Here is a 144179-nt window from a genome sequence, read left to right on the forward strand (position 1 = left end):
GTACAGCTAATAACTTTCTCTTTATGAATAATTCAAGACATTTTCTGTAAGGTTTTAAACGTAGTTGTTTCCCAGTGGCCATAGATTCCATCACTGTGCTATGCCTTTTCGTCCGTTAAGCCGCTCTTGCGCATTGTCCGCGTCGTTCTCTGTTCTCATTGCTGCCACCCTGCTGGCGCAAAGCAGCAATTTGAACACAAAGATACCAACTATTGTGCTTGGCAGCATGCCTTTCATCCCTCTCTTGGGCAGCATATCTCTAAGTGTGTTAGTGGCCGCAGAGCGTTAGATTATGGATGTAAAGACAAGTCAGTTGTCTTGAAGCACAATACTTCGTTCTCTATTCAACAATACGCTTGATTCTCGTGCACTTCTGGATCCCATGCCGCACAACTCTCTTGCCATTGGACAGTTCTTATACAATGATTTGTTCATCAGTTGTGATTTATTTAATTTATGTTTATATTAGGAGCAGTTACATTCATGTATTTATGAGTATGTATTGTTCCCATGGATCAATTTCTTCAAAAATGGCTCTGAGCACTAAGGGACTTAACATCTGAGGTCATCAGTCCACTACAACTTAGAACTACTTAAACCTAACTAGTCTAAGGACATCACACACATCCATGAACAAGGCAGGATTCGAACCTGGGACCATAGCAGTTGCAGGGTTCTGGACTGAAGCGTGGATTCATAATGTATAGTCGCCACATTAAGTAGTGTATTTTCAGTTACAGATGCAGAGGACTGTTGTCCTTAATGGGAGTTAGAATGGAAAAAGAGGTCCAGAAAGAAGAAAAAACTTTGAAAAAGGTCAAGAGGATGATATACAATATGGTGCAGGATGCCTCTGACTAAAAATAAAAAACTGAGCATATGCTAAGTGAGTTGGAGTCTTTTGAAACTTAAGAAGAGGTTCCTGAAAATTTACATTTTCCCTAAATCTCATAAACCACTTTGAGTCGAGTATTCGAATTTTTAGGAAGTAATAACATACATAACCACAGTCAACTAAACTAAAAGAAGAACATAATCCTATGTACATTAAAATTATTTCCAATAATGTACAAAAAATACACAAAATGTCAACCACGTAATAAAATAATTGCCTTTCCGAAAGCAGTGCCTGAAGTGCAATTATTGCAGTTCAGTAGACTCAGAACATACAGTTTAATGTCCTTCAAAAGCTTCATGTCAATGGTTTGTGAAATACAGGGAAGCCAAGTCAACAAATTTAACATTGTCGGTATGGGATGATCCAACTCCCCTTAAACCTGGTTGTGCTTTCCTTTTACTGAAAAATAAAATTTAATACAAGTGTATGTTGATGTAACCAGTTATGAATAATTTATACAGCAGTTGAAGTTGTCCTATAATGAGAAAGATGGGATGAAATGTAATCACACAACTAAAAAGTGTTATTGTTCATGTCTAGCAAAACTGAACAATGTCAATCACTTAATGATAGTTATCTTAAGTCGTTACAGGTATGATGAGACATACCAAACCAATTACACTAATAACAAATACTTAGAATATAAAAAATAAAAATCATTCTGATCTTAAAAACAAAGCTTATTTACAGAACTCCAAAAAACATCATGTTTATTTACAGAAAGTAAGAAAAATATCCAAAATGAAAAATCTTAAAATAACACAAGAAACAATAAATAAGAATGCTCATTTGATGTATTTATTAAGTACAATAAATATTATTCAACTGGGTCAAATTCAGTAACCAGTAATCACATTCTGAGCTCTCCCGAGTGTTGTTCTTGTGTATACCAACACCTGGAATCAAACTATATCATTAAATGTTTACCTATTACATTTTCTGTAGTGCTAAATGCAAAATAAATAATTAAGAACTTTGGTGCATAACACTTATCTACCTTATATCTGATTCATGATCAGAGATTAGGAATTTCACAAAATATAGCTATTGTGCATTGGTGTGTGGGCAACCAACCATGAACTTGTTAGACTGCACACTTTACAAACTCACTCATTTGTGTGACTATGCATTGACATTCACAAGGTTTATTAACACTGTCCACCAGGAGACTGAATGCCTCATGTTGCAGGCACATGATGCAGTAAGGAGAGTATGAGTATATAAGCAGAACAAAGATCAACAAGGAATTATTCTAGCAATGATGTGAGTTGCAAACATGTAAATTTATTGACGTGACTGTAAGAAAGAACAAATTGTTCTGGTCTGACAGCTGGGAACTAGCATCTCAAAAGTGAAGCTGGTTGGGCAGTTGTATGCTACCACTGTGAACATCTGCGGAAAGTTGCTGGGGCTCAAAACATCACAGAACATGGTCAGGGGCTTGCCTGTGTTGTGGTACTTACAATTACTGACATAGTTTAAAGATTTATCCAATAGGAAAAATAGCAGCATAAATCACAAAAACACATTTGATTCACCTTAGTATACAGTTTAGTACTACAGTTTCATGACATTTCATGTTACGGATTTTTATATTTTCACACTATCTGTGACCCCTCTATCGTACACATTATTGCACATTTTTTCAGTCCTAGCACATTTAATGTTATTTCACAGGCATTACATAATTAATGTCTCTCTGTCATATCCTTTATTCTATAAGCCTTAAGGGCACCAACCAGAGAAACCTATTAGCTTGAAGCAACACTTTTTGTGACTTTTTTCTGATGTGAAGTAATGGATGACACCAGAGAGTACACAGCACAGCAAAAGATTTGCCTCAAATATCTCACCCATGAGATTTCTTTCCAGTGTGAGTTAATGCATGTCTCTGGAGATAACCTGGCCTTGAAAAAGATTTGCCACAAATATCACATGTGTGCGATTTATTTCCAGTGTGTAACAATGCGTGTGCTTTTAGATCAACTGACCTAGCAAATGATTTGCCACAAATATCACATTCATGAGGTCTCTCCCCAGTGTGTAAGAAGGCATGTTTCTTGAGGTCACATGACATAGCAAAAGATTTGCCACAAATACCACATTCGTGAGGTCTCAGCCCAGTGTGTAAGAACGCATGTCTCTTGAGATCACCAGTCAGAGCAAAACATTTGCCACAAATGTCACATTCGTGAGGCCTATCACCAGTGTGTTTGAATGAATGTTGCTTAAGAGAACATGATCTAGCAAAAGATTTGCCACAAATATCACATTTGTAAGGTTTCAGTCCAGTGTGTATTAATTCATGTCTCTTCAGAGTACCTAACTCAGCGAACGATTTGCCACAAATATCACAATTGTAAGGTTTCAGTCCAGTGTGAATTAATGTGTGTCTCTTGAGATTACTTCGCACAGCAAACAATTTGCCACAAATATTACATTTGTGGGGTCTCTTTGTGGTAAGTCTAATACCATGGACACCAGCTGTGGATAAAGTTCCACAACCACTCAGCTTCTGTGTCATACGTGGTTTACGTGTGTCTTTGAAGGACTTTTTTGAAGCTTTTGAAGATTCCTTATCTGAAGATTGCTCAGTGTGTTCTGTGAGAGAACCTACTGGCTCACTGTCTGAGAGGCCACTGTTCTCGTGTTCTTCACTACAGCCATATTTCTCATGATTGCCAGCTGTTAGGACTCGACAATTCTCACCCATTCTCAAATGTTTTTTCAAGCTAATATTACTGTGAAATACCTCACCACAGGATTTACAAACATACGTAGGAGGTTGCATGCCATCAATGTGCATGACCACATGCTTTCTGAGTCTGTATTTTGAAGTAAAGCACAGTAGGCAGACATCACAAATAAATACATTGAATTCCTGTTCCCTCATACTACATTCAAATCTGGTGCTAAGCGAGCTATCCTCATTCATAGTTAATTCTTGTGTATGAGTACCACACTCGTATGTTGACTTCTCTCTGTCTCTCTCCAGCTCATTCTTGACCAGTCCATGGTGAACAGTTTCTTCAAACGAAATGCCACAGCTCCCACCAGTAATTTGCTTCAATCTGAGGAGTGAAGAGGATAATGTTAAATATTGATATATACAAGGCATAAAAACTATACTTCAGTGTCCAGACCTCCAGGACTATAGGCCACAAGTCATAGACATACGAGCATACAAAATCACAAACTCAGTAAATGTTAGCGATTTAAAATTATAATATTCTACCAGAAAGAAAGAACTGATGAAGTAAAGGTGGGTAAAAAGAAAATAACCAGAGAAAATTCAATAATCATCACCCAGTTTCACCGATGATTTTATTTGGCATTTTTGCATACTTAAAATAATTAACTTTCAATTGTTATAAATCTTTTAGTGTCCCTCTTCCATCATAATAGCTCTGCAAGTACCTTTGTTTTGGAAACACTTTTGGAAAGAAATTGGTACAACCACCAACAGATATTTTACTGTATATCTAGTTTAGTTGTCAATCAGGTGGGTAACGACTGTTCATAACAATAAACAATGTCATCAATAAAAAAATTTAAAACAGAAATTGCATAGAGATGAATGAATCTGAAGGACACACATTTACAGATACTTTCAGACTATGACTGTGGTTTTGGCACTGAGGCTTATGTGAAGCCTTGAGCAAATGTAAATACTGTCTGGAAGGATGGAAACAGTTATAAATTAGCCAGTATACTTACAGATAGTCATTTTGAAACATATTTGCATCTTATAATTTTCCCCCCCCGCGACATTCAAGTCCCTCCTTTATCTACCTGGCAATAGTGACAATGTAAGGGAAAATAAGCAAAAGATATGATTTAAAGTTTGTGTTGGGGAGGGCACTCAACTTGGGTTGTTCAGGCAGCAATGTTAACCATACTTCTGTGGTGGTGTAACGGTTAGCATTTCTGCCTAGCAAGCAAGAAAACCCGGGTCTGAGTCCCAGCTGCTGCAGGAATTTCTATTGCTTCATTAATAATGGTATATGTACATCTTCCCAACATCTGGTCATGTGGTATTCGAGAACAACCGTGACTGAATCAGACATGCATATCAATGGCCACATCATCACCCATCAGACACAGTGCAGGCTAACATACTCTACTGACTGTCAATGATGGCCCTGTAGTATTCAGGTCCCATCTTTTAGCCTGCAATTAAATCCTTTCCCACAGAATGGAAATGTGATACCATTCTATTCTGATAGTAGTTTCTGACTATGTTGCATTGCCTTGGATATAGATATAATTTTCCTTGGCAAGGTATATAGCAAATTTCGAGTGTTTTTAAAATCTTAACTGGTATCATACTACTTTTTAACTGAATTGACATTGTGTTTGTCAGATTTCATAAGTTAACAAATAAATCACTAAATATTGTCTTAAATTTTTGAATTTTTTTCATTCAACCAGTTACAACATGTATTTTCATACAGATGGAAACGAAGCAGCTGAATATTAATAAGGAAGAAGGGGAAAAATGCAAATAATGTTCCAAATAAGTACTCCCCTATGCTTCTTAAGATTCCAGAAACAAAACTTTTAACTATCAGTTTTGTGCTGTGCCAGTCTTTCATAAACAACCAAGAATAAAAAACAGAAATTCTGGAAAACTTGAAGTATAAATAAATTTGGATGTTAATTAGCAATTTTTTTTACAAGTCAGCAAATAGACATGTAAGTACTGGGTCCTGGTGTCTATCATACACTTAATATTTACCCTCCACTTCAGCAGTTTTCTTGGCAAGTACACCCATAAACTTATCATACAGTGGTCACAGAAATGCACAACCATTTTATCAACACATGTAGTACAGCCTGGACAGTAGCATTGTTGATGGTTTGCAGTAGATCTGTGAAAAAGTTGGACACTTTGGCAGTTGCCTTTATTTCATTCCTTTCTATGTTTTTTCCTTTCTTTCCTTCTCTCAATTCTCAAATTAAGGAGCTGCAGTTTTGAACAGAAACAGTTTCTTACAGTACTGTGAAAAATATTACATCTAATTCCACCTACTACAAAAGGATTGTCAATGTATTTGATGCTACATTTGGAGACTGCTGTAAATACAAGACCTATAAAAGCTTTTATATCAGAAACATCAACATAATTCAAAAAAGATCTCATTTAAACATGTTTTATATTATCAAAATTTTGTTTTATCATTGTTAAATCTCATCTAAAATATCTTTAGGGGAAAGCACACCCGTTTACTTGATGAATGTCTGGAGTCCTACCCAATGCTTTACCACTAATTCACAGGCCAGGAATCCACAAGAGCAACATTATACTGTCTTATACCAACTTTGTTTGGTGGTTGCACATTTCTCCACTTTGAAGAGTTTCCCTGACCATAAAAGCTGTAATCATGGTAATATGACTATGTTCTCTGTTGTCATCCAGTTTGCATTCCAAATTTGTACCACCAGTTTCCATCAGGTAATCTTGATGAATATGACTGTCATCTAGAACTTCATCAATCATTTATGCTAAATGTATGTTTAAGTATGGTTCACTTACTCTCACAACTCAGAGAATAATAAGTCTTTTCTGGTAGTTTTGAATGGTGAGATGGACGTCACACACTCCAATATTGTGCAATTTCATTACAAGACACTAACAGAAGTCACATTGACTACATAGCAATTATCAGAATAAACATGAACTGCTGATAAAAAATGCCTGCTGAATGATTATCACAGAACTTGTATAGTATGTCTGCAAGACGTCAGTGCCTTTATTCTAAATTTACTGAATGTCAAACTGTGTGAAAACCACACATCTTAAAAAATGTGACCAATACTGAAGGTTTTGCAAATTTTTCTATCACTTGGTAACTGGCATGTGGTGTCACCCCACTCCTGAATGAAAATGATGATATAGACACTGCTGTGTTCTTGAAATACAGGAACGATGTGTGGTATAACAAGGTACCTATGAAGTGCAGATGTCACAGTACATCTAACAGACCTGTGTGGTGCCTGTCTTGAACAAACACGTACTTAGAATGAAGGCACTTGTGAAACCATACTACATGGATGCATAATGTGAGTGTGGTGTTCCTACACAACTTGTGGTAGAAGAGAAACCCATATACGGAGTAAAATGTGCCTTCTCCCTCCAACTAATATTCCTGAGCCACATCACCCATTTCTATTCATGCCAGAAAACGAAGAGCAAAGTCACTGCACTGTAGCTATCTTGGGGCTTCTTTTGGAGCACATTCCAATTCTTATAGAGAAACCAGTCTAAAATTCGCCAAAAAACTTCTGAACTCTAAACCAGGAGAGAGAGGGATATCTGTGACAACTCTAGCAATTTCTGCACAATGAGGCATCTGCTGCATGGTTGGCCATAGCTAAAAGCAACTTCAACAACTGCAATGGGAATGGGACACCTTCCCCTTCCTGCTGCATCACCTACTTCAACAGTTTCTCCAAAATTCTTGATTGTATTCTTTAGCACCTTTATGACATCGGGGCTCTTCGCAGGTTTCTTTCAGCAAACTTCCTGCAATGCAGAACTATTGTCCTAATAAAACAACGCTTCAGGCAATGTACAGCCTTTCTTCTCAACAGCCACTACATTTCATGTGGAAGACAAACTTTCTTAACCCGGGTGTGTATTTGGTCAAGGAAAACGACTTCCCATAATCTTTCAAGAGGAGGTGACGGGGCAAGAGCAGGGAGTTCTAAGAAGAGGGCAATAGGGGTCAAGGGGGTGTAAGACGGGCCTAGTAAGAAGGGAATGGGGCCAGGAGGGGGGTAGTGGGCCAAGAGGGGGTGGGGGAAAATAAGCAAGGGCGAAAAATAGGGCAGGGAAGGGGGAAATAGGCCAGGGAAGGGGGAAATAGGCCAGGGAAGGGGGAAATAGGCCAGGGAAGGGGGAAATAGGCCAGGGAAGGGGGAAATAGGCTAAGGGGTGGGGGGAGGAAATAGGCTAAGGGGTGGGGGGAGGAAATACGCTAAGGGGTGGGGGGAGGAAATAGGCTAAGGGGTGGGGGGAGGAAATAGGCTAAGGGGGACATCTTTAAGAGGGGGAGGAGCCTTCCCCTCTGCATTCAGCCACAGTTTGTATGCACGTTATATTTCACTCATATGAGCATCTGTAATCAATCATGACCACCCCCACCCTGGCTTCTGTGCTCCAGCAATTTGTATGAAACTACACTTGCCCCATGCAACTTATGCCTCTGCACCCATGACTTCACAATGGTATAACTAACATGCATGAAGTGTTGCATATGTACAGAATCGTTAAAATGCCTGCCCATGCAAGGAATGTTCAAATATTGGTCTACCTATACCTATCATTATGGTTTGTTACTATTACATCAGCAAGAGGTTGTAAGTTTTTTATAGATTTGTGCACAGCACTCTTTCACAGTGGTTGCATCGTGACAGACTGATGAAAGCATCGAATGCAAGTACTTAGAATCAAAAACAATTGTCTGCTATTCTTACATTTTTGTGCTAAGCATTAAATTTTCTATGCAGAATTTAGGTTTTGCCAACAGTATGATGTAATGGGTGTGCTGAGTATCAGGTACTGGGGAAACCTGCTGTTGTTGCTGTGGTATTCTAGAAAATTTATTGAGGATGTTGTCAGAAATTATGTAAACAGCAGTTGCTTGACACCTCTGGCTCTGAGACAATAGTCAGCCACACCACATGAAAGCCCTAATTGCAGGAGTTTTAAAAATATACAATGATATACAATGATGAATAATGGCCACCTACATCTACACAATTCCTCTGCAATTCTTAATTATGAGCTTGGCACAGGCTCATCAATAAACCTCCAGCCTGCTTCTCTACTATTCCACTCTCCAACTGCATGTGGGGAAAACCAACACTTAACATCTTCCCATGCAAGTTATGTTTTATTTTATTATTATGATTATTTCTCCCTATGCACATGGGCGCCAACAAAATATTTTCACATTCTGATGTGGGGTGATTCAAATATGAGAAAGGCTTGCCACTCCAAAAACCGCTTTCTTTTTAAGACAACCACTGCTGTGTGTGTGTTTTAATGGTGATACAATCTCTCTCATTTCATGATGATACAAAAGGAGCTCCCATTCTTTGAACTTTTCCATGTCGCACACTGCATTGTAATACTCCAGAAGTGTGTTGACAAGTGTAGTGTAAGCAGTATCTTCAAAAGACGTGTTACATAATCTAAGCATTCTACCAATAAATCGTTGTCTTTGCCTTGTATGTGACCTGTTACACTGTAAGTTGTCCCTAACTGTCTTCCCTACGTATTTGTGTTTATGGTTTTTAGATTAATGGATTCGTTTTAGTACTCCTGGATGAAATCACAATTTTCACTGTTTAGAGTCAATTGCCATTTTATGCACCATATATGTGTCTTATCTTTCACTTTGCAATTCATTTTGATCATCATTTACAAGAAGGTAAATAACAGTTTCATCTACAAACAATCTAAGAAAGCTGCTCACATAGTCTTCTAAATCATTTACGTAAATCAGGAACAACATAGGGCCTATAAAACATTCCTGAGAATGCCAGGTATTAATTCAGTTTTGCTCAATGACTTTCTGTCAGTTATTACGAACTGTGACATTTCTGACATGAAATCATGAATCAATTCACACAACCAGGAGGATACTTTATGGGCACGCAATTTAATTAGAACTCGCTTGTGAAGAACAGTGTCAAAAGTGTGATTCTTGAGTTTCTCCCGGCTTATTTGATAATCAAAATATCCACGGGTGTACTGCCAGTCTATAGTATCCAACGGGGACAGTTCCCCCTGAGCAGCCATAGCGTACGGATCTCCGTGCCAGCACGTTCACAGGAGCTCAGTCTGTCAGTTCACCTGATGATGGCGGCATGTTTGATCGTCGAAATATTGTGCCCGTTGGACACTATAGGCCGGCAGTACACCCGTGGATATTTTGAGTGTCAAAAGTGTTTTGAAAATCTAAAGATGTGGAACCAATATGGTATCATCTGTCCGCATCACTATTTATTCCATAAGAATAAAGAGCTAGTCGTGTTTCACAAATGTTTTCTGAATCCATGTTGGCTATTTATCAATAAATCATGTTCCTAGAGGTCTTCACCCACAGTGTATGTTCCAAAATCCTGCTGCAAACTGGCGTTAGTGATGTGAGCTATATTTCAGCGGATTACTTGTTTTGCCATTCTTGGGTGCTGGTGTGATCTGTGCAAGATTCCTGTCTTTGGGAACGGGTCTTTCTACAGTTGAGCAATTGTATATGACTGATAAGTATGGCACTATTGTATCAGCATACTCTGAAAGGAACCTGACTGGTATACAATCTGGACCAGAGGCCTTGCCTTTCTGAAGTGTCTTAAGCTGCTTCGCTACACTGGGGGTTTCCACATCTATGCTTCGCATATAAGCAGTTGTTCTCAATTACAATTCTGGAATATTTACTTTGTCTTTTGTGAAGGGATTTAGGAAAACCATCTTTAATAACCCTGCTTCAGTAGCACTGTCATCAATAACAGCCACTATTGTTGCCATGCAGTGAAGGTATTGACTGCATCTTGTCACTAGTATACTTTACATACAATCAGAATTTCTTTGGGTTTTGTGCCAGATTCTGAGACAGTTCTTTTGGGAAACTAATTAAACCCTCTCTTTCACTCAAGTTTGCTTCTGCAAAACATTGCCAATCTTGAGGATTTTGCATTCTTTTAAATTCAGCATGCGTTTCCTGCAATAGTCTAGGGACCTGCTCTGTGTACCTTGGGGGATCAGTACCACCTCTTATTAACTTATTTCGTTCATGTCTCTTAGTTACAATCAATATTATTTCTTCGAATTTAAACCACATCTGGCCTAAGCTTACAAAGTCCGATCTGAAGGAGTGGAGACTGTCTGCTAAAAAGGTGTCAGGCGAATTTTTATCTGCTTTTTTAAATACATACATCTTGCATTTATTTTTGATGAGTTGGATGTTTCAGTATTCACTCTTGCTACAACCACCTTGTCGTCACTAATCCCTGTATCTGCCACCATGTTCCCTGTTTGGTCACGAGTATTAAGAGGTCAGGCTCTGTTGGGTTGGGTTGTTTGGGGAGCAGGAATATTAAGAGGTCAGGCTCTGTTGGGTTGGGTTGTTTGGGGAGGAGACCAAACAGTGAGGTCTATTGGTCTCATTGGATTAGGGAAGAAAGTCGGCTGTGTGCTTTCAAAGGAACCACCCCAGCATTTGTCAAGAGCAATTTAGGGAAATCACAGAAGACCTAAAGCAGGCTATGTTTTCTCCACCATTATCACACTGAGTGGGCTCCTGAACAATTGTTCAGAGTAACTTTGAGATGGCAGTCAGTATATTTTGGGATGTCATTTTATGCCTACCACCAACATTCACGCATTTTCAGCAACATATCAAAGGTAGATTGAAGTCACCACCAATAATAATTGTATGGATGGTGTACCTATTTGAAATGACACTCAGGTTTTCTTTGAATTGTTCAGCAACTGTATGATATAAGTCAAATTATCGGTAAAAGGAACCAATTGTTAATTTATTCCAGTTGTCAAGTATAAACTTTACCCATACTGACTCACAGTAACTATCTACTTCAATTTCACTCCAAGGTAAACAACTACTAACAGCAATGAACACTGGATTCCTTCCTCTCCTTTGAAGTCATATCCTAAAGAAGTGTCATTATGCACCTAACATTGGATCTCCCAGATATGAGTAATACTACCCTCCGTGAATATCCAGATCTTGCAGGTTGAGAGGCTTCCTCTGAAACAGGGCAAGCGACTTCATCTGGCTCATGGACTTAATCAGCCACAGACATCACTTGAAACCTGTTCATCAGATTAACTGGGGAGGTTCTCTGATTGGCCCCTTGTAAAGTATTTTGCTGCCGGCCACACGCTGGAATGACTTCCCAATCAACCAGAAGTGAGAGGTCAACATCATTGTGGGCAGTGCCTGAGGTGGCCATAGTAGCAGACTGATCGGGCACATGGGACATTGTCGACGTCCTGTGACTGAATACAACACTGCCTGGAGCTGTGAGTCACCAACTCAGCTGACATCTGAACACAGTATTTCTGTTTCTATCCATAAAGCTGGCATGGCAAATACACAGACACACATGATATAGGAGTTGAAACTAAGAAACGTGTGGGCACTGGCTAGAATCTTGTTTAAGTTTGTTAACATACCCAGATATAAGTAACAGTTCATTTAAAAAAAAAAACTACATTTCAATACAAACAAACAGGTAACACCATAACCAAGTGGACAAAAAAGTCTCGTTACAAGGGTCTTGTTGTAAGTGACTGATCCTGCAATGATCGTTGAAACCAGAATAACAATACGAATGGATCATACTTCCTGATACTACATGTTTTTGTAACTGGGCCTCCATGCTGGGGGAAAATAATCTGGTTCTTATGCTTTTGACGTATCCTGAGGGAGTCTGCTTCGACATGTATATATTCTTATGAGAAACTGTTTCAGTAAAAATATCAGCTATTGCAGGAGATTTTGCATGGAATTAAGAGAGTAACATACTAGACAGTCAGCAGAAGCAGTGATATTCCAACACCAGAAGAAAAAAAGCCAAACAGCATATTTATATTTGGTGACATCTTTGTGGAAAATCAGCACGAGATCTGCACATGTTGCTGCTTTGGTCAGCATGTGTAATTTAACATATTTTATTTCAGCGAGACATACTTCCTTAAGGATCTGAAAGCAGATTGCCCAGGATAACACAAAGCTTATTATTGTTTTCAAACAGGGCAATCTGAATTTAAAGCATATTTACTAAGCACATGTAAGAACTGATATGTCACTCAATGAATTCATTACATGTGGGGATTGCTGTAATAACTCACAGTATGGGTTTCTGGTTATAGATAAAATTAGGCAATTGAAAAAGGATCAACAGAGATTTAACTTCAGTGACATTCTTCATGAAACCCAGTCTATCAAAAAGTAACTATCAGCATACTGTAGACTAGAAGTAAAGCTGTACACATGTTGCACATTCATTCAGAGAGTGCAAAACACATTCATTTATTTGACAGAAAAATTGAGATAATCAACACTAAGAAAGGTCGAAAGTGCTGCCACACACTATTGACAGAAGCAGAAGAGGAGGAGGACGAAAAGAAAAAGAAGAAGTCACAGTAAAGACTGTTACTGGTTACAGTAATGCTGAGTTACAACAAACATGTGGGGTCACCAGGACAAAACCACAAATGTTACGTATGCACTCATTATGTTTACTGAGACTGCTGAGTTGGGGATAAGGAATTTGAAAGAATGCATTTTCTATTACAGTCAACCTTCTTGAAAACTGAAAACATCAAAAAGGATACCCTAAAAGTATACAAACATATATTCAAATATTACACATAACCAATATAAGACCCCAAAAGGATTAATTAAAAAATTAAAAAAATGACAAATACCAGAATGCAATTAAATCAACACTAGCAGCTGCACATAGTGCAGGTACATTGGTTGAAATTCAGCATTAAAAACTGAACAATCTACCCCCAGAGTACACACATTATGATGTTCCGAATGCAATGATAGCTAAATTACGACTGCTTACAGCTTCAGCTGCTTCAAGGGATGCAGGTCAAAAGAACACAATATTATTGATCACATCCAAGTTTTTAGAAAGACACATCATCAAGTAGTTTGTTGTAGATTGTAACAAAATTAGTTCCCCCACTATATTCAAACCTATTATAGAGGTGAATTTTACAACAGGCATTTCAAAGCAGAAATGGAACAGTATGGGATTAATGACTATTCAGCCATCTCCCGTTTGAAGGCCAAGACTGTTGAACACGATGATAAAAACTGAATGTGGGTGCAATTTAGCTTTCTATGTATGTACAAATGGCTGAACATACTACCACAAATTATTGAGAAGTATAACTGCATTACTCAGCACACAGTTAAGAAGAAATCTATTGATGTCACAGAGTAATATAGAGGAATTACAGAAAAGTTCTGAACTGAAGGTGTTCCTCACAGAGCAGGTCCTAAGACATTGAGGGAACAGGGCATTGTTGAAATGGCTCAGTTTCTCAACAAAGCCCAATTATTGGGGGAACACACACACACACACACACACACACACACACACACACACACACACACACACACACACTTTTCTATGCAATCAGGAAAGTAAACCTCAAACCATGCAGTAGTGTGACATAAATGCAAGGAAACATATCCAGATAGGTGAAGGTGTTATTCTTGAGAACCTTCAATTCAAACTTTGTATCTCTAGATACAATTTCTGTGGCCCTTAACAAAACTGCAAGAGTTCCTAGCTTTATGGCGAGAAAGGATTTGAAGTATTGGACAATACATGCAAAGAACACAACACTGTTTACACTACAAATAAAGATCATCATATTGCAGACCAAATATTCACTTTTATTTATTTATTGTGTCAAAAGTATATAAGTGATATGCTTCACTATCCCCTGTTGAGATGTGTTGGAGGAAAGTACTTTTCTTTTAATTTAGACCAATGTTCCTTCAGTGTGAATGACATTACATCACAACTATAAATGATGCAGAGATTTGTTTACTGTGAAGTTTAGCTATTGAGCCATAGCTGAAAGTGAACTTCGGGAGGTAACATAAGAAGGGCATGCTCCTTGACATAATAAATATTCACTGATGAGGCTAGACAGATAAGCCAAGGACAGGATATGGGTATAGGACAACGTATCACTGCATTAGTGGTTGATAAGGCAATGTGTGTCACACTTAAATTGGGTACTGGAGTAACTTTCAAATGAATAATGAAAGCAGTTTGTCACGCACTAAAGTAGAAGAAAATACCTATGAGATGTTTAAGTATTTGCATCGAATTAGAGGTGACTGGCAAAATGTGCTTTGAACCAGAAAGGAGGAAGGAAACGACTTGTTAAAATGCCCAGGGTCCTACCAATACCAAAGACATCTGGCTGAAGACTCCTGCTTGTAATCCCTCCATTTGATGGGCTTACAGCCACTGGTTGACGACTTGCAGGGGGAGAGGGGAGCCACTGCCATATCTCAAGCAGTAAAGAATTCTGAAAATGCTGAAAAGAAATTACAAGAAGCTGAAATGCATGATATGACCATGGAAACTATCGGCAAAGGCCTATATTTAAAACCATACAAGAAAAGGGTCTCAGTGACTTAAGGCTGGCTGAAGAATCATGTCATTACCTCAGTGACAGAAACCAGCTGTACAATTTAAGGCACTACCAAAACTTAATTCATACCTCCAAAAATACTTCTGCCTGATATTTCTCCTGAAAACTGCATAAAAACAAGCAGTATACAAATATCTGCATAATTTAAAGTTGCGATTAATGTCATTCACACTGAAAGAACATTAGTCTAAATTAAAATAAAAGTACTTTCCTCCAACAGATCTCAGCAGGGGGTAGTGAAGTATATCACTGATTGGTCTAGGAATATAAAAAGCATAGATTATGTCACTGCATTAATAATAAATAGGCAGCAGGGGAGTTGCAACGATACCTCCTGAGTGCTGCAAGCTTGACAATTTATATGTATACAAGAAACAATTTGTTAAAGGATTTGAGCTATATGCAAATGTTAATATGTTCTCATCAGTTAAAAGCAGGAAATATTGTGGACTTTAGTAATAAATGTTCAATAGCATGGCTAGTAGGTTTCTTGAAGGGACACGTGATGGTGCACAATACCGATAAAATTTACGAGTCAAATCAACCAGTCGACATACTGCCAGTCAGTACAATTTATGTGGAGAGTAATATCACAACAACTTTTGTATCTTGACGACATATTAGTACCTATTATATACGCATTTTTTCCTACAGTAGGTCCTGCCTATAAAACAGAAGCCAATGAAGTCCAAGATGAACACAGACTGCCACACAAAGCCAAGGCGATGAAGGGTTTGAACCCATTGGCAGGTACCGCAAAGTTTCTCTCTTGAGTCATAGTCGAAAGTGAACTTCGGGAGGTAACATAAGAACGGCATATGGTGGGCAAGGCAGTCATTGAAAAAGTGGTGCCGTGTGGAGTGGCCATGTCATTTGAGGCGCCATGTCACGGATTGTGCTGGAGGTTCGAGTCCTCCCTCGAGCATCGGTGTGTGTGTGTGTGTGTGTGTGTGTGTGTGTGTGTGTGTGTGGTGTCATTCTTAGTGTGCGTTCGTTTAAGTAGTGTATAAGTCAAGGAACTGATGACCTCAGCAATTTGGTCCCTTAGGATTTCTCGCACATTTGAACATTTCTGGAAATGTGGGCATATGATGGGTGGCTAGGCATGACAGAACAGGACATACATCCACTGAGAAAGATATCAAGCTGGTATGACAGTGGTGCCCCAGCAGCTTCTGAGTAGACTCTCGACCGGGCTAGTGTAAAAGACGTCAGTGGCCAAACATATTCCACAATGGTGGATTATGTTAAGACACCGTACGATGGGTAGATGTACAGAGGAATACACAAAACACCCATAGTTTGGTTCTGAACAGATGAGGGATCAGTACAAATGAAGGAAAGTATTGTGATCCACTACCCATGAATAACAGGGTTTATGGCTATAGCAAAGAGGGTGAAGCTCAGGCCGATTCCTGATACACCGCTTTCCCCTCTGGATAAGGGTGTCTGACATGGCTGAACCCAAATGTACTGTGAAATTACAGTCCTTTAAATATTCATTAATGTATTGGAGCAGGTGGCCTCAGAAGCCCACCAGTCCTCCAGCTGATGTAGGCTTTCTCCAAATCAAAGAACATAGCCACAGTCTCGTTTTTCTGCAGGAAACCATTCATGGTATTCGTTGACAAACTGACGAGATGGACGGCTGCCAAAAAGTGCATTCCAAATCCTCACTGTGCAGCGGTCAGGAGATAGCGGGACATGGCCTGCCAAACTAGCCATCCATGAATCGTACGTTCCACCACCTTGCAAACACAGCTGGTGAAAGAAACAGATGGTAGCTAGAAGGGAGGTGTTTGTCCTTACTGGGCTTAGGTATGCCTATAAGAGTGGCTTCAAACCAGCAACTGGGAAATGTGCCCTTTGCCCAAATGTGACTGTACATATAAAGGTGAAAATGCTTTCCCATGAGAGAAAGGTGCTGCAGCATCTGAATGTGATCAACATTCAGTACTGGGGCAGAAGACTGGGATGAATTATGAGCACAGTCTTGCTGCCTCATAGTAAAGGTGAGATTGTAGCACTCACTATTCTGAGAGGACAAGGTATCAGGTAACCCCCCCACCCCACCCCACCCCACCCCCAACCATTGCTGAGGGAGAAAGGTGGGGTGATAATGAGTAGAGCTATGAATCTCCGCAAAGCAGTGGCCCAAAGTGATGGAGATAGCAATACAGGCCAATGACATCATCCGTCATGGTCATACCAGAAATGGAGGAATGGAGCTTGGTTGCAGAGAGTGGACAAATGTTGCCCCACACCATGAAAGAGGGAGTGAAACTGTTAAAAGAAAGAGTAAATGAAATCCAGCTAGCTCTTTTGGTACCATGTCGAATGCGATGACACTGTGCATGCAACTGTTTATAATGAATAGAGTTCACCATCACAGGATGATTGTTAAAAATGTGGAGAGCATGTCTCCGCATACAAATCACATCATCCTACATATCAGTCCACCTAAGGAATGGGACACATTGAAGTAACATGAAGTGCAAGGTATAGAACATTCTGAGGCAATAATAAGGATAACATTTGTAAGATACTTTACCTGCTCATCACAGCTGAGGAAATGTTGTTGGTCGAAGGTTTCCAGAAAGAGGTAATGCCTCCAGTCTTCCTTAGAAAGCTACCAACTGTTTACAATCAGTTGTAGCAGTCAGTCTGAAACGTGTGTGCTCCAGTTTAACTGAGGTCTGCCAAGAGTGAACCTCTTGGAGATGTTCTCAAAAGGCCTGAAGGGTGACAGTGGGTATTACAGTCACTGAGCAGCAAAACAGGGTGAGGGAGCAGCTGACCAATGTGCTGAATTAAGTCTCACCTGGTGACAGTGAATGATGGAGAGCAGTAGACATTAAAAAGAGAAATGTGAAATGATGAAGGAAAATGCAGACTGCAACAGCTTTCATCTGGGTGTTCCATGAGATGCTTTGGTTACAAACATAATCCTGCAAGACCAGTATGTCTCCGCCATGAGATTGACTGCTGTCCTTGGGATGGGGAATATCAAAGTGGACTGAAAGGAAATGTGGGACGCCGCCAGGACACACTTTTGTTTTTTGGAAGCAGAAAACAAGTGGACCCTGCATTCCTCATTATTTGATCCAATGCTTCCTATGTTCCATTGCGGAAGAATCATAACAGGGATTGGGGAGGAGGGGACGAATGAATGGTAGTCACCTCCATGGCTGCCGAGCGCCAGCCTTCACACTGCTACATTGTGCAGAAGCTGGAGGCATCAGCATTCTCCGTGGGTCAACCTGCCGATTCCAAGGGAGAAAAATTGTGGGTGGTGTGCACCACCCAAAGGGAGGCCAACCGTATGAGGGTCTCATGCAGTGAGGCCGTTGAAGAGGATCTCTAGGTCTGGTAAGGACAAAACAATTTGCCTTTCTTTGATTTCTTTGAGCCTTGTTGGCAGTCGATGACTCTGATGTGTGTTGGCTGGAGGAATGTAGAATGTCTTCGCGGGAGTATTCCTCTTCTCCTCTCTGGCCTGCCAGTGGTGTAGCAGGTGATTTGGTAGTCGGAGCGAAAATCTGGCAGCTTGCTGCACACCTGCAGGAGAAGAAGATCGTGATACTAATGCGATAATTGGTAATTTCACAACTGCAGTTCTGAACTGGAGGTCAGAAGTCTGCATTGCTACATTCTTTGTGAAACAACAATGCACAGCAAGAATGGTACTAAAATAAAGGGCTCTTGGCTAGCTAACAATGTGCAAGAGACAGGATATGGTAGTTTTTCCTTGACCTTTATCTTCCAGATGGTCCACTCATCGAGGTACACGGGCCATTCATGGGATGAGGTGGCATGGTCGCCATTAGAATTGATACAGTGGAGAGGAGGAGATGAGAAACCACCCTCGTGAACATCTCTACCACAAGCAACACATTTGGCCATGTTTTGACAGGGCATGCGAGTGTGGTTATAATGTTGACACTGGTAGCAACACATCTATTTTTGACCCATGCTCAGACTGTGATGACTGCATGATGTTGTTGTTGTTTGTTCAGTCCAGAGACTGGTTTGATGCAGCTCTCCATGTTACGCTATCTTGTGCAAGCTTCTTCACCTCCAAGTAACTACTGCAACCTACATCCTTCTGAATCTGTTTAGTGTATTCATGCCTTGGTCTCATTCTATGATTTTTACCCTCCATGCTTCCCTCCATAACAAAACTGATGATCCCTTGATGCCTCAGAACATGTCCTACCAACTGATCCTTTCTTCATACCCTGCCTTAATCTTTGAGGGAAGCATTCCTCAATTGAATGACAGAAAAAGTAAATGACAGAAAAAGCACTAGGTTTGCATCAACCTATTTCATTACCCAGTGGACTGCAGTAATAAACTGATCAGATAAGTGTGGATTTTTCCCTCGATCAGAACCTCAAAGAGCTGAGTGCAAGTAACAGCACATGAAGAATTCTGCATACAATGGTGCTCTACACAAACAGGATATCCTTGGAGGAGCGAAGCTGTTAGCAGTTGTTGGGCTTAAACTCACAACTGGTATCCAGAAGAAAAGTCGCAACACGTAAACGAGAATGAGGTTTCACAGAGCTGTGGTTAGCAACTAGACTCGCATTAGGATGTCGATGGTTTAAACCCATATTCGGCCATCCTGATTCAGGTTTTCTGTGATCTTCTCTGCATTGCTTCAGGCAAATGCCGGAATGGTTCCTTTGAAAAGGGACAGCTGAGTTCCATCCTCATACTGTCTTAACCTGATGGGACCGATGACCTCACTGTTTTGTCCCCTCCTCCCAGATCAACCAACCTACCTGTTGACCTGGGGCTGGCAATTGCACACTACCCTGTTGCCTATTATGCATCAAATGGCTAGGCTGGCCTTTAGGAATGCACAGGGAGGAAGAAGAAACAAAGAAACCCAAACACCAAAGCAGAGGAAGGAGGGGAGAGGGAGAACGAAGAGAGAAAGGAAAAACAAATCATGGTCTGTTCCGATGCCAGGCTATTGAGACACATTCCTGAAACTAACCAAAACAATTACCCCAAGGACGGGGGAAAAGAACAGCAGGACAGAAAAGGAAGAGGTGCTGCAAAGACTACAGATCCTGTGCCACCCGAGCACACTCACCCAGGGAGAGGGGGGGGGGGATTTTTATTTCAATTCTATGAAAACATACTTTCCTCCTATGACCTACACGTAACGATCAGTATAAATTTGATCAGAATGGCTTGGCTCCTAATACATTAATGGCCACTGGATCTCAAATCAAATACGCAATGGCTCTTGCAATATGTCCGTTATTCTTATTCGGGAATTTTTCTGTTTCAGATTTTCTAAAGTGGAAGTCATCCAGGTGTCCTCAGGACTATATGACAGAGAAACAATATTACTGTCTATAGAATCAGTGAGGATTCGTCAGTTACGTCTTCAAAACCTTACTGAAACTGTCTCCAGCTACTTAAGATACTTCTTGATGATGGGCTGTAAACCGTGAATACTACAAGCTTGTGTGTTTCCTGAGCATGGTTGCAGTGCATTGAAAGAGCTGTTCAACACTATATTCTTTAATTAACCATGGCAGTGAATTAATTCCAGTCTTGTTCTACAGTAGTACAACATTAGCTTGTATCCATGAAGATGAATCTATTGAATTTCAGTAATTTTCATGTGATGTTCTGCATTAAGCACACTACAGCTGCTGACTTTCACCTGAACTTTCATTTTCCTGTATGCATTTGTAAGTTGGTTCAAATTGCTCTGAGCACTAAGGAACTCAACATCTGAGGTCATCAGTCCCCTAGAACTTAGAACTACTTAAACCTGACTAACCTAAGGACATCACATACATCCATGCCCGAGGCAGGATTCGAACCTGCGACCATAGCAGTTACGCGGTTCCAGACTGAAGCACCTAGAACCGCACAGCAACCACGGCTGGCTATTGTAAGTTGGTTCTATTTATTTAGAAATGAACACATAATGGCTCTTGTAGAGAATAGCATTACTGACCATACTGCCTTGTTACATTGTAGCTTGTCTGTAACACTAAATAATTACAGAAGTGCATTTCATATCTGAATTACTTCCACATACAGTAAGTAAAAATTTATGTTACTTAAAAAGTTCCACTGTATATAATGAAAACTTACCTTGCACTGTTTGATGCATACCTTGTTGAGGTTGCCACCTGAAATATTTCAAGAAATGTCCAGTGATTCACAAGTGACAAGAGTAAATAAACAAAATTCTATTAACACCTACCAACATCTGATTGGTCAATCAGTTGCTGTATGTGATGTTTAAAAATAGCGTTAAAGATAACATGATAAACTGTTGCAGTTATTGAAACAGTGTGCCAGTAAGAATTCCCACTTCATTTCCACCCTATGTTTTTGGTCCTGTATATAATTATGCAAGCCAGTGGTTCAGTTTTACCATACTTCCCACTAGATGATTCAAAAGAAAAGTGGCCGAAGACATTTCTCATCTGTCATGCACTTACACCTTGCAGAAAATTTTCATTTCCTTATTCATTATGAAAATTGTTATTCACAGAGAGGTGAATCCATCATAACAAGTGATCCATTTGGACCTTCGTGTTCTTGGCAGCTGACAAACAACTTGCAAAGGTGAGGAGTGTCTTCTAAACCCAGCTATGAAACTGAAACCCGAAATAAAGTACGGGCTTGGAACGTTAAATATAAAAATACTAATAAATGTTGGCAAACTGAAAATACTGTTGGATATTGCAAATTTACTACAAATTAAAATATTAGCATTAAAAGATATCAGATACACAGAAGAAATCCCACTTTCTGGTAACTGTAGATTTTTCACAGGGAAAACAGAGACTAAATTCATAGAGCTATGCCAAAACTATGCTCTGAATTCATAAATGGAAAATCTGTATTACAATCAGTTACAAATTTTTCAGTGTCTTCAGAAACAATCTCCCTGTAACATTTCAATATGTAAATGACGAACAATAATTAATGGACACACACACCAATAAACCAGAATAACAAGAACAATGGAGACAAGGTAAAACATTTTTGAGAACAATGTTGAGAAGAATCTGATGAAGTACCACAGAAAAAGTATAAAAATTTCATTACATTTTAATCCTCAAACTGGTTGCCAATGGAGATTAAAACATTTTCTGCCGCAATTGCCATTAAATGTATTTATTCACTAATGTAATTTTGACTATTATGCCATTCTCAAGTGACACCTCACTATGAACTAAGTCAAGTTACTAAATGTCACACCTGGTGCATGGGGAGTACAAATTAGAAAGGGCAGTAGAACATGACTTTGACAGACATTATTACATGAAATGCTGTCATTTTGTAGGCATATAGACAACAAACACTCCCGTCTTTTTATAAATATGGAATCTGTAAACATGGTTAACACAAGGAAAGTGTTAACTGAAAAGGAATTATGACGCACTCCGACAACACCATGAGATGTCACTTGAGAATGGTACAACTCCAAAAATAACAATTTGGAATAAACATATTGAATAACAGTCCAGCAAGAAAATGTATTCATTTATGAATTTCTGCCTAACTATGAATGTAAGAATGTAAGAAAAATGGAAAACTGGTAGGAAAAAGACTTTAGAAAATTTAGAAAAGTTGTTGGCAGCTAACCCCCCTGCCCAAGCGCGCGCGCGCACACAAAAGTTTTTGCGTTCAGTGTCTATTAGCTGTAAAACTTGTAACAATTTTCGGACGACAGGAGACAGGGTGGTACTGGGGTGCAAGACTCTCAAGTTTCTCACAGTTGACTCATGTATTATGTGCAGCCAGTCTTTTCGGGTCAGACGGCTGCACCTATATTCACAAACCCTTCTTCTCCGAAGACTTAGCTGGTTAAAGGAATTTCAAAATTGACTCCTTTTCTACTCTTGAAATAATTCTGTACTTTCAGGATACTTTTTGTTCAACTTTGTTATATTTTTATCTCCACAGTAAAACAACACAAGTTTCACACAAGCATTCTACTCTTGCAAGTCAGACCTGTCTTGGACCATAAGATACTAACAGATAAAAGTACAATATGTTTGGTTTAATAACCGCTATAGAACCAGTTCTTGCTTCTCTTTAGTTGAACACAGAATTCATTTGTTCACAACAATATAGTCGTTACACCATCAAGAAATAGAGCATGCTTGCTCCTTATACTGGACATACAGCTTCCACGATGCTTGTTTGAGCTGATCGACCGTTACTATTGCAGTATTCTCCCGATACATGTCCATCCTGCACACACAGAAACCGGTGGTGAGGTGAAAACATCTCCACTCTCTCATTCTCGTACTTAAAATATAGCGTGTTTGAGATGGTGGAAAACCGAGTGTCTCTAGATCATACACTGATATTCTCGAGGCACTGCTAACTGTGATCAAAGCCTATGGCTATGTAACAAAACACTGATTTGCTGATTTGTTCTTGACATTCCAAAATAGTTTTATATGTATATAAGACCTACGAATTACTCTTGGGTCATCAGAATTGTTATTTCTGTTTTGATGTAATGTAACTTCATTTAAACTATACGTAGATTTGTAGTAAATGGATTACAATTACATAATTTTTAATAATCCACAGGCAGTTATTTCTATATTACACACTTATCTTGATGTAATCATAACTAATGCTTTTTACAAAATACTTTTGAGTGCTACCTTAGTAGAACTGTTACCTACCCACAGCGAGATGAACGAAGTAGATAATGAACAACAGTATCAGCATACAACCACTGTTTTGTTATGCAGATTGCTATAGGCAATCTGATGTCCCTCTGGACAGCACCAAGAATCCTCAACTACAGAGTGTGATGTGAGCTCTTCCAATCAAATCATAACTCATTCAAAGAAGAGAACTACCGTATCCTATGGACTATAAAATGCTATGGACTAAGACACACAATTTTCAGGCAATATTTTAAAAAAATTATTTTTACCATTTCTATTGTTAGACTGCAAAACATTACTAAAAAATTCTTAGTTTATGAAACTGAATAGTTCTTTATAATTCCTGAAAATTGCCATCTCAATTTTCTCTTCCTCTGCATTATTGTTGTCCTCTTCTTATTTAAGATGATCGCTGAAATCGAGACTGTTACTTATGTTGCTTTTCTTGAAAGATTTGACAATTGTCTCTTCCCTCACTCTAGGCCATGATTGTTTACCCACCGACACACTTGCTTGATTGCAGGCCATTTTAAAGCTCTGTTCAGCATAAATTCATGTTGGGATTCATCCATTTGTTCCATTCCGTTAGCAAATACTCTTTGAATAGTTTATTTATTGAGACACCAGTAAGTTGCAACTGTCACATAAGTCGTCCTGGAATAACTGAAAGCTGTATTTGTCTCTATTTCTCTTTTCATGCAGAATTTTTCAAATGGCTGCTATACTGATCTAACACAAGAGTACTCTTCTTCAATAAAGCACCTTTCCTTCTCTCCCACACTGTTAATCCTAAATTTCACACCAGCCTTGTCTATCCAACTCCTGTCATGCACATGAACAACTCCTGGCATGCACATGAACAACTCCTGGCAGTATTTCAGAAGGTTTGGGCATTATTTTGTACTAAAAAATGACCAATGGAATAAGTTTAGTACCATTAGCACAACACGAAAAGACAACAGTATAGTGCAATTTTTCATGTCCGCTTGTTTTTATAGTTACATTTTTAGCACCTTTCATGGCAACAGTTCTGTTACTCGGCACATCAAATGTCAGCGAAGGTTTGTCCGTATTTGTTATTTCACATAGTTCTGCACAGGTTATCTTTTGATGCTGAATAATAAAGCAATGTCCCGACAGTATTTTCTCTTCATACTCTTGTGGCATTCTCTGAGGTGATTGGGTTTTTGTTTACATGCAAAGTCCACGAAGCTTCATAAACCTGTAACACCACCATACGCCACCCTTTAAGTCTGTTGAATACCACTTTAGTACTACCTTATGACCAAGTATTTCAATTATTTTTGTATTAATTCCATTGTGATGTTGATGGTGCCCTTGAATCTATTTCAATATATCATTATCTAGTTGTGGCCATTTTGCATTAGTCATCTATGAAGGTGTACTAAACCTAATGTTCCCAATGAGCTACATCCTTGAGGGTAGGTGCTAGGCAAAATCCAACAACAGTGTCATATGCAGTGGTTCCCTCACTCTTGAGCTCCCTGTACACGATTTGCTATGTGCCTCAGTGTTGGCTTGGCAGCCGTCAGACATGGAAGTGGTGATAGCCGCACCCGTCAAGTGCAAGTTTCAAGCAGTAATCTAGTTCCTCCATGCAAGGAAGTTACCGCCCATCGAAATTCATCAGCCACTGACATCATGTCCACAAATGGTGCAGGGCTTCTGCTGAGGGTCACACAGAAGTTCACGATGAAGAACGCAGTAGAAGACCTCAGGTTTTGGACGCTATTGTCCATAAGATCAACAGTAAGCTGCTCAAAGATCAGAGCATCACTGTTCGTGAACTTGTTGAATATATTGCTGAAGCTTCCCACAGCACAAATTAAAGAACTTTCATAGAAACTTTGGGTTATCGCAAGGCGTGTGCTCGCAGAGGGTCCCCTGGATACTGACTGATGGATACAGGAGCAACGCCTTGACTGTGCTCACAAGTTTCTTCAACAATGAGAAGGCTGTCCAGTCTTCTCCTATCTTTTGGATGCATTCCTCCACTCATTTCTGCCATCTGTCTCTCTGTCTTCCTCTTCATCTCTTTTCTTACAGTTTCATCTCGTGTATCCTCCTGGGTATCATCTTCTCCTCCATTTGCTTAACATGCCCATGCCTTGTAAGTCTTGATTTCTCTACCTCCTCCCGTAATGGTTCCACCTTCATTAACTCTCTGATCATCTCATTTCTTAACCTGTCCATTTTTTTCACTCCAATACTGTTCCTCACGAACTTCATCTCACTATCTTGTACTTTGCTTTTCTCTCTGCCTTTCATAAGCCAGGTATCAGATGCATATGTCATTATCAGGGCCTAGTATGAATGGTATATAACTTTTTACTGATTTGAGGTACACTCTTACTCCATTTCAGGGTTCTGCCACACTTCCAGAATGCTTCTGCTCCCCCCCCCCCCCCCACTCTATTTCTTTGTTGTTTTGTCCATATTCCTGTTTCCTAGGTACTTGAAACTGTTCACTCTCTTCAATCGTTCCCCATCAATTGTTATTCCAGTTGTTCCTCTCTCCTCTGTTCTTGTTGCGGTAATTATCTCACTCTTATTTATACTAAATTTCATCCCATATTTTTGTACTGTTCATTCCCATATGTCCAACTGGTCTTTTACTTCTTCCTCCTCCTTATCCCAAATCATCATATCATCTGTAAATACCACAGCTTTCATCTTTCCTTCACCAATTACTTGTGCTACTGTCCTCATTATATCACACATCACTACAATGAAGAGTAATGGTGAAGATGCACCTCCCTGCCTCAAGCCATTCTTCTGTTCAATCCAAGCTGATTTTCCTCTCGCTTTCACACAGCTCATACTTCCATGGTACATTTCTCTTGTCCTCCAAATAATCTCCTTTGCTACTCCTCTGTTCTCTAGGGCTTTCCACACACTGATTCTATATATAACATCACACGCTTTTTCAATGTTCAGGAAGGTCATTAGTAGATCTATTCCATATTCATAATGCTGTTCCTGCAGTTCTATTACAGCATAAATTAGACCCACAGTGGACATTCCTGTTCTGAAACCATGTTGTTGTTCTCTCATCCTTCCTTCTAATTTTTTCCAAATTTGTGCTTTAAAAATTTCCTCAAAAATTTTGCACAGTGTCTCACCAATGCTATCCCCCATTCTTCTTGCACTATTTTCTATTTTCCTTCTTAAAGAGTGGGATAATTATTCCCTTCTTCCGGTCTTCTGGGATCATCATCTGTCTCCAAACAATTTTCATTACAGTCATTGTATCCCCACCTCTCCTGCTGCTCTCGCCATCTCTACAGTTAGCTCATCCAGACTTGGTGACTTCCGTCCCTCAATCTTGCCCTATGCCTCTTCCACTTATCCCCATGTAAGGTCTCATAACACCTTTTTTGAACCTTCACTATCCTCATCCATCATTCTGGTCCACTGTTCCATCCACTTTCTTCTCTCCTCTGCCACCACTCTTTTTGCTTCTTTCTTTCTTGCTTGATACTCTACTTTTGTCACTACTGTTCTCTTCTGGAACCATGTATTTAGTTGAATTTACAGCCTTTAGAATCATGTAACCAAAGATTCCTTTAAGCACTCATGTGGATGAGCTCACACTTTTCACTATTTAGAGTCAACTGCTCATTTTTGCACCATGGAGGTAACTTTTCCATAGTATTTTGCAATTTGTTTTCATCTTCCGATGACTTTACTAGATGATAAGTGACCACATAATTTGCAAAGAACCTAAGACTGCTGCTCAGATGGTCTCCTAAATTGTTGACATAGATAAGGAACAGCAAAGGACATATAACGCTACCCTGGGAAATGCCAGCAATTGCATCCGCTTTACTCGATGACTTTCTGTCAATTACTACGAACTGTGAACCCTCTGACAGGAAATCACAAATCCAGTTGCATAACATACGATATTCCACAAGCATGCAATTTGACTAGGAGCTGGTTGTTAGGTAGTATGTAAAAAGATTTCTGGATCTAAAAATACAATATCAATTTTAAATACTTTGTCTATAGTACTCAACACTGTGTGAGTAAAGAGCTAGTTGTGTTTCACAAGAACCATGTTTTCTAAATCCGTGTTGACTATATGCCAATAGACCATTCTCTTATGTTTGAAAACAATAACACAATATATGTTCCAAAAACCAGCTGTATATTAATTTTAATTATATGTGCCTGTAATTTAGTGGACCACTCTTACTGCCTTTTTTTATCATTGGTGTGACCAGTGCAACTTTACAGTCATTGGGTCCAGATCTTTCATCAAGTGAGCAGTTGTATACGATTGTTAAGTGTGGAGATATTGCATCAGCATGCTGTGAAAGGAACCTAACTGGTATACAGCCAGGATCTGAAGACTTGCTTTTAGTAAGTGATTTACGTTACTTCAGGAATATCTACCTCTTAGTTATTCATGTTGACAGCTGTTCTTGATTAAAATTCTGGAATATTTACTTCACCACTTTGATGAAAGAATTTCTAAAGGCTGTGTTCAGCAACTCTGCTTTAGTAGAACTAACATTGATAGTATTTCCATTACTATCATGCAGAGAAGGCACTGACTGTGTCTTGTTGCTAGTATACTTTACATATGACCAATGTGTCTCTGTATTTTCTGCCAGGTTTGAAGGCAAAGTTTTGTAGTGGAAACTATTATAAGCACCACATACTGAAGGCTGTGCTCAATTTCACACTTCTGTAAAAGATAGCCAGTCTTGTACATTTTACATTCGTTTACTCTTGGCATGCATTTTTCATTGTTTCTGCAACAGTGTTTCACCCATTGGATCACACTGACCTGTCTCGTCACACATAAAAAGGTGATACTGGGCCTACATCCATTCCACTTCTCTGCCATTTAAATCACTTATTATGGTTCACAGTTTTACAGTCATCTTTTTGTGACATGCTGCACACAATTGCTTCTGAGTGGTTTAGTTTACAGAACGAATAGCGTACTATTTTAACAGCATTATTGTATATTTACTCTGAAGCTACACACACACACACACACACACACACACACACACACACACACACACACACACACAACCTAAATGAATAACCTAACCAAATTCAAAAACATTCATTCAATTACATTGCATTTGTGAATTGCAACATAAGAATGTTCCAAACAAAGAGATCTCTGTCACCAATTACAGGTTAGAGACAACACCCTTTTACACAATGAATAAAACAAAGGCAATGTCAAAACAGTATCTCATAAACCTTTTACTCCCTCAACAGTATAGTAATTGATGCTCAAACATTATGCAGATCCACTGGGGCAGAGTGAGAATGCATGTTTAAAAGCTACACTTTCAGTTGGTTGTAAATGCAAAATATTAGAATTATGGCCAAAATTTCCAAGGTGATTCAACTTCAGGGCTGATAACTTGCAAGTACCATATTTTATGGATTGTAAGACAGTATGGACTGTATGATGCACGTTAATTTTTAAGTATTTGTTTTAAAAATTAATGTTTTCACCGCTTTTAAAAATAGACTGCAAATCCAGACTAAAAAAGTCCTTAATTTATGAAACCAAACTGACCTTTAAAACCCCCGATAATCATACTTCCCGTTGTTCCTCATGATCGTCCTCTTAATACCCAAGATATTCTTCACCACCATTGACAGAATTACTTATGCCGAACTTCTTGGAAGATTTAACAATGTCTCCTTTCACTCTCCACTACAACTGATTTATCCACAGACACACTTATTTGATTGTAGGTCATTTAACAGCTGGCTTTAGTGTGAATTCATGTTGGGTTTCATCTGTAACATAATGACTATTCAGTCACAAAATTTGCCAGAGTGGAAGTTAGTTGCAATAGAGCCAACCACAGGCAGGGGAGGGTGTTATGTGTTGCAAAGCAAAACACAGGCAACTGGCTGTTCGACCACAAGACAGGACAGCCCACCCTGAGTCAAATGGGAGAAAATTGATGGCCACCATCAGCTGCATCGCCATGCTATCATCACAGTCACAGCCAGAGATGTCACTGACAACAATATTCAAGTGACACCACACTCAGCCCCCTCCTTGTACTATCAGCAATGCTGCACGTCTATTGTTTCGCATGAGAAGCAACCAGATGCCTCTACCAAGCTGTTCCTTATGTACTATAGCTGAGGGCTGGAAAAATGGAATCAACTGACCAAATCTAATGTCACCCTCACATGTATCATTTTACTACAGGGAACAATTTGGGGTAATAACTTAATAAAATATAGAAAGTGTGAAACAATTTTCAGATAAGATAAGGAAAATTAATGGACGTACCTACAGAATAGGGCAGGATGCTGCAGTCAATTACGTTATTTTGCTAGAAGCTGAGCAGATGGTCCTCTATGCTTTTTTAAGATGGTTGCATCTGAAAACATCAAAATTTGTGTGGAAAGGTGTCCAAAAGATTTGCCAACAGCAGTGCAGTTAGCTATTAAGTGAGAAGATATCTATTTGTTGACTGGAATGCAGGAAAAATGGACAGCATTTGCAGAATATATATATAGTTTCAGGTGTGGACGAACAGGGCACATAAGGATACACTGTCATCCGCCTTGGGGTAATGTGAATAAAGTAAGAGAAAGTACTAGTTCTAGAAATACAGAACGAGGCAGCAATAAGGTGCTAAATACCAATGCGAACTCAAAGTCCATGTACGGTCATTGCCAGTAAGACTAGATGTTATGAAACTGTATGCAGAGGCAGCTTGTGCAATAAAAGGAATAGTAGTAACAAAGGGTTGCATGATATTACTGGACACAGGGGTACTTGTCACCAGTAGTGATCTGCTGAAATATAAGCAATAGGACCCACCACGGTACAAACAGTGTGGAGTTGGGGATAAAGATGTCACACTATTAGAATCGGTAGATGCAGACTTTTGCCTCGATATGGCTCAATTTGAACAATGAGTAGAAATTGTGACTCAAATGAGTGATGGCTACGGCATGATTCTGGGATTAGATTTCTTATATCAGCACTGTGCAAAAATCAATCTTTAGCAACATAAGGTGGAACTGGATGAAAATTGTTTCAGTACAGTGAAGCCATTGCCAGTGTAGTGATATCATGAGGGGAGTCTGTAGCAAAAAGATGAACCAATTAAACCATGAACAACCACTCTAAGGCTTGACTTGCACAATAGCGTACATAAGGTTACTGGGAAATTCCTTTGGGTCAGTGTTGAGTCTAGCTTGCCAGTAGGAGTTTTGTGGGAGGTGGAACCGTTAGAAAAGAATGAAGTATATAAAGAGTGAAAAAAGGTACCTGCTTCTATCAATAGTACAGACAACATAGGATTAACAAAGTGGTTGTTAATTGCTAAGACGGACATCTGGGAGGAAAAATGGGGCATGTGGGGTACCAGCCATGGATAATTGTTGAACACCATGGGAACAGCATTATGAGAAAAACTGAAGCACCTGCAAGGAAGCTACAAGCAACATATGAAAAAATTGCTTTGGAATTTAAGGATTTATTTTTCGAAAAGGGCCACTTCTACCTACACTTATTACACAGCGCCACATACCAATGGGAAATGAATCACCATACAGAATACACAAGCACTTCCTGCCAATCACAGTGTGACACTTAGAAAGAATGGTTCTGTTTTGATTATAGACACCCACCCCTTCCCAAACATCACAGAAACCTTGGATAGTTTAAAGCAATGCAAATAGTTTTCAACGATGGATTTGAAGAGCAGTTATCACCAGATAGAGGTTGCACCACAGGATCAAAACACAACAATAGTTTTGGCACCCTGGGGAAAATACCAATTTATAAGGATGACTTCTGGATTAAAAACTGCACCTGAAATGGTTTCAGAGATTGCTGAATGGAGTACTAAGAGGTCTGAAATCACTGCAATGCTTAATGTATTTCGATGATGTAATCAACTATGGGAGTGACATGGAACAGCATACGTAGCAATTAAGGGAAGTATTCCAAAGGCTAAAATCAATGAAATTGAGTATAGAAAAATGTAATTTTGTGATGGAAGAGTTTGCATACTTAGGTCATACCAAAAGTAAAAGATGGTGTTAAGACAGACGTTGGATTAGTTAAAGCTGTACATGAATTTCCTGTACCAGAATCTGTAAGGGAGTTGCAATTATTCCTGGGACTTGAGAACTATTACCACTGGTTCGTAAAAGGACTTACGAATACTGCACTTGTTTGACACAATTGTTAAAAAAGAGTACTGGGTTTCAGTGGTCAGAAGAATGCCAGCATCCTTCTGCAGAGCTAAAAGAAGCTTTAACATCTAGTCTGACACTGATATTCTGAATTTCAATAGAGAATTTGTTTTATCATGTGATGCATCAAACATGAATTTGGCTGTGTGTTGTCACAAGAGGTAGAAGAGGTACAAGGCATAGAACATCCAGTAGCTTATGAAAATTCCGCAGAAATAAATTTGTTCTGCAACAGAGAAAGATTTACATCTTACCATGCCTTATTTACAGAATCACATATATCAAATGTTATCTGTCCAGTGCTCTAAGAGATAACGTGGCATCAAAATGGTTGTTGGGGTTATAGGATCCTTCCGGTAGGTTGGCACGATGGGCGGTAAGATGAAGTGAATTTGATTTAGAAGTTATACATAAACCTGGGAAAAAGCACAGAAATGCAGATATCTTATGTAGAAAAGTAGCACTGTCACATATTAATCAAAATAGCCCTCCCTCCATGAACCATGGACCTTGCCGTTGGTGGGGAGGCTTGTGTGCCTCAGCGATACAGATAGCCATACCGTAGGTGCAACCACAAAGGAGGGGTATCTGTTGAGAGGCCAGACAAATGTGTGGTTGCTGAAGAGGGGCAGCAGCCTTTTCAGTAGTTGCAGGGGCAACAGTCTGGATGATTAACTGATCTGGCCTTGTAACACTAACCAAAACGGCCTTGCTGTGCTGGTACTGCGAACGGCTGAAAGCAAAGGGAAACTACGGCCGTAATCTTTCCCGAGGGCATGCAGCTTTACTGTATGATTAAATGATGATGGCGTCCTCTTGGGTAAAATATTCCGGAGGTAAAATAGTCCCCCATTCGGATCTCCGGGTGGGGACTACTCAAGAGGATGTCGTTATCAGGAGAAAGAAAACTGGCGTTCCACGGATCGGAGCGTGGAATGTCAGATCCCTTAATCGGGCAGGTAGGTTAGAAAATTTAAAAAGGGAAATGGATAGGTTAAAGTTAGATATAGTGGGAATTAGTGAAGTTCGGTGGCAGGAGGAACAAGACTTCTGGTCAGGTGACTACAGGGTTATAAACACAACATCAAAAAGGGGTAATGCAGGAGTAGCTTTAATAATGAATAGGAAAATAGGAATGCGGGTAAGCTACTACAAACAGCATAGTGAATGCATTATTGTGGCAAAGATAGATACGAAGCCCACACCTACTACAGTAGTACAAGTTTATATGCCAACTAGCTCTGCAGATGACGAAGAAATTAAAGAAATGTATGATCAAATACAAGAAATTATTCAGATAGTGAAGGGAGATGAAAATTTAATAGTCATCGGTGACTGGAATTCAGTAGTAGGAAAAGGGAGAGAAGGAAACGTAGTAGGTAAATATGGACTGGGACAAAGAAATGAAAGAGAAAGCCGCCTGGTAGAATTTTACAGTGCACAACTTAATCATAGGTAACACTTGGTTCAAGGATCATAAAAGAAGGCCGTATACATGTAAGAACCCTGGAGATACTAAAAGGTATCAGATAGATTATATAATGGTAAGACAGAGATTTAGGAACCAGGTTTTAAATTGTAAGACATTTCCAGGGGTAGATGTGGACTCTGACCACAATCTATTGGTTATGACCTGTAGATTAAAACTGAAGAAACTGCAAAAAGGTGGGAATTTAAGGAGATGGGACCTGGATAAACTGAAAGAACCAGAGGTTGTACAGAGTTTCAGGGAGAGCATAAGGGAGAAAGAAATACAGTAGAAGAAGAATGGGTAGCTTTGAGGGATGAAGTAGTGAAGGCAGCAGAGGATCAAGTAGGTAAAAAGACGAGGGCTAGTAGAAATCCTTGGGTGACAGAAAAAATATTGAATTTAATTGATGAAAGGAGAAAATATAAAAATGCAGTAAATGAAGCAGGCAAAACGGAATACAAACGTCTCAAAAATGACATGGACAGGAAGTGCAAAATGGCTAAGCAGGGATGGCTAGAGGACAAATGTAAGGATGTAGAGGCTTATCTCCCTAGGGGTAAGATAGATACTGCCTACAGGAAAATTAAAGAGACCTTTGGAGATAGAAGAATCACTTGTATGAACATCAAGAGCTCGGATGGAAACCCAGTTCTAAGCAAAGAAGATAAAGCAGAAACGTGGAAGGAGTATATAGAGGGTCTGTACAAGGGCGATATACTTGAGGACAATATTATGGAATTGGAAGAGGATGTAGATGAAGATGAAATGGGAGATACGATACTGCGTGTAGAGTTTGACAGAGCACTGAAAGACCTGAGTCGAAACAAGGCCCCCGGAGTAGACAACATTCCATTGGAACAACTGACGGCCTCGCGAGAGCCAGTCCTTACAAAACTCTACCATCTGGTGAAATACCCTCAGACATAAAGAATATAACAATTCCAATCCCAAAGAAAGCAGGCGCTGACATGTGAAAATTACCGAACAATCAGTTTAATAAGCCATAGCTGCAAAATACTAACACGAATTCTTGACAGACAAATGGAAAAACTAGTAGAAGCTGACCTCGAGGAAGATCAGTTTGGCTTCCGTAGAAATGTTGGAACACGTGAGGCAATACTGACCCTATGACTTATCTTAGAAGAAAGATTAAGGAAAGGCAAACTTACGTTTCTAGCATTTGTAGACTTAGAGAAAGCTTTTGACAATGTTGACTGGAATACTCTCCTTCAAATTCTGAAGGTGGCAGGGGCAAAATACAGGGAGCGAAAGGCTATTTACAATTTGTACAGAAACCAGACGGCAGTTATAAGAGTTGAGGGGCATGAAAGGGAAGCAGTGGTTGGGAAAGGAGTGAGACAGGGTTGTAGTCTCTCCCCGATGTTACTCAATCTGTATATTGAGCAAGCAGTAAAGGAAACATAAGAAAAATTCGGAGTAGGTATTAAAATCCATGGAGAAGAAATAAAAACTTTGAGGTTCGCCGATGACATCGTAATTCTGTCAGAGACAGCAAAGGACTTGGAAGAGCAGTTGAACGGAATGGACAGTGTCTTGAAAGGAGGATATAAGATGAACACCAACAAAAGCAAAACTAGGATAATGGAATGTAGTCGAATTAAGTTGGGTGATGTTGAGGGTATTAGATTAGGAAATGAGACAAAGTAGTAAAGGAGTTTGGCTATTTGGGGAGCAAAATAACTGACGATGGTGGAAGTAGAGAGGATATAAAATGTAGACTGGCAATGGCAAGGAAAGCGTTTCTGAAAAAGAGAAATTTGTTAACATCGAGTATAGATTTAATTGTCAGGAAGTCATTTCTGAAAGTATTTGTATGGAGTGTAGCCATGTATGGAAGTGAAACATGGATGATAAATAGTTTGGACAAGAAGAGAATAGAATCTTTCGAAATGTGGTGCTACAGAAGAATGCTGAAGATTAGATGGGTAGATCACATAACTAATAAGGAGGTATTGAGTAGAATTGGGGAGAAGAGGAGTTTGTGGCACAATTTGACTAGAAGAAGGGATCGGTTGGTAGGACATGTTCTGATGCATCAAGGGATCACCAATTTAGTATTGGAGGGAAGCGTGGAGGGTAAAAATCGTAGACAGAGACCGAGAGATGAATACACTAAGCAGATTCCGAAGGACGTAGGTTGCAGTAGGTACTGGGAGATGAAGAAGCTTGCACAGGATAGAGTAGCATGGAGAGCTGCATCAAACCAGTCTCAGGACTGAAAACCACAACAACAACAATCAAAATAGCAGGGAACTACAAAACGAAGCACAAGTCTTTGATAGGGAAGTAGTACTGACAAAAGGTTGCAGTCCATGGAAAATAGTGTTTGGTAAGCATGACGGAAAGTAGTAGAGCTACAGGAGGCTATGTGGCAGCCTGTAAGAGGTCACCTAGCAGTAAGATTGTTGCTGCCAGAGCTGTATTCAGAGGGTCTAAGTACAATACCAAAGCAAATACCACTGGGGATGAGGTTGGCTTTAAAACCAGAGCACAAATCTCGCTCTTTTGTTTCAGAGTAGTATCAGTGAGAATTGGCCCGAGAAAAAGTTTCTAGTTTAATTTTTACACCAGTAGCAGGTAAACAAGCGCATCATGATTGTTACACAGTTCATGCATAGCCCGTCAGGTGGCAAATGCTGAAAAAAATCTGTAAGAGTAAAAATGCAGTGAATGTATTTAACTGCAAAAGACAGGTAAAGATATGTACAAATGAAGGAAGCAAAGTTACTAGACTGTCACCATGTGGATGACACAGTCTGTCCAAATATGGACATAAGAGAGGGGCAGGATTTCTGCACAGTAAAATTGTTAATGAAACAAGAGGTGTAAGAGAATGCAATAAAGAAGTGATTGAGCCACATTTGTACTTTCAGCTGGATGAGGTGCATTGCTTGTACTCTAGCTCTGACAATATGGTGGTAGTGGCCACTTGTTTTGAGCAGGGGAAGCTTATGTCAGCAAGGTGGCTAGAATTAAAAGGGAGTGGTTTGTTATTAAATGGAATGGGGCTGAGTTTTGTCTGCCAACCATGATTCCAGGGACAGCTCACCAGTGTATTTTGCAGCTGCATTTGTACTGGCCACAGGAGCCCTTGGAAGTGCTACCGTCTGCAAATCTAACCAGCTTAAAACAAGTGCCAGAATCTAGTGCCAGAATTAATGCCCTCTATACAGATGCTTCTGAACCAGCAGGGAGGATGAGTCTCACAGAAAACTTTACTGCAGCATTTAAATTCATATAGGGAAAACCCTTACTAGAGACAGTACAGACTACTGTCATACCAGCCACTGCATTGGCAAATGTTCTGCTGAGTGTAGTCCTTGTTTTGGTACATAGAAGATGAAGCACAGGACTGAACTTGGACCCGGCCGTAGTTGAGGTTCCAATGGACTGGATGTCCTGAGCATTAAAAGCAGCACAAGGAAGCTGAATTAACAAATGGGTACCAATAAGAATAACTGATTCATTTTCACTTTGAAGATGGGTATAGAGAGATGTAATTGCACAAACAAGCCTAGTAATGAAATAAGTTCCATGGTGTCCGAGTTAAGGAGCACGGTAAGGGACCTGGTGGAAACATGCAAGATTCCTGTCTCAGCATCACTGCCTATGCCATTGGCCGGTGGCACCTGGAGCAACATTCCAGAATGCAGTACAGGGTCCGCTGTTCGACCATAAGATGTGTCATGAGGGAGCTGCCTGGTTGCTGGAGCAAGTTCACAGTCATCATCAGCTATGCCACTGCACTGTCATCATGACTGCAGCTGGAGACGTCACTGACAGCAGCATTCGTGTGATGCCATTCTTCTTGTGCTGTCAGCAATGCTGGATATCTATTGTTTCACGCAACAGGCAACTAGACACCTCCACCAAGTTGTCCCTGATGTACTATGGATGTGGGCCACAATAATGAAATTAATTGAACAAATCTACTGTTGTCTTAATGTTTCATTTGATCTGCACAGCTGACAACCAAGGGGACATTTAATACATACAACATCCATTTGTTAAATTCCCCCCTCACATACACTTCAATCATTTATTTCTCGAACCATCAACAGGTTGCAACTGTGAAGTGAGTCCTCCCAGAATAACTGCAAGCTCTGAAATTCCCTGCTGCAATTTCTCTTTCACAGAATTTTTCAAATGAGTACAAGATTGATCTAGCACAATAAGAGAATTCTTCTTCAATAAAGCACCTTTCCTTCTCTCTCACACACTATTACTCCATAATTTCTGTTGTAACTGTGACCAGAATGGTCGCAGGGTTGAAGTGATGGAAAGTGTGGCAGGATCCACGGAGCGGGCCACGTACAACAACACACTGGAAGAGGACAGATATGACCAACGAAGGACAGAACGAACAACAACAAGATCGAAACAACGAAGTCACAAGGAAACCTAACAAACACATCCACTCGGGCACAGAACAAGAAAGTAAGTAAGCTGTCTAATGCGAGGCGATGTGTCCAGAGACGTATGTAAGATTAGACTCACTGGCTGAGTAAGAGGCAGGTGCTTAAATACTCTATTGGGGGGGGGGGGGGGGGCGTTGCTATTGCCCACTGGAACCACGTGTTCCACTGTGGCACGCCGCCAAAGCGCAGAGACCTCTAGGGGTCTTCGATGTCTATGACGTCTGGTGGGGATTCAAAATCCACGGTGCGCGGTACCAGAATTTCATAATGGCCTTTTCCACCCAACACTTGTCATATATGTGAACAACAACAGCTGGTGGTATTTCAGATAGTTTTGGCACTGTTTTGTGCTTGAAAATGACCACTTGATTAAGCTTTGTTCAATCAGCACAACATGAAAGCGCAACAGTGCACTGTATTTTTTCATGTCGACTTGTTTCATAGTTACACTTTTAGCACCTTTAATGGCAACAGTTCTGTTACTCAGCACATCAAATGTCAGAGGAGCTTTGTCCATATTTTCTCTTCACTTTCTTGTGACTTTTCCCAAGGTTTTTTTTTTTTTTTTGCTTTGGTTCACATGCTATGTCCATGATGCTTCATAAACCTGTATCCCCAACAAACTTCACCATTAAAATATATTAAGTTCCTCTTTAGTACTAGCTTACAAGCATGTATTATAATTATTTCTATATTCACACCAATGGCATTTTGATGGTGTCCTTGAATCCATTTCAGTAGGACATCATCTCATGTTTGTCATTTAAAGTTCAATCCTTTATTAGCATATGTAGCCTTCTCAATTTTTTTCCAATTCTTTTTTACTAGACCGCCAATTGCAAATGGCTTTTCCTTGGTGGTGGAGGCCCAAAATGCTACATACCTGCTCCGTTTCCATGTTGTTCTGCATGTGCTATTACTTTCAATTTATAGCCTGCATCATTCGAGTACCTTTCTTTTTTTCCATTACAAACCTACAGTGAAGAGTTAAAGAAACTGGTACACATGCCTAATATCATGCATGCAGGAGTGCTGCAATACGACATTGCATGTACTCAACTAATGCCTGAAGTAGTGCTGGAAGAAATTGACACCATAAGAACTAACATTCGGGTTAAGCTTATTACTGTTATTCCAAACTATCTTTATTTTCTACCTTAAGTAATCATAATCTGTCACAACCACCATGAAGTTTGAAATTACCAAGCATCTTGTTGTAACTGAGGATCCACCCCAAAGATGTGCTGGCTATTCAGAAGCGTAAAACGATTTTTTTCCTACTTTTGGAAGAATCAGATGCTGCAGATGAAGACACACTGGCATAGGTGCTGGCATAGATGTGTATGTTGATCTAATAATCCTGGAGTGCTTGACACTGCAGACATTTTAAATAAGAAAGGTATAAAATGATTTCTATGGCATCTCTGAAAATGGAGAAGTTAAGATAATGTTTTAGAAATCCATTTCAAAAGACTAGAATTCATTCACACAACTCAAAAGTGATAACACCCCTTTTGTTAGACCTGAATAAATTATACAATTATTATTCAAAAGGGCAATTTATGTCGTTACTTACATCTTTGGTGTTGGGACCTATGACTGTAAAGAAAGATAAATCTGTAATTAAACTGTATAATTTCTGTATACCTTCAGTTTTGTGGAATACCAAAAGTTACAACAAGAATTGCGAGAGTCATGTACGGAACCAAGGGTGTTCCAAATGGGACCAGTTATTAATATTTATTTTCAAGATTTTGAGGTTTAGGTACAATTATTGCATGGAAGATTGTAATTCAAATAATTTCTAGAATCTGTATATTCTTGTGTGGTGCTAGGTACTTTTCATGTCCTGTATGAAACATTTCATTTTATGCTTTAAACATAATTTATGAGAATTCTTTCATCAGTTATCTTTAATTCCACACAATCAATTGTCTGAATGTGTTATCGATTATTTAGAAAAGGAACTATTACTATAACAAGTAATGAACCTTGTTTTTCAAAAGCCTGGTTGCCCAATAGGAAACATTGCATTGCTCTTTACTCAGTTGAATTTTACTTTTGATGCAACTGACCTTTAACAAGTAAGCCTACAGTTTTATTTCATTACGAACTCCTTTTATATCTGTCCACTAAACTTCCAAGTGAATTGATCATGCCACAAAACCAAATTATTTCAATCATTAATTGGTGAATATTGAGTGCTTCAGTCATTTCTACAATGAAGCAAAAAAATTTATTAACCAATTTAAGAGGTTCTGCCAATTCTTCATTGCATTTTCTTCATACAAAACTACATTTTTACAAACTTTGCTCATTTTTGATAGCCTACAAAATATTTTACTACATCCTCTGGGCTGTTCATTAAAATCATGTGAACAGAATAGAAAGGAAAATTTTCATTTCAGAATAGAAGTATTACCCTTTATGTTGTGCAACAGTAAAAAACACAACTGACTTACACATTCCTCAAACCGACTTACCCACTCCTCAAATTTTGTAAGAATCAATGATGCCTGAATCCATTAATCTCTCAATGACTAACTTAGGATTCAAAATTATTTTAAGGAAATATTAAATGCTTTGTGAACTTGACAACTAAAGACTGATCATCAAACACTTAGCACAGATACACCGAGTTAAATACATTGGGAAAGGTATGTACAATATCTGTGTTCACAATACGTATTTCCAGATATTGGGCTTGACAGACCAAGCGTTATTTTAAACATTAGAGGTACCTGTTACATAGAGATGAAAGGAAACACAGTTTACTAGTACAAAGAAAAATGATTATGTAGATGTGTTGATTTGCAGCTAGTATTCAGTTGGTGTATAAGTTCGTAGCATTTTTCCATAAGTTTAATACACACAACAGATACCCATAACAGTGACTTTAGTCAGTAATGATACATTCTCCTATACTATTTACAGCTGTCTTCCCATGCGGGGTTACTTTTTGACTCTGTGACTGTAGATGTCACATGGTTATGAGGTGAAAAACTCGTTAAGCAATGTTCAGAGTGCATTTTCATCTAGAAAGGAAGTCCCTTGAAGGTTATTTGATACCGAGCAGAAAAGGCAAAAATCTGAGGGTGCAAGATCAGATGAATAAGGTGAGTGTGGGTTTGCTTCAAAACCCAAGTTTTGTGTATAGTTTTTTGTCAGTCAAGCACAATGTGGGTGGGGGTTATCATGGAGTGGCATCACTTAAGACAATCTTCTTTGTCATCTTTCTTGGATGTGTCTTGAAGACGTGTCTGTTGTTGACAGTAAATGTCAGCAACAACAAGTGGTTACACTTCAGGGAAGCAATTCACAGTACAGCACACCACTGCTATTCCACCAGACATTATCTCTTGGGCATACTTCTTGTTATTGCTTTCTTTGGGCCCACCTATTCCTTTCTTTTCCTTATTTCAGCATAAAGACACCATTTCTTGTCACCATAATGGCACAGGACTGGAATGTTTTGTGTTGTTCACAAGCAAACTGATGACAAGCAAGGGTCATTCCACGTCAAATCAACAAATGAAACCATCGTTTTCAACCTTACCCTCTTAGATTTAAATGAAATTAAGTATGCCTATAGTACTCAGAAATAGTACCACAAATTAATTTTTTCACATTTTTCTGATAAAAAGATACCGAGTAATGGACTTTCAAAAACTGAAAAAAATGACAAATTTTTGACTCGCGGAACAATGTTGTTTTCTTTCTAACTTGTGTTCTAATTAAGCTAGAACAATAAAATTTACTTCATTGGAAAGCTCTTTTAATGAGCTTTTATGTGATACCAAGCATCATTAGTTTATTATATACACACACATCGTTTATAAAAACAACATTGTTGAATTTATTGAATTTTGATAAAACGGTATTTTTAAAATTCTCGAAAAAATATATGTGAAACATCCACTTTGCATCTACATATTCTGAAAGTTTCAACTTGGGATGAGCATGGGATCACTATCAAAAGCAATTTTATGTTTATGACGATTCTCCAAAATCACAGCCAGATAGATGAATTTCTATTATTTTGCTACACATGAAAATATTACAGTGTCAGATTTAGTTATGTGGACCACAAATTGTACTTTTGAAACGAATAACTGCTTATTAAACTTTAGTACTAAGTATTTATTAATAGCTGTAAAACCACAGGGGGGAGAAAGGAAGCTATCTCTCATTTTAAAGATTATATATAAAATGATTCTTTGGTGTTACTATCTGCAATCTATTCAGTATTTTATATCTGGTTAATATTGTCAGCAATTTTCACCTATTGTTGAAAGTGACCCGCACATAGTTAAATTATGTGATTAACTTTGAAATGTTTTTTAAATCTAGCTTGAAGGTACTTTTGTACAAACCTCACAAGAGTCTGTAAGTTTGTATGCCTACAACCAGTTTATGTTTGCATACTATTAACATAATGAAATATTTTCTTACAGGAAGTGAAAGAATAGAGAAGTAATATTGTGTAGTATTGTATATAGAAAGCTGGGGCATTCAACTTCAAAAACATTTTTTTTAATTAGTTTGTTCACTTGAGAAATATAAAATGCCTCAAATTTCAGCTTTGTGCTGTAATCCATTTAATGAAAAGGGCCACAATAACCACAAGAAAAACTTACAGCCTGTTTCACAGTGGATGAGAGCAAGAAAACCTTTCTTAACTTTAAATCAAAAAGTATGTGACAACTGCCGTAAAAAATTTGCACGAGTAGAAATTTGTGATACGTCTAGCACAGAAAATGATGATGATCTACTGCATTCTGTGGTGAAACAAGAAAGTGAAAAGGTTTTATTTGATAGTGACGTACAAGACATTGCAGCAAGTGAGGCCTTAGAAAGATTGAATGCTTCTTTGCAGTCCGTTGGTGAATCGCCAATTAAGAAGAAACGAATGTGTGAAGCAAAATATCCTAAGGGAAAACTAATTAAATTAACTTCAACAATTCAAACAAAGGTATTATTGCTTTCCTCTGAAGAAGGTACATGATCATGCAGAATCTGAGATGGTCAGTCAGTTAAAAGATAAATTTCATACATGTACATCTCGAAGTAAACAGATGGAAATTCTTACCATTTTACCTAAAAGTTGGAGTGTTAAGAAGCTTCAAGATGAATTTACCTTAACAAATTACATGGCTCGAAGAGTAAAAGACTTGGTGAAGGCCAATGGAATTTTGTCTTCACCAAACTCAAAATCTGGCAAGACTCTTGATCAAACAACAGCTGATTTTGTTAGAAACTTTTATTGTTCTGATGAGATAAGCAGGACAATGATGGAGAAAAAATATTTTGTGCTTGTGAGAGATAGCGGAGGAAAACTGCAAGTACAAAAACAGCTAGTTTTCAGTAATTTAAAGAAATTAATGCGAACTTTAAAGACAACTATCCAGAACTCCACATTGGATTTAAGTAGTTTGCAGACCTACGTCCCAAAAATTGTGTTTTAGCTGGAAGTAGTGGTACACATAGTGTGTGTGTGCACTACCTATCAAAACTTCAAACTGATGCTCACTGGATGTAACATTCCTCAGCTGACAAAGGATGAAGATAATCCAATAAAAACTTACAAAGACTGCATTGCAAGAGTTGTATGTAATCCATCATTGCCTGCTTGTCATTTTGGGGAATGTAAATCCTTGCCTGGCCCAGAAACATTTAAGTCATATTTACAAGATTTGTTGAATACTAATGATATTGATAATATAACTTATCAGCAATGGGTTTCAGTTGATCACACATCTCTAGAAACAATCATAAAATTATCTGACAACTTTACTGATTTTTTTCTTTGATAAATTAAAATCGCTTACACGACATTCATTTGTTGCTAGTCAACAATCAACCTTCCAAAAGAGACTGAGAAATGAACAAGGAAGGCAAGGTCTTAGCGATCTGTGACTTTTTTGAGAATTACTCCTTTGTCATCCTAACACGACACTGTTGCTGTGCATTTGTTCCAATCATACTTGATGGACTTCCTGACTGTTAAATTAGGTAGAAAACCAAGAAAAACATTATTTCTCTGATGGAGCAGCAGCTCATTATAAAAATCGGAAGAACTATAGCAACCGGTCCCATCATGAAGAAGATTTCCAAACTGAAGCTGAATGGCATTTTTCAGCCACCTCGCATGGGAAGGGAGTTAGTTATGGTGCTGGTGGAACAGTTAAATGACTTGCAGCTCGAGCAAGTCTGCAAAGGCCATACAGTGATCAAATAATGACACCAAAACAACTTTATATGTTTGCCAAGGATAACATAGAAGGAATGAACTTCAAGTATGCTACTAAAGAAGATCACAAAAATGAAGAAATGAAACTTATGGAGAGATTTGAGAAATGCTGCAAAATTGTAGGGACACAAAAACTTCACACATTTATTCCTTTTAGCAAGGACAAAATAATAACAAAAGTGTATTCAAACTCTGATGATAGTAAAATTGAACTGGTGACAGTTTCTGACAGTGATACAATACTGTTCAAAGACATAAAAGGATATCTTGCTTGTGATTATAATGGACACTGGTGGTTAACCTGTGTACTTGGAAAAAATCAGAAGGAGGATGAAATCACAGTTTCTTACATCCACATGGACCATCACCATCTTTTTCATTTCCGAGTCATCCAGACACTCTTTCCATAAGCAGTTGGGAAGTAGTGGCAAATCGTGAATGCTGAAACTGCTACAGGGTGAACATATAAGGTATCCAGTGCAGAAATGTTGATGTGCAACAGCCTGATTAGTTCGAAGTATAAAGAAGTGCATTAATAGGACGCCTATTTGTAAATAACAGTAATTACTAACTGACTTTAGGTCTGATCTCAGATATTCATTTTTCTGTGTTTTTTTATTTAATTTATTTATTTTAATTTTTTGTTTTGTATTTATTAATTGCAGAAGCATAAAACATATGTTGTTTTGTCAATTATAAGTTATTTTTAATTTCCACATCTTACAACAACATGCAGCTGGTGAGAAGTAGGCCTAATATCTAAAATAATTTAGTTTTAGAAATTTTGAAACCATCACTCTTAATGTAAAATTGCTTTTGATAGTGATCCCATGCTCATCCCAAATTGAAACTTTCAGAATATGTAGATGTAAAGTGTATCTTTCGCATATATTTTTTTGATAATTTTAAAAATACCATTTTTCAAAATTTGATTAATTCAACAATGTTGTTTTTATAAACATTGTGTATCTATATATTAAACTGATGATGCTTGGTATCATATAAAAGCTCTTTAAAAAGCTCTTTAAAAGAGCTTTCCAATGAAGTAAATTTTATTCTTCTAGCTTAATTAGTACACAAGTTGTAAAGAAAACAACATTGTTCCGCAAGTCAAAAATTTGTCGTCTTTTATATTTTTGAAGGTCCATTACTCGGTAACATTTCGTCAGAAAAATGTGAAAAAATTATTTTGTGACATGTTTTATGAGTAATATATGCATACTTAAATTTAAAAAAATCTGAGAGGATCAGGTTGTAGCACTTGTTGATTTGACATGGAATTGCTCGCAATCTGAGATGTGCGTACGGCTAACCACTGGTTTTTGTGATTTTGATTTAGAGCATGTGGTATCCATATTCCTGATTTTTGAACCCCCTTCACTACATGGCAATGTCACACAGTGCTGGAATGGTCGCAGTTTATCACACTTGCCAGCTCTTGAGCACACTAATGTGAATCATTGTGGATTAATGTGTTTAGGTAATCTTCTTCTAACCCACAAGGTCTTCCTGAACATGGAGGGTCACTAATGTCAAAACAATTCTTCTTAAAATGATAAAATCATTTTCTTGCTGAGCTCTGTCCAATGGCATTGTGTATGTACATGGCATAAATGTTTCTCGCTGCCTCTAGTACTGTTACCCCTGTACGCAACTAAAATTGAAGAATATGTCAGCAATTTTCTGATTTCTCCATTTGGTACTCCACATTCTAGTGACCAAAGTTCCCTTTCTCTTGACAAATGACCAAATGACAACATTTATACTCAAATAGCAACAGTGAACTACAAATAAAAAAGACAATTGATAAATAAACACTCAGAAACTGGTATGCCAACATGCAAAACCAATGTGCTACAAACTTATGTTCCAACCTAATATTTATAAAAAAATGAAAAAATTGTTGCATGAAAACAATTTCGTAACAGCAGCTGAAATTACTGGTGAGAAAAAGTGACAGTTGAAATTAGATCCATTACACTGAGTCGAGAAGTGTATACTCGACCAGCAGACATCAGTTCCATCAGGTGATCTGTCAAATCGATCACAGGAATCATCTGGTGACAAAGCAGGAACTCTTCTTGTTATGATCGTAACAACCTAATTATTAAAATGTAAGGCTTAAAATATGCAGTACAAACACTTATTACAGAAGTGGGGAAAACTTATTGACAAATTACAATCCTGATTTCCCGATTACTTGGGAATTTATATTGTTATGGTGTTAAAAGAATTACAGTTACAAGAACTGAATCATAGTGTAGCAACCAAAAACTGGCTCATGGTAACAAATGTTTACCTTCAGAGGAAAACTGAATTCAGAATGGGGAAACATATTGGTCGATGTTCCACAGGGTTCAGCATTTGACTCATCTTGACTACATAAATGTTATGCTAAAGCCACTGGAGGACCCTTCAAAAACTGTAATGTTTGCTCTTGGCACAGTATACTGTTAACCGAGTGAAACACATTCATACCAGGATCAGCCAGGAGAATACTGGCCCTGATTGCAACCTTTATACTTACAAAACCACACATCATGAAATTCCACACAAATCAAAATGAGTTACAGATACAAGGAAGAGGTATCAATGACAGATACTGGATCAGAATCCATGTGTAAAGTTCCTGGGCATGCAGACAGTTAATAGATTGGACACACCAGCATGAAAATGGGTCAACAGAAAGCTTTCTTGGCTTTGAAATTATAAATGTTCCTCGAATGTGAAAACCTGCCGAAATGCTTCCTAGTATACGTTGCATGGTTTCGCAAAGTAATGTCATACAGGATAATCTTATAATGAATGGCATGGAATAAATATGTATCTTAAAGCAGCACACAGTACAAATGCAATGTGATGTTGACAACAGAACATTGCATAAACCTCTTCGAAGACCTACAGAACCTTGCAAATGCATGCCAGTACGTAACTCCCATTGGTTTTTATGTTAAAAAACCATATAGATATTTTATTTATTTGTTGTGGGCTGCCCCACAAGGTAATTCCAAGAACAAATGAAAAATCCAAAAGAAGTTGTCATTATAGTCTGTAGGTGAGTGGCAATGTGTGGATCAACTTGGTAAGTTTATCGATTTGTTGACCATTTCAATTTGAAATCCAAGCACACGCCAAGAATTTGTAAGCAGTACATTTCATTTAGTGTGTGACCAGTAGCAGGTCATTTTTCATTGCTTGAAATCATATAAAATGAATCCTTGTGGGATTAAGATAATAAACTGGTGGCTGTAAACCAGTTGTACGCATGATCAGCTGTCATCTGAGCTGTGTCTCTTCAGGTTGAGGATGGGCATTTGATTGGTATGGCTATGCTATAAAAAAATTTATAGTATGTAAAAGAACTTTATCGGAAATTAGTAATATTTCTGAAATATCCCAGAGACAAATTATAAGAACAGCCACTACATGAAGAAGCCAGGAAGAGGACTACTGCAATGGCAGTAAAATCAGTCTCTAACTGCTGCCTTGCAGAGAACCATTAAGATGAATGAAAATGAAGAAATTCAGTCAGTATGCCAGGAGGTGATCAACCAATGAGAAACCTGTCTGATGTAAACAAACCACCAGGCATTAGCAGCATGAAACTATGAGAGCAGCTGGGTTTAAGGTGCAAATAAACGTTCTTTTCATTAATTTTCAACTACTGTTCTCAAAACAAGTAACAACAGTAAGGCTAACGTGCTGTGAAGTTTGTTGGTGATTATCATGCTTTTTTATTCAACTTCGTAATTTTATGAAGGAACAGTTTAGTGACTTAATTGAATCTGAAGAATTATGCAACAAATTAAAGAATATGGATAAAATTAGAAAACACATAAATGGACTGGAAATGGACAGAATGGAAAATGATCAGAAATATAATTCTTTAACTGAATGTAGTACCACTGCTTTTGAACCTACATAATAGAGCACTCCTTAATTATGAGATGCCAGGAAGATCTATTGGCTGTAAGGGGCTGCAAATATGAGCTTGACATTTGCTTGATCTCACAGTACAGTATCTCTTTTTTATTTGTGGGAGTTCATGAAAAACTCCATCTACCAGAGAACTGTTCAAAAAAATTCAGGAGCATTCATAATTTTCAGTCAATGGTGTGTTGGACAGGAAAGCAGTTGGCACCCATGCACACACCTAAGTTTAATGTGTAATTGATGTAAGCTCCATTATCATATTCTTTTAGTTATTGTTCAGTGTTGTATTGAGTAGAACATTGTGTCACGCATTTTGTGAATTTTAAGATTCCAGAGTTACAGGAGCAATGAGCTTGCATTAAATTTTGTGTGAAACTGAAGAAAACCTTTACAGAGACACACCAAATGATGCAGGAACGCTTTAGTGGTGAGTACTCAGTGTTAGAAATGGTTTACGCAGTTTAAAAACGGCTGGACAGATAGCGCTCGTGTCAGAAATGTCAAAGAAACTGTGCATGCAAATCAAAGATTGAGTGTCTGACAGGTTTCAGAAGAATGTATCATTTCAATTGGATCGTGTCATGAAATTCTGACAGCATCTTGGAATACATCGTGTTGTGGCTAAGTTCATCCCACGGCTCATGACCAGACAGACCTTTGATATGCAATCTGTGAAGAGCTTTTGGAGCACATAAATGAGGATGAGATGTTTCTTAAGAGAATCATAGCTGATGATGACATGTGGGTCTACAGTTGTGATGTTGAGACCATGGTTCATAATCCACAATGGGTCAGGAAAGATTCTCTAAGGACAAAAAAAGCTCATCTGGTCAGATCAAATGTCAAAGCCATGGTCATATTTACTATGAAGGATTGCTTCTTCACGAATTTGTGGATAGAGACAAACTGTTAATCAATGGTACTATTGGGACATGTTCTGACACCTGTGGCAAAATGTGAGAACAGCCTGAAATGTGGTGAGATAATTCATTGCCCTTGTATCATTATAATACACCAGCGCATTCATCCCTGTTTTTGTATAACAACTGCACAAAAAACTCAATCACTGTGCTGCCTCATCCTCTGTACTCTTCACATCTAGCCCATGTGAACTACTTTTTATTTCAAAAGTTGAAAACCCCACTGAAATGATGAATATTTATGAAACTAGTCAAAATAAAAAAAAAAATTTAAAAAATGTGATGCTTCACGCAATCCAGCGAGAAACATACCAAGACTACTTTTGGAAGTGTAAAAGGCATTGGGAGTGGTGTACCAATTGTGGAGGTGAGAACTTCAAAGCAGACAACGAGCAACAAGTAAAAGGTAAGCATAGAAAGATTTTGTGGACAAAGTTACCGAATTTTTTAACAGACCTCATATGCGCTTCCCTTCAAACAACTTTGGGTGGACTATGATGGTGCATGGTAACAGCAGTGACTATAGGAATTCCTGAAATGCTTGCAAAAGCTTGGGACAAGGCTATCGTTTTGATGATTAAGTATATTAAAAAAAAAATTGATATTTGTGATCAGTAAATGGAGAATTTGAACATAAACATAGTTATGAAAAGAACCTTAATGTTGTATACATGTAAATCATATACAACTGGAAAATCATATCATTCTTTTGTAAATAAAGGCTTTGCTGGCATGTGCAAAAGTAAAAATCTGCCCCAAGCCTGTATGTTAATTTATGCCATAGTTATGGCCTCGTGAAGTTTGATGATTTTAAACATCCTCAGGAATTGTTTATGTAAGTATAATTTCTTTTGGTAAAATACAAAAACCTTAATTTATATTGATGTGTTGCATTTATAATTATACATTTTAGAATTTTTTCATAAAATTAAATTTTCTTTCAACACTGTAACCTATACCTTGCTAAAGATGGTGTGTGAAGGATATTCTTTTGCCCATTCATTGATTTACACATTGGATTCCTTAAATGGTGATGTTGTTGGATGTAAAATGAGCCACAATGCAAATTTAAAGGAGAAGCTGCCACAGCAATTTACTTCTGTGAAGTATATTGACAACCAGCAACTATGACTAGTGCTAATCTACTCACAATGCTCATTATGGGAGCTGCTAATAGATTATTTATTATGTATGTATGTATGTACATTATCTACTGTGAAAAATATCACTGTTGCTCGTGCAGAATCACTCAGCTATTTATTTTTCCTATTATCTGCACCTGCAGCAATACTTCGCAATTTCCCTTATTGCATGTAGTGGAGGATACCTCGTACCACTAATATTCATTTCCTTTCCCATTCCACTCACAAACAGAATGAGGGAAAAATGACTATGTGCCTGCATATGAGCCCTAATCTCAATTTATCCTAGTGCTCCTTATGAGGAATGTATGTTGGCAGCAACAGAATGTTTGGCAGTCACCTTCAGATGCAACTTATCTAAATTTTCTCAATCGCATTCCTCAAAAAGAACATCACTTTCCCTCCAGTGATCCCCATTAAAGTTCCCAAGGCATCTATATGACACAAAGTGTTTTGTTCAAAACCTACCAGTAACAAATCTAGGAGCCAACCTCTTAACTGCTTCTCCAACAAAGGATTAATACACCTTTACAGAGAAATTGTATCAGCTGTCTGCTTATTGCCAAAGCTGAACCCCATTCAACATAAACACTAGTGGTCAGTGGAATTTGCACCCTTTAGTCAAAATATGGCTACTATCTTAGTACTGAACTATGGTTTTAGATACACTATACCTACTGGAAACTAAATTTTTCTATTCATCCACTCTACAACAATAAAAGCAAAACAACGCCCTAATGCTCTACACATACCAGGTGTAGAGGTATGAAATGAGCGTTAAGATACAAATGTGTCAATAGGAAACATTTGTTGTGAACGAGCCTTAATTTTTTTTTTTTTGGTTGGCATGACATCTGTCAAAGATATTTAGTATACATCAAGTCATGGAATAAACAACATCATATGTTTTCATCGTGTTAACAAGGTCAAATCTTGTACCAGAAAGTGATGGTTTGTGGAAAGCATAAATTTTTTGTTTTCATTTGAAAAAAAGTGCTGCAGAGTCGCATTGAATGCTTGTCGAGGCATATGGTGATCATGCTCTATCAGAAGTAACATGCAAAAGATTGTTTCAACAGTTCAGAAATAATGATTTTGATGTAAGAAATGAAGAACGTGGAAGACCACCAAAAAAGTTCGAACACACCGAATTGCAAGCAATATTGGATGAAGATGATACTTTGAGTCAGGAGCAAATGGCAGCAATGCTAAATGTTGCACAACAAACAATCTATGACCGTTTGAAAGCTATGGGAAAGCAAGTGTGGAAAATGGGTGTCACATAAACTGAATAAAGACAGATGGAAAACCTAAAACCCATTTGTCAAATTTTGGTTCAAAGACATGAAAGAATATCAATTTTGCATCAAATTGTTACTGGCAATGAAAAATGGACTTATTTTAAGAATCCTAAATAGGAAAAATCATGGGTTGATCCAAGACAACCATCAACACCGACTGCAAAACGACATTGATTTGGTGAGATCAGAAAGGTGTGGTGTATCATGAGCTTCTAAAACCCAGTGAAACTGTGGATACGAATTGCTACAGACAACAAATGATCAATTTGAACTATGCATTGATCGAGGAAAGACTAGAGTGGAATAGAAGACATGGCAAAGTAATTTGTTTGCATGACAATGCACCTGCACACAAAGCAAAACTGGTTCAGGATACATAACACTTTGCTGGGAGGTGCTAACCCACGCGCTGTATTCACCAGACTTGGCCCCTTCTGACTACCATTTGCCTTCATCAATGGGACACGCACTGGCTGAGGAACACTTCAATTCCTACAAAGAAGTTGAAAATTGGGTGACTGACTGGTTTGCTTCAAAAGACGAACATTTCTATTGGCGTGGTGTCCACAAATTGCCAGAAAAGTGGTCAAAATGTATAGAAGGCAATGGTCAATGGTCAGTACTTTGAATGAAATGTTTTTACTTTTCAATTCAAAATTAGTGTTTCATTTTCACAAAAAACGTTCATTTCATACTGGTACACCTGGTATAACATGAAGGGGCACATGTAACTGAAAAACAGAATGAAAGATACACCCAATAAATACATGTTCATTCCATATGAATCCATCCTGATGCCTCTGCAGAACATTGGGCTCTCTCTCTCACCTCAGCCCTAGCCCACTATTTCTTTCCAATATCCCTCCACTGTGTTACACTTCATTCTGAAATAAGTTGTGTTCTACTGGAAGTGGCTGTAGGTCTTAACTCTCCCATGAATCTGAACATACAACAGTCTGACACTTCACTTGTTGTCTCATTAGTCACTGCAGAGTCCTTGCACTGTTTTTCTCCAATGCATTCATAATCCACTCACTGAATTCTTTCCCAGAAATAGCTGCTTCCAACCAAATTTCTGCCACTCATTTTCCCTTACGGTACTTGATGGTTGCAAAAGATGATTTTCTCCATCTCATTAAACCCATTTGGGGACCTCAATTTTCCATATCTTCACTATAGCTGAAAAAGATTTCTACATGAGAAATATAAACCATCAGCAGTCTAGTGCCTTAAAACTACCATGCACCTAGTGCATGGCACAGACTTGGGAAGCTATAACCAGCATTGCAAAATACGAAATATTTGAGACTATGCCTTACATTTCTTAAACCATGCCATTACAAATTAACCTCCATGTTCAATCTTTCAAGCAATGCCACATCAACCTATAATCACATCTAGCTGCTGAAATCTAACTGCAGAACATGGGCTTTCAGCTAGTAGCACATATGTATTGGTCTGTAAGATCACCAAAACCTCAGAAAAACTAAAACAATTGAGAATTACTTTCTACAGCATGAGGGTGACAAAAATTAATACAACTTCTTGATCCCAAAATCTAATCTCTTGACTTCATTTCCTAGATAATGTGTCTCTTTTGTTATTATCTTCTTCACTAATGCCACCTTCACATACAACAGCAATTACAATCTAGAAAACCATAACACACAGGCAAATGAGACTGTCATAAATGCACATCAAAATTAAACATGGCAAACAAATGTCTAATGCAGAAGGAGCAAATCTGAGGTAGGAACCAATTCTGCTGGTTTTTAGAAAATGTAAACCACACACTCCAGGAGTTCAATTAACGACAACTTTAAATTTATTGATCTAGCTTCTTGTGCAATTAGCTAGTAAAATTACTAATTCCACAAATGATACAGAATCTTGCTGGCCATCAGCCAGTATCAAAATGGCCAGCCCCAATTTTCTGCATCATTAAGCCCCAGCATTTGACATTAAATAGACTGAATAATTTATCACTAATACAAGAGGTACCACAGAAGTAGCCACAATATGTATAGGTTGTGGCCAAGATATCTGGCGTGATCTAACACATACAAATTTTCTCTCTTTTTTCAAAACCCAAAAAATTTTTGGTACTAACTCACAAATAGTTATGACTCTCACATCAAATAAAAAACACTGATTTTTTTAAATTGTTTACACAGAAGTTCTTGGAAAGAGGAATATTTCTCAAATGACTTACACTATTAGAATTTACACTTTGTCTGTGAAGCTAATGTATCCATCACATATAGCCATTAAACAACACATTTGGTATCAACAAGGGCTACAGAAACTAGGATTATACCAGTCACCAGTCCTCTTCCACTTCTGTTCACAACAGTCAGCAAATAATAGGTGATATGCAAGTCAATTGGAAGAGTACATTAATGCTCTACAATTATATATAACAATACAGTCCAGACAATTCGCAATATGGGCCAATTCCACTGCAATGCATCCTTTACTTTCCACAGTTAACAGAAGACTTTTTTCTGACTCTGCATGGAGTGCCAGAGATGTGAATACCTATAATATTCTCACTTACACTGACTTCCACATTTAGTTCAGGATCCTCCTTGAAAAAATCAGTGAACCAAGAGACTCCCAATGGACCTTCAACAAACTAAAAGAAGAAAACAATCTCCAAATTATAGCTGCTTGCTAACTTCTGTATGTACAAAATGACTATCAATAATCTTTTTTTTATCAGTATCATCCAGCTTTACAGAGATTCATATGGCTTGAGGAGGAGTGTCAGAATGCTTCAAAATCAGTTCTAATATCTCCCATTTTGCTATACACCATTGCGTAAGAGTTATATTGGCATACTTTGTCTTTCTTATCCTGTCATATACTCTACTCTGATTTCAGTAGCACTAGGGCCTGCTCTCTTGGGTGGTCACACTCTCATATATAAGAGATGCAAATAATCTGCCAGCTATATACTCATAAGAGGAATGCTCTTTGGTCATTAATCAAATTAATACGCATTCCATAGATTACAATCAACATTTACCAAATTTAATGATATTTACATAGCTTCCTCCTTTGACACCACGTATTTTCAGTGCATGTTTATTAGGAAACAATGCAAATTTATGTCATGTACTGGGGAAAAATCATAAGGAATTACATACAGTGAATGCAGGATTTCAGTGATGATTTAAATACTTTACTGAATTGTGACTGCAAAGTCTAAAAAATACACCCACCACGTACCTTACTTGCAAGTTTCCGATATAGCACTGTGACACAGAGGCAGATAATTAAATTAACAATAACTTCGAAGAGGAAGTATTCCTTGATATATTGGTACCAAATACGTATTTAAGACATTCATAACATACTGGCATAATACAACATTAATAAAAGAGTAATAGTTAGTAAAAACATGAATACTGTGGTAACAGGCAACATGTAACACATCTAACTTGAGGCAAATGAAATTCCCCCAAAATTCTTTAAAACAGCTGGTACCATAGGTTACAACTGCTCACCATCCATGATAATTTAATTTGAATGTCCCATATTCATTTCATGACATTTTTACTACACCTTATGGACAATACAGTGCTTCTGTGAAAACTTACATTAAAATCAGAGCCATCCACATGTTTCAGTTCTGGATCTTGCTTTTCTCCAACACCAGGCTCTTCAATTATTACTGGGTCTTCAGGAAACTGAAAAACGGAAAAAAGGGCATTTAAGGCTTTCATGTCCTTTCCTTACATGGCCCTCTCAGAGAGAGAGAGAGAGAGAGAGAGAGAGAGAGAGAGAGAGAGAGAGAGAGAGAGAGAGAATACTCTCAAACATATCTCGTGTAGAAGATTACAAGGCCAAAATCATGCATATTCATCAGTTACGATCAGGCAGCCAGAAAATGTGGATGCCACAATTCAAATATTTGAAACCAAAGCTTTGTTTACTCTGAAAGCTTGCCACATCAGTAAGAGATTGTCCACCAAATAACAACCAAAATTGTTTTTGCACACCGAGCAGCAACCAATATACACAGTATTCATAAATATTATGGAAGTGGATATATGTTCCACATTTCCTCCCAAACCACTGGATCGTCTTCAACCAACCCAGATATACATATAACTTACTATCTAGAAAAAAACACTAAAAAGGTAAGTACTACCAACCTCCTATGGAGGTGGGTGTGTGAATGTGAAAAAGAGGTACAAAGACAGTGAGAGGGGGAACTGGCAAAGATGGACAGAGAGAGCATAGCAGATGAACAGGGGAGGGGGGGAGAGAAGCAAATGGACATTGAGAGCACAGCAGATGGACAGAGATCATTGGTTGGTTCATTGAACAGACCAAACTGCTAGATGATCAGCCCTATTTTCTTTGAACAGACAGGTCCAAATAACTGAAGAGAAGAGAGAGCCTACTGCACAAAACCCAGAGAAAGAAAACCCCAAAGTCTACTAAAGTCGATGAAACTGACTTAAGGGACAAAAAGCAGGAAGAGAGACAAAGGAAGAAAGGCAACCAAGGTTCCCCATCAAGGGAGCAGCCGGAAGCCCTCTGAGAGCATATACAATGGGGGTGCATGCATCCCCCAGCCCCTGCCACTCACCAGAGGTACTCCACACAAGAAGTGCTTAGGAAAGACTATGAACAAGTCTAACACACCATGTGAGAGGGGGGAAAAACAACAAAAGAGCAGGTAGGGTGAGGACCAGGCTGGACCACTAAGACAGGGTGTATACACTCTGAGAACAGGGAAATCTGGGAAAAACCAAGGAATTTTTTAATCCGCGAGAAAACTGGGACGAACACTGGAATTTTTTAGAATTCTGAGAAATTCTCTTTGTTTCCCTTTTAAGTTAATTTTTTGTAGTTTTTACTGGTAAGAAGTGATACTCTAGCAAAGAATTTTACTTTAGCCCACTACTACAATGTAATGTTGCATCAATAAAATTAAAACGAGAAAAAAAAAACTTAAGTTGCAAAGGAAAAGTGCCATTTACAGCAACCAAACAGAATGCACACACAAGCACCTGCCAACAGCAAAACATGTCAAGGCTTTAGGATGAATGCTATGTAATAATTCATAACAATAAACTGCTTCCGATGGGCGTGACATCACAAGTTTCATTAGGTTCATTTGAGTAGTTGCCAGTGGGCTTATGGGCATACACAGTTGAGTTGTGTATCACCAGTACTTTCTCCCACTTCTGGCTATGTGAAGTGTGACTATTAGATGTATCCAAGGTAACAAGACACGAGCTGTACCAGCAGTAGCAACATGCAGGCAGATGCTACCCAGAAACATTTTTCTTGCGTGCCCAAGCTGCCAGATTTGCAAATGCACAGAGCAGTCCGAGTTGTAATGGGACGAGTGGTAGTCCCCATGTGAACCATGTTTACTTTTAGTGTTTTTCTGATACTTTTGGTTTACAGCTCTCAAGTCAAATGAAAACAAAACAGATTTATGTGGCTGGAAGCTATAAAGTAAATTAAAATACATTCACATAATAATGGAAGGTTAAAATATTGTATTAGTTCAGTTTTCTGATTTTATTTTATTTCCATGTTTTTGGCAGCCGGGCGTTAATTGCCTTGCAGAACATTTGATAAAAAAAATTGGCTTTGATTAATCTTTTCCTAGATGTAGTCACTTTATTGGAAACGCTACTGCCTAGTGTCAATTGTCTGGAATTTCAAGTGCACGTTCTTACCTTTTGGGACATATGCCATTATGCCATAATAAAGAACTAAACATGAGATAATACGGTACTGGTACTCCAAGAAAATTTGCATCCCAAAAACTACACTGAAAAGTTTAAAATCAGCTTAGGGTGTATGTCTTCGTTAATATGGAGATACGAATGTGATATGTAAGTCGAATTATGCATTTTATTATCGTTTATGAAATTCTCATGCTCTTGAGGTATCCTCTGATGTCCTGTTTCGTTTATGGCATAGTGTAAGGTCATTTAATGCTATATACGTATGAACATACGAACTACCTATATCATCGTAGCAGCACAGGCAAAGTAACAGCATTTTCTGGCGTTTTCTGACATCTGCTGAATCTAATTCTAATAGGTCACAGGAAAATAATTCGATTGGTGGTTTGAAAAGTGTTACTTTCAAAGTACATTTCATTTTACGCAATATGAATTATGTTATGTGTGCAAAAGTGCTTCGAATTTTTAAAATCACAGAGCATTTGATTCTCATTTAATGCTTAATACATTGAGGGCCAAGAATTTCGAACCCAGAAGACCAGACATTTACGTCATTACTTAAAATATTACTGGGACATTTGTGTGATGTATCAAAGTGTAACAATGTACAAACTACAAATATTATGTGTGAAAGCTTGGCTTTTCTTGTAGCTACACTATGTACATTATTTTGACCATTAACTTTTCCTATTTGTGTGTTCGCACTACTTAACAGTGATGTTGCTATAGGCTGACTACATCACGTGTCCTATGCTCCGACCACTACATTTACATGAGACACGTCTTTTGAAAGATGAAAACCGAATTTTGGAAATTGCTTTTCGCTGCCTGAAGCATATTTGCTAGCCCAGTTAACTACTGCACCTGGAAATCAGCAGACATAGTTTGCCTTAGTCAGCACAATTGCTATTTCTCTTCAATTAGACGAGGTATTAACAGCTTCAGTCTACTATTTCTACTTATCCTTCACTGCAAAAAAAGCCATTCCATCAATATTAGCCATTTTTTTTAAAAAAGAAAACGAAAACTGGCAGCCCACACACATTTACATGGGAGCAAAAATCGATTACAAAATTGGAAAACTGGCAAACAAAAGCGGATTTCCAGAATAGATTTTGAAGTGTTTACATGATTACCCAGCAGCACTATTGGGAGACCAGTTTACAAAATCAGGTTCTGGGTGCCCATGTAAATGCGATGAATATCCGCTACCATCGGCAAGCGAGATCATGTGACATGAGCTATGACTGGCTTACAAAAGTACATCGCGATCTCTATTTCAATGCTTCAGAAATTAATGTTATGTATTTGGTGGAATTCGATTATATACATTTGTAATACGAAAATATGCAGCGTACATGTTTCTGCAAATCAAATATATTTCGAAAATGCATTTTTTCTGGGGTTCGTTTCCTAAAGGGGTGGGAGATCCAATACTATTCAAAGGATTGATATGTTTTCCAATTCCACAGGAAAGGATACTGTCACTTAACACGAAAAAGTGTATTTTCACCCAAGAGAAAGGGTATTTCTTAATCGGGAAGAACTCAGGAATTTTTTATCCTTTTCCACATATACACCCTGTAAGACCAGATAGCCACAGCCCGTTCTGAGTGGAGTAGGCAATATTGTGTTCTGCCAACACCTCAATGGGTCTGTAAAGTTACACGGCACTCCGTTAAGGAGATTGATAAGAGCCCCCTTCTTGAATAAAGAATAAAATTAAGTCAGCCACTGATGCATCATCTAATATCAGGGACAGCAAGTCAGGGAGATTAACAGTTGTGACAGTTCAGCGGCAAAACATGGATCACTGTCAAATACAAACCATGACAGTGGGGTGGGTCCTCACATCGGAGAAGATGGCCATGAGTCACCCAGGTATGGCTGATGCAGAGCTGGCAAATTGCAGCAGAATCCTTGAAAGAGGCCTGCATAGAGGATCTCCACAGATAAATAATCTCCTTCATCAACAATAGTCTGTTTTATAAGTCAGAATAATCCATTCCATTTTCTAAATTCCTAAAACTTCATGGTCTCATACTGATTGGAGGTCTGCTCTCAGAATACTAATCTCAAGTCAGTTTATTGGTAGCCAGGTTGCCCAGGCTATCAGTGAGTTTATTCCCTGAGATCCCAATGTGACCCAGAATCCAAACAAAAGTCACTGTGAGTCCATATTGTTCGAGGGCGTACAGGGAACGCTGGATAGCAATGACCAAGAGATGGTGAGGGTAATATTGGTTGTACGCTTGCAAACTTCTGAAGCAATCACTGCAGATGGGTTAAGGACCTATCGGTTAAGGTATGGATATGCTAAAGAGCAAAAGTGATGGCTACCAACATCGCAGTCACAACACTACAACTATCAGACAAGAAATGGAGTTCAGTATGTCCTGTGTAAGTATAAGCAAGGCCCACATGACCAGCAGTCATCAAGCAACCAGTATAGACTACTTTTGATCACCAGGATACACAAAGGACAGAGAAAAGTTTGTGGTGAAAAGCCTTGAGAGACCGAGTCTTTCAGACCTTGTGATAGATCAAGACATAGCTGTGACCAAGGGATGCACCACAGAGGTGTACATAAGAGGGCCTGGATGTGGATTGTGATCATAATCCCTGATCCAGGTCACCATTGCGGGATGTGGATTTCCGTTTTTGGGAAGAGAGGATGGTAGTTTGGACACTTTGGGGAGTTGTAAACATGGGTAGCATAGTTGACAAGCTGTTGTTGGCACCTGATCTGCAATAGAGGGACCCTAGCCACCACGAGTAAGCCGTTCACAGGACTAGTTCAAAAGGTTCTGTTGCAAGTCAAACCCTGCAATGATCCAGTATCTGCAATGCTCCAGTATCTGCAACGCTGAGGGCGATGCCAAACAGTATGCCAGACATCCATAATCAAGACAGGATTGTATCAGGGCTTTGTAAAGGTGCAGAACAGTTGTGCAATCTGCACTCCTGCCTGTGTTACTGAAGCAGCGAAGAGTATTGAGATGAAACCAGCACTTTCACTTACACTGGCGAAGATGGGGAAACTACGCCAACCACAAACCAATAACTAGTCCTAAAAAGCTGTAAGTCTCCACCAAAATTAGTAGTTAGTCATCGAAGTAAAATTCTGGTTGTGGATGAATGGAACAGCATAGAGAGAAGTGCATGATGCGAGTACTGGTGGCTGAGAACTGAGCACCATGAGTGAGGACCCATGAGTGCACCCTTTGTATGGTGCCTTGCTGGCATGATCAGCAAAACCCACACTAGAGGAATAAACACTAGAGGCAAAAGTCATCAGCGTACAAGGAGGGTGATACTGAGGACACCACAGCTGCTGCTAGACATTGATGGCTGCTATACCGCCCTGAAATATCCCCTTCTGTTGTATATGCAGGAGGGGGGAGGCGGGGGGTGAGTTAGAAGCACCAACTCGAACCCAGAACATCTGGGGCAACAGGAAATTCTTGATAATAATCAGGAACATACCCTGGAGACCCCACTTGTGTAAGGTATCAAATATGTGACATCACCATGTGGTGTTCCAAGCATTTTGCAGGTCAAAGAATGTGACTTTAAGGCACTGATGTAAGGCAAAAGCTGTTCAAATGGCAGACTCCAGGTAAACCACATTATCCGTGGTGGAAAGGACATGGCAAAAACCAATATGAGACGAAGCCAGAAGACCCCGAGACTCAAGGAGTCAACATAGCCGCCGGCTCAGCATGCATGCAAGCAACTTACAGATAACATTGGTGTGACTTATTGGGTGATCACTGTCCCTCTCTAGATGGCGCTTACCCTGTTTGAGCACTGGAACAGTTATTCTTTCTCGCCACTGTGAGGGGAGCTCATCCTCACTCCAGTTACAGTTAAAGATGGCAAGTATATCAGGTTGACAGTCCACTGATAGGTGGTTTAGTATTTCGTTGTGAATGCGCTTTGTCACTGGGCTGTATCAGGACAGTGGGCTATGGCACTGATGAATTCCCACTCATTGTATGGAGTGTTATATGGCTCCAGGTAGCATATAGTATGAAATTATTGCTTTCTCTCCAACCACTATTTTAGAACATTAAAGGCTAATTCTCATGCAAGGTATGAGCATAATGCACAGCAAAACGTTCTGCGACACCGCGTCAATGGAGGCTGCGCCATTCAAGGCAATAACTGGTACAACTACAGGTGTCTGGTATCCATAGAGACCTCTGATCTGATCCAAACCTGAGAGGGAGGGGTACATTGTCCAGTGGTTGAAACTTAATGTTCCAGCGTTCTTGTTTCCATAATTTTATCAGATGGCTGACAATGGTACACAGCCATTTAATGACAATGATATGCTCCATCGATGGGTGCTGCTTGTGACACTGTAGAGAATGCCTACAATCTCTAATGGCATCTGCAATTTCTGATGACCACCAAGGTATTGTCTTGTGTCAAGCCATGCCTGAGGAACAGGAGATCGCAAAATCAACTGCCAAAACAATGGAAGTAAATGTATTCTGGACTGCCTCAATGGTATCTCCACACGGAGTGGAGTCAAGGGGGACACCAGAAGCAAAAGCATCCCAGTGCTCGTCTGGGCAAGCATCCAGGGTAGTGTTGCTGAGGGGGGGACAGGAAAATCAGGAAGTGCTCACTCCACCCAGGTCATTGTGGACTTTCCTGTGGATGGATGGGAAAAGGAAAGGACTTCAAACGGAAATGTGAATGGCCAAGAAAGTTCCGTGCCTGACACTGAAGTGTGTGGGGTACCAGCATCCAAAGGGCAAAAATCAAGTGATGCCAGTAAGTTTGCAAGGTCTTGACCATGAACTGTGATCATGATTCCACCCCACAACGGGTAATTGGGGTTGAAATCTAGTTCACTACACAGTGTCTAGAACATATGGGCTAACTCCTCCAGATCCCCTGTCGTAGGTAGCTTGATAATCACACTATCGCCAGTATCCACAAATGGCTAGGTCCACACTATTAGAAACAAAATCTCCTGAAGGGCAGTGCAGAAGCCAGGGGAAGTGCTTAAAACATGTAGCACTGGCAGGTCGTGGAAAAACTGAAACAATTTCCCAGGAGAATAATGTTGTTGACATACTGTGAGGCCATGAAGGGACCAAGGAGGCTATTTACACCCATATATAGGTACCAGGTTCCATTGTGTGGTGTGAACTATGGCATCAGAGGCTGCTGGAAACACCACCTTGGCCAAAGGAAATAAACAGACATGTTGTAGCATGGAGGCCACAGAACGGTCCTTCTCCTTGGAGAAATTTTCCTTGTCTTCCCTCCCCTCAGAAGATTTTGATGATGACAAGGGCTTCTCTGAATCAGTTTCACATAAAAATGATGACTGAAGCCCTGTTACCAGCAGCCTGTGGCTCCTTTAGCAACTGACTGGTGTCAGGTTCTAGACAGGCAAAAATCTTGGAAGGAAATTTCTGAGAGACCCCTTCCTGGCAATGTAAGCTGGAGGATGGTGATTCATTTCCAGCTGGGAGGTGGAGTCCAATGTCCCAAGTGGACAGGAGACCATCAATCCCAAAGTACATGTGAAGAAAGCAGGAAGAGGAGAGCACTAGTCCACGATCTCTACAAACGGGGCACATGCTGCACTGCGAAAATATGTATGTACATTTCAGACACTTGAAACAGCACATGACTTTTTTTTTGGGGGGGGGGGGGGGAATATACGGTTTCCTACCTACCACATCGGTATACCATCACTTTGACCTTTTCAGGCAATGAATTACCCTCAGAGGCCAAGATGAAGGCTCTAGCAGCAACCCTATTGTCCTTTGGCCCCCTATGTAAATGATGGACAAAGTGCACACCCCATCACTGCAGGATCTACACATAGCTCATCATCAGATTGTAAGAGCATGGCGCCACCCACCCAGAACAAGGGCTCTCCCTATGGGTGTCACCCAGCCTAGGCAATGGCTACCTGGCCAGTAATCTGTTGCTCGGAGTCCCTGTGCTCCTGACATCATGAGCACATACTCCTTGGCATACAGGGGAACTTTTCAGTTCAAGCACCAACAGTGTGATATCTGTGTGGTCAGGTGGCTACAACTGTGCAAGTACTTCATGCCCCTACCACCACCACAGAATGGCTACCATGCATGGTTTTGGCTATATTACCTTATTAAAGGTAAAGGTGCAAAGCTGGAGCATAAACAGCATTGGGTGATCTCCTTTTCATGATCCACACTTCTGGAGAATTTTAGAAATTGTAGCAGGCCAAATTCAACAATGGGCACCATGTATTTATTTAATGAAAAGTTGTAGAAAATACCAGAAGCAGAAACTCGGAGTCCCAGTCATAAACCAGGTGCAAGCAGGGTCTGCACCAAGAAACCCATGCAATGGAGAAGCACAGGGGAAAATGGATTGTGGAAGTGTATACTTGCTGTAAAAGAAAAGAAGTAATGCTATAAAGGCTGCTAGCCAGTCACATACTAACAAGAGAGTTGTGAACCCCCTGGGGACAAATGGACAGAGAAAGTAGCACATAGACAGAGAATATGGGTGCAGAAGGTTGGAATTGAAGTAACTAAATACCCAGGAAATGCCCAATACTCAACTAGTTTTCCTTCAATAAAAGTTCCATCATTTTGCAAAACAATAAAACAATGGCATATATTTATTGTACAAAAATAAAATGTGAGATATCATGACAACTTTCTCCTCCTCTCCAATACTACATCCATGATACTGATGTAGGGGATTATGGAGGCTTTATCAATTATAAAATTACTTATTTTACACCTGGATTTAACTGTGAAATTGTCCTAAATTTGCACAAATAAAAATAATGATATGGGTTTGCTTGCACCTCTAGCAATCCTCCAAAAGTCACAGGAAAGGCTCACTGTATGGCATCTGCATTTACATCTACATAGATACTCTGCAAGCAACCATATGGTGTGTGGTGGAAGGTACCCTGTACCACTACTAGTTATTTCCTTTACTCCCAAACAGAGTAAATGAAAAACAATAGTCTGCACTCTAAGCCTCCATATGAGCCCAAATTACTAATACTGTATCTTCGTGGTCCTTCTGTACAATGTATGTTAGCAGCAGTAGAATCGTTTGGCAATCAGATTCAAATGCTCGTTCATCATCAATTATGATTCTCAAAAAGAACATCACCTTCACTCCAGAGATTCCCATTTGATTTCCCAAAGCATCTCTTTAACGCTTACATGTTGTTTGAACCTATTGGTAGCAAATATAGCAGCCTGCCTCTGAATTGCTTCCATGCATTACCTCAATCTGACCCATTGTGGTCCCAAACACATAAGCTATACTCAAGAATAGGTCCTACCAGCATCCTATATGTGGTCTGCTTTACAGGTGAACCATTCTTTCCTAAAATTCTTCCAATAGATGGAAATCAACGATTCATCTTTCCTACCACAGTTATCACATGATTGTTCCATTTCATATTGCTTTGCAACTTTATGCCCAGATATATAAATGACTCAACTGCCTCAAGCAGAACACTACCAATACTGAATGGCTAATAAAGATTCTTAATCTGTATTCAAACATTACAGGTTTTTTTCTTCCTACTCATCCATATTAGCTTACAATTTTCCACATTTAGAACGATCTGCCATCCATCACATCAACTATAAATTTTGTCTTAGTTGTAGTGTATCTTACAGCCGTTCAACTTTGACACCTTACCATACACAAGTGATCATCAGCAAGTAACCACAGTTTGCTGCCCACCCTGTCCACCAAATCATTTTCACATATAGAGATCAGCAGCAGTCCTATCATATAATAATCTTTCATAATGGGGGGGGGGGGGGGGCACAGCCAAAATATGTTCCTTTAAAGTCAGTACCGCCATTAGACTTTTTTATTTGCAGTGTTACATTTACACGATTATGATTTTTGCTTTAAAGTGCCATTATCAAGTGTTTTAATGTTATACAGTGCCTAAGATGGCATACTGTCATATTTAAAATAAGCTATTAGAAATCTATTTCTGGTAAAAGCCTACTGCCTACTACCAGAAATACTGACCATTCAGCAATGTGTCTAATAGTGTATTTTAAATACGACAGTGTGTCATCTTAGGCACTGTATAACATTAAAACACTTGATAATGGCACTTTAAAGCCAAAAATCATTATTGTGAAAATGTACCATTGCAAATAAAAAAAAACAGTCTAATGGTGGTACTGACTTTAAAGAGTCCTATCATACTTCCCTGGGGCAATCCTGATGAGACCCTTGTCTTTGATGAACACTCACAGTCGAGGATAACATACTGGGTTCGATACTTAAGAAGTCTTCGAGTCACTCACATATCTGTGAACTTATTCCATATGCTCATACCTTTTTTACCAGCCAGAAATTGGGCACCGTGTCAGATGCCTTATGGAAATCTATAAATACGGAACCTGCCTGTTGTCCTTCATCCATACTTCACTGTATGTAATGTGAGAAAAGACCAAGCTGAGTTTCACATAAGCGATGCTTTCTAGAACCATGCCAATTCATGGTCATAGGCTTCTCAGAATCACTAAAGTTTAATATATTCAAACTGAGAATATGTTTGAAGATTCTGTAGCAAACCGAAGTTAGAAATGTCCGTCTTTAATTTCGTGGGTCTGTTCTTTTACCTTTCTTATATACTGAGGTCACCAGTGCACTTCTACCTTCATTTGGGACTTTGTGCTGACAAATGTAGGCTTGGTAAGTGGCCAATTCTGCTCAGTACTCTTTATAAAACCAAGCTGGGATTCCATCCAGACTTGGTGATTTATTTGCTTTAAAATCTTTCCATTGTTTCTCTACCCCAGGGATGCTTATTACTATGCAATCTATATGGGAGTCTGTCCCAGTGTCAAATGACGATATGTTTGCATGATTCTCCTGTGTGAATGATGTGAAATTTAAAACTTTGGTTTTTGTTTTGCTGCCATCAAATGTCACACCAGTCTGGTGAAGAAAGGAGTGAATGGAACCAATGTTTATTGTAATATTAACCCAAAGAATTGAGACAAATTTTCCACTACACTGAACAGGCAAAGGAAATGGCCACTGAAGTAAAAAGCAATGACCACTTGCTTTATACGCAGTAGAGTACAAATTCACGGCCGTTTTCTTTCCACTCTTCCCAGTCATGTGGTTTAAAGTTGGAGTCACACTCTTGGTACAGTTTTAGCTTTCAGTGGCCTCCCATTACATCCATGTATGTTCCACAATTTTTCTGAAATTCTTGTCCCGAATTCAGCATGTCTAGTATCACTAGTTTATCCTTACAAAAACAGTGCCACACACATTTATTTTTCTGGCCACTCAACTGAAGAATTCTCATTGCATTTGCTGTAAATGAAAGCTATTGGGTGCTATAATGTGTGCATAACTAGTACAACACTTCTGCAGTAGCATCATTAGCAGATGCATAAATATCTTTGTGTGAAGGATTTTTCTTTTACTGTGTGTTTGTGTGGAAACCAATATTGTAAACACACAATGGAAAATCCAGGATGGATTTTGTCAACAAGAGTATGAGGCAAGAAATAAGAGTAACTGATAAACTTGCTGCAATAATGCAAATATTGGAAGTTTTGTGGTGAAATGCAAGAACGCATATAGTGTAGGGCAATTTGTGACAGTAGATGAAATACTGCAAACTTTCCAGGGTCACTGTTCTTATGTTCAGCATATCCCGAACAGCAAAGTACGGGTAAACATTTTTGGTTTAGCAGATGCAAAAACATTATTCACTTGTAATATTGAAGTATATTGGGAAAACAACCTAAAGGACCATATGATGTTTCTAATCCTCCCTGTGATATTGTAAGAATGCTAGTTACTCACACTGAAGGCAAAGTATGGGATAAAAATTTTTGGTTTAGCAGGTACTGTGTTCTGCAATCCTGAAATTGACTCCACAGTGTTCTTGTGACTCCTGTAATTATTGAGCATTTAAATATATTTCAGATTATCCCCTCACAATTCCTTGAATGCTTCAGTCTGTTCATGTGGTTTGCTACACTGGCTGCTCCTGGTCCAACAATGTGTACTCTGCCCACCTACTGTCAGTATATAATGTTTAAAACTTCACTGTCACTTAACTTTAACAAAGCAACTTCAGTTTACCCTCTCCATTTTTTCCTCATTCATGATAATCCTGTCATGTTTGTCATTTATAAGGCATCTGTGCAGGGGATCAGGTACTGAAATGTCTTGCATTTGTCACTCATTACCACTTGTAATATCTGAATCAGACAACAGCAACATCAAAACCTTTTATTTCCCTTGCAGTAGCCACCAGAAAGATCGCAGGAGGCGCACATTGGCACGGCACGTCACGGACGGTAGTTGCTGCAAGTTGAGTCCCATCCACCAGAGGGGACGCGAGAAATTGGACACGACCTCTGCCAGCCGAACAACAACAACAACAACTCAGGAAGCACGGGCTGTGCCCAGTCAGTTAACATTGGTCATGCCTAGGACAGTCCCGGTCTACGCTAAGTGAAGTGTGACGTAAAACGTGAACAGTGTTACTACATCCCTGAACACTTATTTCTGGCAAAACTATTTTTAAAAAATGCACATACACCCTACCTTGGCACACTATTTACAACTATTCCACTGCCATTAATTCGTTTTGGTGGGGCAAGAACATTCCTAATAGAAAGATTAAACCAGTCCTATGCTATCGACCAGAACTATGGGTTTTACATGTTGGTCTGACCAGAAGACAAAGTACTGGAAATGTATTACTTATGAAGGAGCACCAGCGTATCAAGACTGAAAAATCCAGTAATGCTGAAGTAAGAGCTAAAATGAGGATAAATGAAACAGCGACAACATAGAAAGAAAATCATTAAACAGGTATGGACATTTGTTGAAAATGTTAGATAATTGATGGCCAAAGAACAGTTTTTGATTGGAAACTACCTTGCTGACAGAAACACAATAAACCACTTAAATTTTGGAAAGACAGTATCCATGAAATAATAAGGCGGCATGGTGTATGCAAAGAGGATGCATTGGAGAGAGATGGTTGGCAGGAGATAGCGAGAATACAATAAAAATGGTGTTATTAATATATCTTTCTATTAATTAGCAACACACAATAATATGAATATAATAATACAAATAATGATAACAATGATACTATCATCATCACCACCACCACAACCAAAATGCATCATCTTTCAGTAATGGGAACTGCAACACACTGACCCGCTAGAACATCATGACCACCTTCCTGAAAGCCAGAGTGCCCAACTTCTGCACAGAATGATAGGAACACATTGTGGTGTGGAAGCAATAAAGCCTTTGAAGGTCAGTGGAGGATTGCTGGTACCACATCTGTACTGACAGGTCATCTAATCCTCATAAATTCTTAGAAAGAGGTGGGGGCAATGAGCTCTGATACCACGTTCTATGACACCCCCGAAGTGTTCGATCCGGTCCAGATCTGGTGAGTTAGGGAACCAGAACATCGACTGGAAATCACCAGTGTTCCTCAGACCGTTATTACACTCTTGACTTTGTGACACAGTGCATTATGTTGCCTCATTTTGCCGCCTGTTCTATTTCACCATCTGTCATGAGGAGTGGCTATCCAACCCCACAATGTCTGGATGTGGTTTCACCTTAGTTTCACCACGTGTTGAAGACACTCAGCACAGCACTCATCAAACACCAAATACACTGTACAATTTCTGAAACGTTTGTGCTGCACCTCCCGGCAATCACAATCTGCCCTAGGTCAAACTCAAATTCATTGCGAACCTTCCCCATCATAAACACAGGCAGCAAGCTCGCTGATACTACATGCACCGTGTGTGTGTGTGTGTGTGTGTGTGTGTGTGTGTGTGTGTGTGTGTGTGTGTGTGTGTGTGTGACTAGCAATCATTCCTCACCAGAGGACGCTCTAAGGCAGTGGTCATTATGTTCTGGCTGATCAGTGAATATACATTCAGTATTATGGCTTCCAAATGTATGCTGCCAAAGCCAAGGGAACCATGCCACAACTTTGGATGGAATGGTCAAAGGTATCTATTTATTATAAGTGTGTACTGGGAAGTAATGCCTCCAAAATTTTTATTCTGTTCTCAATATCAGTTGTGGTATTACTTGTCATGCATATTACTCTGTCAACTATTCCACGTTGCTGACACAATATGCAACACTCTGCACTAGCAAGCTCCAAATTGAAATGTGTTGTGTGTACAGTTCTGCCATTGGTCACAAGAGGAAGGATAACTGGCCCCCATTTTATTGATGGTAATCTAAATGGTGCACTGTATGCCAATTTCCTATGTAATGTTCTACCGATGTTACTACAAGATGTTCCACTCCATGACACAGAATGCCGATGTACTTCCAACATGATGGATGTTCGGCACATAGCTCGCATGCGGTTGAAGCTGTATTGAATAGCATATTTCATGACAGGTGGATTGGTCATCGAAGCACATGGCCTGCATGTTCACCAGATCAGACGTCCCTGGATTTCTTTCTGTGGGGAGAGTTGAAGGATATTTGCTATCGTGATCCAACGACAATGCCTGACAACATGTGTCAGTGCATGTGCGAACATTACGGAAGGCAAACTACTCGCTGTTCAGAGGAATGTTTTTATAAATTTTGCCAAATGCATTGAGGTTGACAGACATAATTTTGAGCATTTATTACATTAATTTGGTATGTACAGGTAATCACACTGTAACAGCACGCATTCTCAGAAATGATAAGTTCACAAAGGTACATGTATCACATTGGAACAACCAAAATAGAATGTTCAAACATACCTATGTTCTGTATTATAATTTAAAAAACCTATCTGTTACCAACTGTTCATCTAAATTTGTGAGCCATATGTTTGTGACTATTACAGTGCCATTTATGACAAAGTGAAAAAAGTGGTCCAACTAAAACAGACATATTTCCTTACATACTACACGAATATGTAATAAAAAATGGGGACTCCTAAAAAAAAAAAAAAAAAAAAAAAAAAAAAAAAAAGCAGTTGATATCCGTGTGACCTATGGCAGTCCATCTAGTGGGCTAGCCGTAAGTCTTTTTGTTTGATGCTTATTTCGTGAGATATTTGGCCCGGTCATGATCAATGGACCACACTGTATAGGTCAGCATCAGCTCATGATGGCGGAATACCCTTAACGATGACAACACGATGGAATCTGACTCTTCCCTTGACCTATATGGGTCAACAGAAGCTCACTATACCAAAACACCAATACTACCAAGCAGAAATATCCCACCAACCCTCATAACACGCGAAAAATATACCCAAAAGAATGACTACTTAACACAAAAAAGTTCTGGCACTGCACACTAGGTCAGCCATCACAATCTATCTATCTATCTACACTCCTGGAAATTGAAATAAGAACACCGTGAATTCATTGTCCCAGGAAGGGGAAACTTTATTGACACATTCCTGGGGTCAGATACATCACATGATCACACTGACAGAACCACAGGCACATAGACACAGGCAACAGAGCATGCACAATGTCGGCACTAGTACAGTGTATATCCACCTTTCGCAGCAATGCAGGCTGCTATTCTCCCATGGAGACGATCGTAGAGATGCTGGATGTAGTCCTGTGGAACGGCTTGCCATGCCATTTCCACCTGGCGCCTCAGTTGGACCAGCGTTCGTACTGGACATACAGACCGCGTGAGACAACGCTTCATCCAGTCCCAAACATGCTCAATGGGGGACAGATACGGAGATCTTGCTGGTCAGGGTAGTTGACTTACACCTTCTAGAGCACGTTGGGTGGCACGGGATACATGCGGACGTGCACTGTCCTGTTGGAACAGCAAGTTCCCTTGCTGGTCTAGGAATGGTAGAACGATGGGTTCGATGACGCCTGCACGGCGCCAAACATGCATACGACCATCATTGGCACCAAGGCAGAAGCGACTCTCATCGCTGAAGACGACACGTCTCCATTCGTCCCTCCATTCACGCCTGTCGCGACACCACTGGAGGCGGGCTGCACAATGTTGGGGTGTGAGCGGAAGACGGCCTAACGGTGTGCGGGACCGTAGCCCAGCTTCATGGAGACGGTTGTGAATGGTCCTCGCCGATACCCCAGGAGCAACAGTGTCCCTAATTTGCTGGGAAGTAGCGGTGCGGTCCCCTACGGCACTGCGTAGGATCCTACGGTCTCGGCGTGCATTCGTGCGTCGCTGCTGTCCGGTCCCAGGTCGACGGGCATGTGCACCTTCCGCCGACCACTGGCGACAACATCGATGTACTGTGGAGACCTCACGCCCCACGTGTTGAGCAATTCGGCGGTACGTCCACCTGGCCTCCCGCATGCCCACTATACGCCCTCGCTCAAAGTCCGTCAACTGCACATACGGTTCACGTCCACGCTGTCACGGCATGCTACCAGTGTTAAAGACTGCGACGGAGCTCCGTACGCCACGGCAAACTGGCTGACACTGACGGCGGCGGTGTACAAATGCTGCGCAGCTAGCGCCATTCGACAGCCAACACCACGGTTCCTGGTGTGTCCGCTGTGCCGTGCGTGTGATCATTGCTTGTACAGCCCTCTCGCAGTGTCCGGAGCAAGTATGGTGGGACTGACACACCGGTGTTAATGTGTTCTTTTTTCCATTTCCAGGAGTGTATCTCTCTCTCTAACACACACACACACACACACACACACACACACACACACACACACACACACACACACACAAAACACAACCAAAAGAAACTCCCAACCCACCCACCCCCACCCAACCTCCACCCTCCCCCCAGAATCAAATATCCATCAACAAGTAAAAACAAAAAAATAAACAAATCTCAATCACACACTACAACTCAGAAACTGCAACAAAATAGATACTCCACAAGATAATCACAAAACAATGACCAGTCCCCACCCACCTACCACCACAAACATTACGAACAACTACATCCCCCCCCCCCCCACCCTCATAACACCTCCTTAACCAACCATATATACCCAATACATTATATTTACAATATATATTCATTTTACTAGTTGTTGTTGTTGTCTTCAGTACTGAGACTGGTTTGATGCAGCTCTCCATGCTACGCTATCCTGTGCAAGCTGCTTCATCTCCCAGTACCTGCTGCAGCCTACATCCTTCTGAATCTGCTTAGTGTATTCATCTCTTTGTCTCCCTCTACGATTTTTACCCTCCATGCTGCCCTCCAATACTAAATTGGTGATCCCTTTATGTCTCAGAACATGTCCTACCAACCGATCCCTTCTTTTACTAATTGCCCTTAAAAAAAAACAACGCAAAATGCAATAGTCCCCAGGGATGCTCTTCCACAACAATACTCATCTAAATGAGACAGAAGGTTAGAAGAGCGCCTCTTCTCCCTCCCAATAACCGACTTAACCCCCCCCCCCCCAAACCGCTCTATCGTATTTCTACATGCCCCAGTCTCATAATTCTTGAGTTGTAAGCTATGGTTAACAACTAAATGATGATAGCCCTTTCGCCCAACCCTATAAGATGAAAAAGCTTTGGAAACTATTGTGCTACGCTCCTCTATACACTTCTCAATTAATGCCACCAATTCCCTTTTCATGCGCCCTTCCAAACCCCTAAAACATACACAGAAAAACCATCCCTGGATACAACAGTCCCCCACACCCATAAACCAACCAGATATTTACCCCTCCCATACTTCCTCTTCCCAAACTACAACTCGTCAACCTCCACCACCACTCCACACCCACCCAACTTACCCCTGTACTAAATATATTCAGAACAAACTTCCCTGCAAAACAAAAACAAGTCCAAAATCATCCTCTCTCTCACACCAGTCTCATGTGCACAAAAACTGTGGAAGGATCTATAACAAAAGTAATACATCCATCATCAACACAATCTCTCTCATGTCCAACCCAGACTTTCGAACCAGGTACCATGCCTTATGGAGCACCATAGGTTGTTTCTATGGCACCGCCACATGTAGCAACCCCTAGTCCTAGACACTGTAACTTTTGCCAACTGCATGTCCTGTCGACACATGCCATTTCACCACTTTAGCCAGCAGCCCAAATAATTGTAAAAATTTTATGAGGGACAACATACTATCCCAGTTTATTGAACACTAAATTGTAACCCTTGCCTCAATTCCATGTGACATTCAACACAAAACTCATTTCAACTGTGAAAAATGTCATGTTTAACACTGAAAAACATTGGTTTTTTAGTAGACTATATTACTTGTGGTTCCATTAGTATGACACGAATTGCATGTATTCACACACCATACTGCACAAATAGATTAATGAAACAGTGGTAAGAAGTACAAATAAGCCACTTACCATGGAGACTGGCTCAGCTGGTACTTCATCTGTTTCCTCTTTTTTCATCCACACGGGTGGCTTCTGGTCCATAGCTGCACTTCTACAAATCTGAAAAACAAGCAATCAGATAAAAACAGTTTTATCTTATTTCCATTGTTACCATGAGGTACAACACAAAGGCAGTATTTTCACTCCCCTACTGGGTGCAGAAAATGTTTGATTACACAGGACACACAGAACAATGGATGAGGAAAAGACTGTTCAGTGATATCAATTCATTCACACTTCTCAGGTTATGAGGAGACAACATTCAATGAAAACCAAATAGTATCAACTGTTGCTACCATTCCTTTGTAATACAAGCTTATGGTATACTGTGCCACAGAGAATTATGGAAGACATATAATTTTTGTGTGTACACTAACTTCAGCATTATGATTAATTAAAGCAATACACTGTAGTGAAATTGCTGAATAAAACCAAACATTTCATTGAACACTTTGTTTGCTGTGTTACTTAATTTCAGTCTGATGCACAAATGAATTTTTTAACATAGGTCTTACTTTGAAACTTTCTTCATCTACATTCATTCACAGTTGTATCCTCAATTTCGAGTAAGCACTGATACTCTGGAATCTTTACCTACTCACTGAAGAAAAACACACACTTATACTGCAATCTATACAACGCACTGTGGAACTTCTGATTCTTGATTACCATCATGTTTTAACATCTGTTAGTTTTTCCTTACAAAACTGATTTAGTGAAACTACTTCCTACTAACCATAATGATGACGAATGTTCTGTTGAGTTCTGATGATATGTAATGCTTTTTGTTAGAGAAATTACACCTCGGTTAATTAGTACCTCATCCTGACCAAATTTTCTGCCACTTTCTAAATAATGTTATGATAATCTTATACAAAAATACACTAAAACCCACACGCTACAACAAACTGGTATTTACACGCTATTTACCAAGCTATAGAAGAAAACAAGACAGACAAATAACCAAAGCACACTGAAAATAAACAGAAAATGCAACAATTAATACCTTGTAAAGCATTACTTTTCGCGCGAACATACCCAAACTATGAAATATTGTAGGTGTGGGCATTTGTAAAATTGCTTAACGATAGCTCTACAATCTGCAGCAGCTATATCCCTGCATCAGAACACGGCAAACTATCATCGCAAACATTATTACGCAAGTCAACATAACCATGCTAAATTAGTGAATGTGCGAAATTCACTGTTCACCTTTTCTCGTCAGTCACGGAGTGCACAAAATTGACATTCAGTTTCGCTGGAGATCATTGCGTGGAGAAACTGCTCCAGTAACTTCTGACAACATGTCACAATGTCAAAGTCTCTTTTACGAAGGCACATACAGCGATTTTACCAGACACGCCATACACAGCAATCAATGGACTGGACGCCATACAATATCGACGTAGCACCTTTCGTAATGGATGAACTATGTAGACACGAAGTGCACTAAACTGCTTGTTTAAGAACTATTACCTACCTTTTGAAATTCGAAAACTTATAAGCCCACAGAGAATAACACAGGTGTTCGGTTGTGATAAACATAACCTGAAAAAATTACAACATTCACACAGCGTCCCAGACTGTCACCAGTCACGGCATAAGTAATGTTCACCATTAAATAGTGATAAGTTTCATTCATGTTTGCCTAATAAAATTAGAAAAAGATCGTGTCAGGAATAGTTGCCACAGTGTTATCACAAGATATTCGCGACTACACTCATCAAAATCAGCTGTCATCATGATAGAAAGAAATACCGAGTTAATTTGGTCACCAAACAAATTTTAATGTTTGTTTTACTGATTTTTTTGTGATTTCTAAAGACTTATTTATTACCTGGAAGATGTAACATACAAATTTCTTCAAAACAACGAGATGGCAACAGGTTATGATCACGCAACACCAAAACCAAAGATATTGCAGCAAGACAGGACACAGTGCTATATGCTGAAAGATAAACATTTTGGAAGAATCTCCGTGCGGCTAATTTGCAAGACCGGAAATAAAAAATGCGAAAAGCAAAACACAATAGGTTATTCTATCTCTTTGGTAAATACTTTCCGCCATATTAATACAAAACCTACATAAATTACAATAACTGTTATTGAAGGAAACGATTTTGAAAATTTCTTGGAATTTGAAAGCTGTACACAAAGTGATTGAAATAATTGTGGTCTCATGGCTCATTTAGTTAGAAAAGGCCAATACTGTACTTTTATATTTGTTCTATTTTTCCTTACAAAACTGATTTCTTTTAAATGAAAAAAGGATATGTATATTTGCTGACCTACTGCACATGATGTGATTTCCAAATTACATGAGGTTGATAAATATCATAAACATACTTATTTCCAAAGAAATGCATAATAATATTAAAATATGTAAGAACTGTTTTAAACCTGCTGTTCTGTTCACTTTTACTACACAAATGTACTCTTCAGGTCAATACGACACAAAATAAGGAAATGCTGAAAAATCTACTTACATGTATTTTTCGTACAATTGTATGCCATCGACATTGTTCTCATATTTCAGTATATTGTTAACGATCATAGCGATAATAATAAAAGTAACAATAATAATAATAATAATAATAATAGCACAGAACGTCATTTAAGGTAATTTATTATTTTAGTATTCATGCAGGGTATATTAGGAGCAACGGACATTTCCACCAGAAAGTCATTCTCAATAACCACCTGTCCGTCTGCTCATATCACTTTCTTTCCTTCTTCCTCACTGCAGTTTGGACACAAGTAAGTGGCGTGTGTTTTGCATTCATATTTATTACACTTTCTGCACAACATGGTTGTTTTACTGTTATTGGATGAAGACAGAGCTTACACTCTGCAAATTTAGTAGAGTTTTTGCTGGTACTGAGTTCGCCATACTTGCCACTCCTTCAGGGCCTTGGATCCTCCTAACCATTCTCAAATAATTTTCTGTTCTTGGAAAATCCTTACATGATGCAATGTGCTCTGCAAACAGTGATTTTCTAAGATCCTTCAAAAATATTCTCCTTCTACTCAATTTTCTTGCATTCCAGTTAGGGTCAATAGAAGCCCACAAGAAACATGCATTATAAGTAGCAACATCAAGAATACTCTAGAAAACTAACATGGGCCTTCTACTGGTATTTCGTTTGCATCTATATGCACCTCTGTTATTTTATTCTAAACTTATGTAGAAAATAATACTTCAAACGAGCTTTTTGGATCACTTATTCTCCTGCTTGCATGCCTGGTAACTCCCAGGGTACTCCTGATGACGTTCGAAGCAGACAGTCTGTCATTTGCCCTGGTGGTTGCAACTATCATTCTGTGTCCCCGTTTTTAGAAATAGAAGTCTGCATACTACTTTGAATAGGCTTTGGACAATCTTCAATGTCTTCAGAATACTCACTTTCAGATGCATTACTGACATGATCGTCGAACATGGAAAGTGATCCTTTGTCTCTTGAACTGTTTACTAATTCATCCAATTCAGCATCAGTCAGTGATGTAATCGACATGATGTCACATTTCAGACTGATCACAATTTATAGAGTACAGAAATTGAGCACAAACAATGGCTAATTCGAACAGTTGACAACTTGTAATCACAAGTCCATTTAGCAAATGCAACGCCTTTGTTGACTTCTTGAATTTTGAGAGTAATTATGACCATTGAAAGTCATTACTACTGTAAAATATGAGACAACCAGTCAGTATTTGACTTTAGAGTAATCATATTAATGTTGGGTCACATTGACTCAAACACTACGTATGTAATTCTTAAGGACTGTGACCAGAGAATTAAAATGTTTCAAAAATATTTGAACCATATACTGCGCTTACATTTTCAGACAAACTCAGCAAATTTCATAAAATTATTTTCATGTTTAAATAATAAGAAACGAAGTTTATAACCATTTTGGGCAATATAGACCTGAACAGAAGAGCAGGGTTACCCATATCATACAGTGTCGAATCTTCTGAAATACAATGTTATTCAATCACTTTTTCACAACACATTACAAAATTTCAAAAACATATTCACTGAATATTCTGATGAGATGAAGGACATCCTTCTGGATTTCTTTGATCTGTAGGTTTTTGCAATATGACCAACAATCCACGCGTAGTGTGGGAAGCACTGACTTGAATAGCAACATCACATTGTTGTGGTTTTCCTTTGTTACAGAATGAATAGACATGTACAAAGATTCAATGCTTGACTTTAAATTTTGTTGGATTTTCTTGTTTTCTTGATACATGTCAGAGCCCTACACTCTTCACTAAAGTTCTCTTCAAATCACATAACAAATGGATGCTGTATTATGAATTTTACGCAAAACGTCCTTAACCATCCGAAGAAGGAAGGGATATTGGATTTAATATCCTGTCGACATCAAGGTCGTTACAGACTGTGCACAAGCTCAGAGTTTGTTAAGGCACACAAGTAGGTTACTGCAATGTCGAACATATATCTCAGGCTACACTACACATCAGTTTTTTATTTCACCCATACTGTCGTCTTGAGCTTCGTTGGATTTGGTAACTCACTGCCACATTGTCATATTCCAACCATTCTAGGCATTGGGTTACTGGTATTCTGCAGGTCAGTCCATAAACACCTACATTTTCTCATTCGTGGCTTCACAAACTCACAAACAAGTTGTAACACTTCAACCCTAAAATGGGGCTCAGGCTTCACCACAGGTCAGTGCATCAACACATCTACTTTTTCTTAATTCAACAAACAAATATGAAAATCAGTAACCAACCTTAAAATTCACAATAACCGGTTATTATTCTGGTTATATGAAAATTTTAAAAAAATGTAATCAGTTTGTATCACCTGCTGAAAGAAATCATAGGGTTCAGTTCCTCTCAATGTCTCCCATGTACTACCATCCAATTGGCTATGATCAGTATCAATGAATTTCCATCAACACACGAAGCAGTAGCAATCAGGTCTGCAATGAAACAATAATTTCAACCATCTGTTACACATCAAGTGCATGTTAGGTAATGGTAAAATATGATTAAACACACCAAACTGTTATCAGATGCAATTTACTTACTGTTTCTACGTGTCGCTGGCCATACTTGTGTGTTTTAACCACAATGAACAACACATGGATAAAAATGCTAAACAAGAACCAAAATTTCTTCAGAATTTGCAACTATGCCTCCACTGTACTTGTACCAAAATAAAAAGACAGTTTGTGTATATATAACAAAGTGAGCTGATAGTTTTCTTCACACACAACAGAGATGCAATGTGCCTGACAAAGATTATGTGCCAACCTTGAGACACATTTTCTTCTACAGGGTAGTTCCCACCGATATCTCTCCCACCCCCCTCCCCCACCCCCCTCCCACTGCAGTCGAGCACACATTCAAAAAATATGGGAATTTGTGGCAAGCTCGATGACGAATTCTTATGCAAACATGTGTCATGGGTGTCCTCAATAGAGTATGGCGACATAGGTGTCACTGCCACCTTTGGTATGATAAAATCGCTCGTTGCTTTTTGTGACAAACGATATTTGTGCTGTGCTGGTAGCTGGTCAATGGGTAACAGGTAAACTGGTTTTACCCTTTTGAGTGACACTGTTTGTGTGTTATCGTTGTATACTATTTGCAGTTTATACAGAAAACAAGCTCATTGTTTTGTTTTTACAAGGCCTAAAGAAATCTGTCCCCAACACTGTTTTGGGAGTTAGAATTTACTAGTCAATTTTCTACAGATATGAAACACGTTAAAGGAGTTGACAACATGGTGGCCAACTAGTTTTCAAAGCTCAACTGGGGGATACCACCGATAGTCAAAAACTCGTTTCAGGACAAGCAGCCAACATGCAGACAGAGGAGTTCACATGAATGAAGACATGGAAATTCAACTCAAAAAACATTTTCCAAAACGAGATTTCCACTCTGCATCGGAATGTGCGCTGATATGAAACTTCCTGGCAGATTAAAACTGTGTGCCGTACCGAGATTCGAACTCGGGACCTTTGCCTTTCGTGGGAAAATGATCTACCAACTGAGCTACCCAAGCACGACTCACGCCCCGTGCTCACAGCTTTACTTCCGCCAGTACCTCGTCTCCTACCTTCCAAACCTTACAGAGGCTCTCATGCGAAACTTGCATGACTAGCACTCCTGAAAGAAAGAATATTGCGGGGACATGGCTTAGCCACAGCCAGGGGGATGTTTCCAGAATGAGATTTTCACTCTGCAGCGGAGTGTGCGCTGATATGAAACTTCCTGGTGGATTAAAACTGTGTGCCAGATCGAGACTCGAACTCGGGACCTTTACCTTTCGCGGGCAAGTGCTCTACCAACTGAGATACTGAGATACTGGCGGAAGTAAAGCTGTGAGAACGGGGCGTGAGTCATGGATGGGTGGCTCAGTTGGTAGAGCACTTGTCCACGAAAGGCAAAGGTCCCGAGTTCGAGTCTCGGTCCAGCACACAGTTTTAATCTGCCAGGAAGTTTCAAAAAACTGTATTTAAGACGGTCAAAAACTTCATTGTGGTGCAGTATCTCTAAGCTATCTCCCACTCCTCATCATGCCTGCTGCTACTTTTTGTATGCAAGACTTCACCCCAGTGCACATCACTACTCACGATGGAGCTAATACCACAATGAAACTTGTCAAGGACAGATCAGTTACGCAAGTACTACAAAAAGTTGTTGTACATGGACTAGAGCATGTGTGGTGCTTCAGGCAAGAAAAGTTACCATTACGTAATTAGTCAATAGGTCACTTTTCTGAAGCCACATAGTGTTTCTCCTATGTTAGCGCGCCTACTGCCTGTAGCATAAGGGTTCTGATAAGCCTTCACGCTCATTATGTGCTAAAACTCGGTAAGGGCCTGTGTGACGTGGTTGCAGTGGCGTGAAAGCAGGTGCTGCCGTTAACCCTTTAACTGCTCTGGAAGTGTTAAGACGCGCCTTTGTACATGTCCCTGTGTGCCCTGGACGTGTTTACGCGCTCCACCAGTCCTTCTACCTTGTGCTCTTAAGGTGTGTACGAGCGCCGCCCTTAGTGGCACCTGTGTGCTACTGCGGTTTATTCCCCTGTGCCCTCTGACCGCGTTAACGCGCACAGCCGTATATTGGTGCCGAGCGCCTAGTGACTGTTCAGCGTTCTGCCGGCACAGTTGAAGTCTTGTGAGCGTTTGCTGCTGTGTTCTTGTGTTGCAGTTTCCGTCTGTGGTTTTACTGACTGTGACGCCGTTAACGTTTTGAGTGGAAAATAGCACTCCGTCGTGGTTGTACAGATGAAGAAATCGTCGAAATTCTCACTAGATGCGACAGTGAGAATGAAGTTTTCGACAGCGATGGTAGTGGTTGTTCTCCAAATGAATCTCGACGTAATAGTCGTGTGCCGTGTACTTCAGCTGGAACAACACATCTGTTAACAAGGGAGGGATATCATTCAGAATCTGATGGGTCTGAGAGTGATAGTGAAGTGCCAATAAAAAGAGATCGCTTTAGCGGCACGTTTGACTGGAAGAAAAGTATTTTCCTTCATTTATGCATGCTTCAACTTCTGGACACAAGTGTAGTTTAGGGCCAAATTAAAGTGTTTTGTCATATTTCCTGATATTTTTAACGGAAGAGCTGATGAAAATTGTAGCAGATGAAACCAACAGACTTTTTTTCTTTTTCTTTTTTTACACACGAAAGAAAATGCGCCAGAATCGGAGCATTCTCGTTTGTCCAGATGGAAAGAAACGGGTTTCGAGGAACTGTATTCCTTCGTCACTGTATGTATGCTACTGGCTCGTGTGAAAAAGCTGAAAATCAGTGACTATTGGTCAACAGACGTAACCTTGAATACTCCTGTGTTCGGCGAAATTATGCCCAAGGACCGTTTTTTTGTTAATTTTAAGAATGCTTCACTTTAGTGATAACTCTGTCAGCAATGAAGAAGAGACGTTATTTACAATTACGTATATAAGTGATATAATACGTACAAGATTTCGCAGCACGTTTCATCCATATCAAAAGCTCTGCATTGACGAAAGTCTCTTGTTGTTCAAATGGCTCTGAGCACTATGGGACTCAACTGCTGCGGTTATTAGTCCCCTAGAACTTAGAACTACTCAAACCTAACTAACCTAAGGACATCACACACATCCATGCCCGAGGCAGGATTTGAACCTGCGACCGCAGCAGTCGCACGGTTCCGCACTGCGCGCCTAGAACCGCGAGACCACCGCGGCCGGCTTTTGTTCAAAGGGCGATTATCGTTCAAACAGTACATTCCCTCCAAAAGAAGTAGATTTGGGATAAAAACATTTTCAGTACCATGTTTTTAGGCCTGTCACACTAAACAAAACTATTAACCCTCTATAATCACTCAGAAGAGAAGAAGTAACATTGATTATTTTCTATAAGTAAATGATACAAAATTAAAATGAAAAATACAAAACTTGTATGCAAAATAAAATAAAAATTATATATTTTTAATTTCGCCGGTGCTGGTACAAAGTCCAGATCATAAAGGTCTTTGTTGCTTGTTGTTGTTGTTGTTGTTGTTGTGGTCTTCAGTCCTGAGACTGGATTGATGCTGCTCTCCATGCTACTCTATCCTCTGCAAGCTTCTTCATCTCCCAGTACCTAGTGCAACCTACATCCTTCTGAATCTGCTTGGTGTATTCATCTCTTGGTCTCCCTCTACGATTTTTACCCTCCACGCTGCCTTCCAATACTAAATTAGTGATCCGTTGATGCCTCAGAATATGTACTACCAACCGATCCCTTCTTCTAGCTGAGTTGTGCCACAAATTTCTCTTCTCCCCAATCCTATTCAATACCTCCTCATTAGTTATGTGATCTATCCATCTAATCTTCAGCATTCTTCTGTAGCACCACATTTCGAAAACTTTTATTTTCCTAATCTAATTCCCTCAGCATCACCCGACTTAATTCGACTACATTCCATTATCCTCGTTTTGCTTTTGTTGGTGTTCATCTTATATCCTCCTTTCAAGACATTGTCCATTCCGTTCAACTGCTCTTCCATGTCCTGTACTGTCTCTGACAGAATCACAATGTCATCGGCGCTTATGCAACCTAAAGAATTTGTAACAGGTAGCTACCACTTGAACCGTGTCCTGATTACACTTTGTAAGCGCCTGCAATAAGTTCTCAAAAGCTTTAGTTCAAGGTGGGACGGGGCAAACAACTCAGCGGCCAGCTAATAAATAATCACTCCCACCATTGTCAACAAATAAGAATGTTTGTCAATACCTCATATGTGTGCTGAGCTGTGCGAAGTACTCTGTCCAGTTTTCCTTCACGTCATCAAACTTATGAAATGGCGGTACATATGTAGGCAATGCAGGCAGTGGTGCTGCCATTGGACCTTCTGTCTAGTGTGAAGTTGTCTGCGTCATTGTGAAGTCACACAACACATGAAGCGGTTGCGCTTTTTGTTAACTCTGAAATTGAATAAACTGCACTAGATCAATTGAAAGTGGCGCAGTAGGTGACTGGGGCTTAGTAGCCATATTGAATTAAGCAACACACAAAGTGACAAGACAGATAAGAACATAAAAAACAAAAAGAGGGTACAAAAGCAGGAACCTTGGGACCTAAAACATAAATAGCACAATCAAAGCAATCACTGGAAACACAAAAGACAATCAAGAACAACAAAAACCAACCAAAAACGCTACAGAACAGGGAGAAGTCAACTTGAAGATTTGAAGAGAGCTACAATAGCCACGATGACTTGTTGCCAGATATGTTGTGTACAATTTCACACACAGCGGTAAGGCGAGGTGGGCTGCAGAATGGTGCAGCAGCTGTCGTTGCAGGATAGCTCGACAGGAGCAGAGATGATTAGCAAACAAGTTCATATAGTAAATAGATTTACTTAGTTTGCATTTCTCCAAGCATACGAACACTCATTACAAATAATGTAGCAAGAAACTGAGTCCTGCTGTCATAATGCTCACACGGATAAGATCCTCTGAACAAAAGCACGAATGACGGTATCAGAGCTGTGACTAGGAAGCATCTGCGTAGCATCAGGTGGTGAAGAGACTCCAAGTGCAACTGGCTGACTGGATGCCAACAGCTCTCCTATTTCATGGTGGCAGAGGGTGCACGTAGTCCAGACCCACTGGAGTTATGCACGATCCCGCAGGCCCAATGGTGCTCAATCGCTATCGGCGTCTGATGGAAACCTGCAATTCTGTTGTCAGCTTAAGGACGCCGGTAAGGAGAAATCAACATGTGGTATGACAAATCGAATGCAGCTGCTACCAGCATGGAAGTGGACTATATTTAAATCTGTCAGATATTAATTGGACTACATGCCCTGAACAGAATATGGGAGTACTGGCTGAATAATCTTGTATTTATTAGCAAGCTACAATAGTTGCGATAGTGCCACAGAGGTGGCAATTTCCCTTTGTGATGTAAGCTGGTCTCCACTGGAAAAACGAGCTGATATCGACAATGACCCAATGAACAGTCAGCAAACGCATCAACACAGTCTCCATGGAAGACCTCAGTGCCATTTTGTGATGTTACGTCGGGTAGGCTGGGCCTGTGGCAGCCAAGAACGCCAGTAGTGGCATAATAATGGTACAAGGAAACTTTTGAAATCAAACTGATATCAAATTAATTATGCAATTTAATAAATTCCTACTGGCCGGAAATTCAAAAACTGGCTGGTAAATCGATTTTTTTCCTCTGGCTGTGACGCACAGGAGTTGGGGAGGGGTACTTGACATTGATCAAACACTATACGACAGCTCTATCCAGTTTCGTCGGTAACTGCAGGGTGTAGAGAGGATATTTTCGCTTAGTTTAGCACTAGAGCGATGCTCCAGCAAGTCTACCCAAAATCCCTATGTGGGAATGATAGGTAATAATGACAGAACACCAAGCAATCACTGAGATGCACGGGAGTAGCTTCCAGCCGAACTACTACTGAATATTACTTACAAATGAACACCAACAGTCACAACTGCCAGCAACTTTTGTTTTGTGAGGTAACCGGTTTCGGTCTATTTGCACCATCTTTGGGCCTCACACTGAAATATGTACATACAACAGTATTAGAGGGACGTAATAATATATAAAATACATCTTACATGACAAATAATAAAAGAAGAAATTATACCCATGGCGGTAGACTGTGTCTGTGAATGGAGCAAGCGGCACCACTCCATGAATGCTAACTGCTGAGGAAAACAATGCAGCTGTTGCTTAAATACGTGATACTCCAAGCACTGCACACCGAACAACATCAACGACAGCCAGCCTGGCATACAGGATATCCAGCAGTTGCTACTATAGTGTACATACAAAATGATCACATGAAAGCTAATAACACACACACACGCACACACGCACGCACACACACACACACACACACACACACACACACACACACACACACACATATATATATATATATATATATATATATATATATATATATATATATATATTCTCACGAAAAAACTGCAAAGAACGAAACTCGTCTAGCTTGAAGGGGGAAACCAGATGGTGCTATGGTTGGACCGCTAGATGGCGCTGCTATAGGTCAAACGGATATCAACTGCGTTTTTTAAAATAAGAACCCTCAGTTTTATTACATACTCGTGTAGTACGTAAAGAAATATGAATGTTTTAGTTAGGCCACTTTTTTCGATAGTCACAAATGTATAAGTACGTGGTATCACGTAACATTCCACCAGTGCGGACGATATCTGCTTCGTGATACATTACCCGTGTTAAAATGGACCGTTTACCAATTGCGAAAGACGTCGATATCGTGTTGATGTGTGGCTATTGTGATCAAAATGCCCAACGGGCGTGCGCTATGTATGCTGCTCGGTATCCTGGACGACATCATCCAAGTGTCCGGACCGTTCGCCGGATAGTTACGTTATTTAAGGAAACAGGAAATGTTCAGCCATTTGTGAAACGTCAACCACGACCTGCAACAAATGATGATGCCCAAGTACGTGTTTTAGCTGCTGTTTCGGCTAATCCACACATCAGTAGCAGACAAATTGCGCGAGAATCGGGAATCTCAAAAACGTCGGTGTTGAGAATGCTACATCAACATCGATTGCATCCGTACCATATTTTTATGCACTAGGAATTGCATGGCGACGACTTTGAACATCGTGTACAGTTCTACCACTGGGCACAAGAGAAATTACTGGACGATGACAGATTTTTTGCACGCTTTCTGTTTAACGACTAAGCGTCACTCACCAACAGCAGTAGCGTAAACCGGCATAATATGCGCTATTGGGCAACGGAAAACCCACAACGGCTGCGACAAGTGGAACATCAGCGAGCTTGGCGGGTTAATGTATGGTGCGGCATTATGGCAGGAAGGATAATTGCCCCCATTTTATCGGTGGCAATCTAAATGGTGCAATGTATGCTGACTTCCTACGTGATGTTCTACCGATGTTACTACAAGATATTTCACTGCATGACAGAATGGCGATGTACTTCCAACACGATGGACGTTCGGCACATAGTTCGCGTGCGGGTGAAGCAGTATTGAATAGCATATTTCATGACAGGTGGATTGATCGTCGAAGCACCATACCGTGGCCCGCACCTTCACCGGATCTGACGTCCCTGGATTACTTTCTGTGGGGACAGTATCGTGGTCCACAAACAACGCCTGACAACATGCGTCAGCGCATTGTCAATGCATGTGCGAACATTACGGAAGGCGAACTACTAGCTGTTGAGAGGTATGTCGTTACACGTATTGCCAAATGTATTGAGGTTGACGGCCATAATTTGGACCATTTATTGCATTAATGTGGTATTTACAGGTAATCAGGCTGTAACAGCATGCGTTCTCAGAAATGATTAGTTCACAAAGGTACATGTATCACTATGAAACAACCGAAATAAAATGTTCAAATGTACCTACGTTCTGCATTTTAGTTTAAAAAACCTACCTGTTACCAACTGTTCTTCTAAAATATTGAGCCATCTGTTTGTGACTATTACAGCGCCATCTACCACAAAGCGAAAAATGTGGTCCAACTATAACATTCATATTTCTTTACGTACTACACGAATAAGTAATAAAAATGGGAGTTCCTATTTAAAAAAGAACGCAGTTGATATACGTTTGTCCAATGGTAGCGCCATCTTGCGCTCCACCCATAGCCCCATCTGGTTTTCCCCCTCAAGCTAGACGAGTTTTGTTGCTTGTAGTTTTTTCGTTTGAAGCTTATTTCGTGAGATATTTGATATTTGGCCCAGTCACGATCAATGGACCCAATGGACCACCGTATATATACACAGGGTTATTACAAATGCTTGAAGCGATTTCACAGCTCTACAATAACTTTATTATTTGAGATTTTTCACAATGCTTTGCACACACATACAAAAACTCAAAAAGTTTTTTTAGGCGTTCACAAATGTTCGATATGTGCCCCTTTAGTGATTCGTTGACATCAAGCCGATAATCAAGTTCCTCCCACACTCGGCGCAGCATGTCCCCATCAGTGAGTTGGAAAGCATCGTTGATGCAAGCTCGCAGTTCTGGCACGTATCTCGGTAGAGGAGGTTTAAACACTGAATCTTTCACATGACCCCACAGAAAGAAATCGCATGGGGTTAAGTCGGGAGAGCGTGGAGGCCATGACGTGAATTGCTGATCGTGATCTCCACCACGACCGATCCATTGGTTTTCCAATCTCCCGTTTAAGAAATGCCGAACATCACGATGGAAGTGCGGTGGAGCATCATCCTGTTGAAAGATGAAGTCGGCGCTGTCGGTCTCCAGTTGTGGCATGAGCCAATTTTCCAGCATGTCCAGATACACGTGTCCTGTAACGTTTTTTCGCAGAAGAAAAAGGGGCCGTAAACTTTAAACCGTGAGATTGCACAAAACACGTTAACTTTTGGTGAATTGCGAATTTGCTGCGCGAATGCGTGAGGATTCTCTACCGCCCACGTTCGCACACTGTGTCTGTTCACTTCACCATTCAGAAAAAATGTTGCTTCATCACTGAAAACAAGTTTCGCACTGAACGCATCCTCTTCCATGAGCTGTTGCAACCGCGCAGAAAATTCAAAGCGTTTGATTTTGTCATCGGGTGTCATGGGTATAATTTCTTGTTTGTCATTTGTCATGTAAGTTCTATCTGATATATTATTACCTCCCTCTAATTCTGTTGTATGTATATATTTCAGTGTGTGGCCTCAAACTGGTCTAAAACAGGCCGAAAACGATAATCGCATAAAAAAGAAGTTTCTTGCAGTTGCGATTGTTCATGTTTGTTTGTTGTTGTTGTTGTTGTTGTGGCCTTCAGTCCAGATACGGGTTTCATACAACTCTCCATGCTACTCTATCCTGTGCTAGCTTCTTCATCTCCGAGTAATGACTGCAACCTACAGCCTTCTGAATCTGTTTAGTATATTCATCCTTTGGTCTTCCTCTGCGATTTTTACCGTCCACGCTGTCTTCCAGTACTAAATTAGTGATCCATTGATGCCTCAGAATATGTACTACCAACCAATCCCTTCTTCTAGTCAAGTTGTGCCACAAATTTCTCTTCTCCCCAATTCTATTCAATACCTCCTCATTAGTTATGTGATCCACCCATCTAATCTTCAGCATTTTTCTGTAGCACCACTTTTCGAAAGCTTCTATTCTCTTCTTGTCTGAACTACTTATGGTCTACGTTTCACTTCCATACACGGCTACACTCCATACAAATACTTTCAGAAACGACTTCCCGAATACTTTCAGAAACGACTTCCTGACACTTAAATCTATACTCGATGTTAACAAATTTCTTTTCTTCAGAAACACTTTCCTTGCCATTGCCCCATTGCCAGTCTACATTTTATATCATTCTCTACTTCGACCATCGTGAGTTATGTTGCTCCCCGAATAGCAAAAGTCATTTACTGCTCTAAGTGTCTCATTTCCTAATCTAATTCCCTCAGCGTCGCCCGATTTAATTCGACTACATTCCATTATTCTCGTTTTGCTTTTGTTGATGTTCATCTTATATCCTCCTTTCAAAACACTGTCCATTCGGTTCAGCTGCTCTTACAGATCCTTTGCTGTCTCTGACAGAATTACAATGTCATCGGCGAACCTCATAGCTTTTATTTCTTTTCCATGGAGTTTAATTCCTACTCCGAATTTTTCTTTTGTTTCCTTTACTGCTTGCTCAGTATACAGATTGAATAACATCGGGGATAGGCTACAACCCTATCACACTTCCTTCTCAACCACTGCTTCCCTTTCATGTTCCTCGACTCTAATAACTGCCATCTAGTTTCTCTACAAATTGTAAATAGCCTTTCGCTCCCTGTATTTTACCCCTGCCACCTTCTGAATTTGAAAGAGAGTATTCCAATCAACATTGTCAAAAGCTTTCTCTAAGTCTACAGATGCTAGAAACGTAGGTTTGCTTTTCTTAATCTAGCTTCTAAGATAGGTCGTAGGGTCAGTATTGCCTCATTTGTTCCAACATTTCTACAGAATCCAAACTGATCTTCCCCAAAGTCGACTTCTAACGGTTTTTCCATTCATCTGTAAAGAATTCGCGTTAGTATTTTACAGCTGTGACTTTTAAACAGATAGTTAGATAATTTTCACATCTGTCTACACCTGCTTTCTGTGGGATTGGAATTATTATATTCTTCTTGAAGTCTGACGGTATTTCGCCTGTCTCATACATCTTGCTCACCAGATGGTAGTGTTTTGTCAGTACTATCAGTAGTTCTAATGGATTGTTGTCTACTCCCGGGACCTTGTTTCAACTTAGTTCTTTCAGTGCTCTGTCAAACTTCTCGCAGTATCATCTCTCCCATTTCATCTTCATCTACGTTCTCTTCCATTTCCATAATATTGTCCGCAAGAACATCGCCCTTGTATAGACCATCTATATACTCTTTCCACCTTTCTGCTTTCCCTTCTTTGCTTAGAACTGGGTTTGCATCTGAGGTCTTAATTTTCCTGCAAGTGGTTCTCTTTTCTCATAAGGTCTCTTTAATTTTCCTGTAGCAGTATCTATTTTACCCCTACTGATATACGCCTCTACATCCTTACATTTGTCCTCTAGCCACCCCTGCTTAGCTATTTTGCACTTCATATCGATCTCATTTTTGCGGCTGCTTCATTTCTGCAGTTTTGTATTTTCTCCTTTCATCGATTAAATTCAATACCTTTTCTGTTACCCAAAGATCTCTATTAGCCCTTGTCGTTTTACATACTTAATCCTTGCTGCCTTCACTATTTCATCTCTCAATGCTACCCATTCTTCGTGTACTGTAATTCTTTCCCCCATTCTTGTCAATCCTTCCCTAATGCTCTCCCTGAAACTCTCTACAACCTCTGGTTTAGTCAGTTTATCCAGGTCCCCTCACCTTAAATTCCCACCTTTTTGTAGTTTCTTCAGTTTTAATCTACAGGTCATAACCAATAGATTGTGGACAGAGCGCACATCTGCCCCTGTCTTACAACTTAAAACTTGGTACCTAAATCTCTGTCTTACCATTATATAATATATCTGGAACCTTCCACTATCTCCAGTCGTCTTCCATGTATACAACCTTCTTTCAAGATTCTTGAAGCAAGTGTTAGCTATGATTAAGTTATACTCTGTGCAAAATTCCACCAGGTGGGTTCCTGTTTCATTTCTTATCTCAATCCATATTCACCTACTACGTTTCCTTCTCTTCCTTTTCCTACTATCGAATTCCAGTCACCCATGACTAATAAATTTTCGTCTCCCTTCACTATCTGAATAATTTATTTTATCTCATCATACATTTCTTCAATTTCTTCATCATCTGCAGAGCTAGGCATATAGACTTGTACTACTGTCGTAGGCGTGGGCTTCGTGTCTATCTTGGCCAGAACAATGCGTTCGCTGTCCTGTTTGTAGTAGTTTACCCGCATACCTACTTTTTATTCATTATTAAACCTACTCCTGCATTACCCCTATTTGATTTTGTATTTATAACCCTGTATTCACCCGACCAGAAGTCTTGTTTCTCGTGCCACCGAACTTCACTAATTCCCACTACATCTAACTTTAACCTATCCATTTCCCTTTTTAAATTTTCTACCCTACCTGCCTGATTAAGGGATCTGACATTCCACGCTCTGACCCGTAGAATGCCAGTTCTCTTTCTGCTGAAAGCAATGTCGTCCTGAGTACTCCCTGCCCAGAGATCCAAATGGGGGACTATTTTACCACCAGAATATTTTACCCAAGAGGACGCCATCATCATTTAACCATACAGTAAAGCTGCATCCGTCGGGAAAAATTACGACTGTAATTTCGCCTTGCTTTCAGCTGTCTACAGTACCAGCGCAGCAAGACCGTTTTGGTTAGTGTTACAAGGCCAGATCAGTCAATCATCCAGACTATTGCCCCTGCAACTATTGAAAATGCTGCAGCCCGTCTTTAGGAACCACACGCTGGTCTGGCCTCTCAACAGATACCCTTCCGTTGTGGTTGTACCTACGATATGGCTATGTGTGTCACTGAGGCACGCAAGCCTCCCCACCAACGGCAAGATCCATGGTTCATGGGGACGGGGGGGGGGGGGGGGGGTGGCATGTTCATTTATAAATAATAAAAAACCTCTGTTCTCCAAGAGAAATATTTTGAGAAATTACAAGTGAATAGTTGCCGGAAGAAACATCAGGAGGGGTAAGAATATCACAACAGTGACCCACTGTCCCTGCACGCCTATACATTTCTGCCCCCATATATAGGACTCCTGTAGCAACATCATTGGGGAACGAAACACACTTATACGACTAGTTATGAGTCGCAAGTCGTATCCTAGCCAACAGAAACATGTGATCTACATCGTACGATATTTTTTACGAATCTAGTGCTCATTTTCTCACACTAATACAGCATCTAAAGACGAAAAAAAAAACTGATTAGTCACCTCCACGGTGGTCGAGTGCCATCTTCCGAGTGTATCGTGTTACCTGAAGAGCCGACCGGCCTCAAGCCATGACTTCCAGTCTCCAACCCCTCGTGACCATTCCTGCCGCTGACCGTGGCACAATGAGAGACAAGCAGGCGCAACATGGACTAATTGCATTTCCACCGCTGACACAGACTCCTCAGTTTAAAAAATCCACGTTCCCCAATCCAAAAGGGAGATGTTGTTTTGTTAATACACCTCGAATTTGTCACGAAAGTGATAGATTCTTCTATTTTATACGAATTATTTTCGAAGACAGAAGAAATCGGACCAAAAACGTGATTTCGCAACGCTTAAGTATAATTAATTATTGTGAAAATCATGTGCTACATTGTGGTATAGGCCACATTTCCTCTAAGTATTCTCTCATCAGGTAGGAAAATATGTTATTATGAGCTTAATATCTGCCACGTCTTTCACAACAAGGCTGGATATTCAGCTCACTTTTGGCTCATGACGGACAGCTACGAGCATAGTCCACCTCTGTCACAGAATGAGCGTCTCTCTCTCTCTCTCTCTCTCTCTCTCTCTCTGTAAGTAGGAGACTGAAATTCCAGTAAAAGATCTCGGCACAATGATTACCACTTCAACTCTCGCATCATACCTGTGGTACTCTCACACTCACATCCACCTGCCTGGCAACACGTCATTGATATCAAATTGATTGACTAATTGATTAAATTGATCATGGGAGTCGCTTTGCATGGTGCATTTTTTTTTGCTGTAGTAGATTACACTTGCCAGGTAACCATTACAGATGCCTCCTCGACCTCTCTGGAGGCTCCCCATAGGCTGGGTAGTCACTTCTCCTGATACAAAAATGGGTGGTAAGCGTCGTCAAGTATCTTAAGAAATCCAACACCAACAGCGTTACTGTCTTTTGGTTGAACTGTCATGCTGGTGGAGGCAAGTCACTAGGAATTCTGCCTTACCACTCCCGAACTAACCATGTTGAGACCTATCAGTCTACAGGGGCAGTAAAATGTTTCATTCTCCTCTCCATCGCAGCACCGCCTCCTCTCCCATCAGTGCTTCGCCACTAGGTTCCATATGAACATCTGCCACTGCCACCGCCACCGCCACCTCACATCAGGGCTCTTTTGTTCCCATCCAACAACCCACCACTCGCCATACTGGACAGCTGTTAATCATTCCACACTCTCAAAAGTTCTCCTATCCTCCTCAGAAGGAGTAGGTGCTTAAATGTCGAAATGGCTCTGAGCACTATGGGACTCAACTGCTGTGGTCATAAGTCCCCTAGAACTTAGTACTTAAACCTAACTAACCTAAGGACATCACACACACACCCATGCCCGAGGCAGGATTCGAACCTGCGACCATAGCAGCAGCGCTGCTCCGAACTGGAGCGCCTAGAACCGCACGGCCACCGCGGCCGGCTTAAATATCGCTGCGCTACATATCATGATGTTAAACAATATGCTCCCCCTCATCTGTCCTGCGAATCTAATCTTTCTGAGATGTCTTGTCGATATATCCCGGAAAGGCTGACCCAGTGAGCAACAGGGAAATACACATCTTCTGACCGTCACATCCCAAATTTATATGGGTCTGCAGAACAAGTCATCCCTAAGAATACAGACCTATAGAAGCGTTCCTATTGGCTCCTGTCAAATTGGTGAGCAGATGCTTGAACAACACAAATAGGAATTCACAGAGGGAGTGCGATGTTCTTTTCAAGGAACGCTACAGAGAACACACATTTGAAGCTGACCGCAGATGAATTCTTCCATCACCAACATACATTTTATGTACAGTGGTGGTGTGGGTGGTTTTCGGAGAAGAGAGCAAACAGCGAGGTCATGGGTCTCATCGGAGTAGGGAAGGAAGTCGGCCGTGCCCTTTCAAAGAAACCATCCCAGCCTGGAGCGATTTAGGGAAATCACGGGATACCTAAATCAGGATGGCCAGATGTGGGATTGAACCGTCGTCCTCCCGAATGCGAGTCCAGTGTGATAAACACTGTGCCACCTCGCTCAGTTTGTATGTACAGAAAATGAAGATAAGATAAGAAAAATTAACACTCATATGCAGATGGACAGTGTCTTTCTCCATGTCTCTACTTAAGAGTGGAATAGGAAAGGAAATGACTATTAGTGGCACAGGGTACTCTTTGTTTTTCACTGAACAATGGCTAGTGAGGTATGCATATAGATGTAGATGTAAATTTAGTCTACCTATCAAGATGTCAGTAAATCCTGTTAAAGGCAAAAAAAACTCGTGGGAAAATGATGTCTTTCATCTATTGAGAGAACAAAGACGGAATTCTGCTGAAGAATGTGTCTTTACTTATTGCAGTCACTTCACGAGACCTATGTGAGGAGTTGTAATACGTTTGCTAACAATACTTAGGAGAAAAGGTATAGAGCTCACCATCTTCCACAGTGATGGGGCAGCAGATGTCTCAGTGTTCCATTTTCGAAGAGACCTAGAGCATTAATTCCTCATCTTCGTGGTGCATATTGCACTCAGATATATGGTAGCTGTTTTGGCGTTCTACGTGGTAGCATCTTGACCTCCAAATCTTTGGACACCGCCTCTTTCGTTTTTGTTACTTACAATGCATAACCATATGTGTAAAAGGGAGATATTCTACAGGATTTAAACCCATAGAGCATGGGTAGTATGCACCATCAGTTGTCAATCACACTGGTGGAAGGAAGAAAGACTTTACCAATTCAGTAATATTCTATTACGATTTGCCATCCCCTCCTATGTGGATGGGAGTCACAAAGCATTTTCGCATTCGTAGGATAAAGTCGAAGATCGAAAGATATCCACGCATTGTCTTTGACCAACCCTCCCTGCAACAAAGTCTCCGATTTAATTTGCAACAGATCAGCAGTAGGAGGGTACTACACCCTCTACATTCCACATCTCATATAGGGACAGAGCGAGCTGAGTCCATAAATGTTGTTCAGAGAAGACTGTTCCACACCAGCCTTACTAATTGCACCTGTCCAAGGGCACAAGATCTCTCCAGATGTGTTCATATCCAGGAATATAGCACCCATTATTGATGTATAGTATATATGGGAGTGCTGCAGGGATATAACAGACAGTCAAGAATAAATGTATGGTTTATGAATGATGGAGCACCTAAAGGACAAACTTTGAAAGATTTTACATAAATCAAATGTGATTTCAATTCTGGAGCACTGTTCTAGAGCTTGGAGAGCGTACCAAGAAGGTATTGGCAAGAGCAAACTTATCGTAGAACATAAACACACCAGCTCCTAAGGCTACACAGTTCTGCACTTAAACACACTACAGTGTTAATGCCATGTGGTTTCTGAAATATTGGTTGTGCAGAATGCAACGCTATTAATGCTCTAGTGCAGTACATATACATCCAACATTTCACATACATACATCCTGCAATTTTCTATCCCATTCGCTACCATAACAAACTTTAAGATTACGAAAGTACTTCATTCTGCACCAAAGAAAAACGTAGATTCTCTGTAATACATGCGCAATATAGCTCTCTGGAAGTGAATAGCGCCCACTGTTTACATCTGATTGTGATTCAGAAATTATAGTACGCTTGCATCAGCCTAATAAAATGATCGCCAGCAATGAAAATGCCTGTTATGGGGAAATAGACAAATGCATAGCAGCGGTATTTAACATGTGAAATTACACAGCATGATCCTCTGACTCCAGGCACAGCACAGCTGTTAAGCAACTGAACACACGGGGTTTGAAGTAACTCACAAAGCTATGTCAGTTGCTTAGAATCAAAGTACGCTACTGGCCATTAAAATTGCTACACCAAGAAGAAATGTAGATGATAAACGGGTATTCATTGGACAAATATATTATACTAAAACTAACGTGTGATTACATTTCCACGTAATTTGGGTGCATAGATCCTGAGAATTAAATATTTGGACTGTTGCACAAGTTACTCAGAACATCATGTGCTGATCAGACCAGAAATTTCACATATTCTTGTGTAAGAGAAGTGAAACGTAACAGAAAAAATATCTCTATATGGAAACACTTAAAAATGAATGCAATAAAATATAAATATTCACACTTTAAATCTTAATGGATTAAATTTAATAGCCATCACAATTTTATGAAATATAACAAGTATCTCTCTCTATGTCTCTTTCTCCTTCTTTCACCCCCTCCCCTGACTGCTCCAAACATCTAAACACACAAGAAATATCATTTCATTAACATCCAAACCTCTTCAGAACTTCTCACTCCGCAGATCAATCGAAACAGCTGTAGAAGAGCACAATTATCGCTGTAATCTGTTGCAGAAACCACCCAGCACAGTATAACTTCCCCATAAAATGTACTAATGAGGTGTGAGCAACATGTCTCTTGGTTTTGGACTATGAATTTTAGGTATGGCAATATACCATTTGTAAAAAATGTAATGAATTACATATTGTTTTGCTTGCATAAGCCACTTGGAACACCATGTGTTGAACACTGACCACCACAAATTTCACCTCCATTTTCTAGTCTGTGAGGGTCATTACAAATTTTCTGTGTACTGTGTTGGACGTTAACCAACTATACGACATCATCTCCCACCCCCTACCACACACACAACTTCGTTTTGTAACAAGTTGAGCTTCTTCCATACATTTCTCTCAGCATAGGACTTTGAGGAGAGAGAAAAATGTGGGTTCTCACAATCCTATGATTTACACATTTTTAATTTAAAACATGTGGCTTCCATTTTTATCAATAATAATTCAATTACAGCTACATTCCAGTTTCTTTAAGTCTATGAGTCCCTACTCTCTTTAACATTAGCATAACCATCAAGAATTTTCCTCACAAAATCACTAAGAACGGTATTTGTAGAAACAAGCAACAGGTCTCTTAATATTCTATCTCAGCTATCATAAAATTACCTCAAGAAAATATGGTAAATTCGGTAGTGAAAGGTATGAAGCGTACATACTCAAAAACAAACACATACACTTTTTCATAATTTTATTTTACCAAGTAACTGCTAAAAAGATGGCCATTTTAGATATTTGACTAACAGCAATAATGGCCACCAGCAATGAACAATCATGTTTCTCTAAAACTTGTAAAGTTTAAACATTAAAATTCCTTTGTTGTTGGAACATTTTTCAGCAGCTTTTACAGAGAAAGTGCTGTGACCAGCATTCCAAATATCTCCCCTTCTCGAACAGATATCAATTATTAAACTGATGGGATCACATTCTTCAGTGATCTAAAACACACAGAAAAGGCATGTATTATAATATATGTGTTAAAATAGAATAAGCAATTGAAACCTTTTACACTCTAAAATAAAGGAACTCTCTAAACAGAACGTGCTTTCTAAAAGACAGTGAAACATTTTGTCTGATAAAATTTGAAAATAACGTAACGCTGCTAGAATGGATCTTAAATCGCATAAAAATTTAACCTGACTGCAGCTTAAAAGAAAATGATTTTTCCAATACTTGGGCAAAATATTAGAGATAAAAAATAAATAAAAATTCCCAATGAATCATAGGCTTGCCACAATCTTTCTCCTTAAAAAAATAAATCAATATACTAATCTTAAGCAAGAGGAGAGTTTTATATATACACTCCTGGAAATGAAAAGAAGAAGACATTGACACAGGTGTGTCAGACCCACTATACTTGCTCCGGACACTGCGAGAGGGCTGTACAAGCAATTATCACACGCACGGCACAGCGGACACACCAGGAACCGCGCTGTTGGCCGTCGAATGGCGCTAGCTGCGCAGCATTTGTGCACCGCCGCCGTCAGTGTCAGCCAGTTTGCCGTGGCATAAGGACCTCCATCGCAGTCTTTAACACTGGTAGCATGCCGCGACAGCGTGGACGTGAACCGTATGTGCAGTTGACGGACTTTGAGCGAGGGCGTATAGTGGGCATGCAGGAGGCCTGGTGGACGTACCGCCGAATTGCTCAACACGTGGGGCGTGAGGTCTCCACAGTACATCGATGTTGTCGCCAGTGGTCGGCGGAAGGTGCACGTGCCCGTCGACCTGGGACCGAACCGCAGCGACGCACGGATGCACGCCAAGACCGTAGGATCCTAAGCAGTGCCGTAGGGGACCGCACCGCCACTTCCCAGCAAATTAGGGACACTGTTGCTCCTGGGGTATTCGCGAGGACCATTCGCAACCGTCTCCATGAAGCTGGACTACGGTCCCGCACACCGTTAGGCCGTCTTCCAATCACGCCCCAACATCGTGCAGCCCGCCTCCAGTGGTGTCGCGACAGGCGTGAATGGAGGGACAAATGGAGACGTGTCGTCTTCAGCGATGAGAGTCGCTTCTGCCTTGGTGCCAATGATGGTCGTATGCGTGTTTGGCGCCGTGCAGGTGAGTGCCACAATCAGGACTGCATACGACCGAGGCACACAGGGCCAACACCCGGCATCATGGTGTGGGGAGCGATCTCCTACACTGGCCATACACCTCTGGTGATCGTCGAGGGGACACTGAATAGTGCACGGTACATCCAAACCGTCATCGAACCCATCGTTCTACCATTCCTAGATCTGCAAGGGAACTTGCTGTTCCAACAGGACAATGCACGTCCGCATGTATCCCGTGCCACCCAACGTGCTCAAGAAGGTGTAAGTCAACTACCCTGGCCAGCAAGATCTCCGGTTCTGTCCCCCATTGAGCATGTTTGGGACTGGATGAAGCGTCGTCTCACGCGGTCTGTACGTCCAGCACGAACGCTGGTCCAACTGAGGAGCCAGGTGGAAATGGCATGGCAAGCCGTTCCACAGGACTACATCCAGCATCTCTACGATCGTCTCCATGGGAGAATAGTAGCCTGCATTGCTGCGAAAGGTGGATATACACTGTACTAGTGCCGACATTGTGCATGCTCTGTTGCCTGTGTCTATGTGCCTGTGGTTCTGTCAGTGTGATCATGTGATGTATCTGACCCCAGGAATGTGTCAATAAAGTTTCCCCTTCCTGGGACAATGAATTCACGGTGTTCTTATTTCAATTTCCAGGAGTGTAATATATATATATATATATATATATATATATATATATATATATATATATATATTTGCAAGAATAAAGGTCATATTATATAAACCAGTAACCGCCAAAATGAGTAATCAAAACGCGAAATGGCACTAAGCCAAAATCAAATACTGAAAAGGTCGCTGAACCATCTGACAACACAGAGTACCATTCGCTGTATACTACCTGAACACAAACGATCCCGTAGATTATCAGAGTATTAAACAGAGTTAATCTGTAGTGTGCATTAACACCAGAAGCTCAAAAATGTTTCTGTACTAAAAATTGATCTCGCCATGTAATAGTTTGCGTTCTCTTCATATTAAGAAAATTGGCAAGCTATGCTGTGGAATGCAGCGTAAATAGCAAACGGCAAATGCTGTACTTGTGTGCGGCTGTTGAGCTTTAGGTAATCCAGACAGCACATTCGACAATGCTTAAACAGCTCGTAATCTCGACGGAAAACTAGCTGGCCAACCAAGCGTAGCACTCTCACACAAATGCTTGGCCTAGACTCAAGTCATAAGTGGAAATTCCATTTTACTTTCAGGTGACACTGCGGCCATATACTGAAACTGACGTCACCGTGATTCTGTCCAAGGTAACACTGTGCCGAACATGCTGCATCAACTCCCCATGTGAACAGCTACCCAGCTGTACAGTAAGACGTGCTAACTCTTTCATTCGCTGGAGGTGGCAACACCACAAGCCTGCCTCCTATGGCACTTTATAGCCCCATAGATCGACTCTGCTGATGCCTAGTGAGACAATGACGAAGGTGTTGCCTAGGGCTTCGGCTTCAGTACCTTTGGTTATCGATATCGGGCTGTCTCACTGTCTTTAGACTGTTCATTTCTACAAGTGAAATGTGTTAGGAAGAAATCTATTCTGCACATCTTGTCTGTTTTCAAATGAACGACAAGTTCTCTCTCATTAGTATGTCCCAAGAGGGCGCTAAAGACTACACTGTTGAGCGCCCATAACACCATATCCACCTCCTATGTCCCAAGAATTCATCCATCATGTTACTTGCAGCTAGCTTCTGTAGTGTTATTTAGTGTACATGACTGCACTCACCATATCTTAGTGTGGGTATGGCAGGGCTCCACTGTGCATGTCTGCTATTGAAGTATTATATCCACTACTATCTTTAGGCAATGCCTCCGATGGCCAAAATCATGACTGAAGCACAAAACACACATTTCAGTCTCTACAGACCAGTCAGAGTAAAGTAGCCACATAAACATGTAAGAGGAAAAGTAGTTTCTCCTAATGTTTCACATCTGTAGGATACTATTCAATGTGAACTGTGTCACTAATGGTAGATATAGAAGATACAGTAGTTGTTTCCAGATGAATTGGTTGGACATATAGGAAAGTTGCTTTCACCATTACTTTTCAGAGAAACAGTTATATTCCCTAAGAAACTGAATTCAGATTCATAGATTTGTCTTAAGGATACTAATTACTTTAAACCTGTACATGCGCTGTAATTGTCAAACCTTGTCTCAAGGCGATCCTTCTGTACTTTACCTGACAGAAAAGTACTTGAGGCAGAGTTCATTAATGCAGTACTTGACCATTTCTGTTAGGCCATGAGAAGTGTCTGATAGTGCCTCATGGGCATTTCATGTCAGGCAGTTGTATACAACTTCATCTTCTGGTTCCAGACACATGTCCAGTTCAAAAACTTATTCAGAAACAAGAAATTATCCTCATTTCCTTTTCACTGTCAGTGGATGCTCATGTGAATCTTTCAGATGTTCACATTTGTAGTTTGTTTTAACACTCACTGTCGACTAACACTTTTCATTAAAGTAATGAAATATGCAGTACACAGACTGTATTCCTCACCTAAAGTGAGAAGCCCCAGCAAACATATGGACTAAAAACATTTTTAGGATATATTACACTCTGCCTTGCAAATTTTGATGGACACAGAGACGTCATAATCAATCCATCAGAGAATTTTATTACCAACTTAACTTTCCAAAGCATGGAGCTTCGTTAAGGAATAGAATAAAATAGCTTTCAGTGACAGTTTTTGTATGTGTTTCCAAAACTGGCTGTTTGCAGAAGCAGAACTGTTGTCAACGTGTGTTGTTTTGACGTGGAATGTATGTCATTTTCGGGTCACAATGGAGTCTTAATGAAGCCATATTTATTCATGGTAGCCCGTCAGACACAGTTATAACTTATTGACTTGGTGAGCGCGTCATTATGATTGCTCCTTTGGAAATAAAATAGTGGTGCTTAATAACTCGGTGTTCGTGTATTTCTGTACCCAATGACGGCATAATCCTGCAGATATCAAGGAAGGCCCTCAGTCGAGGACAGAAAACTCATAACCACCTTATAGGAGTAGTATCAGCGAGGGGATCAATTATGTAAATCCTGCAGTCGTGAGACAGTGCAGCGATTTGTGAATTTCCAACGAGTTCCTGCCATACCTGCATGGCGACTCAAAAACAATAGCAGCTGGAGCCTAGATTTCACCTGGATATCATCTGACAACATGGGGTCATCCAACACGGGAATTCGTGTTACTCTACTCAAATTCGGCTGTAATACGAAAGGCGATGATGGATTTTTAAAACATTTTCTGTAACACAGTGATTTTGTTGGTGTACATAAATCGACATTGCTGAATCCAGTCTGAGTAACACCACCAATCTCCAAGCCCTTATAAACGATTTGCGAAATGAGATGCACTGGTTACAAACAGACAGAAGGGGATGCATACTTCCACATGACCTGTCAAATGATGGCTCTTGCATTTCTAACCCCATAAAGAACCTTTCATTACTACCATCAGTACCAGTGTTTAGCATGAAACCTGAGGAAGATATGAAAGCAAGAAAGCCAATTATATGCTACTTTCCCATTGTTCCATATTTACTCAAGGTGTGTGGCGGGAGATGTGGCCAAGTCACATTGATGAGCCCTCCCCCAACTGCACCCGGACATGTCACACCCGCCACATCACACCACACACTGATCACATGCTCCCATAGGATCCAACACAAGCGTGTGGTTGAATTCATCACATCCAATTCCAAATCGCAGACAACATTTCGGAGGTCACTGGTCAATGAGTCGTAGGATTTTGTACCATTTCTTGCAACTCCACTACATTTTAAACGACTCCTCACATAGGATCATATGCCCATAACAGAGGTGCTCTCACAATTGTGGGTAATGCTAAAACCGTTCTCTCTCCAAAGCAGCACCTGCAGCAGGAAGAGAGGTAATACTTGTCACTGTTTGGCAAAATCATACAATTCACTACCCCTGTAAGATGTTTTTCCTTCGTAAACAAAATTCCTGCCTAGAATGTCGCATGAACACCTGCAAACCGTTAATAATTCGGACTTATAGCGATGGCTTCAAAGACATTCCTGGATGCAGGGGGAAATGCTTTCTGCAAACTGAAACATGCCCAAAACGCTGACCTTGTGAATCACCCCATTCCAAAAGCGTATCTGCGTTTGCAGAGATAGATTCCTATTGATTCCTGTCAAATTTGACACTAACCTCCTGAACTGGGAAATACTCAGCCCTCCCCACCCTTCTCCATGACCATCCCATTCCCACACTTCTTCCATACCTCCTTCCTTCACCTCACCCACCTGGAAATTGGTGAGAAAAGCTGAGTCTGTGTTGAGTTGTTGGTGTGGGGAAGCAATTGTGCTTGTGTGCAGTGTGTTCGATTGATGAGATGTTAGTGTCAGACAGAGAGGACCTGAATAAGTGTATGACATGTAAGCATGCAGCTGAGGACTGTATCCATAACTTCCTACATCAGGACTGGAAAGAAATGCTGATGGAGGAATGTAAAAAGAACAGTTTTCGGCAGAGTAATGCAGCAGCATGGCTTGAAGATACATTTCACAACTGATACCAACGATTGCTGGTGTTCAAACTGCCTACATTGAAATGACTAGTCAATCTACATCTTCCGCTACACAAGAGGCGATTGCCACCAGTCCAGCAGATAAGTCATATTACTCTTAGGTGCTACACTGTGTGTTCAGCATAACACACATAGCAATAATATGCTGAACTAATAATGGCTCTCCCTGGAGCCACACAGACAGTCTTGCAGCGAACCTTCTTCTTCCACAATCCCTGACCAAATGATGCCTGTGCGGGATCCCACCACATGATCTGGAACACCTGAGGCATAAGGCTGGCACAGTCACTCACCAGTTCTAGCGGCAGTCAGTGGAGGGATCACGGTATGTCAACAGCAGCTGAGGTCGCTCAGCACCTCCCAGCAGAACAGTAAGAGGAAAATATTTTTTGATCCTGACCTACATAGGGAGAAAAGATCGCCATGATAAAATAAGGGAAATCGGAGCCTGCGCAAGGAGATCCTTTTTTTTTCAGACACAATTCAAGAGTGGAATAAGAGAGATATATTGTGAAGGTTGTTCGATGTACCCTCTGCCAGGCACTTAAGTGTGATTTGCAGAGTATCCATATAAATGTAGCTGTAGGTGTACACCAGCAACAGTGGCAGTGACCTCCAACTTGTGGAGTTATGTAGCAGAACTGGTCAGCATGCTGGAGCCAAACAAGAATATGCTATTGTCTGTGCTCCTCATTGATGAAGACACCCAACAGCAGACCACGGATATACCTGTCCATGACTCACAGAAGTGCACCAGAGACAGCCATGTCCTGCTGAGCAGCATCTTCAGTCTCAAACAGCATGGTGCAGGTGGGTAATGGACTCCAACATACACGCCATCCATTGAATCACAAGACATTTTAGTGATACTGCGAGGGTAGAGTGTGGATGTAGTGGATGAGAAGATACCAATTACTCTCTGTGCAATACTACTATTATTCATTGTACATGTAATTTAGCTGTTAGTGGGTCAAAGGCTCTGACTATGGGCACAGAAGCAGTAGACAGTGGCTGATGGGTGATGAAGGAGGTTGGAAAAGTGATGAAAGACAGTTTATTGAGTCAGAATGAGTGGCGGTAGGGCACACAATGCTGGACATCCCTGTCCCCCACTGTGTTGGTCTGATGCTATGTATCACATGACTGTATGATGATGGAACCCTCAGGGTGAAATCTGGAAACCTGTCCAGTTATTTACTGCATTCTACTGTTAGGAACTTGTTTGGACAAGGGATGGTGCTATCTCTTGCATCAGAAAGACTGAACCGCTGGCTGCAGTGTATTCAAGCTGCATGCAATGACTCTGAGAATTATCTTATTATGTATAGTATATATGTGAATGATTTAGAGTAATGCTTCAGTTCGTGCATCCATGCAGTGCCAGGGTCAACTGGTATCAAAACCATCTACACTAAATTTATGGCTGCAATACCTGAATTTTGTGATGCTTCTATCACTTTGAGGGAATTCAAGCCGAATTTCGTGCATAAAAGAAACAATTATTCACGAAATGCTGTACTGCTACGAAAAATGAACCAGGGATTTTTCACGCTGTATACCGTTGCAGACGTGTAAGTAAACTATATTACCCCAAATTGTGTGTTTTTCTTACCTCAAAGCCCTCTCCTTACAGTTTAGGCATTGTATCTCAGACATTAAGATGACTGTGCTGTAGTGGCAACATGAATTACTGTTACATGTGTTTTTGATTTTATGAAAGCCCTTTGCATGTAAATACCTGATGTAGTTGGTATCATAGCAGGGTGGGTGAAGCATCACCACCACAAAGACTTTGTTGGAAGTAGCTGGTCCAGTGACGGCATAGAAGACAAGAAGGAGAAGAAGAATAAGAAGAATGGGATACGCCTTCCTGATAATGTATGAAAATAACAATGGGTCCTTAACTGCAGCAAGACAAATGTTCTCATGTCATTACTAACACATCAGGATGGAGTCCACTTTGAGCATGTATAAGTATTTTCAAAAACGCTGTTTCATCCCAAATACCAACTATTACAGGAAATATTGCAAGGTGTCTATGGCTCTTGATAAAACACGAAAACTGAATGATGGTAGGTGCAGACAAAACTTGCAAGAGTTTCTATACATACACAGCCATGAAATGACGTATGTCAGTATACATCACATCATGGACTAAATCGCACTCATGTCGAGCATTCAATCTGAGAGGACGGGTGTACACAGACAGAATATTCGCTAGTACGAAGTTGGGGACGTATGCAAGGACCTAGTGACGTATTGTACAACTCTACTGACCGAGCGAGGTGGCGCAGTGGTTAGCACACTGGACTCGCATTCGGGAGGACGACGGTTCAATCCCGTCTCCGGCCATCCTGATTTAGGTTTTCCGTGATTTCCCTAAATCGTTTCAGGCAAATGCCGGGATGGTTCCTTTGAAACTGCACTGCCGATTTCCTTCCCAATCATTCCCTAACCCAAGCTTGCGCTCCGTCTCTAATGACCTCGTTGTCGACGGGACGTTAAACACTAACCACCACCACCACCACCACTACAACTCTACTGAGATCGATCAACACATTAAATAATGAGGTTAATGTAATTGAAAAGAAAGTAAACTATACAGGTTCATGATACTGGAAAGTAGGGGGAGAAGAAGGTATATAAGGTTTATGTTGCATAGAACTCTGCTTAGTATGTAACAAGATGTCACCTAAGCATTAAGTCATCCAGGTAGGGTTGGTTGTTCGAGAGAAACTGTGGCTGCTACAGTTAGGACATTTGCAGTAGGAGAAAACACTAAGAGAAACCTTTAAGCCAGTTACTGAATCTTCCAGGCAACTCTCAGTGACAATACGTGATGACGGCGATACCATTGCTGATTTCATTAACTTCTGAACCTTAGTTTCCTAAACCGTAAATTATTCACTGAAATATCTGGAAATGTATGGTGAAATATTAAAATTGACAGACGTACGTAAAAAAGCAAATCGACTACCAAAAACAAAAAGCAGTGGGAAATACAAAATCATTTTAAAGCCTATATTAGATGCAGCACATATCACCGGTAATGGTATTGACAGCCTTTAATAGGTTCCACAACGAAACATTGTCTCGAAATTTGGTAGAAAATGTTAAGAAATTCTGGTCGTATGTAAAGTACACAAGCGGCAAGACGCAGTCAATACCTTCGCTGCGCAGTGGCGATGGTACTGTTACCGACGACTGTGCCGCTAAAGCGCAGTTTTCCGAAATTCCTTCACCAGGGAAGACGAGTGGAATATTCCAGAATTTGAAACACGAGCAGTTGCTAGCATGATTTTCTTAGAAGTAGATACCTTAGGGGTTGCAAAGCAACTCAAATCGCTTGATACAGGCAAGACTGCAGGTCCAGATTGTATACGGATTAGGTTCCTTTCAGATTATGCTGATACAATAGCTCCCTACTTAGCAATCATATACAACCACTCGCTCACCGATAGATCTGTACCTACAGACAGGAAAATTGCGCAGGTCGCACCAGTGTTTAAGAAGGGTAGTAGGAGTAATCCATCGAACTACAGACCTATACCATTGACGTCGGTTTGCAGTAGGGTTTTGGAGCATATACTGTATTCAAACATTATGAATGACCTCGAAGGGAACGAGCTATTGACACGTAATCAGCATGGCTTCAGAAGACATCGTTTTTGTGCAACGCAGCTAGCTCTTTATTCGCACGAAGTAATGGCCGCTATCGACAGGGGCTCTCAAGTTGTTTTCGTATTTCTAGATTTCCGGAAAGCTTTTGACACCGTTCCTCACAAACGACTTCTATTCAAGCTGCGGGCCTATGGGGTATCGTCTCAGTTGTGCGACTGGATTCGTGATTTCCTATCGGGAAGGTCGCAGTTTGTGGTAATAGACGGCAAGTCATCGAGTAAAACTGAAGTGATATCAGGTGTTCCTCAGGGAAGCGTCCTGGGACCTCTGCTGTTCCTGATCTATATAAATGACCTCAGTGACAATCTGAGCAGTTCTCTTAGACTGTTCGCAGATGATGCTGTAATTTATCATCTAGTAAGGTCATCCGAAGACCAGTATCAGTTGCAAAGCGATTTAGAAAAGATTGCTGTATGGTGTGGCAGGTGGCAGTTGACGCTAAATAACGAAAAGTGTGAGGTGATCCACATGAGTTCCAAAAGAAATCCGTTGGAATTCAATTACTCGATAAATAGTAAAATTCTCAAGGCTGTCAATTCATCTAAGTACCTGAGTGTTAAAATTACGAACAACTTCAATTGGAAAGACCACATAGATAATATTGTGGGGAAGGCCAGCCAAAGTTTACGTTTCATTGGCAGGACACTTAGAAGATGCAACAAGTCCACTAAAGAGACAGCTTACACTACACTCGTTCGTCCTCTGTTAGAATACTGCTGCGTGGTGTGGGATCCTTACCAGGTGGAATTGACGGAGGATATCGAAAGGGTGTAAAAAAGGGCAGCTCGTTTTGTATTATCACGTAATAGGGGAGAGTGTGTGGCAGATATGATACGCGAATTGGGACGGAAGTCATTACAGCAAAGACGTTTTTCGTCACGGCGAGATCTATTTACGAAATTTCAGTCACCAACTTTCTCTTCCGAATGCGAAAATATTTTGTTGAGCCCAACCTACATAGGTAGGAATGATCATCAAAATAAAATAAGAGATATCAGAGCTCGAACAGAAAGGTTTAGGTGTTCGTTCTTCCCGAACGCTGTTCGGGAGTGGGATGGTGGAGAGATAGTATGATTGTGGTTCAGTAAAATAACATGGAAAATTCCCCACATCAGTGTAGCAGATGAGGAGCACTTGAAACTTAAAAGTTCTGAATTCTGGTGGATATCTGCCATTAACGTTCCGTCCATGGGAGCTTTATAATTACCCAGTACTACCGACAGCGACCACACAAACGTGGGCTGTTCAATTGGAGACACCTAGATTCAATATACTTACATTTCAGACAGATAGGAGGGGCACTGTGACAAATGATTCCACGGCATTTGACAATTGCAAGTTAACTGATACCAAAGTCTACTTGTGTCTAGAATTCTATCCGTATGACAGTTTCCTGCTGCAGTGGAAGGGAAATGTATAGTGTCTAGAACTTGACATGTATATGAGGTATCGCAATTTGTACTATGAAGGTGCTGAAGAGGAAGCATGTCCACTCAGTCAATGGAAATTCAAGGAGTTGGCACCATCTACCGCAACAGACTGCTCAAATTAGAACTAGATTATAAAATCAGGGCCAATAGACATACAAATTGAATTTGAACCTTCAGCAAATTTCCCAGAACATACTGCAGCATATTCCAAAGTTCTGCATGGCCACGTGATGAACCCTCTGCCAAGCACTTAAATGTCAATTGCAGAGTAGTCATATAGATGTAGATGTAATAGAGTGACAATCGGTTCCTATAGTATATGCAGAATGAACATTAGTATAGCGGTGGAAGCATATCGTTGATGCTGTGCGTGGTCTACAGAGCCTGTGATCGCTGAGAAGAGATATAGATAGATAGGTAGGGACAAAGGCATCATTGAATAAGTATGGAGACAGTATCGCGACAACAACACAAACTCGCACAGATAACATACCCTCATGGGAAAGCTGTATTTGAAGGTTTGGATGACTCTGGCAGGCTAATCTTGTAGATATGAGACAATGTTCATGTGTGAATAATGGTTTCAAATATATTTTAATAGTCATTGATACATACTCTAAATTCGCAGGGGATTTAATGGTCAAAACAAAAATAGGGAGGGATGTTGCAAACATGTTTGAGTGATGGAGATTAACCGATGCTCAGAAAACCTTCAAACAGATCAAGGTTGAGAATTGTACAATAGATGTTTCGAGATTGTGATGGAGTAGTATGGAGTAGGCCACTACTCAACATTTACCTACTCAGAGGCAAGTATTGTGGAATGTCTGAAAAGAACAGTGAAAGCGCAGATCTTTGTGGTTCATACAAATGGATAGACATGTTCCTGCAAATAATTGCACAGTATAATGGAACCAAAAATAGCGCAATAGAAATGATACCAACAGATGTTCATGATATTGGAGTCTTAGATGTGGTATACAGTCTCATTAAAATGGTGAATTCACACAAACATAAATTTAATGTAAGCGGTTTAGTATAAATTTAAAAAAAAAGCATTTGTGAGGTTATACCAACCAAACAGGTCGAGTGAGATATTTACAGTTTCCAAAACGCAAACAACAAATTCTAGAACCTACATCTTAAAGGACAGCAGCGGTACCGAAATTGCAGAATGCTTTTCCACAGAGAAAAATCAGAAGAGTTCAGAAGCATATGTGTTTCTCACAGAGAGGATCATCAGATATCGAGGGAATGGAGCATTAGTTAAATTTCTGGATTTCTTGCAACAGAAAGAAGTTGAACTGACGCCAACGATTTTCTATACATGGTGTTACAAAAAGGTACGGCCGAACTTTCAGGAAACATTCCTCACACACAAATAAAAAAAAGATGTTATGTGGACATGTGTCCGGAAACGCTTAATTTCCATGTTAGAGCTCATTTTAGTTTCGTCAGTATGTACTGAACTTCCTCGATTCACCGCCAGTTGGCCCAATTGAAGGAAGGTAATGTTGACTTCGGTGCTTGTGTTGACATGCGACTCATTGCTCTACAGTACTAGCATTGTTGGTGATGTCTTGATAGGGCCCCACGTTCTTCCACCTACGCTCAATGGAGCACGTTATCACGATTTCATACGGGATACTCTACCTGTGCTGCTAGAACATGTGCCTTTACAAGTACGACACAACATGTGGTTCGTGCATGATGGAGTTCCTGCACATTTCAGTCGAAGTGTTCGCACGCTTCTCAACAACAGACTCGGTGACCGACGGATTGGTAGAGGCGGACCAATTCCATGCCTCCACGCTCTCCTGACCTCAACCCTCTTGACTCTCATTTATGGGGGGGGGGATTCGAATTGAGAATATGTTGAAGGATTCTACAGCAAAACCGAATTTAGGGATACTGGTCTGCAATTTTTGCAGGTCGGTTCTTTTACCCTTCTTATATACTGGAGTCACCTGCGGTTTTTTCCAGTTACTTGGGACTTTGTGCTAGGCGAAAGATTCACAATAAATGCGGGCTACACAAAGGGCCATTGCCCTAGAGTACTCTGTAAAACCGAAGTGGGGTTACATCCGGACCTGGTGATTTACTCGCTCTCAAATCTTTCATTTTGTCCCTATGCGATGAAAGTTTATTACTATATCGTCTATACGGGATTCTGTCTGATGATCGAATGACGATACATTTGCACGATTCTCCTGTGTGAACAATTTCTGAACGCGAAATTTAAAACTTTGGCTTTCGTTGTGCTGTCTCCAACTGCCACGCCGGACTGGTCAACTAGGGACTTCAAAGGGAAGCAGAATTTTCCCAGGTTCTCTGACAGATATTTTGCTAAGGTGTGACAGTGGTAGTTATGCGCTTAGTGCTTAGCTCTTTTCACAGACGGACGATTCTCTACTAACCTTCACTTGTCGTCATTTGTGTGTTCTGTTTTGAACCTAAAGTTCAACAGCCTCTGCTTCCTCAGTATCTTCCGAATTTCGTTTTTAAACCATGGTCGATCTTTTCCATTCTTTATCCACTTACTAGGCACACGATTTACAATCTGGGTAAACGTTGCCCTTAAGTCCTTTACATCCATCTTACTGGAACTAAGTGATGCCAGTTCATTGTCTAAGTGAGATGTTAACAACTGCTTATCTGCTCTATCAAGCAGAAACACTCGCCTAGCCTTCTTGAATAATTTATTAGCTCTCGCAATCATAATCGCTTTAATGACTACATGATCGATAATGCAAGTTCCTATATTGACATAGTCGATAATGTCCTGCCTATTTGTTACTACAAGGTCTAAAATACTAATTACTTACTGCATATTGCGAATGAATGCGGCAACAACGATGAAGAAGCACAAACAGAAAGACTTAGCTATAGATGTCTGCCATCATAGAGGTGTCGTGACAGCGAAGTCGTTCGTGAAATCTTAATGGTGACAATCACTCGGTAAGGCAGTGGCAAAGCTCCGTCGGCTGCAGGAAACGGAGAATTGACGGGAAAATAAATTCGGCTTTGCACTTCAGGGCACTGCATTTGTGACTGAGTGCGCTCAAAATGAGTGCAGTGTCATTAGGCACATCTGATGCTGGTTTGGTGACTTTCTGTGTCACGTGCTGGCGTTCCAGTAATGTGACGGAACACAAACGGACGAGCCTACTGCGAGTTACTCGGTGATAAATGTGTAGCGCACGTAAAAAGAAAAGGGATAACGTAAGCAGTGGTAGTTGAGCGAGGTTTGCCATGCAGCACCCATTATATTTGACTGACGTGAAGTGACAGCTCGATGTGCTAAAAACGGCATGATGCGGTAGTAGACTATAGGTACGCAAAAGGAAATGAGATTCGTATCACCAAGGCGCTACGTAATAAGGTGTAAAATATATTTCTTAATCACAAAATGCCGCCGCGCGGGATTAGCCGAGCGGTCTTAGGCGCTGCAGTCATGGACTGTGCGGCTGGTTCCGACGGAGGTTCGAGTCCTCCCTCGGGCATAGGTGTGTGTGTGTTTGTCCTCTGAATAATTTAGGTTAAGTAGTGTGTAAGCTTAGGTACTGATCACCTTAGCAGTTAAGTCCCATAACATTTCACACACATTTGAACATTTTTTACAAAAAGGGCTCCAGTAAGGTACTAAATAAATAAATCTAGTGACAAAACTGTGTGTCACGCTGTTATAGGGCACCATACGTGACCCTATAGACTCGGTATGAATTGGTCAATTGCCAAAGTATTGAGAACTAAACAAAACTTATGACTTCGATGGTCACATTGTCCTCATCACAGTGAGCTGTGACGAAATATTTCTATAGCGTCTGTGATTTGTTTCGACAATATCTACAGCTGGAATCAAGTTCTGATTTCAATGACTGATCTCCTTGTTGTTTTAATGTTACTCATGTCGTAACTGAGCGAATTTAAGTGAAACCTGGTGGTCAAGGGAAGGCAAGATTCGGTTAACATTGTGGACGGGTCCGTAATCAGTTACTGTTGGTTGCCTTTTACAGATGCACAAAATTTTTTTAACCAATAATTCCAGACTCAACAATACCTAAAAATACCACACATTATAATTGGGTAGACTTCCGCGGCCAGAGTCAGTCGACATAAAAGTTTTCTGGGTATAGTACCGCGTCATAATGTAAAAACCAGAAGAAGGCCGCTGCAATCGTGGCCGAAACGTTGGTTTTTCTCCAGCAGCAGTAGTTTTTACATTATGACGCGGTACTATACCCAGAAAACTTTTATGTCGTATACCACACGTTATTAATGAAAGAATAAACAACTGTGTAAATAATAGTTGTTTTCTGTGAGTTACAATTTAGCAAATCACCATTAAATACAGAGACAGCAGATAATGTTTTAAAACCAAGCCACTGTGTTCTGGGCAGAAGGCCTTACACGCCAGGAAAGGAAATAAATTAAGAATTGTTTAAAACTCGCTGCAACTTACAAATTACAGGTATTCAAATATTAGAGGCAAGTCGCCACAAACACAGCAGAAGGCATCAGACGCCAGGAATGGCAGTAAATAAGGTTTTACAGGCTTACTGCGTAAATACAAATGCCAAAATAGAATTTTGAAGCAAATGACCACAATCACGGCTGAAGGTGTTACACGCCAAGAATGGCAATAAATTAAAAATTTAGAAACCTGCTGTAAAACAGAAAATACAATAGCAAAGGTCAATTAAAAATAAGTAACTGATCACCAAACAGGTGAAATAAGATGCTGGTAAACTTTGTAACACAACCCCTAACAGCCACTGAGCACTACACTGCTAGATTTATTCCAGAAGGCGACCGGAACTATTAACTAGACATATATAACCCTTAATGTAGGCATTAAAAGGTACTGTAATAAATAATACAATAATAAAATACAAGGGTACTGAGGCAGATTATGCCCACAGAAGGCATGGGCTGAAGGAGCGTTACACTGAACTACTGGCCATTAGACCTCCTATTAGAACACACATATCTTACCAGAACCAAGGGGCCACAGACGGTGCTCCAGGAATCGACCTCTGAGGAGGTCTGGCAACAAACACTTTCGCGAGCGAAGAAATAGGCAGCCAAGAGTTGCATTCACTTCACAAGATGGTAACTCAGACCAGTGGCAGTCTAACTGATGATAATCTTGTTGAAGGGACCTAAAGTCCGATAAACCAAATGCAACGATGGAACAATACGCCAAAGCCGGAACCGGCGGTCTGCACTACGTCCCCAGAACAGAGCACAGTGACTGAAGTGTTTGTACCACAGCGTATGGTCTCTATTGCAGCTGAGTAAAAGCTTATAGTTCATGTAAATAAAGAACGCATTAATCTATGTGAGCATTTGTGTTGTAGAAAGAGGATGCTGGCCACCCATAACATCCTCTCCCTTGTTTCCTTCGTCCAAAGCTCTACATCTACAAAGTTCCTCGTCAGTTTGAGATGTCGAAATGAGATTTTGGCAAATGATAGCACAGGAAGAGTATTTTGTTCACCATATAGTTACTATAGAAAACCTTGTTATCTACCATGTTATTGCACTAACTGAAGACTTTTCCAGTGAAATTTTTGAAGGCCATCAATAGCTGGTAGGAGAAATGCTTTGTGTTTTGGAACAACATATGTGAAGAAATAACACTTTTTTTTTTTTTTTTTTGACAGCGAGGATGTGTTTTTTCATAAGGGACTGACTTTACTTTCTCTCAGTTCCCCATGTAATAAACTTAATATACCAATGTTTCACAGTTTTCTCACAATAGTGTCTGCAAAACACGTTAGTGAGGTGAGACTGTGTAAACTCCACTGTGTTTTGGCAAAATAAACAAATTTTGAGGTGGCGGCCAGAGAAATGTGTAGGTTTTACTCAAAATTCGACACTCGTGAGGCTTATCTGAAAGTTGCAAATGATTAAGAAAAAAAAGCGTCTTCAGGCCACCAGTGGTCTACCATACCATCCGACCGCCGTGTCATCCTCAGGGGTGGATGCGGATAGGAGGGGCGTGTGGTCAGCACATCGTTCTCCCAGTCGCAAGATGGTATTCTTGACCGAAGCTGCTACTATTCGGTCGAGCAGCTCCTCAATTGGCATCACGAGGCCGAGTGCACCCCGAAAAATGGCAACAGCGCATGGCGGCTGGATGGTCACCATTCCAAGCGCCGGCCACGCCCAACAGCGCTTAAGTTCGGTGATCTCACGGGAACCGGTGTAGCCACTGCTGCAAGGCCGTTGCCACCACAAATGATTAAGAAGCCAGATGGAAATAAATCCCTGCATTTTCGACGGAATTCTTTTTAGATACTAACAAAGGTAGAGGTGACATCTTTTGGAATGGTTCTAAACATTCATGGTGGTGTCTTTTTGTTCTATATCGTGTCTCCCTACCACTTTCGCGCAACGACTCTCTGAGCGTGTTTTTTAGGGAATTGACTAGTTTGAACCTGGGACCTGTTGCTGGTAAGGAGATGCCAGACCACACATGACATATAGAATTCAGAAGAATTCTGTGAGACTAGCGATGATATAACCAAATACTAAATGATCTCAGCGTCAGCTCCACTGCACTCCCTGTAAAAGAATCTTAACACTAACTAAATTTAGTGGAAGGGGTTCAAGGCTTTCCTATTTTTAGTTAGCTGGTCAAATAACGTCGAAAAAGCAGTTAAGTTTACCATTGGAAATTTTATTCTACTCACAAAACATTGTTTATAAATTGCACTATTCATAAAAGGAAGTGTTCTAATACTGGATGGTAAAAAGCAACTGTGTTCAACAAAAATGTGAACGAATATTCCCTGAATGGGTTTCCAAGTTCTACAATGGATCGAAGGATTACCTATGCCATATCACATCTATAATCTAGGTTTAATTTAAGTTTCACAAAAGAGAAAACTATCAAAATGATCTACAGTGTCCCTCAATTATCTTTAATTACTTATCTAACTTGTCGTAAATTACAGGGGCTGATGTGGCTTCTCTGATGTGGTCCTTGACGTAACAGAGATGCGACAAAGTCTCACGCTAAAACTTGCGTGTGGTGTGGCCCTAGTGGGTAGCTGGCGACGTGGGTGTCCAGTCCGTCCCTTATCGTAGGGCCTCCTAGCTTAACACGGTTCTGCTCTCGGCTTCTGTTCTCGTTTCTCCCCTCGGAACTGCGTCTGTCTCACAGTGGGAAGGTACGACATGCATTTAGCCATTCTTGTGTTAGTTTGTGGTATTCCATTTGCTCACTCGTTACTCGTATTACTTTGGTTAATTTAATGTCACGATTTATCCGGAGCTATGTGACATACTACTGGATTCGCTTATCATGTCAGGGTTTTCATGGAAGGTGTTGGATTTGCCTGATACCTTACATGGTCACCATTCAAGTGCAGGTGCAGAGGGACAACACTTAATATTTACAAAAAATGTGACCATATGCTTCAGTTTAGGACGGCACTTTCCCCTCCACAGCTCGGCATATCTCCTACAGCGCTCTGAGCGACCCCTCCCCCCCTCCCTCACCGCTGCTGCTCTCCCCTTGCTTCCCCAGCCAATTGCGCATCTAGTGGGCACGGCGTTTTGTGTGCACTATACTGCCAAACATTCAGTGCAACTCAGTCACTGCTGGAATAGCACTTTTTGTTCGTGTTTCACTGTCGCTGTTAAGGTGAAGTGAGCACAAACCATTTCAGATGAGAATAACTCGATGTTGTACCGAGATCTTATATCAAATAGGTAGAAATACGCCATTATTAACCAACATGATGTGTAGACTGTATTACACATCCAAATACAGCATATCACTACAAATTATTTTCACCACGCTCATTGTGTTACATTTTCTTTCTTTTAAGTTTTTCTTTGCATTTGCATTATATAAATTATATTCTCATCATCGAGGTAGTACCAAATTATATGGAACCAGTTTAACAATTGTTTAGCATTCAATTTGGTGTAACCTCAGAGAAACCTTTATACACTACTGCCCATTAAAATTGCTACATCACGGAGATGACGTGCTGCAGATGCGAAATTGAACCGACAGGAAGAAGATGCTGTGATATGCAAATGATTAGCTTTTCAGAGCATTCGCAGAAGGTTGGCGCCAGTGGCAATACCTACAACGTGCTGACATGAGGAAAGTTTCCAACCGATTTACATACACAAACAGCAGTTGACCGGAGTTGCCTGGTGAAATGTTGTTGTGATGCCTCGTGTAAGGAAGAGAAATGCGTACCATCACGTTTCCGACTTTGATAAAGGTCGTATTGTAGCCTATCGCGATTGCGGTTTATCGTATCGCGACGTTGATGCTCGCGTTGGTCGAGATCCAATGACTGTTAACAGAATATGGAATCGGTGGATTCAGGGGGGTAATACGGAACGCCGTGCTGGATCCCAACGGCCTCGTATCACTAGCAGTCGAGATGAAAGGCATCTTATCCGCACGGCTGTAACGGATCGTGCAGCCACGTCTCGAACATTGAGTGAACAGATGGGGACGTTTGCAAGACAACAACCATCTGCATGAACAGTTCGACGACGTTTGCAGCAGCACGGACTATCAGCTCGGAGACCATGGCTACGGTTACCCTTAAAGCTGCACCACAGACAGGACCACCTGCGATGGTGTACTCAACGACGAACCTGGGTGCATGAATGGCAAAACGTCATTTTTGCGGATGAATCCAGGTTCTGTTTACAACATCATGAAGGTGACATCCATGTTTGGTGACATCGCCGTGGACGCGCATTGGAAGTGTGTATGCGTCATTGCCATAGTGACGTATCACCCGGCGTGTTGGTATGTGGTGCCACTGGTTACACGTCTCGGTCACCTCTTGTTCGCACTGACGGCAATTTGAACAGTGGACGCTACATTTCAGATGTGTTACGACCCGTGGCTCTACCCTTCATCCGATCCCTGCGAAACCGTGCAGGACAATGCACGACCGCATGTTGCAGGTCCTGTACGGGCCTTTATGGATACAGAAAATGTTCGCCTGCTGCCGTGGCGAGCACAATCTCCAGATCTCTCACCAATTGAAAATGTCTGGTCAATAGTGGCCGAGCAACTGGCTTGTCAAAATACTCCAGTCACTACTCTTGATGAACTGTGGTATCATGTTGAAGCTGCATGGGCAGCTGAACCTGTACACGCCATCCAAGCTTTGTTTGACTCAATGCCCAGGCGTATCAAGGCCGTTATTACGGCCAGAGGTGGGTGTTCTGGGTACTGATTTCTCAGGATCTATGCACCCAAATTGTGTGAAAATGTAATCACATGTCAGTTGTAGTATAATATATCATCTATATTTCTCCTTGGTGTAGCAATTTTGAAGGCCAGTAGTGTGTATTAAGTTCTTTATATTATTAAAAAAAGCATTAACAACTGTATACCAATAAGATTATAACAATGAGAAGTTTTTGCTATTAGATTCAGAAGCATCCGACTCAGCTTACATTCCAAAGTGGTTGGTTACTCTGTACTGCTAATGAAATAAATAAATAAATAAAATAAATAAATAATAAATGACCCTGTTAATACATATCGACAAAATAAATGCACTGGGCTAATCTCGGACCGCTCAGTCCAAAGTGTCACATAAAATCACGCTATAAAAAATCATTTTCCTCACAACGAGAAACAAATCGTCTATTTCCTTCACCACTGGGCGTCACATGAAAGACCTGAGGAGCAGTCTTCGTTTGTGGAAACTCCAGCTACACAATGCAAAAAATAAATTGCAATCCTCTGTCGAAAGAGCAAAGGAAATGTGTCTGACAACCCATAGGAGAGACACCCTATAGCCTACATTAATTAAATGTCTTACAGCATTACTGGTCATCTGATCGAACAAATGTTTCGGGTAGTACTACTGCCAATGCAATGATTCTTCAGTGTAATCTATTTATTTCATGTGTAGACTTTTACTATACAACAAGCAGCTGTGTGAAGCTCAGGTGAAATACACAAATAAAACGCAAGTAATAAGCATGATTTGTTACTGTACTTCACTTAAGGTATTAATAAACATTATTCGGATGCAAAGTGTATTAATTCAGTATCACGTTTCCGTTATCTTAAGTTCCGTTACCACAGTATTTGTATTTGAGGAATTATTGATCAGGTGATCGCAGTATGTTTAGATGTCTCATTTTCATGGAATAAGGAAATGGTAGACCTAACTGTGGTATGCTCACTGGAGCATTATACCGTACAGGTTAAACAATCCGCCATTTTGAAACCCACATTGAAGGCCCTGATTTAAATTATACAGAACACATACACTTTTTCATATGCTCTTAAGGCCATCAAAAGTACATTCGTTGCACAGGTGATATCACGGCGTAGTAAATGAATTGACTTACATTTGACTCAAAGAGACGAAGTGTAGGTATGTTAACTGCTTTATTTCTCGTGGTCGTGCGGTAGCGTTCTCGCTTCCCGCGCCCGGGTTCCCGGGTTCGATTCCCGGCGGGGTCAGGGATTTTCTCTGCCTCGTGATGGCTGGGTGTTGTGTGTTGTCCTTAGGTTAGTTAGGTTTAAGCAGTTCTAACTTCTAGGGGACTGATGACCATAGCTGTTAAGTCCCATAGTGCTCAGAGCCATTTTTTGAACTGCTTTCTCTAATCGAATTGGTAATGATGTTTTTTAATTCCTGTTGCTTGAATGTTAAATTAAAGTCGGTGATTAGACGAGCATTTATAATATGATGCATTCAGTTAAGCCATACGTTGCTCTTATAAATATTTACCAAACACAGTTAAAATGGGTTACCAGTAGCGTATTTTCTGGTTTATATATGGTTACAATGGAATACAGCAGGCATAAAAATTGCATGTCAGCACAAGTGGGACTCGCAGTTTTACTGACTGTTTCAAAAGCTTTAAAAGAAATCTATCAGAGGTTATTTAAAAAGTAAAACAAAAAAAACTGAAATGACAAACTGTTTCGTAAATCTGGGAATAAAGCTAAAGCAGCCTAGCAAGTTATTAAAGAGAGTATTGGGTGCTAGGTCAGATAGTCAAGGCAATATCAAACTGACTGAAAAAGCAATTAAGTAAGTAACCCCTCGCTAGTGGCTAATACTTTTAACTGTTACTCCCAAACATAGGTGAGCAATTGATACTCATTACGTCAATCACCCAGACCATAAGAGAGTAATACACACAAAAAAACACCATCTGGCGTAGCGGAACAATAAAACAACGCGAAATTGGCTGATTTACTTTCCTACACCACGCGAAGTATACAACACTGTCCTCAGATTGGGATTCAAAATGGTGGTTTGTTCCACTCTGTGTACCCAGTGCTCGATGCTTGAGTAAACGTAAACGTCACTCGGGAATTGGACCTCAGACCTGTTACCACTGGCCGACTGCTGTCTACAGGGTGGTGGGAGGATCTATCTATGATTTTAGGGCATGCTATAATGTAACAAACTACTGAAACTACCGATACCACCGGCTGGCGAGGTGTGTGGTGCCGTCAATAAACTTGAAGGACCAAGTGAACTTTAACTACGTAAACATAATCTGAAATATTGTTATTTTGTTACAAAACTTAATATGAGGACAACATGAGGTGTATTGCCACAGAATTATATTATAAACACTTTTCATTTTTCATACTATGTTTTTCATATACGTATACGTGCGATGTGTAAAATATCGATATACCACCAAGGTTGGTAGTACTGCACACTTTGCAAGCTCTGCGAACAGGAGCCGGTTGTTGGCTGGTGTAGAGACAATGGGCAGCTGGTGTTGAGACGTAATACTCTTGCTTTGAGAAGGTCAAGGATAGAGGGGACGAAATGGTGTATTGGAAAAAGCTGTTACACTGAAAATTATTGAATATCGTCACGATCAGCATTTATAAAACAAAAGTTGGAAGTTTAAATATGTGTCAGTTCTTACGCAGCAGAAGACACACTCTGGACCTCAAATTGATTTAACAACCAGCGGGTGGCGAGGTTCATCACTGGACCACGAGCGTACAACAACGACCAATAAAGGTAAGAAAGATATATTACTCTAAATTCAAAGTGTGACGATACCTTTCTTTCTCCATGTCTTCAACCCTGTATGTACTCTATTGTTAGAGTGAACAGTGTGACGGGGGCTTGTGGTCGACGAGGCACACCAGGGAGACCACACACGTTTAAAATGGTAATTTGTAGCTTAATATACTACTACTGATAATAATTAACATTTGTCCCCCAGAGAAAGAGGTGCATTACAGTGCGGACATCAACCCGACAGCCCACCCCAGCCTAACACTGCCGCCAGGTGGTTCCTGGACTGGAGGTGGCGCTGCTTCTGCACTCAGTCACCTCCTGCTCTGCCCTCACCGTGCTAGGTGGATCTTCCTGTCCAGACCTCCCCAACGTAGAATAGAAATCAAGAGATACTAGGAATCGAACGCTGGTCCCTTCACACAGAAGGCACAGGCGCTAACCACTTTTTTGTTGGCTTCTTTCTTTCGATCTGTTCATTGATTTGTCCTCAGTGGACCTGTGCTGATGCTGAACGCCATCTTTCGAATTCAGTCGACGATAATTTCACTCAGCTTTCTTTCCGTTACTACTACAGAAGGTAGGCACTCCTCTGACCGAACACTCCGAGCTACCATTCTGGGCTTAACCACTCGGCTACATAGGTGACCTGGTACATTTCCGTCATTGGAAATCCATCTTCCTTCAAGCAGTCTGAACTTTCCTAATGCTTTGCAAAATTGCGCTACAGGTGATCAAGCATACTTCCACGGGATATTTGATCGTGCATGCTTGTCGAGCTTGCAGTATGTGCACTGTGTGGAGCTCTTGACACAGTACGCATGTTTAAGGCCCCTACACATGCACCAGTTTATTGGCCGACCAACGGACTGAGCAATTTCGTGTCAGCCCACACACGTCTCCACCGACTGCACTCGGCGATTACAGTGACACTGTTGTAACCTCCCCACAAAAATAAAATAATATCAATAATACTCTCATTTGGCGTAACTACCCAACAGTGAAAATATAATACAATGTGACAAACCTATAACCTTTCAATAACTGACAGTCAATTTAACCTGGTAATTTTGGACGTCAGCAATGCTGCGTCACGGCCCTGATACATCATTCTGAATAAACTGAAAAATCTTACCTTAATTAGATCGCCGGATAAAGCGTATATATCTGCTCCTATAAGAAATTTTCCTGGCGCAGCTAAGTGCAATGCTGGCCGATAGATTTGTCTTATAAAAAAGGAAAGAACTGACTTTTCTTTTCAATAATTGGGATTCCCAAGGATTGGAGAAATTAGTGAATTCTTTAAATTGAGATAAATGTTAAAAGTTACTTTTTATGAGAAAGATTATTATTAACAGATTTTTTAAAAACATTTACATGGGACTTGATGTAACGATACTACATATGCGCGAGGCTGCTTTTACCTTATCCTACCACGCTCAGGCTCCGCCATCGCTGCACACGACCGGCCCAGCCAACACGATACACCATACACGACTGCTCGCTAGCAACAACTTGCTCCTACTGTTAACAAATGAAATAAAGTGCCCACGCACTGTATATGTCTATCATTTTACAAGAATTTAAATGCACTGTATAAGTTTTTACCATTTTTTTACATGAAGTGAAAACATTAAGAAATTAAATAAAGTGCACACCCACTGTATAAGTCTCTACCGTTTTACAAAAATTTAAATGCACTGTATAAGTCTTCACCATTTTATAAAAACTAGGAAAAGAATGGGAAGGACTGAATCATGGTTGTAGCACAGTAGGTTGCACATAGCTGCACTGAAAGTCCATATCTTTCTACATAAGCACAACACCACGTGAGACAATTTGAAGTTTTCTTCCCTGAAGTATTTATCAGTGTAGCCAAGACACTGAAATGTTGTATTAATATTCAGTGTTATCATTTTGGTAGTACATTAGGTACACCAAACAGTGGGACCATAATAACATCTCCATCGTTCAAGGTTGTGGACAGCTTGATATGTCAACACCATACTCTTGTAGAATCCATACTCTTACAGCAAAGTAGAATTAGTGCAAAAGCCAATATAGTGCTCCATGATCATGAGGATGGACAGGATAAACGGATATTGCAGTAATTAGGTCAGAAGGTGAAGGACACATTAAGTCTTATGCTAGTCATCATAGAATTACACTAGTGTATCAACCAATTTGAATAATTATTGGCACTCATTGGTTAGTTACTGAACATTTTTCTGCATTATTCAGAAGTCATCATTCAAAGCAAGACTTAATTAATGGCATAGCATTTATGAATAAGTCATCATATTACAGTTATCAGTGGCATTCATAAGACAATTCATGACAGTAATTATTGACATTCATTGGCTAGTTACAAAGTATTCATATGGTGTTACAAAACATTATTCAGTGTTATTCACAAGTCATCACTTAAAACAGGAGTTACTGAGTGTAGCATCAAGTTACTGGTGTTTATATACGATATCATGTGACTGACGTAAGACATATTTAAAATGTAAGACATTGGAATTATTACTCGAGGTCGGTAGTCCAATAATACATAGACATAATGGAATCAATACACAGAAAATTTGCATTATCTTTAGAACTAAAAATATATCTTAAACTGGTAGCATTATTTAGTTGTATACTGGTAATAGTTAAGACTCGTAATAATTTTTTTTTTTTGCTAGCTATGCATTGTGTTGGGATCGATAATTAATTGCTGGGGCATGAAAATATTTGCTTTTGACTTATTGCTGGAAATAAGGATTATTAACGTCATTCGTCATTAGTCAGCTGTAGCAAGGTTATGAAACAAGTACAGTATATGTGATCACATTCATAAATGATAGACACAACTGGGTTTAATAAGTAACAGGTTTAGTAAGTATCATGAAAAGCTTCTCCTGGAAAAAAATACAAAGTGGATTATTGAGCTGAAAGAAAAAAGTTATATTATGCTGAAAAGTAGCAAACTTCAAATTATCAGGTAATGAAACGTGTACTTAATATGTGTGTACTCTAGCTGTCTTTCCGAAAACATTCAGTCATTATACTATGCGACATAAGACATGCTGTCAAAAGGAACTGCAACAAATACATAACTACATATCATTTCTTAACTAACAGTAAATATATAAACTTCATCATTATCATCATCTGCAAAGAAAAACTTCTGCAAAAAATAGACACTTCCCCATTATGCATATTCATATTACCATTTACTTCATACAACTATTCATTATCATTCATTACTTCATATAGTATAGTTTCTTTCTTCTAGCATATTTCATCACTAAAATCAACATGTGTAGTTCTGTCTGACAGCCTGCAATAATCGCCTCGTATTCTGAAAGAAAAATAATTAGTCAAGACTGCTATCATACGATGTGTATAGTATAGTCTGGTTAATGCTTGTTAATTCTGATCCATTTACCCTTCATGACAAGATATTGCATTTTCTTTCCTTCATTCTGATGGTAAAATTTCCATTTCATAGTAAACCACTGTGGTTGTTTAATTCATTTCTTTTTCACAGTATTGCTTTCTGAAAATGATGAATAAGGATTAATATCTTGCATTTAATCACATACTCATTAAATGAAAACTTGTTTCTAGTGATATAATTAAGCATACAGCATATCATGACAGAAAACATATTAGGTCAAAAACATAAGACAGTTTTTAAGTGCATAAAATATACACACAGTATCATAATGTAGTAGCAAATAAAATGTAGAATAGTCAAGATGTTGAGATATCACAATGCAAAATGTCAGTGTCAACTGGTATTTGTTACATCTTCAACATTTGATAGTGCATACAGACAAAATTCTACTTTCGATAGCAAAACAATCATACATACACACACAAAAAATCGGAAATGTGCACGGTCTGATATATAACGACAAGAAAAGCGACCTGCTAACCTTACCGCGCCGGGCACATGCCAGGAAAAAATATGATAATCATCAGTAAGTGTTCATATCAATAACCGGAAAAGGCATTACAATGTGATAAATCATAAAGTATGTTCATTCAATAAAGGGTTTAATATTGGAGACATGGTCATTGCCTTTGCTTTTTCTGGTTCTCAAAGTTTCAACATGTACCACATTGGGATGAGGAATGCTGCGAATTCTGTATGGACCTGCGTATAGAAGTTCAAATTTACTGCATCTACTCTTTCCTCTGTTGGATAAATAGTGTGTACGTACTAATATCTTCTGTCCTATGTGAAAGTCACGGCGTGTACAAACCTGTTTTTGCTGTCTTCTCCGGCGCTCTGCGGCACGTTTGATGTTGTTGAGCGCAATCTCAATTATTTCAGGGTGGCGTAGTCGACGAGATGTAGGAAAGGATACTAATTCTTTAATTTTGTTTGGTGGTTCAACATTTTTCAGTATAACAGTCGGAGATAGCATAGTGGATTCATTTGGTATGGAGTTAATTACATCCTGGAATGAGTGTATGTGTGTATCCCAATCAATATGTCTTTTATGGCAGTACATTCTACACAGTTTACCAATTTCTTTCATCAGTCGTTCACAGGGGTTCGAAGAAGCGAGATACTTGGATATATAGATCGGAGAAATGTTTCTAGCTCGTAACATACCTGTCCATATCGCAGATCTAAATTGTGGTCCATTGTCGGAAATTACTTTCAATACATGTCCTACATAAATAAAAAATGTTTTACAAATGCATTCGAAATAGATTTAGCAGTAGCTTTGCGCAACCCTCCACAATGTGCGCGGCGGCGAGTGAAGGAAACAAATTTCGAAGTGAGTTCAACAGCGACAAAGATGTAGCAAAAACCTCTATTAGTTCTGGGAATCGGTCCGAAAATGTCTACAGCGGCCATGTGTCTCAATTTAACAGGTACGATGTGATGTAACGGAGGAATATGTGAAGTCGTGTCTGATTTAGCTTTCTGGCAGATTTTACATGACGCTAAAACTCGTCGAATACGTTTCTTCATGTAGGCAAAATAACAGTTCTGTCTCAATATAAGAAAACATTTTCTGGCTCCATAATGTGCGTAACTTAAATGAGTATACCAAATTAATTTGTTAACAAGTTCGTCAGGAATGCATAATAACCAGTTGTTGCTGTCAGGGTGAGAGCGGCGAAACAGAATGTTATTGCGAACAGTGTAATGGTTTCTGATGGTAACATTATTCCTATCTTGCCAAAGGTGTTTAATTTCTTTCCATACGTTGTCTTTACTCTGCTCTTGTGCTATGTCTCGTAATGACGATGAAATGAAGTTTTCAAATGCGACTTGTTGAATATACATGAGGCTAGAATTTGCTTGGCAGAAGTTGGTTGCGATGTCTTGCTGATTGTTGCAGAGAGAACGGGATAGTGCGTCTGCTACAATATTTTGTTTACCGGGAATGTGAACAATTGTAAAATTAAATTCCTGTAAATAAAGTTTCCATCTGCTTAATCTGTCATGTGTAAATTTAGCGGAAAGTAAAAACTGGATAGCTCTATGGTCTGTGTAAACGGTAGTATGTCTTCCATAAAGAAAATGCCTAAATCGGGTAAATGCCCATACAACACAATGTTTCAATTTCTGTAACAGAATAATTGCGTTCAGCAGGTGACAGAATGCGACTTGCAAAAGCGATGTTTTTAATTACTGTATTACCGTCTTCAATTTCCTGAAAAATGTGTACGCCTAAAGCTGTGCTAGAACTGTCGGTGGCAATGGAAAAATTTCTAGTGAGATCTGGGTGTGATAAAAGTGGTGCATTCAACAAAGCTTGTTTCAGATTGACAAATTCAGACTGCGCTTGGCTATCCCAGGACCAAATAGTGTTTTTACCCGTCAGTTGTCATAATCTAGGGGTGTCTAAAGCAGAGTAATGAATAAATTTACGGAAAAACTAATTAAACCCAGAAAGCTGCGTAATTGTTTCTTTGTCGCGTAAAGCTTTAAGTTTTTCCGGGTCAGGCGCTATGTCTTCTGCTGAAATTACATGTCCAAGAAATATTATAGAAGTTTTGCCAAAGTGTGATTTGCTAAGATTAACTGTCAGTCCTCGTGCACGAAAAGTTTCCAACAGTTGTTCCAGAATCAGATTGTGTTCAGACCAGTTAGCTTCTGCAATAAGAATGTCGTCTACATACGTTGTGATTCTGTCTAAGTTCTGTCGGAAGTGTATTCAAACCGCGAATAAACGCTGCTGAAGAAATTGTTAAACCGATCGGTAATTTGCAAAATTGATAACAGTCACCAAAACAGAGAAATGCTGTGTACTTTCTGCAGTTCGGATGGAGCTGAATTTGCCAAAATCCCGATTTCAAATCTAATGTGGAATAAACAGCGGTACCATGAAATTTCTGTAAAAGTTCTTCTAGTGTTTGAGGGCGATCTGTTTCATTAACAATAATGTCATTGATGTGACGCGAATCAAGTACGAGGCGAAGTGAGCCATCCTTTTTCTTAACAATATGGAGCAGGTTTATGTACGGACTAACTGCTGGTTCAATAATACCTTGGTCAAGCGTAGTTTGCAATTCTTTCTTAACCCGTTCTCTGTGAATATACGGAATGGGATAATGTTTGGCTTTAAACGTGTCGTGCTGTTTAACTTTAAATTCATACATGAAATCGGACATAGTACCAGGGATGTTGTCAAAAACTGGAGCTTGCTGTAAAAGAATTTTGCGTAGTTGCGTACGTTCGTCGTCTGTATTTGCGCTGCTCTGTTTAACTTTAACAGAAATCATTAGCACAACGTCATAGTCGGCTTCGTCTGGTATATTATAGTTGTGTACGAACGTATCTGTGAACAATGTGGAATGACAGTTTATGTTACGTGATGCAGAAATGACTTCTGTCCGATTAATTGTTTGTTCTTCTGCAGATAAAAGTGCTGAAAATCTAATGCCAGTTGTACATTTTCATCCTTTAACATTAAATAGGAATTTTGAAAGTCAGTAATTGCGTCGTGTTGCACCAAAAAATTTGTACCTAAAATAACGTCTGTTGTCAATAAGGGAACAATCCAAAAATTTGAGTGGAACGTATGACCTGCAATACAAAATGATAAGTGTGTCTGTAATTTTACATCTACTCCTTTACCAGATACTGCTCCTTTTACTTTAGTTTTGCCTAATGGTAATGTAGGATACGTATTGTCTTTGTTACAAGCGTTGAAAGTTTCCTCATTTATAACTGACATAGGTGATCCAGAATCGATTACTGCCGAAAATGTGGACGATTCAATCTTTACTTCAATGATAGGGTGGGAAATGGTTTTTTGAATAACTGGTTTTTCATGCAAAAGAGTGTCTCGGATGTCGTCAAAAGTAATAATATTTTCGTGAACAAGAGTCTGTGTATCAAAAGTATTGCTTACATCGCTGGAAGGTTCGATCTGTGCTGTATCTAGTCAAATTCTATCTGACGTGCTGTTATTTGCGGGAGGATGCTGTGGCATTTCCACTATTTGTACTGTTCTGTTATTTCTCCCTGGCGTGTTACGTTGGGGATGATATCTACTGTCTGGTTCATTCATGATAATCTGTTGTTGCCGATGATTCTGCTGCTGGTAAAACCGACTGTTACGCTGAAAACTGTGCTCATTACTTTTACGTCTGTCATGATAGCCATTGCTATACGGAGCGTTGCGATAGGAGTTGAAATGGTGTGTTTTCTGTACGTACTGATTTCCTTGTTGTGCGTTACTATTTGGTGGAGCCGACGCTATACGTGTAGGCGGCGAAACATTAAAGCTTGTTTGACCTTGCAGACTACATTGTTGGTTTGGTATGCTAACCGGCTGCTTTTGATGCTGTTGCGGTGAAAACCCTGTATTGCTCCCAAAATGTGTTTGCGATTGCTGATAATTTTACACATACTGATGATAAAAATTTGTTTGTTATTAAAGTTCTGGTGGTTGTCACTTCTGGAGCGTCTAATGAAAACTGTCAGTTTTAGGTAAAACTTGTCGTATCAGGTTGTCTTTACTCATTCTTAATGCTAGATAGGTCGATAGTTGAAGAGCTGTTTTGATAGATATAAAGGATAGTAAAAGAGAAGGCAGCAGTTTAGAAAACTAAAGAAGAAATAGCACTACTACGGCTCGGGGCCCTGTGCACGCTACGGCACATATTCATCGAAGTATATATAATGAATCCCCTGAGGTCTATTACGCGCTGCAAATAATTTTTAGTTTCTGCATTAGAGGCAATGCCGGTGAAAATTCAAATGCAAATTGTTGTATCCAGGCCAATTCTAGTTTCTGCATTACAGGCCAAGCTGATGAAAATATAAAAGCAAATTGTCGTATCCAGTCCAAAGGATGTATTTGTATTCTGTCATTTTTAAATACTTTAAATTTCCTAACGGATAGAAAGTGCTTGTAATCAAAATTTTCGTCTCTGAATGTCTGAACAGGTTCAGGATTGTATGATAATCTGTTTGTCTGTGACTGTTCGGAATCTAAGTCACGTACTCTCTGTAAATTACCTAAATTGCACTTGCTGTGTGAGTGTGAGAAATGTTCGGAAAGTGGAGCATGCTGTGATGTGTTAAAAGCTGAAATATTTTTCATCTCCGTCAATTCGTGCTGTAAAGATGACAATTTTCTACGTAATGTATTATTGGACGAACCTATCTCACTAATCGTCTGCTGTAAATTTTGGAATTCGGGTGTTTGATTAAACGAAACTGGTGACGTATCGTCTGATTTGGTGTCATTGTTATTTTCGATAACGTCAATACGACTGGCCAATACATCAAATTTTTCAGTCAATGCTTTAACCTGATCATCATTTTTAGTGTCACAAGCATTAATTTGTTTTTTGATTTTACGGGTAGTTTTGTTCAATTTCTTAACGTCTGTTTTAATGCCATCGGGATCCTGTATTAATTCTAATTGTTCAAGTCTGTTGGTCACTGTCTGAAAGTCTACTGTGTGTGTGTGTCTGTTTTTGTTTTAAGATCGGATATTTCATCATGCAATTCGGTGTTCAACTGTTTAATAGTATTGATTTCGTGTGATACTGTAGCAATGTTATTGTCTACGTATGTTTTTGCTTTCGTAAATAATTTACGCTTATCTTCCTGTCTCTGTGCAGTAATTGTTTCCATGACTTGTTTCTTTACTTTGTTCTGTTCATGTATGAATTTACGGTAACGCGTTTCACTGTTTTATAGGTGGTGATTAAAACGTTCGTCAATTAGGCTGTTCTGTTGTTCGAATTTCGTGTCTACTTTCGCATCCAGTGTGCGTGAAAGTTCTGCTGACATTAATTTAAACTCGTCGCGTAACTGTGTTGCGTTTGCAGAACATTGTTTAGCGACTGCACTAATTTCATCTCTAAGTAATTTAGTTGTGGTTGCATGTGTATTACTTAATTCTTGTGCAACGAATCTAATTTCTTCACTACTATTACTAGCACAAGCCTTAATTTCCTCACGTAATTGTTCTTTAGTATCATGACATTGCACGGCAACGGCTGCAATCTGTTCATTAATCTGTTTAAAGTTCTCGTCGTGTTTTTCATTCGACTGTTTCAAACATTCATTAAGTTGTTTGTTCGATTCATTAAGTCGTTTGAAATTGTCGTCTTGTTCTTTCTTCGACTGTTTGGAATTGTTGTCTAGTTTTTCATTAAGTTGTTTGTTCGATTCATTAATATGTTGTTTGAGATTTTCATTAAGTTGTAGCAATAATGCCATAACTCGATCCATGCCAAAATTAGCTGCTGTATTCTCTGTGCTGTGTGATGGTGTATCTGCATGTGTCACGTTTTGTATAACCATTTGGTCATTGTCTGATTCACAAAAAGGTTTGCCAATCGGATGTGCTCTGTTGGTTACTACAGCGGAATCAAATAAATGTGACGTGCTTTGTGTATATTGGTCACCTTCGTTAGAAACAATTATCTGTTCGCTACCTAAATTTTGCAAATCAGGCGTGTCAAACTGGACAGCGTTCATTGTAACGGAAAGTGCCGCGTCATCAATTGTCGTTAAATTAACAGAGGACTCAATTGAATTTGTTTGATCATCATTTAGATTAGAATCATTACTGGTGGTCGGTAGGCACTGATTCTCTGTAACTGGAGGATTATCATCAAGACACAGTGTCGCTAGCATTATCAGTCAAATTATTAAAGTCGGCTTTTTCACCCATTACGACTCGCGATGTACTGTTAGCAGTTTTTCGCGGCATTTTCACAGATCAAAGCTAAGGACAAAATCAAACAAAGGCAAAGCAAAAATGGAACAAATACAGTTACAACGAAGAGCAATAAATCGATGATCTGTGAAAGAAAAAGTGACAAATTCGTAAATGCGTTGCGCCAGATGCAAACTACTTTTAATAATAAGTAAATAAGAGCAGATATATAACTGACTACTTCTCAGAAATTCACAAAAATTCGATCCTGGCCGGTTGTCGACAAGTGTAACCTCCCCACAAAAATAAAATAATATGAATAATATTCTCATTTAGTGTAACTACCCAACAGTGAAAATATAATACAATGTAACAAACCTATAACCTTTCAATCATTGACAGTCAATTTAACCTGGTAAATTTTGGACGTTAGCAACTGCGTCATGGCCCTGATACATCATTCTGAATAAACTGAAAAATCTTACCTTAATTAGATCGCCGGATAACGCGTATATATCTACTCCTATAAGAAATTTTCCTAGCGCAGCTAAGTGCAATGCTGGCCGATAGATTTGTCTTATAAAAAACGAAAGAACTGACTTTTCTTTTCAATAATTGGGATTCCCAAGGATTGGAGAAATTAGTGAAATCTTTAAATTGAGATAAATGTTAAAAGTTACTTTTTATGAGAAAGATTATTATTAACAGATTTTTTTAAACATTTACATGGGACTTGATGTAACGATACTACATATGCGCGAGGCTGCTTTTACCTTATCCTACCACGCTCAGGCTCCGCCATCGCTGCACACGACCGGCCCAGCCAACACGATACACCAGACACGACTGCTCGCTAGCAACAACTTACTCCTACTGTTACACAAGTTCCTATTGCAGTCAATACTGCTCTTTGGTCTCAGATTCTCTTCTACCTTACATATCGCCGGCAGCGCGTGAGCAATCCATCGAAATTACACTGCTCTAGTGCGCTAGCAACAAATTCTTTAGTTATGGACCTCTTACACTGTTGTTGTCATTTCGTTGGTTGGTTGATTTGGGGGAGGCGACCGGACAGCGAGGTCGTTGGTCCCATCGGATGACTGAAGGATGGGGAAGGAAATCGCCAGCGTCCTTTCATGGAAATCATGTAAAACCTAAATCAGGATGGCCGGGTGTGCGTTTGAAACATCGCCCTCCCGAGTGGGAGTCGTATGTGCTAACCACTGCGCCACCTCGCTCGCTGCAGTTATTTGCTTATCTAACTCTATGTTTTACACTCTGTAGCATAGAGGTAGGGTAGCCTAGAGCGCTAACGCGCTGCTTCCTGGACTTCGGTAGGCGTGCCGGCCCCAGATCGATTCCGCCTGGCGAATTAACGACGAGCGCCAGTGTGCCGGCCAACCTGGATGAGGTTTTTAGGCGGTTTTCGACATCCCGCTAAGTGAATACCGGGCTGGTCCCCACGTTCCGCCTCAGTTACACGAGTCGCGGACATTTGCAACATGTCCACACTATTTCACGATTTACACTAGACGCAGACAGTTGGGGTACACTGATTCCGTCCTGGGGGGTACGGGGTGGCGGCAGGAAGGGCATCCTGCCATCCCTAACGCCTAACGCTGCCAAATCCGTTGTACCCACGCTGACCCTGCGATCGCTGCAGGACTATGGCGTAAGGGAAAGAAAGAAAGAAAGTGTAGTAGTAGCGTTACCACCTACCATGCAGGGGGGCCGGGTTCGATTCCCGGCAGGGGATTGGGTGTTGTGTGTCCATCATCATTTTCATTATCATTGACTCGGTAGTCACCGAAGTGGCGTCAACTAAAAAGGACTTGCAACACGGCGGCTGAACTCCCCTGAATGGCGACTACCAGCCAACAATGTCATACAATCATTTCATTTCTTTTTTTTTTTTTAATGTTTTATGAGATCTCCTTTGGTTTTACATGGAAACAGAAATTGATGTTGCCTTGGCTGTTTTAGAGATAACAAGGCCCAAAAAGCTGAGAGAAAGCTACAGGCATCGAAATAATTGAAGCTCTCTGTACCTAACGAGCGGGGAGCCGATGATTTTCGTTATTATCTAACAAAGGATGAAACATGTATTTCGGAGCTGCTAAATATCATGACCACCCCCCATGAACCATGGACCTTGCCGTTGGTGGGGAGGCTTGCGTGCCTCAGCGATACAGATGGCCGTACCGTAGGTGAAACCACAACAGAGGGGTATCTGTTGAGAGGCCAGACAAACGTGTGGTTCCTGAAGAGGGGCAGCAGCCTTTTCAGTAGTTGCAGGGGCAACAGTCTGGATGATTGACTGATCTGGCCTTGCAACATTAACCAAAACGGCCTTGCTGTGCTAGTACTGCGAACGGCTGAAAGCAAGGGGAAACTACAGCCGTAATTTTTCCCGAGGACATGCAGCTTTACTGTATGATTAACTAGAAGAAGGGATCGGTTGGTAGGACATGTTTTGAGGCATCAAGGGATCACAAATTTAGCGTTGGAAGGCAGCGTGGAGGGTAAAAATCGTAGAGGGAGACCGAGAGATGAGTACACTAAGCAGATTCAGAAGGATGTAGGTTGCAGTAGGTACTGGGAGATGAAGCAGCTTGCACAGGATAGAGTAGCATGGAGAGCTGCATCAAACCAGTCTCAGGACTGAAGACAACAACAACAACAACAAATATCATGAAACCATTCTTAAGAAAAAAAGAATACAGTCATGAAACCATTCTTAGGGCAAAAGAATACAGTCATGAAAGAGGCTGTGAAGCGTAAGGAGAGGCTGTTAGCTAATTTACTGTTTCTAACCAGTGGCAGAAGTTAAGAGGGCCTCAGATTCAGTGCTGTTGAATCCCTACAATTATTACATAAACAATTCCTGAAACCTTCAACGTCGTTTATAGTTGACTGAGTCACTAAATCATGCTAAAGAAAAATAAATAAAACAAAATATGAAACATCCTGGCAGATTAAAACTGTGTGCCAGAGCGAGACTCAAACTCGGGACCTTTTGCATATCGCGGGCAAGTGCTTTACCATCTGAGCTACCCAAGCACGACTCACGCCCCGTCCTCACAGCTGCAGACGCTGTACTGGTAGAACTAAAGCACTTGCCCGCGAAAGGCAAAGGTCCCGAGTTCGAGTCTCGCTCCGGCACACAGTTTCAATCTTCCAGGAAGTTTAATATCAGCGCACATTCCGCTTAGAGTGAAAATCTCATTCCTAAAACGAAATATGTTCCTGTAAACTTTATTTTTCTACGTATGTAGCATAAAAGATGCTCCTTTAAGTTTGAGGAACTCATTTGAAATGAGGGGAAGAAAGCCAAAAAAAAAAAAAAGGTGGTCCTACATATCATATAACAAATGCAGCAACAGATACACAGGGTGCATCAAAGAGAATCATTCGATTTGGCACATCTGTATTTGTGAAACTAATAAACATATATAATGAATTTTGTTCTTGATGAATGGGAAACTCGAAAAGTTTTTTTTTTTCAAAACTTTTCATAGGTGTTCAATATGCCTACCTTGAGATGTATGTCATATGTCAATGCGATATTCAAGTTGTTCTTGCCACACAGGAGCTAGCATGTCTTGAGTTACAGCTTGTACAGCTGCTGTTATGCGAGGTCTCAATTTATTCATTGTCATTGGTAATGGAGGCACATAAACAGAATCTTTTATAAACCACGACAAGAAATAATCACATACAATCAGGTCCAGTGATCTTGGGAGGACTGTAATGTAAGGCTGAATCATTCGGTCCAGTGCGACTGATCCATTGTTCAGTAATCCTTTGATTTAAAAATTCCCGCACATTCAGATGTCAGTGTGGTGGTGCCCCAACCTGTTGGTAAATGAGAATAACCTCGAGCTGTGGAAACAGAAAGCTCTCAAGCATATCGAGATATGTGCTTCCTGTAACAGTGTAGCGTGTAGTGCTCTTTCCCTGTCAAATTGCACGAAACACATTAAATTTTGAAGAGTGCCGCTCGTGTTGTACAACTTCATGTGGTTGTTCCTCACTCAATATTCTCACTTAATGACGGATCACATTTAAATTTAGATGGAATGTTGCCTCATCAGTAACACTAAGCGTGGAAGGAAACTGTCGTCCTACATCTTGCCAAGAACGAAATAAAAGAACTCCACATGTTGTTGTTTGTCACCTTCGGGAAGAGCTTGTAGTTAATGAATTTTGTATGGTTTCATGTGCAAACGTCGACGAAACACAGGCCAGACGCACATCGGGGGCATGTTGAGCTGTCGAGCTGCGCGACGAACGGATTTCCGCGGACTCCTTGTGAAACTGTGGCGGAAGCGTTCGACGTCTGTGTCAGACACTCGGGGACAGCGCGGCGATTTGCCTTTACACAGGCCGACCTGTTTCTCGGAATTGTTCACGCCAGTGCTCCGTGCATACGAGCATCCACACCGTGCCTAGCACGAAAGTCACGCTGAACCGTTATTTCTGACCCGCACTGCACAAAACGCGGAACACAAAACGCTTTCTGTCGTCCCAACACCATTTTTACTAGAACTGAAGTGGGCGCACACTGCAGCTACGTAGCGAGAACCATGTTTAACTCGAGAGTTTTTTATTTCCAACAGTACGTCGTTCACCCTCGTATCTCAAATAACATTATATTTACTATTTTTTCAGACCGGATTATTCTATTTGATACACCTTGAACCAGCATTTAACAACTGTAAAATATGATAAATTTTTCTTTCGTCGAGAAAACCTGCATTCTCATATAACTGTAAAATAATTCCCACACTTTGCTCTTCTTCGCAGAAGGGTTGGATATGGACTGTACGCCGGTAACAATGAAGCTGGTATGTTTTATGAATAAATATCCATTGACTGTATTTCGGCTTCACTTCCGAAATGTATCGGGAATGAAATATAAGATCTAATTTATTTAGATTTCATTTCCGATAACTGTCAGAAATAAAACCTAAGAGCAGAAGTGCAGAAGGTCGATGGACTTCAATTCATAAAATACATATCTCTCGTGCCCTGTGACACACACACACTAATACGGATTCGTTGAAACATGAAACAAGTGCCTTATTTCTTGCAGCTCTCCTGCTATACTCCTCGCACGACGTTACCCATGAATATCTGCAGTCTGTAAGTTTCTTCAGAAACTCTGTCAAAATTTCGGCCACCTCTCAGTCTGTAGCGTGACGTTGAATCCTGCGCCAGTGACGAAAGACGGAGGTTTGTAGGGCGGTTGGTACGCCAGCGCTACACACTGCCTGATTTGTTGGTTGAAGGGGTCTCGGGCTAGGCTGTAGCGTGGTTCTACACGCCCGACGGCCGACAGGGGAAAGTTCGTTGGTCGGTCGGTCGGTCGGTCAAAACGGGTACACACGTCCAATTCGTCGGTCGGGCAGGTCTGTTGCTGCGCCTGTAGCGCTCTTTCGCACAACAAATTTTCATAAGCTGCTCTTGCCTCGAATCCGTGAGTACACCTTTTGACTGCGACGTTCGTTCTTATGAAAAAGCGGCATCATCAGAGCAGTTGGCAGGACTGACTGCATGGCACTGGTCGATTTGACACAGTGGTGTTGGCGGCAGCGGTGTGAGGTGTTACACAGTCGTGCACATACGTCGTTTGCTGTCTCAACCGAATTAATAAGGTAGGAAGTACTTCTTCTCATTCTTGCGCGTGCTTTACACTTGCTTTGCGCAGCGACGGCAGTTTTCTGTTCTTTATTTCACCGTCTAGGCTAAACAGGACAAAATATCCTGTTGAAATAGTTACTCCCGAACTTCTTATTGCTAACCATAGCTGTTGTCTCATAAATCCCGCTGCTTGACAGATTTCAGGTACTAAAAATGTAGCGTGAACTGGAAGGGAGGTCTTGTCTTGTGCTCTCGCAACTTTGATGAGCAAACTGGAAACTGACTGTAATACTGTACTTCCACGAATCTGCTGGAAAAATCATTCTAAGGAATAACGGGGTAATATTTGCGTGGTGGACCTCCTTGCATTTCCCATAGTTAATTTGCGATCGATGAACATAGTACATATCAGACTAATAGAAACATGCCATTATCTGCTACATATTTCCTGAATTTATCCAGCACTTTTAGTTTTTATGACGGAAAGGTGCGTTTTATACGGCAGAGTACCTTTAAATGTAGCAGAGTACTCTACTGTTCAATCTGTTAAGACATTCGTTGGTTTCGAGAGCTCTTCCAAATTAGCACTCTTCAATCTAAGCTAGAAATGGAGCTATGCTGTGATTGGTTCGGCACCACATCCAGAAGTTCAGTGGGCTTTGGGATGAGTAGTGAGGTGGGTCACTAAGTCGCACTTAGCCAGTAAAGATACGTGATGATGGAAGAAATATCTTTCGCAGTGTAACAAAGTTTCCCTTCGAAGTCTACTGGATGGGACAAAACTTGAATCACTGCTGGGTGTAAAAAAAAAAAAAAAAAACTTGTCAACACTGCTTTGTATTGGCTATTACTATGGTCAGTTGTTGCAGTTACCTGTCTAGATGGTACCATTGTAAGTTTTCGAGAGTTCCTGAACACACAGTTACATAAACAGCATATTTTAGCAGCATATGACGTAATGGAAACCACCAGGAGTAGCACTTGGCTACGTAAACATTTAGTCCAGTATGGCTTCCACTCAGTTCGCTTCCAGTACCAGTATGATGTGTCAGCGAAGCGCAGCGGCGTTGTCACTCAAATGCGTCGTGTTACGGCTGACCACTTTACAATTTCATTTCGATATTCAGGATAGTTTGGAATGACGTTCGTGGTGTCTAACTAATGTTGTATAGTCAGATCAGAATGTTCAAATTTTACCCTGACTATTGCTGTCAGTGCAGGCTTGGATGAACTACCAAATGGGTGTGGAGTTTCTAGTGTGCAACCTTTGACAGCTTTTTGTCGTGCTTAGAATGTAGAATGCCCTGAGTTTCGTCTTCCTTTATTGTCAATCGCTTTTCTAAAAATCACTACTGGCTCGTTTGCTTAATAAGCAAACCGAGGTAGAACTTCAGCGGACATCTGGCAGCTACTGAAACACAGGGACGTGTAATTACGTTCATCTCTGATAGCAAAAGGTAGAAAAGATATATTTCTACTTCTAAAAATCATAATTTGCTATTCCGTACGCTATACGGCAACGGGAGGTGTCTGATTGCATAAGGTAGCGGGCGCAGTGACGGACATCCATTCGGTAAACATCGTACTGACATTCCTCGTAGTTGAATATACGACGCCACATCGAAATAAAAAACGTGGGCGGTACTCACAGTACACAACGAGCCAACAAACTTGTGTTCATGGGTTCGAACGCATCTACCAGCTTGAATCAGTTGCGCAATCCGGAAAAGAGACCGTATTGAAGGCGAATCGGTTGTTTACTAATGCGTGAGTTTGAATAAGAGGGACAGTATTTCGCATTATGAATGTGATCTCACACTTAACAGTGTAAGCAATCCTACTCGGCATATATTCTGACATCACGTATTATTCGCGGCACCCAACGATACCAACATTAGGCTACATGGCAGCCAAAGATGTATCGTAATCGCTATTGTTGTAGGGCGTGCCAGGATAGCCACTAAGACCAAAAAAAAATTTCATCCTAAACAAGACTAATAAACCAATTGAATTTTATAATTCCTTAGACACTCAACACAGCATTGCTTCTCATACACACCTGTGATTAAGTGTAATTTCACTCGAAACAAACGAAAATACGGCAAACAGCGCTATAAAGTAATTTAAATCAAACTATGCACTAAGAACTGGCGTCACAGCAACCATTAAGGCTCCTATAAGCACGAGCTGACGCAAACTCTGAAGTGTAAATATTCTGTGGTGCTGTAGGATTTGCGCCACGGCACTTTAGGACGCAATTGTGGGTGGTTGTGCTGCCAGAGACAGTTTTAACCAGTGTACAAGTGGATTTAGAATGGTTCGTTCCCCATAGGATTCAGAGAGAAGGAAAAAAAATGGACTTAACTGTCGTCGCGAAACCTGGGAAACCGGACGGAGAGCACAGTTGTGTATTTTAAATAAAGTATTTATAGTACAATATGTCTTATAGTATATTGACAGTCAAATACAAGCCACGATCGCTTAAAACTTTTATTTAGATCGCAGTTTCCAGCAGAATTAGGCCTAAACTGTCATGGGATCAGTATCACATTAGTAATCATAACACTTCAGAGCCATCTGCTATTTTTAAAGTTGAGAAAGCTCGCCAGTTCCACTAACGGCATTTCATAATAGGAACACACGAAGTAAAACATTAAGCCACTGGGTTGATAGGGCCTAGGTCGAAAACAATACTCAGTTTAATTCTGGCGAAACCGGTTAGCTAAGTAAAAGTTTTAAGCTATCTTGGCTTGAATGTCAATGTCATCGATATCACATCGGCACCCAGTAGTCACAATGACGAACTTTGATACTGAGAGTGCCTCTGCAATGATGTTTGTTTGCTCTCTGTAGTGATGGTAGGACTGTAGTACGTAGGGCTGTACCTTGAAATGGGCATTTGGTGTTGTCAGAGATAGGTACCTTGTTGTCGTTGTCGTCTTCAGTCCTGAGACTGGTTTGATGCAGCTTTCCATGCTACTCTATCCTGTGCAAGCTGCTTCATCTCCCAGTACCTACTGCAGCCTACATCCTTCTGAATCTGCTTAGTGTATTCATCTCTTGGTCTCCCTCTACGATTTTTACCCTCCATACTGCCCTCCAATGCTAAACTGGTGATCCCTTGATGCCTCAGAACATGTCCTACCAACCGATCCTCTCGTCTAGTCAAGTTGCGCCACAAACTTCTTCTCCCCAATCCTATTCAATACCTCCTCATTGGTTATGTTCTAGCCATCTAATCTTCAGCTTGTCCAAACTATTTATCGTCCGTCTTTCACCTCCACACATGGCTACACTCCATATAAACACATTCAGAAACGACTTCCTAACACTTAAATCTATACTCAATGTTAACAAATTTCTTCAGAAACGCTTTCCTTGCCATTGCTATTCTACATTTTATATCCTCTCTACTTTGACCATCATCAGTTATTTTACTTCCTAAATAGCAAAACTCATTCACTACTTTAAGTTCCTCATTTCCTAATCTAATTCCCTCAGCATCACCCGACATAATTCGACTACATTCCATTATCCTCGTTTTGCTTTTGTTGATGTTAATCTTATATCCTCCTTTCAAGACACTGTCCATTCCGTTCAACTGCTCTTCCATGTCATGGGCGAACCTCAAAGTTTTTATTTCTTCTCCATGGATTTTAAACCTACTCCAAATTTTTCTTCACTGCTTGCTCAATAAACAGATTGAATAACATTGGGGATAGGCTACAACCCTGTCTCATTCCCTTCCCAACCACTGCTTCCCTTTCATGCCCCCTCGACTCTTAGAACTGCCATCTGCTTTCTGTACAAATTCTAAATAGCCTTTCGCTCCCTGTATTTTGCCCCTGCCACCTTTAGAATTTGAAAGAGTATTCCAGTCAACATTGTCAAAAGCTTCCTCTAAGTCTACAAATGCTAGAAACGTAGGTTTGCCTTTCCTTAATCTATTTTCTAAGATAAGTCGCAAGGTCAGTATTGCTTCACGTGTTCCAACATTTTTACGGAATCCAAACTGATCTTCCCCGAGGTCGGCTTCTACCAGTTTTTCCATTCGTCTGTAAAGAATTCGCGTTAGTATTTTGCATCCGTGACTTATTAAATTGATTGTTCGGTACTTTTCACATGTCAGCAACTGCTTTCTTTGGGATTGGAATTATTATATTCTTCTTGATGTCTGAGGGTATTTCACCTGTCTCATATAGTTTGCGCGCCAGATGGTAGTTTTGTCAGGACTGGGTCGCCCAATGTTGTCAGTAGTTCTAATGGAATGTTGTCTACTCCCGAGGCATGTTTCGACTCAGGTCAAACTCTTCACGCAGTATCGTATCTCCCATTTCGTCTTCATCTGCATCCTCTTCCATTTCCATAATATTGTCCTCAAGTACGTCGCCCTTGTATAGACCCTTGTATAGGTACCTCATCATTCATGAAAAGCTTATACTAGAAAACATATATAATTTTACCTTTCACAATATTAGCCATTTTCCATAGTTAGACATAACTTGTGCTTTACATTGGAGAAGCAATTGTGCAGTGTGGAAGGGTTAAGTGTCTTCTTGTGTGTCTTGGAAATTTAACAAAGCAAGCCTTCATTCGATTAGAAGTGCCGTGTTTGGTGATTTTTCGTATTTACGCTTCGTTATTGCGGAAATACGCACTTTGGATGCAGTCGCGCCAACTCGTACTTACAGCAACCTCGTACATGATTTAATAAACGTCATTATCGAATATTGAATTTGAATTATGCGATTCTATCACAGAAATACACACGATTCTTGCACCTTTATTCTTCATTCGGACAGCAAAGAAAAGCAGCAATAAGCAAATAAAACGAGATATTTTTGTATCTAATCCACATAACGATGTAAACAGGGCGGAATGAAACCTCAAAATAGCACGATCTAACCCTCTATGCGGGATACTTCTAAAATATTTCAGAAAACTTGAACAAAAACAGTATAAGCTGCGTGCTGTTTTTAGCATTCCTTATGAAACAAAATGGCGGATGTGCCAGCCTGTGTTTTTCGCCACGCAACTGGCCGAAGCCCTCGGCTTCTAGCCCACTGCAGACTCGGGTTGACGCAGGCTCGTGCGTGCCACAACTGCAGCTTCTGGCACTCAGCGCAGTTGACGGGTCTTCCATTCTGGATACGTCACGGGGCGAAGCAGTCGGGCACCCTTAGTAGGATCAAGGTTTTCGAACTGAAAATGGAGGTGCAGTAGTGATTTCAGTTCATAAGGTTTGTGCAGTATGAATTAAATTAGCGTTGATTGAACGCATTTTCTGTCCAGATTACGTGTTACTGCTCATGACGTCTTGGGCTAATGTTCTAATTACATAACTGGTAGTTCAGAGTCGGACTCACAATGCGCAGTCATTACAGCAAATTTTGTATTGTGGGCATCCACAGCTGTAGAATTGAACCATTAGACGGCTTCAGCTGTATCTTGGAGCTTTTTTCTGATCCAACTAGTTTCGCAGCGTTAGTAAGTCTTCAGGGATACGAATATCATAATTTATTCCAAACGATAAGCACCAGATGACCCAACGTTCTATATCCAACTGCGATAAAACTGTTTAACCGTCAGGACGTCCGTACTCTGCATTCTGCTCATTTTAAATTCGACGAACCGACCTCTCGACGGCTAAACAGTTCTATTACAATTGAACAAAGAATGATGGGTCATCTGCTGCTTATCGTTTGGAACGAATTATGTAAATCAGTATCGCCGAAGATGACTCTAAGGCCTCTAATCCAGTTGCACCAGAAAGATTTATCATACAACTGAAGCGGTATTTTTCATCTTGGTACAGGCTTAAGAGTGAAAAGTAATGAGTTTATCCAGACTGGAAGTTACTTTAACGTACATTAAGAGTAGACTCGTACGAAAGATTTCGTTCACAAACGTGTGACGAAATAGTTTCCACATGACATCCGCTTTCCTGTGATGTGAAGGGCTGAAACGAACTGCCCGCGTAGATGCCAGATAATATTCGTTCTTTGTGAAACAGAGTTGTATTTAGTAACCATCTACACCTACATTCATACTCAGCAAGCAACCTGACGGTGTGTGGTGGAGGGTACCCTGAGTACCTCTATCGGTTATCCCTTCTATTCCAGTCTCGTATTGTTCGTGGAAAGGAGGATTGTCGGTATGCTTCTGTGTAGGCTCTAATCTCTCTAATTTTATCCTCATGATCTCTTCGCGAGATATACGTAGGAGGGAGTAATATACTGTTTGACTCCTCGGTGAAGGTATGTTCTCGAAACTTTAACAAAAGCCCGTACTGAGCTACTGAGCGTATCTCCTGCAGAGTCTTCCACTGGAGTTTATCTATCATTTCCGTAACGCTTTCGCGATTACTAAATGATCCGGTAACGAAGTGCGCTGCTCTGTTGGATCTCCTCTCTCTTCTACAACCCTATCTGGTACGGATCCCACACTGGTGAGCAGTATTCAAGCAGGGGCGAACAAGCGTACTGTAACCTACTTCCTTTGCTTTCGGATTGCATTTCCTTAGGATTCTTCCAATGAATCTGTCTGGCATCTGCTTTACCGACGATAAACTTTATATGATCATTCCTTTTTAAATCACTCCTAATGCGTACTCCCAGATAATTTATGGAATTAACTGCTTCCAGTTGCTGACCCGCTATATTGTAGGTAAATGATAAAGGATCTTTCTTTCCACGTATCCGCAGCATATTACACTTGTCTACATTGAGATTCAATTGCCATTCCATGCATCATGCGTCAATTCCCTGCAGATACTCCTGCATTTCAGTACAATTTTCCATTGTTACAACCTCTCAACATACTACAGCATCGCAAAAAGCCTCGGTGAACTTCCGATGTTATCCTCAAGGTCATTTATGTATATTGTGAATAGCAACGGTCCTACGACACTCCCCTGCGGCACGCCTAAATCACTCTTACTTCGGAAGACTTCTCTCCATCGGGAATGACACGTTGCGTTCTGTTATCTAGGAACTCTTCAATCCAATCACGCAATTGGTCTGATAATCCATATGATGTTACTTTGTTCATTAAACGACTGTGGGGAACTGTATCGAACGCTTTGCGGAAGTAAAGAAACACGGTATCTACCTGGGAACCCGTGTCTATGGCCCTCTGAGTCTCGTGGACGAATAGCGCGAGCTGCGTTTCACACGACCGTCTTTTTCGAAACCCGTGCTGATTCCTACACAGTAGACTTCTAGTCTGCAGAAAAGTCAGTATACTCGAATATAATACGTGTTCCAAAATTCTAAAATTGATCGATGTTAGAGATAATAGGTCTATAGTTTTGCACATCTGGTAGACGTCCCTTAAATCGTCCTTTAAATTGTGCACTGCGGAAGTGTGGAACATCATAGTAGACTTCAATGTACGGAAATACTGGGGAATGCGCTACCAGCGAATAAGTGTGTTGCATAGTGCCTTCTACCACTTAGATGTGACACATGCTCATAACGTACAGCGAAATGCTCGTTGGAGATTTGTCTTTTGGTAATCTGTATTTTCGATATTTCGCTGCTTTATATATTTATAACTGAAAGTGCCTGATATATGGAGCTTTCACCTGAACCTTTATTACGTTCACCAATTCACTTGTTTCTTCAACTTAAAACCAAAACGCTACGGATAAATCCGTCACGACAGAAAGATGACGAAGGGAGCAGGGTGAGAAGCAGTGACAAGTCACACATCTAATCGTTGAATGTTCCCGTTCAAGATGTTTAGTATTAATCTGTAGCCATTGCCGACGTGAAGTTGCAATACTGCCGATAAAATCACGGCACTGCGTCCAGAGACTTTGTAACTGGCTACGCCGCTGCAACATTGACTGACACGGGAGAGAGAACAGAAATGCATTAGTGTCAGCGGGCGAGGAATATCTTGCGTCGAAAGCAGGCGAGCGCCAGCGAACAGCGTTCGGTCGTCTTCGGTTCACATTCGTTCACTTTTCTGTGGTTGCCTGTGTTTCAGCCAACAATCAGAGGAAGTTCGAGCAAAACATTAGTCTGTTTTCTTCTGTTATCGACGTGAGTTGTGCGTCAGAATGTGTATTATACACTGAAGCACCAAAAAAATTGATATAGGCGTGCGTATTCATATACAGAGATACGTAAACAGGCAGAATACGGCGCTGCGGTCGGCAATGCCTGTATAAGACAGTGTCTGGTGCAGATGTTATATCCGCTACTGCTGCTACAATGCAGGATATCGAGATCAGAGTTTGAACGTGGTAACATAGTCGGCGCGCGAGCGACGGGACACAGCATATACGAGACGACGATGAAGTGGGGATTTTACCGTACGACCATTTCAAGAGTGTAACGGGGATATCAGGAATCTGGTTAAACTTGCGGTCGAAAAAAGATCGTGGAAGAACGGGACCAATGTCGACTGAAGACAATCGTTCAACGTGACCGGAGTGCGACCCTTCCGCAAACTAGTGCAGATTTCAGTACTGAGGCATCAACAGCTCAGTGTGCGAACCATTCAACGAAACATCGATATGGGCTTTAGGAGCCCAAAACCTACTCAGACCTTGACTGCACGACACAAAACTTTATACCTCGTCTGGACCTGTCAACACACACTGGGCTGTTGACTGGAAACATGTTGGCTGGTAGGACGAGTAGCGTTTCAAATTGTATGGAGCGGATGGACTTACATGGGTACGGAGACCTCATGACTCCATGGACCCTGTGTATCAGCATGGGACTGTTCATGCTGGTGGAGGCTCAGTAATGGTGTGCGGCGTGTCCGTTTGGAGTGATACGGGACCCCTG

At 40.3% G+C, this 144179-nt stretch overlaps 2 protein-coding genes across 3 annotated transcripts in view; one reads left to right on the top strand and one right to left on the bottom strand.

The window, feature by feature from the left end:
* Window positions 1-252: 252 nt before the first annotated feature.
* LOC126295154 (zinc finger protein 93-like) lies at window positions 253-75571 on the bottom strand. Of its 2 annotated transcripts, none has more exons than XM_049987448.1 (5): window positions 75404-75571; window positions 73537-73626; window positions 55088-55177; window positions 21249-21286; window positions 253-3969 (listed from the first exon to the last, which is right to left on the bottom strand). In XM_049987448.1, the coding sequence occupies exons 1-5, from the start codon at window positions 75527-75529 to the stop codon at window positions 2748-2750; spliced, it is 1566 nt and encodes a 521-aa protein (XP_049843405.1). In that variant the 5' UTR covers window positions 75530-75571; the 3' UTR covers window positions 253-2747. The 2 variants fall into 2 exon arrangements, with proteins under 2 accessions (XP_049843405.1, XP_049843406.1); XM_049987449.1 differs by lacking the exon at window positions 75404-75571 and adding an exon at window positions 74779-74826.
* Window positions 75572-135173: 59602 nt separating this feature from the next.
* LOC126295155 (myotrophin-like) overlaps window positions 135174-144179 on the top strand; it is a 45293-nt gene continuing 36287 nt past the window's right edge. The window contains exon 1 of the mRNA XM_049987450.1: window positions 135174-135392. The gene's annotated coding sequence lies outside the window, so the exon portion shown is untranslated. The remainder of the gene's footprint in view (window positions 135393-144179) is intronic.

Source organism: Schistocerca gregaria, chromosome 11, assembly GCF_023897955.1.
Source record: "Schistocerca gregaria isolate iqSchGreg1 chromosome 11, iqSchGreg1.2, whole genome shotgun sequence".
NCBI lineage: Eukaryota > Metazoa > Arthropoda > Insecta > Orthoptera > Acrididae > Schistocerca > Schistocerca gregaria.

What these genes read in the sequence shown, in the direction of transcription:
- LOC126295154 (XM_049987448.1), bottom strand. Translation starts at nt 75,529, where the DNA reads ATGTTTATCTTTCAGCATATAGCACTGTGTCCTGTCTTGCTGCAATAT. An exon ending in TTGTATGTTACATCTTCCAG is followed by an intron (nt 73,627 to 75,403) that starts GTAATAAATAAG and finishes CTTGTTTTTCAG; the next exon opens with ATTTGTAGAAGTGCAGCTAT. An exon ending in TATGCATCAAACAGTGCAAG is followed by an intron (nt 3,970 to 21,248) that starts GTAAGTTTTCAT and finishes TTCACTCCTCAG; the next exon opens with ATTGAAGCAAATTACTGGTG.